Source organism: Porites lutea, chromosome 14, assembly GCF_958299795.1.
Source record: "Porites lutea chromosome 14, jaPorLute2.1, whole genome shotgun sequence".
In the NCBI taxonomy this organism is placed as follows: Eukaryota; Metazoa; Cnidaria; class Anthozoa; order Scleractinia; family Poritidae; genus Porites; species Porites lutea.
The window spans coordinates 8,087,093-8,231,271 of record NC_133214.1 but is presented as its reverse complement, the minus strand read 5'-3'; the positions used below and the strand labels follow the sequence as shown (position 1 = coordinate 8,231,271).

General features: G+C 39.3%; 9 protein-coding genes and 1 pseudogene across 10 annotated transcripts in view; 2 read left to right on the top strand and 8 right to left on the bottom strand.

Annotated features, from left to right (window-relative positions):
* LOC140924236 (transmembrane protein 163a-like) overlaps positions 1-9,012 on the bottom strand; it is a 9,739-nt gene extending 727 nt beyond the window's left edge. Inside the window, exons 1-8 of the mRNA XM_073374266.1 lie at positions 8,790-9,012; positions 5,817-5,939; positions 5,464-5,507; positions 4,555-4,649; positions 2,761-2,857; positions 1,930-2,041; positions 659-800; positions 1-555 (exon numbers count right to left, since the gene is read on the bottom strand). The exon at positions 1-555 is cut by the window's left edge and continues 727 nt beyond it. Coding sequence (XP_073230367.1) covers positions 492-555; positions 659-800; positions 1,930-2,041; positions 2,761-2,857; positions 4,555-4,649; positions 5,464-5,507; positions 5,817-5,939; positions 8,790-8,904 — 792 coding nt within the window. The 5' untranslated portion in view covers positions 8,905-9,012 and the 3' untranslated portion in view covers positions 1-491. The remainder of the gene's footprint in view (positions 556-658; positions 801-1,929; positions 2,042-2,760; positions 2,858-4,554; positions 4,650-5,463; positions 5,508-5,816; positions 5,940-8,789) is intronic.
* Positions 9,013-9,328: 316 nt separating this feature from the next.
* On the top strand, positions 9,329-21,045 carry LOC140924193 (glycerol-3-phosphate dehydrogenase, mitochondrial-like). Its single transcript, XM_073374230.1, has 13 exons — positions 9,329-9,718; positions 10,561-10,738; positions 11,712-11,836; positions 11,990-12,087; positions 12,622-12,785; positions 13,517-13,624; positions 14,502-14,703; positions 15,577-15,647; positions 16,021-16,143; positions 16,288-16,601; positions 17,389-17,679; positions 18,170-18,454; positions 19,504-21,045. Exons 1-13 carry the CDS (start codon positions 9,632-9,634, stop codon positions 19,621-19,623), a joined length of 2,166 nt encoding a protein of 721 aa, XP_073230331.1. The 5' UTR covers positions 9,329-9,631; the 3' UTR covers positions 19,624-21,045.
* A 1,395-nt stretch (positions 21,046-22,440) lies between these two features.
* On the top strand, positions 22,441-31,635 carry LOC140925077 (transmembrane protein 163a-like). Its single transcript, XM_073375030.1, has 8 exons — positions 22,441-22,653; positions 23,353-23,445; positions 23,538-23,581; positions 26,397-26,506; positions 27,688-27,784; positions 29,185-29,296; positions 30,896-31,037; positions 31,536-31,635. Exons 1-8 carry the CDS (start codon positions 22,545-22,547, stop codon positions 31,588-31,590), a joined length of 762 nt encoding a protein of 253 aa, XP_073231131.1. The 5' UTR covers positions 22,441-22,544; the 3' UTR covers positions 31,591-31,635.
* A 2,058-nt stretch (positions 31,636-33,693) lies between these two features.
* Positions 33,694-49,862, bottom strand: LOC140925226 (uncharacterized). Of its 2 annotated transcripts, XM_073375211.1 has the most exons (14): positions 47,571-49,855; positions 46,603-46,723; positions 45,674-45,778; positions 44,756-44,861; positions 44,034-44,123; positions 42,800-43,002; positions 42,235-42,298; positions 41,460-41,796; positions 40,409-40,578; positions 39,462-39,905; positions 38,994-39,180; positions 38,185-38,282; positions 37,176-37,283; positions 33,694-36,820 (listed from the first exon to the last, which is right to left on the bottom strand). In XM_073375211.1, the coding sequence occupies exons 1-14, from the start codon at positions 49,321-49,323 to the stop codon at positions 36,641-36,643; spliced, it is 3,966 nt and encodes a 1,321-aa protein (XP_073231312.1). In that variant the 5' UTR covers positions 49,324-49,855; the 3' UTR covers positions 33,694-36,640. The 2 variants fall into 2 exon arrangements, with proteins under 2 accessions (XP_073231312.1, XP_073231313.1); XM_073375212.1 differs by lacking the exon at positions 37,176-37,283 and having other exon boundaries at positions 47,571-49,862.
* Positions 49,863-56,486: 6,624 nt separating this feature from the next.
* On the bottom strand, positions 56,487-57,517 carry LOC140924792 (cysteine/serine-rich nuclear protein 3-like). The gene has a single exon (XM_073374785.1). The coding sequence runs from the start codon at positions 57,412-57,414 to the stop codon at positions 56,812-56,814; it is 603 nt and encodes a 200-aa protein (XP_073230886.1). The 5' UTR covers positions 57,415-57,517; the 3' UTR covers positions 56,487-56,811.
* A 5,353-nt stretch (positions 57,518-62,870) lies between these two features.
* Positions 62,871-66,604, bottom strand: LOC140925076 (E3 ubiquitin-protein ligase DZIP3-like; annotated as a pseudogene).
* Positions 66,605-75,845: 9,241 nt separating this feature from the next.
* On the bottom strand, positions 75,846-110,081 carry LOC140925075 (uncharacterized). The gene is made up of 5 exons (XM_073375028.1): positions 109,008-110,081; positions 96,190-96,747; positions 84,083-84,349; positions 82,478-82,858; positions 75,846-77,705 (listed from the first exon to the last, which is right to left on the bottom strand). The coding sequence occupies exons 1-5, from the start codon at positions 109,969-109,971 to the stop codon at positions 77,086-77,088; spliced, it is 2,790 nt and encodes a 929-aa protein (XP_073231129.1). The 5' UTR covers positions 109,972-110,081; the 3' UTR covers positions 75,846-77,085.
* Positions 93,164-94,976, bottom strand: LOC140924264 (uncharacterized). The gene is made up of 2 exons (XM_073374299.1): positions 94,733-94,976; positions 93,164-93,906 (listed from the first exon to the last, which is right to left on the bottom strand). The coding sequence occupies exons 1-2, from the start codon at positions 94,801-94,803 to the stop codon at positions 93,225-93,227; spliced, it is 753 nt and encodes a 250-aa protein (XP_073230400.1). The 5' UTR covers positions 94,804-94,976; the 3' UTR covers positions 93,164-93,224.
* Positions 110,082-137,499: 27,418 nt separating the features above from the next.
* On the bottom strand, positions 137,500-138,056 carry LOC140925074 (polyubiquitin-like). Its single transcript, XM_073375027.1, has one exon. It carries the CDS (start codon positions 138,010-138,012, stop codon positions 137,500-137,502), a length of 513 nt encoding a protein of 170 aa, XP_073231128.1. The 5' UTR covers positions 138,013-138,056.
* Positions 138,057-141,257: 3,201 nt separating this feature from the next.
* LOC140925072 (uncharacterized) overlaps positions 141,258-144,179 on the bottom strand; it is a 4,316-nt gene continuing 1,394 nt past the window's right edge. The window contains exons 2-4 of the mRNA XM_073375026.1: positions 143,923-144,094; positions 141,928-142,449; positions 141,258-141,286 (exon numbers count right to left, since the gene is read on the bottom strand). Coding sequence (XP_073231127.1) covers positions 141,258-141,286; positions 141,928-142,449; positions 143,923-144,094 — 723 coding nt within the window. The remainder of the gene's footprint in view (positions 141,287-141,927; positions 142,450-143,922; positions 144,095-144,179) is intronic.

The following is a 144,179-nucleotide window of genomic DNA, read 5'->3' as shown; positions in this document are numbered from 1 at the left end:
TTCTGGGAATTGTGAGACAATGGAGTCGAGAATAATTAGCAATTTTGACCCTAAAGCCTCGGAGTCATGTTAGGATTTTAATATAACGAACTTGGGCTATTCGAGAAAGGACTATTGTACTATGGAGCTGTTTTAGGGTGAAGAATTTTGACCAAGTTTCATATGCAACTTCATAATCTTTATTTCGCCACTTAAGAAAAGATATGGGGACTGGTGCCGAAATGTGTCCCGCAATGATTTCTGGGATCGTTACTGGGAACGCGCCACCTTTTAAAGCCACCTTTCCCTAGTGACAGTCCCAGAAGTCCTTGCGAAAGTTAACTCGGTCCAGTTTTCCTCTCGTTTCCAAAGTAGCGAATGAAAGAAGCAATTACATCCTTAAAACAGTGCCATAGTGCCATTCGACAGGACACTGACCCAGTCCCATGCACAGCTACAAAATGGCCGATACAATCCTCCACGGTTGATTTTTAAAAAAATATAGACAATATCTAATCAAATGCTTCACCGGGTGGAGGGAATTTTCCCTTTGCAGGTAAAAGATTCCCCAGAAGCCTGTTGAAAAAAAAAAAAGATAAAATGAGACAAGTTATCTTGACTCAACATTTCGATATTTCAGCTTTTTGAAAAAAAGGCTCCTAAATACGAAAACACTCACCTAATTCCGTACCCAAACAATCCGACTGCTATACAAAGAGCAACGGAGGCATCGAGATACCAAATATTTCTGTTATATTGATACAGCATTGTACTTAAAACCATTCCCAAAGCCATAGCGGCACCGGCTGTTGAGTTAAAAGCTAAAAGAAAGCAACAACAACAACAACAACAGTTTGCAAGAGGCCTTAGTGCAGAAATAAAGAAAACCTCTTGTTTTGCAAGTGGCAAGTCTTTACGTCAGTGTTATAAAATTGGCTATTTCAGAGGTTCAGAATAAAAAATGGTGATGCGACGCGATGAAAACAACGCAGAGGAAAAAACGGGGAGGAGTCGTTGGAGCGAAAAATTGACCAATCCTTAAGCTAATATAAACGCCTTTTACTGGGTTTGAATCTTATTTTCATTTGCATCTTCTGTAGCCTTTTTTTGCAAGCCATGACTGTTCTACTCCATATCAAAATCGATGAACTGCTACAGATCGCTTTTTGAACAAAATGTCACTCAAAATCAAAACCCGGTGAAAATTTGGAAATAACTTCTTTCGAAATTCCATTGACTTTGTCAAGGACTAAGATGTTTTCTGACCATCAACAAATCTTCCCTCGAATAAAAAAGTTTGCCCCAGCTATTTCCCTGTTTGTGGAATGCTCCTAATACAATATTATTATATGAAGGAGAGTGTTTTACTGGGAACTAAACCACTCGTAGATTCCATACGCCACTTCATCCGGGACCCGGGTGGCGTATTTTCCGTATGTCACCTTTGTGAGTGTCGTATCGTTCAATGACGTCACGATTCCCGCCTTTTGCTTTTGTTGAATTGGTTTCTCCACATAATAAAAAGAACATTACACGTTGGCTCGAAGATATGAATTTTATGTTCTCGTGGCAAGAACAATATCTCACTCGTTCGCTTTGCTCACTCGTGAGATATTGTTCTTGCCACTCGAACATAAAATTCATATCTCCTCGCCACCGTGTAATATCCTCTATATATTACGACACAGTCTCTCTCCTTTGCAAAACTCCTACTTTGCCAATTAAATCGCGGCTTTTTGTCAAACTCTTTCCTAATACTGTAAAAAAACACCTCGTGAGACTGACCTGCCACGATTAGCTTAGCTACCTGCAGCTCAGTACATTATTATAAATATATTGTTATAATTATACAAACAATAAGCTTCAAACTTAATATGTACTCAGTATAGTGGCTACAACTAATCGACTAGAAGTTCAACTCGTCAAAAATCATCATGCCGACTTACGTACCATCAGTGCGGAGAGATGCACTGCTCAGTTTATCAGCGATTGCAAACTTCATCCAAGCTAATGAACTAAAAGCCACCACACTCACACCAGAAATTGCTTCAATGCCGGTGAACTGAAAGAAGGATAATGATTCCTTTGAATAATAAACTTCGCTTGTACAGAACCGCTCAAAAGTATTTTTAACAGTCTCGTCTCGTCTCGTCTCGTCTCGTACATTAGGGACCTTAAGACCCGACGTAGGTAACGGCAACAAAAACGTCAAAGCAATAAGAACACAACGTTTGCACGCGCAACACACTGTTTGGCTCATTTCTGGGCCGTCACTAGCACTGCTCGACTACGTCGTGCCTAATTTCTCGATTTATGGAGGACGTAAACAAGCAACGACGAAATTTTCTTCTGAACTTGGATAAAACTGGTAGGGGGTCCAGGAGAGGTCGCATACATATACATTTGAAAAAGTAATTGAGTTGGAGTAATCGCTATGAAGGTTGAAATAGCGCGAATTTAAGCAACGTTTTTGCTGCCGTCGCCGCCTACGCATTTTAAGGTCCCTATTACACGTTTTTCGTTTTTTATCGACAATTTAGTGTGCGCGCAAACGAAACGAGCGCACGACAGAGAGCGCGCAGCGCGCAGTTTTTATTTTCATACGCACGCTCGATGCCCTGCTTAAGAGAAAACAGAGCCCGGCCTGTGAACAGGCCAACCAGGTGTATAATTGTTTACTGGACATACTGCAGGAAATGAGCCTGTGATGGACAGGCATCCCATCCAGGGAAAATTTTGGGGTAAAAGGGTAAAAGGGTAAAACAAACATGGCAAACTTACTTTGAGGGGATGCTTCTCCACAATTAGTGCCCTGACTGCTCTGATAAATATACCAGTTCCAGACACGACAAACAGGAAAGCAATCACTATACAGGCTCTGCAACAGAGAGAACATTGATCAGTGTCAACCCTGATAGCTAGGGACAGCTTCTTCGATCTTTTTCTGAATTATAGTGGAACCAGCCCTAAGGACACTCGCTTATTATGGACACAGGTTAATATGGACAAGGGACACCCTTCTGTGTCCCGATTGAGTCACAAACTTTTATATAAATGGTCAATCCTGCTTTAAAGACACTTTTTTTCTGCTCACGGTCTATAACTGAATATCTTACCAATGAAAACCTAAAAGAAATGGTAAGTGACCTTTCAAAAGTTCTGACTAATATTCAGTCCACCTGGCTGAGTCGCAAACTAAAAGTGTCAGACGTACAAAGTAAAGTAATCTGAAGTCATGGATTCTATTTTCGTGTTTCAAGAATAATACTTAACAGGTAATTTTAGTCTAAGACTAATTTGGCATATGCATGACAGTGAGATTTCTCTAGGACAAACTTGTTGCAGTTATAATTAAAAAATTAAACAATTCTTTAATACTCGTTCAAATGTCTGCTTTGGTCTTTATATTGAAAAAACATGTGTCTGTGATGTTCTTTCAGAGACACCCTGAGAATATGGACACTATGCGAGCATGTCCCCTTGGTGTTAGTCTGCACAGAATGGTGGTTTGGGTTGGGGGTGCAAGGTAATAAAGGCCACAAGGACAGAGAAACCGCAAGCACAAAACCATCATGCTACACAGGCTACCTTGGTGTCTGTAATAGCAGGGTTCCACCATGGTTGTCACTAAGATTTCAAGTTGCTGGGTAAATACAAAAAGTAGCCGGGGAATCAAACAACTAGGAGTTTCTTTTTTGGTTCTATTTTTCTTATATTTTCTTTGAAAGTAGCTGGGGGCAACATTCATAGTAGCTGGGGAAAATTCCAGGCCCAAACCTCTTAATGACAGCCCTGGTTCCACACAGGGTACAGAGGAGTCATTTGTGATGGCAAGCGAAGCGAAATTTTACAGCTGATCACACAAGTCACCTATGTTTACTGTAGAATCGACTAAGAACTTCATGTATCAAACCATCATGCGATCGTGTTACAAACCTGGTAAAATATTTCCTGATACTCCGTGGAAAGCGAAGCTTTCCTTTTTATTCTTCCGCAGTCATTACCTTCCGCAGTTTTCTGCAGCATTGGATAATATATTACAAGGCCCCAGTCATTCAAAAGGGGATAGTGCTATCCGCTGGATAAATCGCTATCCAGTTTATAACTTAATTAGTTTATGTAATACTTATCCGTTGGATAGCCATTTATCCGGTGGATAGCGCTATCCAACTTTTGAACAACCAGGCCCCAGTTGTTCAAAAGGTGGATAGCGCTATTCACCGGATAAATCACTATCCAGCGGATAGCGTAATTGATTTCCGTAATACTTATCCGCTGGATAGTGATTTATCCGGTGGATAGCGCTATCCAACGTTTGAACAACCGGGGCCAGGGCAATAAGTTGATCAAATGTTGGTTTGCTTGATTTTACAGTATAAAAACAAAGGTGATGCATGGTATCAACTGTAAAATTTAACTACAATCAACAGTCAAGGTCACAAACAACTCCTCTGTGCCCTGTGGTTCCACTGTGTTTTCATTAGTTCTAAGGTCTAACAATTAGCCATACACTGGTTGGGGTCGGCTTTTTTTCTAGAACAGAATCATGTACTATTAATATTATTTGGACAGTACCTTCTTTCTCTTTCCCACGAATATTGTTTTCCGGCTAACCCACAAAATCTCCAAATAACAACCAGTGATGAACACACATCTAATAAAGAATCAAACTGAGAAAAAAATATCCATGTCAGATTTTCAGGAGTCAGGAATCTACTGAATGAAAAGTTGGCATTATTTATCAAACGTTAATTAGACTTTTGAAAAAGTTCTTTATCATGTGAGATACGTGGACCCCAGGCGACTTTGATGCTGGCTGGGCTGCGATAAAAAGCTTGCCCTTCTTGCTCTCTGCTATGAAACTGAAACTCGAGAGGTCAACTTATAGCAAGTCTAATTGAACTTTACCATTTTTACAGGGTAAAAAATGAAGTACAAATGAGGTTTTCTTTCTTCTTTTTTTATTCGGAGGATCATTAATTCTCTGATTATATAAAAAATTAAATCTTCAAGAAATTTAGAATCAGAATTTCCAAACCTTCATTCTTTTTTTTTTCTATCAGTACAGTCAAATGGATTGTATGAAGTTATTCATGCCTATACATGCTTTACATGTAGGTGTTGGAAAGTGTGTAGTACGGATATCTCTTAATTCTTAAATAGGTCTGTAAGAAGATGCAGAAATGCTCCACCATTACCCTGCAGTGAATTCTTTTTTCCAGACTATCAATGAATTATTGTGAAACTTTAGTGTAGAAGTTCACGTGAAGAGCCATTTAGTGGATACCCTGAACAAAGTCATTATTATTATTATTATTATTATTAATTATTATTATTATTAATTATTATTATTATTATTATTACCATTATTATTATTATCATCATCATCATCATTAGGTGAGCATTATCATCATCATTATCATCATCATTATTATTGATATAATTATTAATCATTATTGTTGAATAAATAGCATGTGGACTTACTGCAAAGCCAAATGCTGCAGAGCTTTTGGCCAAACTGGAAATGACTATAGAAAGAAAAACAATATTATGTTAACATTTTTTTATAAATTATCATAATATTTAAATATGATTGTAACTTCCCAGTTGTTCCTAAGTGCTACTCATCATTGGAAATGCTTTAACATTCATAGTGAGTCCCAGCCACCTAGACTTTGCAGAAATCTGTTAGCGAACAATTATTACAGAATAAAATATTAAAAATTCCAATTATGACTCTGTTACTAGTAATATTAGCCTTTTGTTTTTTCAGGAAACTCCTCAGCCCTAACCCCTGAACCATATAATAACAACAGTTTTTGCATCAGTCTGCTTACCAAATGCACTCACACCTATAACAAAAGTAGTAAAAACGGAAGCATAAGAAACAGCTAGAGCTGCTTTCCGCCATCTGTCCAACAATTGAGCAGGAATCTGTTTTTCTTTATGGAGGAGATAATCTGAGAAATATGAAGTAAAAATTTACACAGTGAATATTAAACAACACAATACCAACAGAAAAATTGCCCATTCCATACTGGTAACTTTGTTTCTTTATAACCTGAAAAACTACTTTGTACATGTATGTCTAGTCAGTAGAAAATTTTACCAAATCTGATATTTTGCATTGTACGTTTTGCTGTACATCTTGCAGTTAATTGCTGGCAACAAATAGTACCATTCAAATCAACTTTAAAAGTTCCTAGTCTGTCATGAGTCTTTAATTCTCATCTAAATTCTCAAATCCTGAAAGAATTGAGTATCACAATTTATCAATAAGTCATCAAGAATCAATGCTGAAAAGCAAGACTTGTGAGGCAGAAACTAATGCACACATCGATTTCTCAATAATTTTAAAGATATTATATTATTAAAATTTAGTAAAAACAGATCACAAATACATAGCTGTTGTGGCTACTGCGTTGTGACCAAAGGCCTCCACAAGTTATAATACTAAAACGCACCGTGGAAGACTGAAGCCAAACAGTAAATTAAAGGGTTGGTACATTCACTTTGGAACCAGCTAATTTAAACTACATCCATTCTGCTTGATAGCAAAAATAGCAGCAATAGTTGCTGACCATTAAAAGAACTCTAACTTGGACATGATATTGTCTGCCTTACATTGTGACTACTCAAATCAGTGCACTTGGAAGATTATTCAGTCACAACGCGTTTTGAAATCAAGTTTTTTGCAAATGGACCAATAAAATTCAAGGTTCAACTTATGCAACCTTTAAAAACTTTACAATGGTGCAAACTTACCTGATCTCTCAAGGAACAACCCTCAAATTTATGAATGTTATAAGTCTGTTTGCACAAAACTTGGGAATCTTTTGTTTTCAAAAAAATGTTGTGATCAGATAATCTTCCTTCAAGTGCCCTGGTTTGCGTAGGACTTCACACTATCTAAGAAAGTCAGTTTTACAGATTGGCAATTAAAAGAACAGAAATCACTAGCCCAACTGCAAAATCTGCCATCCACGGACTAACAGACACAACCTTTTATTTCATGCTGCTAAGATTGTAATTATCTCCCTGATTGTCAAGGAAATTTCCCAAGCTTTCAAAACAAATTTGAATACAAAGGGTATAAGGTTAGTCTTGACTTCTGAGTCAGAGCAAATTTTCCATGTAACACTTAGGTATTTTCTACATATTGTAGTACATAGAATAATTATTATTTTTCAAGGTGAAAAGATGCACAAATGTACACAACTAAACTTTGTAAGTTCATGGTTGGCACTTTGCTCTTCTTGAGTAATCCATTTTCTGTGATAGTCATAAAATAATGTCTTACAGTTTTCAACTAACAATTTGCAAGTGGCAGTTACAGACAATGTTATTTTTCTCATTCTGTTTCTTGATCTGATCATACAATAATTATCGCAAAGGGAATCAAGTAAATAAAATAAACTCAAATTTGCCATGATTTCTCATAATTTATTTACTTGTGTAACACATGTTGTTCTAAAGCACAACCAATCTTCAATGAGAAGTCTGCAATCAGGTAGATATAAGGAAAATCAGTTCATAATAAATTCAGGAAATCTCTGTGAGAAGTTGAACATTTGCAAAACACATGTTTTCAGCTTACATGTAAATGACAGCTGAAGTTTAACCCACAATCAGCTGTTATATGCATTTTAGTACAAAAACATGAACCACATGCAAGTAAATTTTCTTTACATGAAAATGTTGTGAGAAAAAATATATCAGTTGAATAAATGAAATGTCCTTGGTACATGAAGTGGATTTCAGACTAAAGCCATTGAAAATCTTTTAATTTTTTTTTCCATAATTTATAAAGCGATAGCACTGACAACCGTACCCCTGAATCTTTTTTTTTCAATAATGTTAAATATGTTTTGAGCTACAAAAATACAACTTTTTTTGTAGACTGACAAATTTAAAAAAATTACTTCAAACCAGAAGATAATACTTTTAACCAGCCAATAATCATGTAAACAAAAATTACATTGTAATTGTCAAAAAATTGACCTTACACTTAAAATTAAACTTTAAAAAGGCGAAAATAAAATATAAATTAACTGCTGGTTTTTAGATGAGAGAGACTTTTAAAGAAAGTAGATGAATGTTGATAAATTACATTCCTAAAATTTTCAAGGACTGTTTTTACAGGGAAAAAAAAAACTTTTCAAGAGCACTTGCTTGAGGATATAAGCTCCTATCAGGGGCTACATAATTTTACACATTACAAATTCGCTATTAAAAAAAGTTTTACTGTTACGACTTCAAAATAAACTGTGTTTAACAGTAAATCGTGAGTTCGAAATTTTAACTCAAATAGAAAGTGAGCATAAACAATGAAAGTTAAAAAAAAAAACATGTTTGTTTAACAAGAAATTACCAGTGATCTATGGCGGGCAAAAGAAGATCAAAAATAATGCTGAAAATGGAAGAGTGCGAATCAGAAGAAATAATAACAACCATCTTATCTATGTTTTTATTGCGCCGAAGGTAATTTTTTCAGTGCAGCCATTCTCTTACAAACATAAGGGTTCAGTTTTATACAAAGTTTTCCTTTCAGGTACTGTGAATCGACATGAATAATATGCCAAAGATCTGATATGTGGAGACTGATCGCGATGTGATCGAACTCAAGATTTTTACCCCCTCCGTTCGCTCGTAGTGTAGCCTGTACACTGCGATGACTATTCTTAGACGAAAACTATCTCCAAGTTTTAATTGAAAGGCAAAATTAGCTCTTTAGAGACAAGCGTTCAATCATAATAAACCGATCGATCGACTACTGCGATAATATGAGCAAAAGAGATCTTAGGACCTACCATCGTCCAGAGGTGATACACAAGGAAATCCCTCAATCTCTTTCCCTTTTTCTTCTCCTGTAGAGACGCTAGTTAAAAGAACTGGAGAGGAACCATATTTTGTCCTCCCTTCCATGATAATTCACGGCATTAACCATGCCGAAAATGAGACAATAAGGCCATCGATCTTCCTAATCTACTCAGACGGTTGGAGATGTATGATTCCAAAATGAGCAGCAAAATGCTGATCATATTTTTAACAGAGAAGGGCATGGGGTAGAGCAAAAATGTAAAAACTACTAGGGAGCTGTGAGGAACATTGGGAACTTGTGACGGGAGCTGTGAGTTTAAATACTTCCGAAAGATAACAATTTTTTTAGTGTTCTCTGACTTACCCTTTACACATGAAATTCTATCAAAAGCCTTAAATATAGGGCTCTTTTAGAGATCACGTCCGGAATCTTATTTTAGCTTGAAATCTTCCTTCCCTTGGGGTGAGGGTAGCGGCACTTTCCCTCTTGGCCGTGACAGGTACAGAGGGATCTGGAAACAACATGACGATCAGGAGACATACACATCTCATATAGATGGAAGAGGAGAAAAATATTTGATCAATTTGCTGTACTTTTATTTGCTTCTTGATTGCTGTCATTTTCTCCTTGAAAGAAACCGTTTGGCTAACACGCGGATATAGGAATACTTGTCCTGCATTTTTGTGAGCTTGTAAAATATTCTCAGTGCAAGTGCACGCACACTAAACACAAAGGTCAATTTACGTAATACCCTTCTTTAGAAAATTGGGAGCGTGTTTGGGAATTCTCTTCGTTTGAGCTCATCGAAGGATTTTCAAGTGGTTCCTTGTGATGTCTTACATTCGCATTTTGGGAGGTACTGCAGCCGTGAGCGGTGGACTTTATGCATTTTATAGATTTCGTGACAAGAAACAACAGGTATGTAAAATGAGATAGTTTACAGTTCCCTAACCTCTTTTCGCTTCCATGCTTTTCAATGTTCGTTTGAAATGGGTTTGTTCACTAACCTGTTTAGTGCACGTGCATCGTGCAATTCAGATCTACTAGCTTCAAGCCTTGAATAGCCACATTCAATATGTCAGTATAGTGAGTGCCCCCCCTTCCCCCGACCTCATAAGCAGTCTTTGTGTGGTACATCGATGTGGAGTTTTGGGGCTTATTTTCCAGAGACTCATAGTGGTATCTATTGTTTCTAGCTGAAAGTTAAGATAAAGTTAGGCCATTGTTCTTTCATCATTTTTTTTTCTGTTTTCTGCATGTTTGTGTGTTGCAAAATTATGAGATGGATGGTCCCCTTAATAGTCTACACTTAAGCCATAACCTGCACCCACAATATTGTCTACAGTTCCCATTTTCCAGTAGCAGAGATGTCGTTAAGAGCCGGCTGCCAGCTAATTTCACCGGCTGAAAAAGAGCTTACCACCAGCTCAAATTGCAAACGAAACCAAAGTTTCAGTTGAGTAAAAAAGCCGGCTTGACTAATAAAAAAGCCTGCTTATCCTTTCCTTAGCTACATCCCTGCTGTAAGGCTGTAGAGATGAGTGGTTTAATTACTATGATAAGCAACTGTCTTTGTGTTAAATAATGTACAGAAGGGGCAAAATAGACCACACCACTAGGGTCTCTTTCCCTTACTCTTCTCAAACAACAGTGTGGGTTCCTAACCCTCCCGACCCCCTCCTTTCAACAAATTATTATCAAGTGCAAGTGCTGATGTGCACAAGAATATGTTAGTGACATCGCATTTTTTTTTGTTGCAGAACCCTTTATTATCCCCGGTTATTGCTGCAGAAAAGACAGTTGTAGGACAACCAAATAACCCTCTTCCTTCAAGATCTGTTCACATCAATGCTTTGAAGAACACACCTGAATTTGATGTTTTGGTGATCGGTGGTGGCGCTTCTGGTTGTGGAGTAGCTCTTGATGCTGTGACCAGGGGTAAACAAGAATTTATTTTAAAATATATAGTAAAAAATCCATTTGGCCAGGAGTCTGTTCAGTTACACAGGAAAAAATAACAAATTCCTAATTCTGGATATTTTAGGGTATTTAAAGAATACCCACAAAAATCCCAAATTTGAAAGAGTGAGACAAGTCCCAACCAGGGAACTTGGTTGGGAATTCCCTGGTTGGGACTTGTCTCTCTTTGCCAAATTTGGGATTTTTATGGGTATTCTTTAAATACCCTAAAATATCCAAGAATGGGAATCTGTTATTTTTTCCTGTGTTATAGATCACAGATGGGGTCACCCTGCAGAGCAATCTTTGTTGAGCATGCAAAGCATGTTGCTAGGACATAGATTCCAACTGAGGCCAAGGTGTACTTGCTACAGAGGGCTTGGTTATAATCATCCATTTATAAATAAATGGATGCTCATGCTATAAAAAGAAAACAGTTTGATGAGAGAGAATAAGATTGACTGGTCCAGAAGTTTTGATTGTGGCAACTTCCAAGGTTTGATGTGATTCAGGCAGAGCCTCGTTTTTTCTCCTCACTTAAGAAAGAGACGAAATTGGAGATGTGTGTGGCCAAGTGGTTAACATCTCGAACTCCGGATCTAGAGGTCTGGGTTTCAAGCCATTGTTTCCTTAAACAAGGAACTTTACTCCACTTTGTCTGTCTTCAAAAAAGTGGCCAATGTCAGCTCAGTCATCTTTCTTTGTAAATAGTGTAATTCTGGTTTTGTGCTTGTATGGCATCAGTGAAGGTAAAATAATTTTTAATTCTTTTTCTGTTCTTAATGCCTATTATTATTAACACTCCATTGTGGTTCCTTCCATGAATGTTACAATGCATGTACCTTATATTGCACTTTTGAATGATGATGATGATGATGTTGGTGGTGGTGGTGGTGGTGGTGGTGGTGGTGTTAAGAGATAATAATAAAGGGTGATTTTGATTGATTTATAGGCCTGAGCACAGCTTTGGTGGAAAGGGATGATTTTGCATCTGGGACTAGCAGTCGTAGTACCAAACTAATTCATGGAGGGGTGCGTTATCTACAGAAAGCCATTATGCAGTTGGATAGGGAACAGGTAATTTGCATGTTAAGTGCAAAAATATACTTCCATTGAATTATGCAAGAAGATAAATTGTCAACTTTTATTTTATTGGTGGCATTTTTTGCACCAGTTTTTAGATTATTGATATACCCAATGTAAGTTATTTCTTTTGTTTTGTGTTGACAGTATCGCCTTGTAAAGGAGGCACTGCATGAAAGAGCCAACTTGTTGGCTATTGCCCCACACTTATCAGCTCCTTTGCCAATCATGCTTCCCGTTTACAGGCAAGTGATGTTAACTGTTCATTGAAATTATTACATGTACAGTTAAACCCTGTTAATACAGACACTGAGGGGGCCATAAAAAATGTCCTTTTTTAACAGGGTGTCCATCTTTAGTGCATTGAATTTAGAGGAAATTTAGGGGCTTTCTAGCTGTCCCCAATGACAAATTAACTATCCAAAATAATGGACTGTCTACCTTAAGTAAATGTCCGTAAAGTGGGATTTCACTGTACCTGGTATCTTAAATATCGCTTGATTTTCAAATCATAATCAATTCCCATGAAGTTATTTTAATGACCAGAGTTAGCCAAAGGTTTGAGTTACTGAGAGTAAAATTACAGTGAATGTATGAAGGAAATCCAGGAGAAATCAACTTTGGTTTGAGTTAGCACGAGGTTCAATTTAGTGAGGGATTTAAGTTATCGGGAGTCACCTACATGTATTTCTCACAGCAACAGTAATATGATAGTCATATTAAAAATAATAACATTTTTATTTTCATTAAAAATTAACTAAATTTGTACTTTTTTTCAGATGGTGGCAACTCCCTTACTTTTGGGCTGGAATCAAAATGTATGACCTTGTGTCGGGTCGTCAACTTCTCAAGAGTAGCTATGTTGTTGGAAAAAAGAAGGCTTTGGAGCTCTTTCCAATGCTTAAAAAGGACAAATTGTGTGGAGCAATTATTTATTATGATGGTGAGTCATGGACCAAATTTGAAGATAGGGAGCTCTTTTATATATGGCCAGTTACAATTTGCCTCTGAGACCAGCTTTCATCATACACTAGCTTACAATGAAGATGACCTGATTAAAGTGTACTTGTAAATTAAGCATGAAGTGCTGCTGGATGACACTGTTCTATGTCCACTCCTTTTCTGGAGAGAGCACCAAATTTTTACGTTCTCATTTGATTGCGGTAAAGGTCTCACTAGCTATTTCAAGGGCAGCTGGCAGTATGCTCTTTGTCTTTCAGTTATTTTAAGATTAGTTCAAGTCCCATTGCAGATTGATGTATTAATAACTTAGCTATCCCTGGCATGATCAACAAGTTCACTTTTGAAGAGATTAGCCAAACCCTGAAGTTTGCATTAGGGAGGTGTACTTTGCTTCATGCCAAGTTTACTTGCAGAAAAACAAGTGATACCCAGATAATCATTGATATAGAGCCTTAGAGAGCTTTAGATACAGAGTTTTGCAGGCTACAAACAAACAGGTGTTTTCATCATCACCTCTTAACCTTTGCTGTCTGGTAACAATGATCTAAATTATTGTTGTGAACGGAGGGCCATTCAAGGCTACTACCATTTTGTATGCTGAAAAGACAGAAAGATCAGTACTTTTAATTCCAAAAGGATTTTTTTGAGAAACCTGAAAGTTGACTTATATTTTCCTTTTTAATGAAAGGTTTATTACATGTAATTTTTAAGGACAACATGATGATGCAAGAATGAACCTCGCTATCGCACTTACTGCTGTGAGGCATGGGGCATCTGTGGCCAATCACGTGGAAGTATTGTCTCTTCTTAAAAGAAAGGGTAGGAACCAATAGAGCATACTAAGCACTGACACCTCTGAAAACAGTTTATTTTGCTTTTTATGAGTCGCAATTTTTCCTGAGGGGAAGCCAAGAGAGACATAGAGTTTCTAGGGGAACAAAATTTATTTATCTCCCAAGGGACCAGGGTCATTAAGACCCCCTTCACTTATTTTTGAAAACGGAGATTTTTTCTCCATTTTAACCTAAACTTCCTTCTACGCGTAAACCGCAATTTCCGGCACCAAAAACTATGGTTTCCCAAAAAGGTCCTCAGAGTGGACCTTGTTGAAAACGCTGGCTTCTTGTTTACGTGTGAACGGACGGGTACATAGGTTTTGGAATACGATGATGTCATCATAAGGGACAGTTACTACATTTTAATATGGTCGCTGTGCGACTACCTCGTGTGAACGGACGGAACCGTAGGTTTTCGAATACGATGATGTCATCATAAGGAGCAGTTACTACATTTAAACAAGGTCGCCGTGCGACCACCTCGTGTGAACGGACGGAAACGTGGGTTTTCGAATACGATGATGTCATCATAAAGAGCAGTTACCACATTTAAATACCGTCGCTGTGCGACCACCTCCTACAAGGAAAGCTTTCGTAAACGACCACCTCCCGCAAGCGACTGCGGCGACCAGTATTCAATTTGGGCTGATGGTTTAATGATTTTCCATTGTTTTTAACCTCTTTTAAGCGACCACTAGACGAATTATCTGATCTCCATGTTCGCGCTGTGTGTACTTACAGGAGGTTTGACTCTACCCTATTTTCTGGGGCAGCAATTAATAATTATAGCATGTCTCCTTTCAATCGACTTAATCCAAGCAAAAAAAGCTATGCAACTTTCAATGAACGTTTTTCTACAGAAGAAGGCAAAGAGGATGAAGTAGTTTGTGGGGCTCACGTTCGTGACGTGATTACTGGCGAGGAATTTGATGTGCAAGCAAAGTGCGTCGTCAATGCCACAGGACCCTTTACTGACGCAATACGAAAGATGGACGATCCAACAGAGAAGAATATCTGCCAGCCAAGCTCCGGGGTGCACATCGTACTCCCAGAATACTACAGGTACTGTAGGCTGAGAAAACACACGACGCCAAGTGGTCTCCTCGCGAAACGAGTCCAGAAATTCCATACTGATGACGTGTCACTACCCAGATCAGGGTAGTGCTTTTGATTCGTTGATGCAAATTTCCTTCGTGGCACGACCAATCAGAAGCGCCACCCAGTTATGGGTACTGATACGTCATCAGTATGGAATTTCTGCACTCGTTTCTCAGACGTCATTTCGCGGAGAAACCATTGGTAACGTCTCGAAATGTCGGCTGTTTCCTTGGACTGCAGCCGCCAGTTGTTCAAAACGCGGATAGCGCTATTCTCCGGAGAAATCTCCATCCACTGGATAGCGTAATTGTTTTTCCTACTATTGTTCGTTCTTTAAGCCAAGTATATGTACGTGAAACTATTTACACCTCGACTGAATAAACTTGTATCTTAACGATTCTAATCGGAATGACTCTGGATCGAAACGACCGATAGGACCTCGCTCAAGCATTGGAATTATTACACAAAAACATTTCGATCACTTCAGTAGAATAAAGTCAACATGCACATCTTTGAAGGCTTCCGATCGTTTCGCTACAAAGTTTTTCGCCACATTTTACAGCATAATATTTCAGCTAATCGGGTTTCAGTTTGAAAGAGAGTGCTAGTTTCAACTTAGAACTTGACGCAAGTAACTCGGAAAAATAGCTAGCTTGACGGACTAGCTACCACGAGTGTCTTGTAGCTAAGTGTTAGAGCATTTGAACTGGCAACCAGAATGTCAACTCCAGTGGATAGATATCGATTTTGTTTTGTCTTTGTGCCCTGTGTCACTGACAAAAAACTAGTTCATTCTGTTTTGAAAGAAACTAATCATGCTTTTTACTTTCATTTTAGTCCAAAAGATATGGGTCTTCTGGATCCAGCGACGAGCGATGGACGAGTAATCTTCTTCCTTCCTTGGGAAGGTGAGATGTATAAGTCTTACTGAAAGTTAGAAGGCCTGACTACGAGTAGTCCCCCATTTTTCCTCAGGGATAGCAGAGCGAGCGAAAGGCGAGCGTGCGTGAAAATCACCCCACGCGAGAGAAAAGGCGACACGCGTTCCGCTCGCTCTACTATCCCGGAGGAAAAATGGGGGACTACTCGTAGTCTATAGAAGGCCTTACTATGGGTGCCTTTTGCTGTTGTTTTTGTATTGTTTTGTTTTATTTCCAAAAGGAAGTAGCAAGTTATGGAATCATCAGTGTACTATTGAGTTTTTCTGTTTAATGCGTCTCGGAAATACGATATTACAGCCAACCATTGATATTTTTAAAATCGTTTCCTTGTCATTTGTAGGAAAAACAATCGCTGGTACAACGGACTCCCCAACAGAACTGTCGCCCAACCCGGCCCCAAAAGAAGCCGAGATTCAGTTTATTCTTAGTGAAATCAAGCATTACCTTACTGAAGATTTAGAAGGTAAGAGTCCCAAACCAGTAAGCAGTTTCTCTAAGATATGCCTGACAGGATCCTTGCCTCCTGTGTAGACGCTTTTTAGAATTTGTCACGCATTATACCTTTTCAAGGTCATACGAAAATCGCTCTATCAATGCTTTGTTGCAGTTCGTCGTGGTGATGTACAAGCGGCGTGGAGTGGTATCCGACCTTTGGTCATAGACCCGAACTCTAAAAATACCGCTTCAATCGCCCGCAATCACCTGATTTTGGTCAGCAAAAGTGGACTAGTAACGATTGCTGGAGGCAAATGGACCACCTACCGCTCCATGGCAACAGATACCATGGAAGCCGCTATTAAAGCTCGCGGGCTCCAGCCTGCTAGGAATTGTCAGACCGACGGACTGTTCCTCGAGGGAGGAGAGGGTTATACGTCAAATTATTTCATCCGACTTGTACAGGATTATGGTCTTGATGTTGAGGTTCGTCTAATGGCTGATTTATATACCCCTCATTTGATACTTTGATGTATGATTAGATAAGTCCAGATATTTTGAGTTGTCACATCTTTTGCTTTAAAAATCATACAAGGGCTACAGAGCGCCCTCAGTCGCTCGAAAAATATGCCTACACGGAATGCTAATCCTGAGCGTGCGCACTGATGTTTTGATTTCCTACTCTATCTAACCAGTCGAACTGGAGTAGTCCATGTTGAAACTGGTTTGAATTCGAATACTGCATTGGACTCCTAGTAAAGTGCACTCTGTTTTAGTTAACAGACTTGAAACCATTGAAGAGTTTGATGGTGCAGAAGAGAGACGGCGTTTTGCCGCATGATGCCTCGCGCCTATACATCGTTTCGAATAAAAATGATTCATACAAAAAGGGGTCAACTGGGGGGGCAAAAGAGGTCAAACGAACTTTTAGTAGTCGCAAAACAAACAGTTACTACCCTGGGTAGCCGGTTATATATAGCGCGCGTAAGGTAACAAGATCGTGAGTGAGGAAACTATGAGGAGAATTTCAGTTTGTTTATTTAACAGTCGGCTGGTCAACTGGTTCAAAAAAAAAAATTGTAAAGTTTGCTTACCTGAGATCAGGCCCAACGTTATCAACTTGCGTTCGCCGAAAATTTACATGCCAAGCCAGACGAAAAAAAGAGATTGTCTCAGGTTTTGTTGTTCTTTTTTGTGGGCTAAACTGGTCAAGTCCTGGTTGCTTGTTGATGATAAACGCAAACTTAACATGAATTCCATTTCTGTTAAACAGGTTGCCAAGCATCTCGCTCATTCTTACGGAACCAAAGCACCGGAAGTCATTAAACTAGCCAAAGTAACCGGAAGTCGTTGGCCAGTCTTGGGAAAGCGTCTTGTAGATGAATTTCCATATATTGAAGCGGAAATTCGCTACGGTGTACAGGAGTACGCATGCACGATTGTAGACTTCCTTGCCAGGAGAACACGACTTGCGTTTTTGAATGCTCAAGCAGCTGCCGATGCCATTCCGAAGATTGCCGACATCATGGCGAAGGAACTGAACTGGTCCAAGGCCAAGAAAGAGGTAATGTTAATATATTTGTGCAAACCTGTTGAAGGGGGTGGGGCGGGAGAGGGGGGGGATGACTGAAGGCAAGGCAGGTGGACGTTAGGAGAAATTTATCCTCGATGACCTCCTTACATTGGGCTTCGTCTGTTCCACACGTGAAGTGGGTGGTTAAGATTTGTGTCTTCCATGCAAGTGAAACCTTTTATACCGTAATGGTCTCTATGTGGAAACTGCAATCGGCGACAAAATGAGTTTAGACGCCGCAAAAGGACCTTTCTGACGTGTTGCCGTCTTAAAAAGGCGAAAATCAAGCTTTCCCTCTCCCATCCCCTCCATACAATGTCGCGCTGCTGTTCGAGCTAGGAGACAACAAACATCCCAACTTTGAATGGAGGGGCTCGATTCCCAGCGGAGTTCAGATAAGATGTTCTCTGCCTCGCGTTCTTTTCTCTTGTATGATCCTCATGCATTGATCACCAAAGTTATAAGTCTTCTTTATTTTTAGGCCGAGATCAAAGAAGCCCGGACATTTCTCGATACTGGTATGGGATTGGACGTTCATGAACACGTACGGCGCGTGGAGGTGAATTTCAACGACGAGGAAGTCAAGCAATACGAGAAGATGTTTGAGAAAATTACCAAATCCAAGCGAGGATGTTTGAACTCGTTTGACTTGAGAAACATGTTGAAGGAGATGGGAGAGGAGGTATCTGACAAGCAACTTCATGAGCTTATAGCTGAAGTGGATATTAATAAGAATTCATGTGTGGACCTGGATGAGTTTCTACAGGTTAGTTACTGAAAATCCTAATATCAATATACAGATTCTCCAAACTGTTCCGCCCTGCTACATTTAATACTAATGTGGGGAACTTGCTTAACAATCGAGACCTTTTGTGCTCGCTGATCATTTCCTGGATTCTCATGAACTATACTTTTGTTTTAGTGGTGATACTGATGGGAGAAATTAGATTCTTGTCACTTTTCAGTGTTACAGGGAGACGTCGTGACCCTGTAACCCCCACAGAGATTAGTGCGACGTGGACTCACAATCTTGTAGCTGGTTGTTTTGTTGGAGAGAGCGTTGAAGCCGCGAGTAGAACGAGGCGGAATCAACGAGAACAACAATAACAATGGTTTTTCTTTTCTTGTGGCCTCGCCGCTTGAAGCCCGCGCGAACTTTCATAACTTCACCGCTCGTTTGCGCTCATTTGCGCGCTCGCCAGACAAAATCGCCAGCTACGCAGGCTAGCAATCCGGAGATCATAAGACCGAGTCTTGCTCTGACCATTCGCTGTGTTATTGGCGGTCTGCTTGTTAATACTGAACCAATTGTTTGCATCGTGCCGGGTGACGTTTTTACTCCTGTATTTGGGCAATAGGAGAGCATAAAAAGACCATTATCCTCTCTTGATTTGGGTTATTTGTTTCAACTTATCGAGGTTGCGTGCTCTGACGTTGCTTAATCCTGTAATATATAAGACCCACAAAATCCACGGTGGTATACTTCCTAGATTCAAAAGGCGTCATCTCTAGCCCGCTTAGCACGAGTCGGATTTTAGAGCGGACGAAGAAACTTCGAGGACGCGCGCACGCACGAAAGGAAAAAAGAAGGAGCGGCCTCCCCTCTCCTTTGCGTGTTCCCCTCGCGCGTCCTATAAAAACTAACCAAATAAACCGTCGCCTGTCACGCAGGCAACGTCGTCTCTGGTTGCAAGGGAAACTATAATTTTACTCTCTGAGTCCAGCGCGGGAGAGAAATTTGGGATGGACATTTCATTACATTTACTCAGATTTTGTCAAAATCAACATTTGGTGAATGCTTTTATTACTGTTTAGCTGATGAGCGCTCTAAAGACAGGAGCTGTAGCCAACAATCGTTTTGCGGTCATCATCGATCGACATCACAAACATTTAACAGAACAGATACCTGTGGACAGGAGCGGCGGTGGAGTATGACGTCATTAGGTCATGTGACTTGGCACTGGCTTCCTGATTGAGTAGATGGACAGTGAATGTATAACGCGACTACTAACGACATGTTTGAAACACCAAGCGTCCTAAAAACAAGGGCTTAATGTATTGTTTAATTGCACGGTGCTTTACAGGGTCATAAGTGGGTCCTGACCTCGCTCACAGGGGCGGTATGAATAAACTAGACTCCTTTGAAGTTTATTGATTTACTTTGCAAACTGGTGCTCCTTAATTGAAGAGGAATTGCTAAATTTACAAGACAATTCAACAGGATATAAAATCGTAAATTATTCGCCTTGTGCCAAACTCGAAAAAAATTCGCATCTGTCGTGACCTCAGTTTAATTAAACTGTTCACAGTCCCCTATTTTTCCGTAAGGTCGTTGAGATCGATCACCTTGCCCTACGGGTGGCCGATGGCGACCTTGGTTTCAGATGTTCCAAGAAGTTTTTAGCCCTGGGACAAGTGTCAAATCTACTTAGGAGGCGGAGGACGGTTTGCGAGGAGAAGAGAGAAATTCTCGCCTCCACCCCTTCCCCCCTCGGTACATATGCAACCAAGATGGTCGCCGGTACCGATAGGCGCTCCATACCGACGACGTTACGAAAAAATAGGGGACCGTGAACAGTCTATAGTTTAATTCGTTATTGTGTTATACCTTTAGAGATAATGCACTTCATAACAAATGCTTCCAAACGTCTTTGTTAAAGCTGACAGGGTTAAAATAAGTTTTAAAGATTTCGAATGAGGACATTTTCAAAGTGGGACCTTTCAGAATTTTCATACAGAACCCCCAGGGACGCAAAAAGATGAATTTGCCACCGCCGTAGCAAATTAAATACAATGAATTTATTTACAAGAATCCTTTATTCCAAATACTATATAAATAGCAATCATACAAATAGTAACAAAATATTATAACAACACTGAGACAGGGAGAAATCACTGTAACCCTGGCCTTCCCTTTGCCCTAATTGTTAAGAAGTTTTGGGGAAGAGGTTGCTGAAATCTTTTGAGCTCTGATGGTGATTTCTTCTGGTGAATGCTCGGGAATTTACATCGAAACAATGGCATGGCAACCACAACGACAGGTTAAAAAAAGAATTTGTTTTATAAAACTTAATTCAAAATTAGGTGCTAGTTTGGCCGAGGTTCATCTCGACCCAGATCACCACCCACAGACAGAGTCCAAGGCAATCTGGGTACAGGATTGTAATGTTTTTCGAAGGATTGAGAGTTGATCTGAATTTTCCTTCTCCACAGTTTGTGTTTATTACTAAGATAGTACTTTAAGCGCGTTTTCTTTCTATTTAATTCTATTTTTCATAGCAGGGTAGTGTAAAGAAAAGTATTTATTTCTGTTTGCCTTTGTGGTAGTAACAATAAACGTTGTCTTGGTGTTTGCAACTCGTTGTATGAATTGTCGGTAAGCAATGTAGTTCAGTCGATTCATGAATGTTTGCAGCCATTCTTCGGGTCTTTATTGTATTTTTTAAACCACATATCCTGAGAAAACAGCCGACATTTGGCGACACCACCACTGGTTTCTTCGCGAAATGACGTCTTCTCCTCACCAGATCCTCCTGGAGGCCTGAGCAAGAGCACCAGGAGGCTCTGGGGACACAGGATTTGAAGTCCTAGATTTTAGGACTTCCGGTCATTTCCGACTCAAAAGTAAGTTGGAGGATTCTCTTTTAAAAGCTTTGAATCACCTAAATTTACAGTCATTGACACTTCTGCAAGAGCAAGTGAAAGCTATTTTAAAAGTGTTGTAGAAAATCAGAAATGACCGGAAGTGCTAAAATCTACGACTTCAAATCCTGTGTCCCTAGAGCCTCCTGGTCTGTCCTGGTCCTCCTACTCAGGCCCCTAGGAGGCTCTGGGAACGAGAATGGAAATGACGAGATGTTCGTAGTGGCGGGAACAAGTTATCAAATGAAAGAAGTTTATCATTTTGCTATCGGGAGAGGGCTTAACCGCTGTTGTTTCTATTCCAAGACTGTAAGCTCTTAACAAAACAAAACAAAACAAAACAAAACTATCTCGACAAATCTCGACAAGTCTCGAGTCAAGTTCCATCCAAGAGTCCGAGTTCAACAACAACATCACATGACATAAACACGTGATAATTGTCACGACGTACATAATGTAACGCAACTCGAAATGTCACTAACAACCGCCTTCAGTTTAAATCATCGTGCTAACTTTTTTGGTGGAAAAAAGTAAAATGAAGCTTTCCGGGGTGTTTTTTATTTTTGTAAAACACGCGCAAAAACTTTAAGTTAAATCTCCTACTGGTACTAGTACTCGTCCTCAAATCTAAGGCTCTCTAATCTCTCATCCAGGAGTCGCTCAAGAACTCGATCTGTCTTTACTTTTTGGCCATGAAACTGAAATTTCTAACCTGTTAAACTCTCAGTAAACTGAATCAATTTCCGTTACGGTAAAAATGGGTATAAAACGCCGACCTCTTTTTTTCGTTTACAACCTCGATCCTAATGCCATGGGTGTTGAAAAAACAAAGTTGCGTTTATTTAACTCGATGTTTTAAAACTTAAGTTTTATGCCATGTGATATTTAAGTATCGTATGGAATGAACTGCTTTCAAAACATTGCCTGCTAACTTCCGACTGGCCCTATTTAATGTTGTCTCTCGCTTCTCTGCGTCCATGGCAACGGATCAGTATATCGAACGAAGGATTGCCCAAAGGCACATATCAATATCAAATTCGAGGATTTCAATTAAACATGTTTGTCATTAAAGACTATTTATCATAATATTTAACTAGGAGGTATTTCTATTTACGGCATTCATTATTTTCATGCATGTGTCATAAGCACGCCGACCATGGCGAAAACCTTGAAATTTTCACTTGAAATGAGGAGAATGATTTAATAGGGCTAACATGAGTGGCAAGGAAGGGGACACCATGGAGTTACAAACGTTGTTGAGCTCAAGACAAGAAGAAAAGGAAAGCGTTGAAAGTAAAAAAGAGGATATAAACCCAAGTGAAGGTAGCTGGTGTTTATACTGTTATTATTACAAACTAGTAAGAAACTCTCTGGAGCTTAAATCAAAATTTACTATTCATATTGAAAAGCGTCAGCTGGATGATTTCCGTTATAAATATAATCACTCTGAATTGTACGATCATTTAATTTCAACCGGATGTCGCCTTGCTGATGTATTCTGATTCTAAAAACTTTTCGTCATCGCTGTTTCAATTTCTTAGAGTGAAACTAACTTAACTAGTCCCCCTACCAAGGCAAAACAAAGCAACGCAAAATCATTACTCATTTGAGATGGCAGATCGCCCTCAAAGGGAAGTCCTCCAGCTGGGTAAACGCTTTGCTACCCGGTGGATGAATAGCTGAATGTCCTTTGTATCACACTGTACAGACGTGTACAGTTAAAACCCGAGCAACTACCTTTAGAGAGATATTTTCGTTTTTATTGCATTTACGTTCGTGACATGAAATTTAAGTACACGCTTGTTAAGCGCTACTTCTTAGTAGTTTTGACTACGTAAAAATTCAATTTGAACAACACTTGCCTGAGGTAATAATATATAGTTCTTTTTAATTAGGTTCGCATGAATGAAATGAAAGTTAAACTGAACAGTATTGGCTGACTGTATCTTTTATAAGGCTATATATTCTTTCAGATTTTTAAATAAAAAAATTAGTAAATTAACGGTGCATTTTTTTTTTCAGAAATAAAAAATTACACGCTTTGGAAAAACGCAGCTATTTGTATTTCTTGTGCTTCCATTATTTTTACCACTGCGTTTGGTTTAACTTTCTTCGGTAAGTAAACACGCAGTTTTGTTTCAGCCTCTTGTGGTTTATATAGATGCTCGATTTTTTAATATTGTTACTGTTTTTTTTTTTTCGAATAGTGACTTCTCAAATTGCTAAAAGTCCAGCAGCCTTTGGATTTGCCGTAAGTCACATTTTCATTCGTTTTAGTCTAATACGAAATTAATGTAAACACGGTAAACGAAATGTACACTTAAATTAGTAGAATAATTTCCATTTAGTGCTTTGATCTCTAATAGCTATTTGGAAAGTAGTGATTTTCAGCTATAGAAATGTTAAACGTGAACAATGGTGACAATTGACGCAGTATCCTTAAAAAAGTAGCCCTTTTAGTGTTTATAAGAAAAAAAGTCAAACCAACGAAGACAGGGTTGCTACAGCTGTAACATTTAAAATAAACATAAACGTTACCATTATAGTCGGCTTCATATGACCAAGTCCTATTATGGCTCTTGATATGACACATTTACATACGGAAACTCCAATGAATATTGTACTTGAATTTTGATTGGGAAACTTTGGCTGTTATAAACTAACTTAACTACACTTTTTACTACCTTGCTTTTCTAGGAATACATTTTTTTTTCTTTAATTTTTATTCTTCCACAGATGTGTGAAAAACAAATTTTAAAATATTCTTTGTAAACTACTAAAAAACATTTTATTTGAAAAGGCTGAATTAAAACATGATATACTGTAGGAACAAAATACTTTAAAATATATTCTTTTAGACAAAGACTAGATGAACTTTTCGAACCTTTATCAACGGCGTCTTCTCCACAATAGCAGCTTTCGTTTATTTCATTACGCTATTTTTTTTCTTTTATTTAATATATATCAGTATTTTTTATTCCGATGAAAAGTCGATAAATCCGATTTCCCCTTTTTTCATTCCATGACATGTTTCATGAGAATTTCAACGCGAAGAGGGAAAGGGAGGCGTCCATTCCCGACCCTCTGGTTCTTCGCCTGCGCGCAATCTGACGCCCTTCCTTCTAGTTTTACGATGCTGAATAACGTACTGACTTTGAAAAATCTAATTCCAGTTTTACGTGCTTTAAAGCACTACAACCGCTCCACAGCTCCATTGACAGTTTCCCTTATGATAAACCAAAAAAGCACAATATTCTGTTTCAATACCAGTTTGCGGATTTGGCAAAGGTAACTCAACATCTCAGGTCATAACCGCGGAACTCACTGACACTCTAAGGAATTGCGAAGGCTATTGATAGCAACCTATACACCTCTGATGTTTTCCTGGATTTCTCGAAAGTATTCGATACTGAAAATCACGAAATGTTTCTCCAAAAGGTAGAAGCATAGGGTGTTAGAGGTTTGAAATGGTTCAGTAGCTACTTAAGACTTTCAAAAAAGTCCTTCGTCTGATTTAATATGGCGCGGGGACTCGCGACTTCGTAGCTCGCTTGGCCGCTTCAGGGCCTGAATAGCTCGCTCCGCTCTGCTAAAAAACTCGTGGGGTCGACTTGTAGCTAGTCCAAGTAGCTACCTAACAAACAGGCAACAGCGACACTGCAATACGAAATGCAGGCCCCCACCACACGTATCCGATGAATCCGGCATACGAATCCGCAACTTTTTTAATCCGATCTTCAGAGTGGAAATTTTTGAATACGCTACGAATCCGGAATCGTGTGGACCCTTAATCCGGATATCTTTTTTATTCGGTGACGTAACAAGATCGAGCCCAGTTCTTTACCGTGAATACTGTATTCAAGATGGTAACCTTAACGCATGTTTTGTTGCTAATATTCCCAGAGGTGTCCTGGATACCAGGATGAATCCGGATACGTGTCAGTTACGTGTGGACGGACAAATTCGATTTGAATACGGACACGTGTGGACGTGGAAATTTTTGAATCCCGACAGAAACAGTTACGAATTCAAAAGTATCCGGATACGAGTGGACGGGGCCACAGAATCGCCTATGCAAACGATGAGCTGTGGAATTCCCAAGGGTAACACATTAGGACCATTACTTTTTATTATTTATATAAACGACTTACCCAACTGCTCTGTTGATGATACCAACGTATTCGACTCGGCGAACGGCCTCTTGTGAACTGCGAACTTAATTTGAAAAGGTGAAAGAATAGAGTGATGTAAATAAATTGTCAATAAGTACGGTAAAACTAAATTTATGATAAATGAGTCTACTGAAAAAAGGATAGGACAGTTAAATATTCAGATAAGAAGCCAGGATGGAACGTGCTACTCTATGGTCCGCAAGGGCCATATTAAATATTAAGGGTAATGATCAATGATTATGCCTCTCTTGGGAATATCATATCTCATATATATTTGCACACGAAGTTTCCATCAATGGTACGCTTTTTAAAAAAAAAATCAAACGTTATATATTGTCCGAGCAATACTTGCCGAAACCTAACATTGCCTAATTCTGCCTAACCTCACTTTTGTTTAAAACTTGTCCTTATTACTTTTGCAAAAAAAACTGTAATTTGTTCTTTTCTGTTTTATGATTTATTTGTTTATTTCAATTCAGTATTTATTTTGATCCTTCTGGTTCCTCGCCTGTACTATATTTTAAACGAAACGTAATTAGCATTATGGTGACCAACTTAGCCATCCTACTTGAGCTTGAATATAAATAGAAACGTTTGTAAATGTAATTGTAAACAACTAGCTAAAAAGGCTGTAACTTAGCACTATGTAAAATATTGAAAGAAAATAAACTGAATCGAATTAAAACCCATGCGTGTAAGTCAAAAGCTTTATTAAGCCCATCGAAATCTAATCAGGAATCAGAAATCATTAATCAGACGGCCCCTTTGCGCGTGCGTAAAAGAAGGGTGGGGTTTTAAGTCCAAGTATCACAATCTATGAATCAGCACAGAGTTTTATTATGAGTACTAGCATGATTATTTACCGCTTTAGTTTGAGCCCTATTTGATTTGCAGTTTGCGGCTGTGTTGGACTCGTTCACTTCAGCAATTGTTTTGTGGAGATTTGCCGGAATAGAAAGCAATGACTCCGATTTCTCCGAACGCGAACAAGAAAAAGAAAGAAGGTATGTCAATAAATTGTTTGTTCGAATTACCCTACAGTAGCGGTCATTTGATAGCCTGAGTAAACAGCCGACATTTAGCGAATCTACCACGGGTTCCCCGCCAAATGACGTCTGAGAAACGAGCGCAGAAATTCCATACTGATGACGCGTCACTACCCAGATCTAGGTAGTGCTTCTGATTGGTTGAATCAAATTTCCCACGCGGCACTACCAATCAGAAGCACGACCCAGATCTTGGAAGTGACGCGTCATCAGTATGGAATTTCTGTGCTCGTTTCTCAGACGTCATTTGGCGGGGACTACCAGTGGTAAGCGTCGCAAAATGTCGGCTGTTTTCTCAGGCTAGTCATTTGACAATGAGGTGAGCATACAGTAGACTAAAGTAACCGCCCCATAAAGGAATCTAATATTGTCTTGGAATATGGATTCCATGCCATAGATTCCGGATTCCAGGTACTGAATTTCAGGATTCTTTGTCAGTGGAACTTGGATACCAGATTGCAATCAATAATGGGATTCCGGATTCCTTGAGCTATATTCCGGATTGCAAAGCCCAGAATTCCGGATTTCACAACCAAAAATCTTCCGGATTCCGGAATCCCTTACATGGGTTGGATCCTCGGAAGTACAAACAGTCCAGTCCAGTTTCAAGTTCGAAATGACTGCAGAATGAAAGCACTAAGATGCGTCTATTTGAAGTAATATACCAGTCACAAATTACAGTGAAAGAAAGCCTGTTAATAGGTCTGTTTATTATCGTTTATTTTCAAATTTCGGGCGCCTTTCTCCTACCCTAAGTGCCAGAGACTTTTCATGGACAGTTTCCGGTTTCGGTTAAGTCTAATAGTGTCTTTATCACGAAAAAGGTAGCCACACGTGGCTTAAAAAGGCCAAAGACGTATGGGCCTACGGCCGACCAAGGGATCTCCGCCGCACTCAATCACCGCACCCGAGAAAAACCTCTGGTACCGAGGATACCTTTCTCCCGGTAATTGTGAATATTCTACGTGGGGTCGGTTGAGGCAAACTTTCTATGGATGTGTCATTGGTGTTTGTATTCAAGGGTAATTTTTGATACGAGAAGGGACTATTCATATCATAGCCCCAGTTGGATTCTCAAAATATGATTGCTTTATATTTTACACCGGTATGTTTCATTTTGCTTGTTTTCTTTACCGCAGGGCTTGTATAACAATTTCTATCTGTTTTATCCTCTCCTCATTTGCCATAGCCAGCAAGGCTGTGTATACGTTAGCAGTAAACGGAACTCCTCGCAAGGTATTTCAATACACTAAGGGTTGATTTCCACCGTCGCGTAAATTTTACGTGCGTACGTGTGTAAAATTTACCTTCGCAAATAAAATAGAGGCCGCACGTGAGCGTAAAAGAAGAGCCTCACTCAACTTCACGTTTAATCTCAACACTTGCCTCTATTTTATTAACGTGATTAAAATTTACGTGCGTTAACGTGCGTAGCCAAAAACGCGTCAGTGGAAATCAACTTTAAGTCATTCAAAATCTTACTCAGAGTCCACAGGCGTACCGGCCGGCGGAAACACGCCAGGACTGACTTATGGGTAGGTACTTCCTACAATAATCATATATGAAGTACCTTCCGATTTATGGCGATCATCCGCTGACCAAAGAGCTTGAGAACTCCGGGTATAAGATCAGGTCAACTATTCTTTTTCTTTTCCATCCCGAGAAGCTGACAAGCAATAGGGATGTGATACCAACAGATAAAAAATATCCGCTCTTATCCCTACAGCTGCCAAGAACTAGCACTGTTTAAAGAAATAAATTCTACGTAGAGACAAAGAGAGGAAAATACAAAACCATACACATGCTTTCAGTTGGCACAGCGCCGGAAACCTACAGTATTTTGGCCCTTCTTTACTTTTATTTTTAATTTAGGAACCAGGGGTATCTTGCAGAACGCAGAACGCTGAATGCAGAATGCAGAACGCCAGATGACTCTGAAGTTTAGTGATCAGGGTTAGGAAACTGAGTGAATTAGGTTCCATTTAGAGTCATTACACCGGGAAAATTGACGTGAAACTTGATTCACTCAGTTTTCTAACCCTAATCACTAAACTTCAGAGTCATTTGGCGTTCTACATTCTGCATTCAGCGTTCTGCGTTCTGCAAAATACTCGTGCCTTACTTGCAAAGCTAAAATACATACTTTAAATTTACAGTGCAACGTAGGTGAAATTGAAGTGAGACGCTAAACCGCAAAGCCTTCTTAAAAATCATGACCGAGCGCGTAGCCCTAGGTTATTATTTTGTGCGTTATCCGATTCAACGCACCTTTGCATTGTTTTAGAACCACTGAAGTGGAGCAGTGGGATATTTTTCGTAATAATGATGATCTCCTGTTCCATCTCAGTGAACTCCTCTTCCATTTATTGAAAATGATAACCTGTTCAAAACAAATGGAAAGGAGCTAAAGTTTGAATTCACTATTTTCACATAGACCATAATGCACCTTGTTTACCTCCCAAAATTTTGCATAACCATTGTCTTTGATTTCTCTTCGGATGACTGTAATACCCAGGAGAAATCGGAAACAATGGCTATGCAAAATTTGGGGCGGGGGGGGTAAGCAAGCTGCTTTATGGTCTATGTGAAAATGGTGAATAACAAATTTATCAGTAAGATGTTTCCTAATGTTTCAGCAATATTTGATGGAAATGCTCTCGATTGCAAGTCTTCTGTTTCTCCTTATCCTGGTTGGTGTCAAGTACTTGATAGCCCACAAAGTCCACAGTAGAGCTATGAGAACTGATGGTAATAATAAATACTTTGCTAATTTAAAATATACTAAGGCCTGGTTAGTTTAAAAAGCTGTGGAAGCGTATTTTCTTGTTTACATACGTTTGATTACGTTAGACGTATGTTGTGTAGTTCCTTTAAGGCTTTTCCCCAAACCCTCGGCTTTTCCCCGAAACGGATTGATCGTGGCAAAATTTAGTAGCTTTAAGTGACGAGTGAAAACAGGTCATCTTTATAAGGGTGTTCCCCACCAGAGGAGCTCCACTGTTAAGATAACTGACTGGATTTTGCCTCTCTCTTAACAATGATTCACCTAGACTTATATCTTCAGTTCCAACTTAAGTTAGAAGAACATTGCGGGGCGTAAACAAACGATTATAACTAAAATTTTGTAGACGATTCAAGTGGTACAAATGTCATTCTGGTTTCTCAAACAACTTGCAGGGGCACCCAATGGATCTGTTCTTGAAAATATCTTTTCCTTAGGCAAATTTTTGCTGGCTGAGAGATTTGGAAAAAACACCGTAAAATTCCGAAAATAAGCCCCGAGGCTTATATTTTTCAAAGGCCCTTTTTGAGGGGCTTATATTCGGAGGGGCTTATCTATGGAAGGAAATTTGCGTTTCAAAATCGATTGAGCTAGCCTTATAGTTAGAAGGAATTTTATCGTTTTTGCTTTGTTTACTTTGTATTTGAGGGCAATTTCCAAGTGCAAGCCCCTGGGGGGCTTATATATTTGGAGGGGCTTATGCATGGAGGGGCTTATTTTCGGAATTTTACGGTATGTCGTTGGAAGAAAAGTGATGCTGGGAAATAGAAATTTGATGTCTAGAATAGCTGCTGTGTGTCCTTTGTGAGAAACCTCTTTGCCCAAAACCCACCCCCCCTCCCAATGAAGGGCTGAATTTTGCCCTATGACCACACCCAAACTGGCAAGTAATCACTGGACATACGTCTGCTGAGAAACTTCACACTAAGTTGAGTTGCAGGTTGTAGGTGCACCTTGCCGGCTGGGAACTCTTCCATCAGTCTTGCTGGGAGTGAGGAACAGATGAATTTTTCCCAGCAATCTCCCAAGATGCTTGAAATGACTTCAGAAAGCTTTATTCATGCTTTGGTCTTTTTCTCAAAATTTCCCGTTGGGTGCCCCTGAACTTGTATAGTGGCGTATCTTAAAATAGTTTTGCAAAAGATAAAATTATTGGTAAGTCCAACCAATACCCGAAAACTGGATCGAAACGCCACACAAAAACAAAACAAGTGTTAAAAGATGATCTAGAGAGGTGCATTGTTTACCAATTGAACAACATACTGTTAAAGATACTTAAGATTTTTAATGGTAAAACCCACAACTGATCGATCACAAGAAAAAGGCTAACACCACAAAATGCCCCTTTCCTCTAAACTTCGAGCTGGCCATCAAGTTGGGGTTTCGCGCTCGATTCGTTTAGTTTCACTTGCGCATGATGTCACTTGCAACCCGGCGCGTTTGCGCATCGCTGCTCGCGTCTAATCTCGCTCGCTCGCTAAGAGAGCCTGCTAGCAGGTTACCAGTCTACACTTTATCCCCCTAAAACCATTAATCGTCTCTCCTTTTTTTTTTGTCTCTTACAGCGGTTAACTCCCTTGCCGGAGCAGCAATGACCCTTGGCATGATTGCAAGCGACGTTGTTTGTGAAAAGAACCATAAAATCTGCTACTTGGATTCGGCCACAGCAATTCTCATAGCCATTGCTCTTTTCTCTTATGGCGTCTTGTAAGTTGTAGACCGAAAACCATTTAACAGCTAGTTCTACCAGAATTTCCTTTGTCTGCAACATTATAAATCACAAGAATGACTCCATAAAATGTCCGAGTTTCATTGCTAAAGACTTCATTTCTGTGATTCACAAGACGGTAGACAGTAGATTTTGTTTTAATTGATTCGTTCTCCACTATATATATATATCAGTAAAAGTTATCAAGAGCCATTAATTATTTATTAAAATATCCCACATGAAACAGAAGAAAGATTGCGCCATTTCTCTTTCTTGTAATAGGCTATGTTAGTTTCTCGCTAGTCTTTTTCGAACAGGCTGCATATACCGGAGTGATTTTCATTCACGATGATTCGTCCCGTCTGAAGACTATATATGCAATGCATATCGTGTATTCTAGAACAAGAGGTGTTTTAGGGCTGCTCTTATTTGAAGCTGGGCGCTAATCGAAAATTTAAGTTATTTCATTTTGACTAAGTACGCTTTTTTTTATATAGGACTATTGCAGAGCTGACACAGAGTACTACAGGAAAGGGAAAAAATGAGGAGTAAATTTACTGTGGAAAGTACTGAACGCGTTTAATTTTCGTCTCCGAGCATGATTTTCGTGCGTTTTTGCAAAAGTTTCTTATAGCACAATTTTAATGGAATTGTATATAAAAGAAAGTTGAAATAAAGTACACTATTTTTAAAACAAATATCTTGTAATCGATGTGCCATGAGATTCTGTTCAAACTTTCAAGAGCCCACGCAATCGCAAACCATTACGTGCGGGGAGGGCACTTGAAAAGGGGTGGTAAAGGAAAGGGGGAGGAGTGGGTACTATACTCAAGAATGCTCCGAACAACAGTTTTCCTTTAGCGAAGAATGAAATTAAATCCAAGTCGAAAAAATGAATGCGTTGTGGTCTCCGCCTGTCGAGGTAGTGGTGAAACGATGAATCGAATTCTCGATTAATCGCGATTATTACCGTACGGTTCGATTCACGATTCTTTGCTTCCACGTTTCGATTTTGGTTCGGTTTTTGCACACCTTTTCCAGGGCCGGCCAAATCGCAATCGAATCGCAAGGAATATGAATCGTAACACCCCAAGCAGTCTGAAATTCTCATTGTTGTTCTCTGCGAATAGCCTGACTCATTTTGTTGAGTTTTGCAATTGCAAAACTTAACAAAATTCCACTTTAACCGGCCAGGAAAGACAAGGATACATTCAGTTAAAGGTGTCTTAGCTTTGTTTTGTTATATTTTGACTTTTGGACTATTTTAGTTCATGGGAGTTTCGACGACTCATCCTATTTTGTCCATGTGAATATTAATATATTCATTTGACACATACTACGCCTGGGCCGCCTGTGTCCACACCGACCACGTGTTTAATTTCGCGTAGACGTTTGTATTGGCAAGCAATTTATATAAGCATGCTTATAACATTGAAAATGAAAATTAAACCATTTTATCTGGCGTTGAAAAGAAATTAACTGAAGAGAAATGAAACAAATTTGACAGCGACTTCTACCTACCTTCTGGTTGGTTACAGTATATGTCGTATAGTAGACTCTTTTCCTTTCACACTTTGAATAATGCTTATCAGACAACTTGTTCGTGGAAGACTCGAGAGCAGCATTCTTCGTGAGACGAAAAATTATTCGCAGCGTAGTATACTTTCGCGTCTTCTTTCGCAAACTCAATAATTGAGCATAAATGCCGGTCAGGTCTAATTTAAATTTGAATTTTACGGCCGACCGAATGCATCCTCGAGATTATTTCCTGTTTCTTGATTGGCTGTTTTGATGCACGGGCTAAAGAAGCGAAAAAACGTGATGGAATGATTTGCAATTCAAAACAATTTACCACTTTCACATCGACCGTATAACACCTCCCCCCACCCCCTCCTCCTCCCCCATAGTGCAATTTCTCTTGGGTATAACAGTCGTCCAAAGAGAAATCGAAGACAATGGTTATGACAAAGTGAATCATGGTCTTTGTGAAAATGGTGAAGAAAATTTTGTCATTTTAACATCCCAACCGCAGAAAAAGCAAGCAAACACAACTGATTCTTAATTTTTGTTTGAATAGCCGGTGTCTTCCTTATTAGCCATATATATCGTCAGATATCGGATAATTGGGGAATTACAGGTCTTGTTTCGGTTTTAGTGTATCGCTTTTAATGTGGCATGTACCCCAAATTTTCCATAGGCTTTCTGTGGGACTTTCCAACAAATTCCTTAAGACTGAATGCCACCATTATACCAAGCTGATTAAAAATATGAACTCAATTATTAGATGAGGATGAGTGTGATATGAAGAATTATGTAGAACCGATCGTTTGGTTCTTTTTGTCTCAGATTCATCCCTGAGGTAGTAGTTTTTGATTGCGTGGTGGGAATAAAGTTTGTGAAATATTGCGAATTGTTCCCCTACCGTCAGTTGAGTGCAAGCTCTCCTTTTCGAGAGCTCACGCGCGACTTCTCCGGCCAAAAGTTGACAGAATCGAGTCAGAATCGTTGTTTTTTTTTATGGAAAAGCACTTCTCGCCTTAGATTACTTATCCTTTGCAATGCATCAAGAAGTGAAGGGACGAGTTTGTGAGTAAATGTATGAACGAATGAATAAATAAACAGTAATAAAATGAGTAAAAGTAAAAACGATGACCCTTTGCTGAAATTTTCCTTTATTTATCAAATAAATTTCATTTTATAGCTATTGCACTTTAAATTTGGTACATTTATACTATAGGTTACAAAATTTCATTAATTAACTTAATTAAACATAATACAATTGATCCATGTCAACACTAACTCGTATTCTTTACAGAATTAATTGTGTTCCTTGTTGATTTTACTGCCTGATAACAAATACCTAGCGTTAGGCATATTTTTCAAAATGTCTCTAAAAAAGAATTTACCACAAATAATTCAAAAACCAGAGATAAAGATGCGGAAAAACTATGGTTCAGGGAACAAAGAACAACGTACAAAAATCTGGGATATGATGATCCCACGCTTTGGAGTAAATTTCGTTAAATTATTAAAGACGCATTTGATGATCGTTGTGATGGCCTAGTTGTATACAGTGCACTCTGTTTAAAGGTGATTGCATAAAGTTCATCGAATTACGAAGTCACACAATTCACTTTTGAAGAGCAGAGCATACGAGTCACGCCACCTACAAGTCAAACTATGCTGTCTCCAAAGAAGTAATGGAAAAGTCATACAAGCTACCTTTCAAATAACTGCACCAGTTGTCAGTCACGATCCCAGTTGTTAAGGGAGCTGTGTCACGAAATTCAGCCAAATTAGGAAATTACAAAATGCCCGTTAAATTAAGAGAAACATAGAAATAACCGCTTAAAACTCTACAGGAAGGTTAAAATAACATAACAGAAACAACAGGTGCCACGGATGGGCAAAACTGAAGAAGATTGAAACGGATTGAAATTAGGATTTTTGAAAACTGTTCAGCCAAACAGTTTTTCAAAGTTGATCCCTGCTGCTTGCAACTTCAAAAATAATGCTCAGGAGACATATTTGTTTGTCTTGGATCTCTTATTTTGTCATTTACATGTAATTTCTTTGCTTACTTGAAGTTCCATAGCGATTGAGGGCGAGCCCCTTTAAGGTAATAAATGTAATGATTGGCGCCAAATGGTGTCTAATGTAATAAGGATTTGGTGCCAAATCTAATAAGGATACCAAATGTTATCAGAAATAGGTGGCAAATGTAATAAAAGATCACAAATGTAATAAGGAGTAACCTGCGAACGCAGGTGGGGAAAGGATACGACTAAAAATACGCTTGTGTTCGCAGGCTTTCACAAATGCACGAAACAATGTCACCATATGTAAGAAGGGAGAGACGCAATTGTTATTAATTTTGCAATCGCAACAAGGATCAGTTTCATCGAAAATTGATGACATGTATAAAAGATAGAAAGTACGCTATTGCTTAAACAAATAAACCTTCGCTTGAGGACGAGCTAATACCGGTTACGTACCACGCGTCCTTGCGCTAATTAGAAAAGTTACGGATTGTTAAGTTGTTTAATTACCATTTCATGCAAAATTCCGGAACATTGAATTATGTTAGGTCAAAAGAATACTTTTTTGTTAGCCCAAAGCGGACAATTTCCATACTACACCATGCAACAAACAAAGTGAACGTCCATATTACAAGTGGTTTGGTTTTACAAATATAATACTAGTAATAACCAAAGGTTACAGAGTGCGGGCGACAACGATCAAAGTCAAAACGCTTCTGCTCCATTGCTGTGCTCTTCGTAAGTTTCACGTGACAGATAGTCAAAACACGCGTGATCACATTACAAGTGAGAGGAGGTCCAAATGTGATCAAATTGTGTTCTTTGCATTCCATTCATTCTTAATGGAAGTCCAAACGAATGCTGGCTACATACATGCGACGCATGCGTAATAACAACCTGGGTTTTGGATTGCGGGCACCCCTTTGTCGCCCGCAATTAGATAATGTGATGACTATTAAAAAAACCTATCATAGCACCAATCCTACATCTCAAGAACTCGGTTCTTCCTACAAATGACCCACCTCACCCCTGATACATTTCTATGTAACCATTGTGACCCATTCCTTATCCCAGAGTTGTGATCCTTGTGATTACACTTGGCACCAATTCCGCATTACATTTGGTACCCTTTTTTACATTTTGTACCAGTTAATACATGTGACGAACCTAATCCTAATGGGCTAAATCTATTTTTCTGGTCCATTAGCACTGGGCTCGTCCTATATGAGGTTTTCTGAGAAACAACCCACCTACCCCTCCCCTAAGCCAACATTAAAACTTACTTCTCACTTAGGGCAAAATGATGGCTTCAGGAAGGGGTAGGTGGGCGGTTTCCCAGTGGCTGAAACAATGAGTGGGTAAGATGAAGCGAATCCAGTGCGTTCTGATTGGCCACCCGGGCGGATAACGTGGGCCCGCTCGGGATTTCCCGCGTTCGTTCCGCTGGAAAAAATTCTGTCTATAGCCATAACAAAAATAAATTCTTCATTGACCAAGCTTGTTCGGTCAAGATGGCTGTACGTTGGCCAAGTCCCTTTTTGCGCATTTATTGACCACGACTTCGTCTCGCTCCTCGGCCAATCTTCAGCCATATCGACTTCACGCTTGGTCAATAACGCATATATAATACAACAGTCCTACGCCGATAGCCGAGTAACTAGTAACTATTCAATAGTGCGAGTCTTATTTTTTATGATACCCTAATGATATTTTACAACTTTTTTTGTTAACTAATACTTCATATATCAACCTCTCCAGACTGCAGACACTGTAATTCTGCGAGTCTTTTCACGTGGTGATGACAAGGAAGTTAGACATCGAAGATACCGTGTAATCATGCCGAGCTTTAACTAAAACATAAAAATAATGATCCGACAGTTTGCATGCTCACAGTTGGCAATCAAATCGACAAACAACTGTGTTTTCAAATATAAACTTTCACAATAAAGACAAAAATGAACGATTTTTTCAAAAAACTATACTGCTACCTTAATCGCCTTAAAGCTATAACGAGTTGTAGTAAGAGTCTCTTATAATTCAATAAAACTTGCCAGCACCAATGGCTAGTTAATGTTGTAGACTCCCTTCTTTTTCATAAATCCCATTTTCTCAAGCTTTCCTTTATTTCCCTTTTGTTCTTTTTCGCGTTGCTTTCTGGCCTTGAGTTCCCGCTCCGTTTCCGCTTTCATTTCTTTGATCTTTTTCTTTATTACAGCTCGGTGGTTTTGGCTCACACCCATGGCCTGAAAAGTTTAAAAAAATGAAAACGATGATCAACATTTACCCCCTATTTTTGCCTCTTAAATGATCAAATCGTGCAACACAGGTTTCTGAGTCAGGGGCGACACTGGTACTTTTCCAGAGTAACGCACAGTCTTCCAAATCAACCTACCCTGGTTGCCAGAGACTTGACGTGCGCGGTTTCCGTTTTCGGCCAAGTCTTTATAGTGACCCGCGCAAAAGTTTTTTTCCCGCGGGTTCGCCGCTAGTCGCTTCGGCTTTGAGGCCGAAGCATGTCGGCCTGGGGTTAAGTAAGAGAAAAAGCTCTCCTTTGAATATTTCCCCAAACATTAAAGACGGGTAAACACCAAGTCGTACCTTGAGCTTGGAGCCATCTAAATTTAATAACTGCTTGCCGTCGATATTTTTGTTGCTGAACTCTTCCCCGTACACTTCAAGGTCATTTGCCACCAGCCACATGTACACCTACAAGTTCACAGCAGCACTGATTTAAAACAAAGTAGCCTTATGCCCAACTGAACTCACACCAAAGCTTAGACATGTTTAAAAACTGTTTAATTAAACACGGTGTACATTTGTCTCCTTCATAAAAGCGACCAAAAGATTGGCAGTAACGAAAGCATAAGTCAACGATATTTTTCTCAAAGTGTTTGTAAAAGCTAGTCCTTTAGTTTTCTTTCGCTGATTATCTTTTCTTTAACGTGGTTTAAAAAAAAAACTTTAAAAAACTGATTTTGTTGGTGTGAAGAGGGCTTTATTCACACTTAAAATGCGTTAAGCCGTCTCCTGTACCCACGATTATTATTTTAAGAGGAGCACTGAAGGATGGCGTAGTGGTGAGAGTACTCGCCTCCCACCAATGTGGCCCAGGTTCGAATCCTGGAGTCGACGTCATTATGTGGTTTGAGTTTGTTGTTGGTTCTCTCCCTTGCTCCGAGAGGTTTTTCTCTGGGCACTCCGGTTTTCCCTTCCCCTAAAAAAAACAACACCTCCAAATCCCAATTCGATCTTCAACGCACGGACTCGTTTCAACGAGTTGTTATGAGCTCCTAAATGCTCCGTGGGTATGCAAATTACAATAACGATACAAGACAGTGCTTGCACATTAATAGTACCCCTTTAAACCCCAATTTCTACATACAAGTTAGTGTATAAAACCACATACAATTTCTGCAGAGTAGACTTATGTTCATACCTTTAGTTGAATATTACGTTGAGAAAATTTGATGAAAAATTAGAAGTATTTCCCATTTGATGACCATTTTAACAATTCTCACACCCTTTTCTGTTGATTATGTATTATTTACTGATGTTGACAGCTCAAGGGAGTTGAAGGTAAACAAAATCTTTTGTTTGACTGACCCACCTGATCTGTGTCCCAGTCGGACACAAGTTGTGACACTTCAACTGACTGCCCATCAGGACTACTCATTGATGACTGTCCATCTGTATTCGACGCAACACCTAGCGAGAGAGGAACAAGCAAATAACAATTTTTAAACGCTTTACCTCAAGAATCTAAATTTAATGTTCTGCCAGTGTTTGTGCTGGTTTTTGGTTGTAACATTTAAGGAATGTTCAAGGAGTACTAAAGCACTAACAACTTAGTTTTTAGGGAGTGTTCATCGAAGACAAGTTTTGCCGAATTTTTTTCCCAAAATCCCTCCTCCATATTCCAAAACATTTGCGCTCAATCTTCAACATACTTTGATGAAATACTTATTATTATTTCGCATCCAAGCCAAATTACAAAGATTCTCAAACTGCAGCTTATAAATTCCCTTACTTATAAGCCCCCCACTCAGTTATACGCTCATATAGTTATAAGACCCCCCTCCCCACCCCCTGGACACAAGCACCTCTCCAGCTTGTATTAAAAATAATTCAATTTATCTTGATGATGTATCATGACATCATGAAGCTTAATTTTAAAACCAGTAAAATTAATGTAAAAAGCAATCTGATCAGCACTGCTTTACAGTGTACCTTGTTTTGACATACTTTTAATTACTACGGTTATAAGCTCCCCCCGGATATAAGCCCTTCCAGTTAAGTTCTAAGACCCCTATTTACAAAGATGTATAAGCCCAGTTCTTATAAATGGCTGTCTACAGTATGTAACTAACAAATCAAACAAGAAGAATAAAATCAAATACCAGCATGCTTGGCACTTACTTGGTGAGGCCCGCCCAGAGCCAGGTTGGCTGCTGGCAGCAAGAAGCTCAGGTGGACAATCAATAGCTGCTTCATTGTAAGGCTCTAAAACAGGAACACTCTTCACTTGTAACAAAGGCATAGCAGGAGGGAGGAATGGGGAAGAACCACGTGATGAACCATGTGATGAGGCTAGGTCTGAGTCAATCTGAGGATTGAGAGTAATGTCAAAATGAATGTAGCCCAAGCACCAGGCGTTTATGGGAGTGGGGAAAGATTAATTTAGGTTTCTGGAAAACTGCCCACCTACCCCTCCCCTAAGTCAACAGTTTGCCCTACAATGTGAGAAGTGTTAATGTTGGCTCAGGGGAAGGGTAGGTGGGCAATTTCCAAGAAACCTACATGTAAATTAATCCAAAATCTACTCTCCCCTAACCCCTAAGGAAGGCCTGATGCTGCTCAATACAATGACAATAATGGCTTTCTTACCCTCCTAGCAGCCTCTTCAATTTCATCCAAGGAGTTTGCAGACCCTGAAAAACATTCCTCATCTTCAACAGGTTTCTGCTCTACTCTGTCCACCCTGTCCACCCTGTCAAGTGCAGTAGTTGGCAGAGATGACACCTGGATATCTGCCTTGGAAAGCTGCTTCTCCAAAAGGTTCTCAACTACAATATTACGTGTCTCCTCCTTGTGAGAAAGAGGAAAGCTCGCTCGAGTTTCCTGCGGAGACGTGTCCCCACTCTTTGCAGGTGATTCATCATAGAGATTTTTGCCTGTGGACCGAAGTTTGAAGCCTCCAGCTGGGAAGGAAGGAAGATGAAGCCCTGGTCCTGTTGGAGGGCTTCTATGGTTGTGTTCACTTTCTGCTAAACTTGTCTTTGAGGGGCTGTCTTCTTCATCATTATCTGAAGTCTCCTGAGCCGCAAATATCTAAATTCATGGTTAATAAGAATTCAATGTCTTGTTAATTTTAAGCATTCATGGCTAAATAAATACTTCATCACCGAACAAGTAAACTCCATTACTCATTTCTTTCTAAAGCTATAAAGACACTTTACAATAGCTAGTATGGCTACTTTTCTGGTACACTGAACAGGCCCCGGTTGTTAATTGCTATCAATTGGATTATTACATGTATTAGGGAAATCAATAATTGGTTTCCCTAATAATGCTTGCTCAAAAGTTAAAAACATGGCACGAAAACAATTAAACTACAGTGAAACCCTGCCTTACCGCCACCTCAAGTAATATGGTCACCTCGTTGTTACAGCCACGTTTTTTGGCTGCCTGGCAAAACGGCCATACATTTTCATGTAAAAAAACCCCTCATTAACAAGGTCACCAAGTAATATGGCCATAGTTTTTTTGGCCCATTGGTGACTGTATTAACGGGGTTCCACTGGATAAATCATCATATAGCATGACTGACATACATCATCATCATCATCAAGTGATTTAGCCCAGCTGGCTCGGGTTGGCTTATGTTTTTTCCCCTGTGCCTCTGCAAGTCTCTTCTTCTCCATCGGATATTCATTGCCGAGTGTTTCTGTGGCTGGTATAATGTTTAGGTCTAATCCTTCATTTTTGTTGTCTTCTGTGGTTTCTGAAGTAAAGAAAAGAGAAGAAGAGACGTTAAAAAAACTGATATGATGACATGCAATGACTAGATCCAATTCAATGAAATTTGCAATTCTGAAGGCCAAATGAAAAATGCTGAATATCATATTCTTTCTTATAAAATCATGGAAAATGTTTTTTTAGTTTAGTAGCAACAAAAAATTACTGGTGATATTTTTCCTTTCACAGTGTTATTTTGTGCCATGATGACTGCAAATGGCCCATTAACGTACATGAAGTTTTCTTGGCCACTTAGACTCACTTAATAAACAACTTTATTATTGGATGAGGGTTTCGTAATAGCCAGAATAATGATCGTTGAGGTAACTTAATGTATAAGTTTACAGTGGAGTCTCTATTTACTAGTAATACTGATACATGTAATGGTCAACAATTCCTGGCAACTACATGTACATAAATCTAAAACTCTAGAGTCATGATTACATGTAGATACATCAACATAATAACGATACAGATGATATCTCTACTTGGCTGAAGCATTCATGGGTGTTCCCAGTGGTGCCAACAACTGACCTCCATGTGCTTCCAAGCTTTGCGGTCATGTGCCAAAGAATTTCAAGAGGAACAGAGGTGGGGGGGGGATGGGGGATTTTCGGGATTGATTAGTTTTGTAGCATATTTGTGGAATACAATTTTACATCCACCAGGTCTTGGTTTACCATGTTTCAGGTGGTACAGAGCATATTAGGAAATATGGTCCTCCTGGGGGTGCTAAAGACAATGGCCCAGGAATCTGATCTGTCGGGCTTTAACTGATTGGGAGAGGGGGACTCTTCCCATTCTATCACAGAATCCCTCATTGCTAAAATGATCAGATGACAGAATAATGTCAATGATACACTGTACCTGTTTTAACTTTATCTGCCTCTGTGTCCCAGCTCAATTGGAAATTTGCAAGTGCTTGTTGTACTTCAGCTGCTAAACCATTCTCCACAACTTCCTCATTCACTTGAGATTTCTTCTCAGCAGTGGGCGGTACATTCTGTTCTTCATTTTTCTTTATTTTTTTATCCTTGCTTGAAATTAATTGCACATTCCCTGAAGGAACATCCTTTCCCAAATATTTAGAGCTAGATAATGACAACTCTGCCTGTTCTTGTTTGAATAATTTTGAGGTGGGTTTTGTTTCCTTCCCTGGTGTTGGTTGCTGTAGAATGTGAAGTTGACTTTCAAGTTCTTTGACCTTAAAATAATAACAAATCATGGTCCAAGTTAGTTAAGTCACAAAAGCTTCTCAAACTCAAAGAAAAGAAGGTGCAGATTAAAGTCTTTGTATTGACAGCAAATCTGCATCCAGTAAGCCAAAAAAACAACAAAGGAAACTGCAAATGGTTTTTCAAGCTATGCACTGCAATGACAATGGAAAACTGTTGGGTGGATAATTCTCTTAAGGTTTTTATAAACCATCACCTTTTTCTTATTTTTATAAATAAATTATTGATAATGACATTTTTAGTTTTTTTCCTCAAATAATTCAAAATGCCCCAAGAGACTAATGACAAATATCCAGATTCTCTAAATACATGTATTTATTGAATTACTTTGTGTATACATGAAAATTTACCATGATATAAAATTTTGTTTTAAAGTCACCAAAAACGAAAACATGGTATCTACCAACCCTATCTTGAAGCAGTTTAATTTCCACTGCAGATCTCTCAGCAGCTGCAGCATTTGCTTGATCCCTTGAAAAACAAAATAGGGCCCGATTATAATAATTATGGAGAAAAAACCTACTGCTCCTGAGTGTGCAAATATTCATGAACAAGATACATGCTCTGGAGGTGTTTTTTTTAATAATCAACAAGTTAGTTATGAAAAGATAAATACAGGAATTCAAAAATTAATATTGACACTGATGAATTAAAAAATAAGGGGCAAATAAGATCGTCTGCATACAGTGTAAGTTGCATCATTAACTGTGATGACCTTCTTTGCATTGATTTATTTAAGTTGCTAATGATCCATCCAAGAACCATTTAATTTCCCTCCATAAAGAGATTCAAGATCTGATGTTTAAAGTGCTTCCTTTTTTGTGCATTGTCCGACTGAGTCATTGATTATTACTGCTTACAGGCCTAATTAGCCATTACAAAGTTTTAGAATTACAAATACACGGTCTGTAAGTATGGTAGTTAATTAGTATTGTTTGTTGTTAGACAACAAACCTTTTGCTCTAAACTCACCTTTCCTCAAATTCCTTGACTTTTCCCTTGGCAATCTGGTATTTTTTCTCCAGGATCAGGTATAATCCCTTACTTTCCTCCAACTGCCGCACCATGTCGTCATTCTCTGCCTCGGAGACTGCAAGGTCTGATTCTAATGAGCTCATCTTTTCCTTCATTTCAGCTAATGCTTTCTTTGTCTGTTCATCATCACTACCAGATTTCTACAGTGAAGATGAAAATTTTTTCATTTTAAATTTTAATAGATTATTATAATGGCTACAATAGTTCACACGCTCTGATTCACTGCTAAGCAGGCAAGATTTTCTTGCAATGACCAGGCATTACTATCTAAGTGTGAAAATACTTAAATAAGAATGACGCAGACCAGGTTTTAGGAGCCCGCGAGACTGAGCACCCTACCCGAATAAACCTAAATGTTTTCACCAATAGCGCTGGAGGCCACAACCTGGTTGAGGTCATTGTTGTCTAAGGTCTTCCGCTAAGGGTCCAGGGCATATACATTCTGTGTTAAACTTGATAATGGACATCCATGTTATGGTCAATTGACAGCTGTCAACTAAGGGTATCTGCTGACCAGTGTCAGAAGACTGTATTGTAGGTTCAACTGTACAACTCATTGGGGTGATGTGTCTTTTTAAAAGTTATCCGTGATTAGTTGGTGTTTTAGAGCGGTTTTCACTTGACTGTCAAAAGTAATTGGTTTTGGTTTTGGTTTTGGTTTTACTACGCCCTTTGGTTGGCTAGTGTATTTACTTTGGTTTTGGTTTTACAACAGTCAAGTGAAAAGCGCTCTAAATTGATCGGGGGCTTGGGTCCAAAATTTCTCATTGTCAAATAAACTGTGTCCTGTGGTTTTGATCACATCACCAGGTTTGTTTTGGTGAACACAACCTTGAATGATCCCTTGTGAGCCGATGTTGAAACTAATAATTACTTCCAATGTTTATTATTGTATTCAGTATAATAATAGTGTCAAAAAGGCCAGATAATAAACTTGTTAACCTTGTCCGTGGCTAATAAGTGGTATTTCACTACCTTTCGATTAAGCGATTAAGAAAGCTACATGTAGATAACCCACTTAGCAATTATCACAGTTCCCTGATGCACTGGTGTATATGTTGTAGTTCATTTTGCACTTTGGTACAATTTGTGTTTGTGAAAGAAAGGACGCGAAAAATCACAAACCTACAGTAAACTAAATTGCCGAGACAAAACCTATAAAACCACTCACATGTTTTGCCATAACATCATTTGACTGAGCTGAAAACATTTTTTCTGCCACTGCAAGTCTTTTCTCTGCTTCTTCTGCTTTGGCTTCAGCCTGTAATACACATCAATAGTACATAAAATATTGAGTGCAAGCCAGTGGATTTCAAACCACACATTTTTTCCCTGAACAACTGCAGAGGTGCTGTAGATTGCTGCAAAATTAGGGACTGGTCATTAATTGCCTGTGAGGGAGGGCCGTCAATTTTGAGAAAGTTTAGAAGAATTTCAAACTGACCACCACTTCATCCTAGCTTTTTAAAAATGGCCCCACATAAATTTTACACATTGTGAAAGTGACCACACCCCCACCCAACTCAACTGCTGTGGAAACTAATGTATGACTATTCTAGCTACAAATCGTGTCGAAGATTACCACATACTTTATCTACAGTTGTGTTTATGAGTCTGTTGACTTTTCAAAGCTGTTACATTCAATTTGAATTCACATTTGTTTAACTGCTTTGTACTACTTTCATGAAATTAATTAAAGTGACCTCCCAGGTAACACTCCCTTATCTGAAAATGACCCCCCCCCTCCTGCAAAAGTGCTGCCCTCCCGCCCTCCAAACACACACATAGGTAATAAACACCCAGCTCCTTAAAAGATGATCATTATTACAAACATGGCCAACTATTGGCAAGGTAAATTCTCATGGCATTTGTGCATTTGTTCTCTGTACCAACCTGAGCTAGTTTTTGCCGAAGTACTTCAAGTTGCTGTTCATTGTTAGAGTCAATTCTGTGCAAATTGTGTAGGTGAGCTCTACTCTTGTCTCTTCCCATAAGAAATCTGAGGATTAACACGTTATATTCAAAAATGATTACAAGACAAGTGTACATGTTACAATGTACATGTACAGTAAATAGTGTGAAAATAATTTGGTTTCTTTGGGCCCAAGTGGTATGACTGAAAAACAGAAGTACAGTATCTGTACTGCATACATGTAGGTGCATGAAACGCCCGGTTTCACTAGTGTACAGTTGCACCTCCATAATATTATCCAGACCTTAGTCCCAGATTTTTTCACAAGCCTTGATCTAAAATTTATTTATAATCATGTCCACAACTCTTGGATGCAGATTCAATGTAAATAGCCTTTTTCTTAACTTTAAAACATGCTTTAAAACAGTTTTAGCAGAAATTGCATGCACTTTATTGACAAAGTTGAATTAGCTGAAAACAGACTTATTGACTACACTGTATGCTGTGCTTCTGAGCAGATTTCTAAATAATTAAAAAAATTATTGTAATGATACAAATGCCAAATGATTTATAGACTTTATTCTGTTTATTCTCACACAGAATATTTACATCAGCTCCTTCGTTTCCAAGAGAGACTAAGATGAATGGAGTACCAAATATGGCAGCAAATTTGAACATTTCAAAAAATTTTAAAAGAGATCAATTGTGATCAAATTGCAATTTTTTCAGAGATTCTCTTACTGATAGTAAATAATTTATTTGTATTTTAATTTACGAAAAAAATTTTAAGACAAAAGGCAATTACATTTACATTATGTGTAATATTAATCATCATTTAAATGACTATGTAACACTAATCAGAAGAAAGAAAAAAACTATTTTTTGCTTTTTTTGTTTACCTCACCACCCCGCTGGTGTTCTTTAGTGTCTGTGCAGCAAATATCTGTGTTACTCCGACAAGAGAAATTCCGTCAACCTCAATTATTTGATCATTCACTTGTATTCTAAAAGGAAAGAATTTGAAGACTGCACATAACATACATTGCATAAAAAAGTATTGTGTACAGAGTGTCTGGGATAACAATGTTAAGGACGATAACAATGATAACAGTGTTGTGTGGCAAAATAAATAAATATTGTACTCTTAAGGAACCTACATACTTATTGTTATCTAATATTTCATGTAATATCTACCTACATGTACACTTGCCCTTTTTTCACCAAAACTGGTTTCAAAATTCAATTAATGTGCATACCGTAAACTTCCGCTTGTGAATGGCAGGGGGAGGAGGTGCTGATCAAAATACCTTTTGAATTTATTCCCTTTTTAAGCTTCCAAGATTCAACATAAAAAATCAAATTTATCTGTGTTTTTGGTTACATGTACCGCTAGATGGGCCTATAACTTGGGGGCTTATTAGTGGGGGGGGGAGGGGAGGGGGCATAAAAGTGGATATTTACGGCATTATATACATTGTTTCTTGATATTCATATGCCATACTGTGTACAGTGCTGTTATCTGACTATAAACCATGAACCTTTACATCAAGAGTTGTCTAAACTTGAACACGACTTTCAGCTGTCAGCCAATTCTAAGTTAAAAAATTCTTTGGTTCCAGACTTACATGACAGGAAAAGATTATCAAGATTATGGCGAAAAATTTACTGATCACAGAACATGCTACCATTTTTATTGTTCCAAAATGCAGTAAAACTTTCAGGTGTGCAGGTGATTTAATCATGTTACATGAATTAAAGCATGTACATGTAACAACTCTGAGTAAAGTGCAAATGATTTATTTTTTAAATAACAATTGAGAGTCATTACCTTCCATCAGCAGCAGCAGCTCCACCCTCCGTCAGTGACTTGACGAATATGCCCAGTTTTTCCACCCCTGTATCAGTGCCAACACCAAGACCTATAATGCTTAAACCTAGCCCTCTCTCACCTGCAAATACAACAGACATGCTTACATTTTTTTTTACGGTCCTTGCAAGAATGGACGTCAAAATTGTCTTTAAACACACTGCTCAATTCAGCACAATCATTTTGAGGAAATATGAAAGTACATGTAACCCAGAAATTTTATTTTACTCAGAGTAAAACAGTCATACACAGAGAAACCAACCTCTGGACATCTAACATTTAGAGAATGCCTTTTTTGCATTCAATACCAATCATCCAGCCCCTACATTATGGTCGAGTGGCTAAGGCCATTGTCGAGTGGCTAAGGACAATGTTGAGAGGCTAAGGACATTATACAAAGTCTTACATGAAGTAATGATAATCAAACTTGCTTTTACCCACAACTTTCACAGTGCCCATAATGCATGTACACCTTTCTTACCTCCGAAAATTGTTTTCAATTTCTTCTGGGTAGTAAAATGCTTCAAGAGAAATTGAAAATAATGCTAATGCAAAATTTTGGGGAGTAAACAAGCTGTATTATGCAATGCTGTGATCGAAAACAATTGAAGGAAGCCCGGTGCTCTGAACCTGTGAAATCTAGGGTGGCCAGCATATGAAAAAAAAAACTAAGATTTTTTAGTTGCCCAAGAGCAAAAGGTAGACACCAGGGGCCACTGGGCACTTTAAGAGCACAGCCTTCTTATGGGGTGATGTGAAACTGAAAAAGAAATGACTGTAATGACAAAAAAATCTTTGTAAGTGATGGAATGCATGCAAAACCCTAGACATTTATGTACATGTATTAGGGGTAAAATGGGCTACATTCCAAACTAGAATGTGGAAAAGCTCAAAATTCATGTGATATGTACATTTGTACATTACCTTACCTTTTTCCAAGTCGACAGAAAAAACATCCATCTTTTCTACTCGTTTTTCGAGTTCCCATTCAGCTGACGCTGTTACAGGATCAATGTCATCATTACCTCTTTCATATTCCTCTGCACTGTATGTTGGAAATGCTTTAGGCAGTTCAACTGCAAATCCAACACTTCTCTTTTGTGTTTTAATGTCTTTGTCTTTGCCCTTAGCCAATGCAGATGACAGTGGCTTTGCTGAAAATAAAAGTGACACTGGAGATTCGTTCTGATCATCCTCCACATCACTATGCTCAACAACACTACCAGCACTTTCATCCCCAGAGCTTTCACTTTCTTCTTTGTGTGACGTCACATCTTCAGTTTTAGACTTGAGGTGCTTACTTTCCTCAGACAAACGAGACCCTTTGTTTTCACTTTCCAGTGCAATTGAGTCCCGAACTTTTGGAAAACTGAAGCTGGATGATGAGTCCATCTGTGCCAGCTCCTCTGGTGGAATTTCTTCATCCTTCCAGGTGGCTTCTCGCACCCTCCCAGGAGTCTCATCAAAGAAGTCATCTTTTGGAACTTCTTTTCGACGAAATCTCTGGCCAACCTGCCCATGATCCTGTGAAGTTGGAGCACTTACATCTTTAACATCGGACTTGTCTTCCTGCTCAGTCTTTTCAGCCTTAGAAGACACCAGCTTTTCCTCTTGTTCTTTCTTTAGCGATGTAATAGAGACATCAGTCTTAGCAGTTTCTTTGTCCTTCTCATTAACACTACCAGGTATCACAATTGAGTCAGGCAAGATACGATCCACACTATGAGATTTATAGAGATACTTACTACCATGCGCTCCTGGTCTCCTTAAAACAGAGTCATCATGGGATTGTTTTCGATAATCTCCATTGACAGCTTTAGAATCAGATGAAAAGCGACCACGGCTGCGTATAATGTACATAGGTCGCTTAGTTCCTGGGTCAGATCTTGTGCGAGATCTTGGCGAGGGTGATGGGTCACTTTTTCGCAGGGAGCTGAGGTCCAGCTCCTTTAAATCTGGGACTAAATCTATCAGGCTTGGGGATCGTTTTTCCATGGGCTGGACATCTTCATTCGATCCACCACTTTCAAAAACCGCCCTTCTCGCGGCAATACCCTGAGATACATGAGGTTTGTGTGATGGATCAGAAGGTGTAGTGGGCAACGTCTTCTTGTAGTAACTAGGCAACGACCATCTTCCTGGAACAGCTGACTGAGCAATTTCTGAAGAACCACTTTCTGCTTTCACCCTGTCAAATGCCTCTGAAACAGGCCTTGGTTTCTTGTAGTTCTGGCGTGCTTTAAGTGTCTCGTTCGCAATTGTCTCATCAAAAATATGTTTCAACTTGCTCACATTGGGCTTCCCTTCATCTTCAACTCCGTTCTTGTTTTTATCTCCCACGGCAGGCCGTCCTTCACTACTGGGTTTTCGCGGCACGCGGGGTTTCTCATCTCGCGTTTTACGAGCAACATTCTCGTTTTTTAGAGGTGCAATGAAAGCTTTATCGGACGATATAATTTTCTTTGGAGGAGCACCGAACTTGTTGTACGCTCGGTGTTTCTGCTCATTCTCTGGACTGGCTGCATTACGCTTTGTTTTTGTGTCAATAATGTTCTTGTTGCGAGTCACCCCGGATGAGCTTTGACTCTTCACGGTATCATTGTTCTCACCTTTTGAGGCATTGGCCAAATCTCTGCGAGCTCGGTATCTGTTCTCCTTGCCGTGTTCAGTCCTTGTTGCCATCTACTAAGACGTTTCCGGAATTTTTCTTCCCGTATTTACCAGAAACCCTTGGATTTGTGTCGCCTGCTAATTCTTTAGCCAAGCACGTCGCAGCATGTTCACAGAATGTTCACTTCAAATGGCGATTAAACAATGGTTTAAACAAGACCTGTGTGTAAGGCCCTGTTTCTCCTAAAATCTTCGGAATTTCAAAGGAAACTTGAAGCAATATTCGTCCTTTTGGATTTCACGCCATTACAAAGTCCCATACCACAGAAATGGCCGCCATATTAGCTCCCGACAACTTTAGAGTAATCTGTACTTTTAGCTCTGACAGGCGATGAAAATACCATTTAAAACGCACGACTGCAGTTCCGAAATGAGCAAACTTGGGCTAAAACAGCATCGAAATGCCGCGACTGAAAAATCACAGCCTCTTACAGGAAGCGAATTGCTCCTCGTAAACGATAGAAGTATTCGTCTGTGACAAGTAGATCACGTGACAAAGATAAATATAGTGCGGAGTTTCCGATCAGGTTCAAGGATACAGGAGGGTTTGGGTTCGTAAACTGCATTTTGATTGTATAAAATTCGCAGGAGAAAATATTTGCGCCAACCTTGGTTACTAGTCAGGAACAATTGAGAATAAATAAACAAACTAGACATATTTATGAAGAGCTATTTGCGGAAACGTGGAATAATTTCAATCAAATTAGCATATGAACCGTGTGAGCACCAAATCACTTTGTCCTGAAAAATTCAACAACAAATGCTAATTAACCGAAACAAAGTGAGTCCAAAGCACCAAGAACAATGCATTATAAACTTCCTCGTTGCATTTTTCTTTTAAAATTCTTCAAAGGATCCGGTTAGGGAATTTATGGGAACAAGCAAAAACAAAGGTTAAGAAAGAGTTTGGGATATTGTTTGCAAACATGTCGAAGCGATTAAAGGATTAGCCGCAGCGATTTGCATAAGTGATCTTCGCTCTGGAAGTTTCACTGAAATCAAAACAGGTGCCGAGAGATAATATACGAGGAAATAAAACAATTTTTTCATTAATTAATATTTAATGTTTGTCGACATAGTTTTATCTTCTCGCCATACAAATGTAAGAACTTTAAAATGATTCAATGTGATCTGGTCTAATACCAGAGAAAAACAACTTTTACAGCTTTAATTTCTTATTACAATTCATTCTTCTTAAGAGTTTACACAAGAGTGCAAAGTGCGCATAAACTAGCACAAAAATTTGAAAATGCAGTCACACATCACATCTCCTAGCTACGGAAGGGGAGGTGACGCAAAGCAAAGAAATAGAAAAGACGAAAAAAAATCACCTTTTTGCTAAAGCTCCTTATGTACTAATATCCCAGATTGTACGGTACCCCTCATTAATAAAAACAAAATTTTCCAGTCCGGTCTTTTTTCAGTATTAACAACTATTGAACTTTTGTTACCCGGTGACCCCCCCCCCCCCCCCGCGCCCCCGCGGGTGGGGCCAAACCGCCCCTATAGTTTATTATCTATTTATTTATTTATCGAATAGGTCTGTTGCTCAATACTGAGCATTTTAGACTTCTCTAAAAGATGACAACAATATAGCAAAAACGATAGCAACAACAATAACAATAAACACCGAATAATTGAAAATGCCAATGGATCTTGTAGTATGTGTTATGATGTAACTACTGCTATTTGTAGTAACTTGTTATGTATACTGTAATGAATAGCTTAACACAGAACATTGTAATTTTAAATTATTTGGAAACAGTCACGGTACCAGCTGGTATAAGACACCAAATAAAATGTTGTCTTGTCTTATCTTATCTGGTATTCACGGTGTTAAAAATTGAGTTTTCAACTGCAGCTAGTGAACTGGACAATTAGTGCAATTTCTCTTAGGAGTTCATTCCATTCTGAAATTGTCCTTGGAAAGAAAATAATGATCCCTTATGGCTATCGGCTGCTTGTAAGCATACTTACAATTGACATGCTGGTTTGGAGTTAATATCTTCGTAGACGACAAGCCTATTTTTCGCTTTTTATACAGCATTGATAAACGTGCAATGGTTGGCCTACTTTCAAGTGGCTTCTATTTCAGGGCTAAAATCATTGCAATGACACTATCCCTCCGCTCGAAGCGATTTAAGAACAGTATATGGATCCCATACGGTCTAAACGTGCTGTGACATGAGACAATTCGCAACGACAATCTTTAGTGAAACACAGCTTTGCAACATTGTTGAGACATTGTTTCGAATAGTTACAACATTGTTCCAACATTGTAACGCTTTACAAGAGTTGGGCGTACCAAGGCCAGTTTATGCCGTTTCATTGGTCCCTAGTTGACAACGTGTTAAGTTCGGTTTGAGAAAGGCTGAAGTGTTGTTAGTTTTATTCTGATTACTGACATGTTCATTCTAGTGAAGTTCGTCGGACAAGGTAGAGCCGGCCAAGGTATCTGACAGAGTGCAGAGACTCTAGGTTGTATCCCTGATTAAGCTTGTAGTCGTAGACATTATATTTTTCAGCATCAGACTTCATTTTTCAATCTGATTCTCATTTTTCCAGGCTGAGCAGATCTTGCTAATAATTGAATGCAATCAACAGTGGACTTCATGGCCGAATAAATAACAATGGCATCTGCGGATAGAAAGGCTTAATTTTCCACATGCCAGAGGAGGTTATTTGTAAAGGCTATGAATAAAATAGCCGCCCTACAACGGAATCCTGTGGGAATCCTGATGACCCTGGAATGTCAAATTATGACGTCACTTTTGCTGACGTAAATTTTAAACCTTTGAATCTCCCATTTTAATACCCGTTTTAAAAGAATTTTTTAAAGGAGGATAAAAAAAATTAGAGCAAATTTTGAGATATGGCGTTTTTGAAATTGGACTTAAACGGGATACCCCCTTGTAAAATAAATCTTGATTGAAGTGTTTTGTTGTCGCAAAGCCATTGCTATATATTTAAATTACACATAACACATCCTGACTACTGTCGAAATCAAGAAGAAAAACCGGAGAAATTTAAAAAAAAAATCCTAACTGCGCAAAAACCAGAGCAACAGTTTTCTGATGTCATAAACTGTCATTTCATCATTTTTTGTTTTGCTGAAATTAGCGTTTTTAAGCAAAAAAATTTATGCAAAAATGGTGTGTGTTACTGAAAAATCATCTTATTTTGCAAAAAAATAAAATGAAATAATAATAAAAATTGTTTTTTTTTAAGGAAAAGTATGGCTATGGGGTCGCATGAGAATTTCTTTGAGGTCCCGTAACTCTAGTTTAACGTGTCCGATCAATTTGGGTTTGTGGGAATATGCCCACCTACCCCTTCCCTAAGCCATCATTTTTCCCTAAGTGAGAAGTAAATATTAATGTTAGCTTAGGGGAGGGGTAGGTGGGCAGTTTCCCAGAAACCTAAATCTAACGTGCATGTCTTAGTGAGAAAAGGTTTTTTCAAGTGCTCTTTCGGATAATACACATTGTTGTCCCCGCTCCCCAGAGCCCACCGTTTCTTTTGGTCAAGTCCGTTACAAATTAAGCTTTGGGGGTGAGAATCGATAAAAATGACTTTGAAATTAAAAAATAATATATATTAACCCTCTTTGGTGACTTCCGTCCTTGCTCAGGGACTTGCTACAAGTCGACTTCTCCAGCTGCTTCTCATAAATTCTTAAAAGTTCTTCAAAGCATGAGGTCAAGCAGCGACCGATCGCGAGAGTCGACTAGTTTCGCCTGAACGGATTTTGTCGTCATTTAATTAAGTGCAGGGAACGGTTATGAAACCCGTTAGACCTCTTTTGTTATATGTTTTTATTAGCTTTTTTGTACCTGACCGTGCACAACGTTCAATAGCATTCCTATCATTTTGAACTTACAGACCAACAGAAACATTGCATAAATATCTTCAGTTTCGAATTGTGAACAAAAAACAAAGGATTGTGCACGGTTAGGGAGCTTCCAGCATTAACTACCGCACCATTGTTTTCAACTTTGTTGTTTGCCGGTTTTCCCAACAAGTCCCCTCTACTAACTACGATGAATTTGAATCATATTATAAATTCACTCGGGAAAAATTGATTAACATATGCTGTGTCGGGAGCGGCGTGAAATATCACTCACTGTCCTATTGGTCAATTGTCATGACGTCACCGATAGAATTTTCGACCAATGAACTTCGCGCCAAACAGGTATGAAAAGTCTTTAAAATGGTATAACCAACCAGTAAAAAATAATAATAAAGGACTTTTAGAAAGTCTACGTCCTAGCCTGCGTCACAGACGTAATTTAACCTTGGTTAGGAACCGGTCATTATTTATCGCCTGGAGGTGGGGGGCGGGGGCGGAGGATTTTAGGGGGGATCACATGCTTTTTGGGGAAAAAAAAGGGGGGAATCGCTGAAAACTTTGGAAGGATTCAGAGGGGGGACCACTCAAATTTGCTTGGAAAATGAAGACATGGGGGGGGGGGGGGGGATCCCGGAAGTCATCAAAATAACATTCAAAGGAGGGATCGGTTAAATTTCACCTTGTTTAGCCCCAAATCCTCCACCCTTCCGTTCCCCCATCCCCTCAGGTGATAAATAATGGACGGTCCCTTAGAAACGGCTTCGAAGCAGCGCCTATAACCTTGTTGTGGGCCCCCAACGGACTCAACGAATTACCGGAAGGGTATTTTGACCTGATTGGCAAATCGACAATGCCTATTTTAACAGGCCAATCATGGTGCGTACTCAAATCCTGGCACACAGTTGGGGGCCCAGAACATGGATGTCGGCGCTGTTTCGCAGAGGGACTTAACCAGCTTTAGTTTCGTCTTAGGCGCAGGCTACGTCCGTCCTTATGACGCTATAATTTGACATTTTAATCACCCATACCCTTAGACTAGAAATCCTATTTTACATCATAGCTGTTCATGCGAACAATAAAATCGAATATATAATTTGTGTAAATTTTGCATGAAGTAGTTACACCAAGTCTCATCACTGGAAGTGTTAGGAAGGTTTTTTTTCACCTCTTTTTTTTTCCTTCCTACACCCGGTCCATGGCCCAATGTTGAGCAAAACGTTTATGTTTGTGCGCGTAATTGTTCTGTCATATCCCAACATTAAATAGCGGGGGACGGGGATGTTTAGCAAAAGAGAAAACTTTCTTTTTTGAGGATTAAAAGGGACTACTGTTAAGTTGTACAACCTTCCCGACTACTTTTGTCTGGGATTGTAGCTTGGAATCAGGCTCCTTGATAGATCGGCTGGGGAAAAGGAAAAATTGGCAAGAAAAGGGAGTCGAGTATGTGAGGACTAGAGCAGAAGGAAAAGGCCGCGGAGAGTTTACTCGCCTCTCCACTATTCTATTTTTTCCCTCACCATCTCCTCGCAATTTTTAGGCCCTTTTCTCCAAAAAGAAAGCCTTCCACAGGCTACGCTATTTAACAAGAGTGATCGCAGGATCATGGCTGAATATACGCAATATCAGAGGGACGGTAGTGATCCAGCCTAAGATTTATAGTTATAGGGTCGCGAGTTCTTCTCAAACCTGGAGTTCGAAATTTTTTCTGAGCATTCTGTTGTTAGTTTTGTCCTTCTTCTTCCAACATAACAGTGTACTTTTCGAACTTTTCATTATCTTACCTACGCATGGGCCGAAAGAAAGGCAGTCAAATAATAAACTGAATAGGGGGATCACTTTTTTTCTTATAATAAATAGCACGATGAAGTTGCTCTTTCCGAGATCGCTGATGTCTGTTTGGCTGTTCCTGGTAACTGCTCGCTTTGTGCGCGCACGCGCGCTTTATTGATCGACAAAAAAACACCGGAGGAAGGGGACCACGCATGTGAAAAATGACCGTGTCCTCGGCGTTCACAGCCCTCGACACAGCAAGACAGAATAATGGAACAGAGTGGAATCTTGGGCGTTGGCTGGGATATGTATGTATGTGTAGTTGAAAAACACGCGAACTCTGAAGTTCAAACGCCGCCCTAACAAATGCGTTTTTCACCGTCATCAATTATCATTACGATCATGTACTGAGCAACGAACCTTGAAACAGAGAAACGCACAAAACGGATCGAAATCCGCCAATCACAAATCACAAACCATAACCTTTTTAAAAACCCGTTGAATTAAACTTCTGTTTCCTAAGAGGTCCGCTAAGATGATTGACGACAGCGAAAAACGGAAACGTCAGTCGGCTTTTGAACTTCAGAATTTGCGTGTTTTTGAAAAGCGCAGTAACGGAAGTCTGATTCCTGGGACGCCACATCACAGCAAACTTTAATTCCAGACACGACTTACTCAATAAAAAAAAAATGAAGAATAGTGTAATGGCGACTGTTGAACTCTCTCTCTTAACAACGCTGAATAGAAGATTGCGGACCTTTCCGGAAACCAACTTTCGATTTGAATTTATAAGAGAATGTATGAAAATAAACAAAATACGTCCTAAATTCCGTTTTTTCGACAAAAATAGAAAAAAAAAGAATAATCCTGCGGTTTTGTTTTGTTTTTTACTGTCTCTTCGCCTCTAGAGCCATTTGGACTGTCGTTTTATCGATGCTTAAGATTTTGAGTTGTACTAACAATAAGAAATAAGAGAAGGCTGGCGAGTCTGAAGGCCACTAGCCTGTGTGGCAGTCGTTAAAAGGAAAAGGATTTGGGCGCGAGAGAGGGCGAGGGAGAAAGGAGTTCCCCTCCTCTCTCCTCCCTCGCGCGCGGTCTCGCTCCCTCAACACGCTCTAACGCCTGCCACGCAAGGCTAGAAGGCGACCGTCCCAGTTCGTCCCAGCTTAGGGCTCGCTCGGGCGTTCTCTCTTAGCCTGCGAGCAAGCTCTCCTATTTGGGCAAGCGAAGCGAGCCTCGCGAGAACGCGCGAGCGAGGGGCCGAGGAAAGCGCGTTCTCGCGAGACTCGTTTAAAAATAGGAGAGCTTGCTCGCAGGCTAGTTCTCTATTAATTTCGTGTACCTTTCTTTAAAACGTTCTAGACGTAAGTCTCTAGATCCGTTTAAGAAAGAAAAGGATAAAAACAATGAAACTTTAACGGAACGGAAAGGCTTCTCTTACGTATACTCTCAAGCATTTCATCACCGTAGTAAAAATATCGCTCACGTTCACACGATTTTTTTCAGCGAAGAACTATTGGATAATTGGGGGAGGGGGGTGAATCTGAGCGAATCGACATTTTCTGACCTCCGACAAATTTTTATTTGGGTAATGTTTAAAACCGTATTATTACAATCTTTTCGCGATTATTTACACAAAATAAATTTCATTTACATCACTTTATACAATTTTTTTGTAAATTTTGAAATAAATACGTATCTTGCTCGATATATGATGCGGTCAAAATCATAGTGCCTGCCCAAACATAATCGGATGCGGTTATCATAAGAGTACTTAAAATGCCCATACGTGCTTAAAATAGCATTATAATTGTTCGCCGAACAATGGGTCATTTAGTCATTTAAACGCGTGACGAAAATATGGAAATAATTCAAATTTTCTACATGACACCCACGTATTTCACGATTGTTGTCGCTCCGTTCTGTCCACCTATTTTAGCAAATGTCTCAAAATAGTGTTTTTCCACAACACTAGGATTGTATTGCTTTCTTCCATTGTCGTTTTGGCAGCCGTTTGGTAGACACGAACAAGGAAACCGGCCATAATCGACTTGACAGGCGATTCCACTTAAAATGCATTCGCATGTTTGTGGGTAGCAAATATCACCGCAGCTACAACCACAAATGACGCGACTAAGTCTGAGCTGTGCGCAATCTTGTTCTTCTTTCTTTAGAATTCGCCGCACCCCTGACGTCTTCAGAATATTTTTTCTTGCTTTTTGGGAAACCGGTGACAAAGGCTTTTTGTCATTTTTATTCGCCTCCAGACCCAAATCCACTCGTAAAATCTCGATGGAAATGTGTTTTCTTGCCATTCCAAGCGTCGATCCTCCGGTCGAAGGCACGGAAACAAAGCCCTGCTTTCTTGGGAAATAATACACTGTTACATCGCCAAATCGCACCATTTTGTTTTTAACTCGCTTACAATCATCGTCACTTTCGTCTCCGCTAGAACTACCAGTACTGTGCTTTCTCTTTCCCATGGTATAATAGGCAAAAATACACAACAGAGTTACACGATGTACGACTGATCGAGTTTCGCACTCCCGTGTATTTATACTCTTTGGACTCTATTTTCACGATACACGTACAACACGCACGTCTTCCGGTGACGTCACAAACTCGCAAAAAATGACGCTTTAACTGCGAGAAGCAATTTCATTGGTTGGTCTTGAACGGGCATCGCTTTGTCTGAAATCATAGACGAAATATGCTGTCTTCTTCTTCATGCAAGTTTTAAGAGAGCGCTGCGTGACCGGATTCAATGAGCAACTGTGTGGGAGACTACAGGCCATAAACGGTCACAAATGTAAAAGAAAAAACGTAAATTGACGATGGACTTTTGTTGTGCCTAGTTATCACTTAGAAACAATTTCCTCGTTGTAATACGTTCAGCTCGGCTAAATAGTAAAATTTGGCTACTGACTCATCGTATTAAACGTTTCCGATGCGGCGTTTGTTCGAGGGTGGCTTTTTCAAAAAATCACATTTTTTGAATCACTAACGACTAATAATTTTGCTTCCAAATGCGTCGTTTAATCATTAAATACAGTATTCGCTCGTAAACTTAAACTAGCTGAGAAATAATTCCAAGATAATTTAATGATAGTTGTCCTATAAACTCATACTCCTCACTAAATCTAGAAAGAGATTTCTCTACTCAGGAAAAGAGAATCAATGCTGCACTATACAGTGACTGTACTTTCAGTTTGTCTATTTCCATTTAAATATTGCACTCCGCGCGAAAAAAAAAAAAAACACACCTTCCTCAATGATCTTCCTGGACAAAGTAGACCGGAGGACTCCTCCCAATTGAAAAAGACGGTAATGTTTGTCCGAAAATTAAATTGTCCTTAGCCTGCAGAAAAGACGCCATTTTTACGCGTTTTTCGAGCTACTAAAGCGCGAAGCGGGCGTGGAGGGCGAACACGCGCGACGGGGAAGAGTCCTTGCTTGCTTCACGCTTGGATTCGCTCGCCTGAAAAAAAATGGGAAAAAAAGATAACGACTTTTTTGCAGGCTGAATATCTCAGATCAACCTGCGTGGCAGGTGCCGATAGGGGAGGGGAAAGGCGAGGAGAGGGAGCTCGTGTGAATTCCTTTCAACTTGTTTTTTCCCTCGTTTGCAGGCTAAATAACACAGAATTTGATTCGTCTATTCAGATGGCCATTTTACGCACAACTCTAAGTGATATACGTACGTCGCAAAAAAATTGCTTTTCCGTCTAGGACACCCTCGATGAGATCAAAATCTGCAATTTCAATCCCTTATAAGAGTAATCGGCGTCTGCTCCGAGATCAGACGAGACGACAAACAGTCATGTCAATCCCCAGGTCATGGGGCGAGCGGCGAAGCCGCGAGGAACGAGGTCTTCAAGGAAGCTCATAAACGGCTTACCTACAATCGGGAATTTCCGTTTCACTGAAACAGAAATTCAAAACAATAAGACCTCCGCGGGCGTCCTTTTTCCTCTCTCCGCCCCTTTTTTTGCCATTAATTTGCATAACTTTACTCAGTTTTCGCTCGCCGCGCGTGGCTCTGAGGAAAGAAGGACGACTGCTCGCGTTTTAAACAATCTGCGGCATGTGACGCACGTGACTTGGTGTTGCGGAACCATCGTCGATTTAGTTTGTGTCATTTTGGTGATCGCACTGTCCGTAAGACGCCTAGAATAGAAATGAATGGTGATCGAGAAAAGGTGTTTTCCTCGACAGGCTTTGCAAATCAAAGAGCTTATGTTAGTGATCAATCGTACTTGAGATACCAAAATTATATTTGTCACAACCGCCTTTTTTTCTTTTGTTCATACTTAAACTGATGCTGGAGGTTCGTGATTCATTTGAAACAAGAGCCATTATGGCTCTTGGTTGAAAACATAGTAAATTAAATGAAGCGCAGTGATTTGGGAAAATACAGGATCAGCTGCTGTTAAATTCATATGTATTCAATCTATTCTAAGAAGGTTACTATCATAGGAGGAGGCGATGACATCACGCGCCAATAATATCTATTTTAAAAAATTGATCGACGGTTAACTAAGTGGTTCTTTTTATTACTTTGTGTAGGAGTGTGCTCAATCTTATAATTACCCCTTTTCATTTCAATAAAAATGTGATATCACTATATCACAATGTCATCGTGCTTGTGGTTTCATAATTTTGATCACACCGATAAGTTCAAATCCATGCTAAGTATTATTAAAAAGTTGTTAAAAAGTATACTATCTATCACTAATCATCTCATGATTTTGTGTTTGTTTCTTTCAAACGTGTTCTTTTTTGTTTTCGAAATAAAGGAAGTTAGCCAAAAGAGTCCCGGCGAGTTAAAGAGTGAGGAATGCGCCCGAACCAAGAAATTCCATTTTCCTTTTAGAAAAACCTTTTTTTGAAAATGTTTCCTTTTTTTTGCGGTACCCAACATGGCCACCTTGACGTCATCTGGTGACACGTCGGAAATAATCCTGAAATATTTTTTTAAATACCTACTTTCACGAGCAGACGTCGGCCTAAGTTAAAAGTTCTTTGAAAAAATTACAACCTAGGAAGGCCAAGCCACTCCATCTTCCATTACTACTGTATCCCCTATTTTTTTCGTAAGATCGTAGAGATCAAGCGCTTTGCGTTACTGGCGGCCATCTTGCATGCGATGAGTGTCAAATCTGCTTAGAAGAAAGTAAGAGTGCCATCCGTACCGGTAATCATGGGGACTGTGAACAGTCTAATAATAATAATAATAATAATAATAATAATAATAATAATAATAATAATAATAATAATAATAATAATAATACAACGCAGCCGTTAACCATAAAATCATAAAACCCTGTTCTTTGAGATGCTGAAGGACCTGGAACTTATTTCGGAAGTGCCTCCACGGTATTCAAAGACCCAACCCAAACTGTCGTATGAGAATGGGAGTGCGCAAGCATTATGAGATGTACCAATTTATGCAGACAGCATTGAGGTGAGGGCCAACATAATCGACGCCAGAATAGTCGACAAAGAGCAGAAACGAGTGTTAGCCATTGAAATGAGCTGTCCTTGGGTGGATAACCACGAAGTAAAAGAGATGGAAAAGACACAGAAATATGCCCACTAATGTGGGAATGGAGAGAGAAATCCTGGCTACCAAGTGAAACATTATAACATCATTATATTATTGATGTTCTGGGAGGATATTCAGCTGATGTGAGTCATGCAGGAAAGGAACTTGTTGGAGAGAAGAGTGCCACCATCTTACAAAGAATGCAGAGATCTGTCATATCGAATACTCCGACTAAACATGGCGCGCAGTTTGAAAATTCTTGCTTAAAATTAAAAAGAGGATTGTTGCGAACGGTTCTTTTTTTAGAAAAAAATTTAACTATTGTACATTGAAATTTTTATTGAAAATTTAAGTATGATTTTGCCGTAGATCGCAAGCTAAGTAGAATGGTGGACAAAATCTTAGGACAAACGGAAACATTTTTATTTATTTTAACATTTTAATATTTTACAAGAGCGAGCTATGACTAGGATATTTTCAATATTTAAATATTTTTAACATAAGAAAGACTTCACGGAGCGGGGGTTGGTTACGGTCAGACGCCCAACGTCTGTGTTTTTTACTAACACTGGGTATGACATCCACTCAGGTAAATTAAGGCATGGGCCTCAATTTGCCTTAATTTGCTCTCTTCAAAAGTGAAGGGGTGGTCTATATCGAAGAGCTTTAGATGAAGAGACATAAAACTTTGCCAGCTACCCACATTTTTAGTTTGTGTCAATTTCGTGCTTTAAAATTATGCAAATTAGGTCACGTGACCTCCGCCGGCTAAAAAAGCTTGTTCTTGAAACGGCAACACTTTTTCGTGTGTTTTCAATTATTTTACCGGTTGCATAATCTTAGGGCCGTTTAATATATCACTTCTGTGCTTGGCCTTTTTTAGATATTTAAAATCGAAGGCGTTAAGATAGGATACAAATGCCTTGGGGGACTGGGTCTAGTTGAAAAAACCGTATATTTTCTAAAAACGTAAAAAATTCAAAAAAGGCCAAGTACAGTTTTGTAGATGCTTCCATTACACATTGTCCTAAACCAATCCGGTTTAATAACTCACAACAAAAAGTGTTGCCATTTTCGTTTAAAGACTTTTTATTGTTTTCTGGCCGTGTGGAGTCACGTGACAACATTTGCATAATTGAAAATCACCTAATTGACAGAAACCACACATGTATGTATCTGGCAAAGTCTCATCTTTCTAATGCTTAAGTGCTCAGAGATAGACCACCCCCCATCACTTTTTGACTGAATCATTGGGGACCCATGCCTTAATTTACCTGAGCAGACGTGTAAAACTGCCAAATAATAACTAGGTATACCTATCGATAGAGTGCCAACGAGCAAATCATGCTTATTTTGCTTAGGAATAACATTCCTTTTTTTCCCATTAATTTGACCGTTTCTTGGTCCCTTCCTGTTGCAAGGATTATTTTCTTGAAAAGTTCTCAGATTCAGTATGGTGGCTTTACAAACCTGCTATGTAAAAGTGTGAAGTGCCTTGAAAGAATAAAGTCAGCTTTGCAGAGGAAGCGATCGGGAATATTATTAAGTCAAGCTACAAATCTACTGTCGGTTCGGTTTCACATTGTTGATAAATATTTGCACAGTTTAATCACAGTTACACCTCCTTTCAAATTTCCCGAGTCTTTATCGGATTGAAACTTAAAATGATTCGCTGGGCCATCTGAAATGTTTCCAAGGACAAGCGATGTACGGCACGTCGGTATTTAATTTTAGTTCATTATTTTTATACTGAACTCGGCCACGTTTCGAAAAAAATGGCGTTGTTTTCTTTTCCTTTGTCGTTTGCTTTAGGCTTGTAATTCGTTTTTGTTCTCATTGTTTTTGTTTGCTTGTTAGATTTTTTCCCCAACACCAGATTTTCCAACAGAAGCGACTGCATTCTTCGTGTCAAGCTTTCCTTACTCCTCGTGTAATCTGATCCTTTTTAGTGGTGAGAATATTGCTTGCTGCACATAGAACTCTTTTGCTGTTTTACAAACTTCTCTTCGTTAAAATTTAACATTATGGCCCCTAAAATCAATAGAATGTATCAAGTGCTCATGTCTCTTGACTGCGGTAGCCGGGTTTAACGAAAAAATTTAGGTAAAGAAACACAGGAAGTCGCGACGGCGGGAAGTGTGTGAAATTTTATTTGTTATTCAACTTGAGCCTGTGCGCCAGGTACTGCCTTTTGATTGGTTCACAACTGACCACTTGGTCTCAGGGGAATCTACATTACATTGGGTTACACTTTTTTCAGCTCGATCGAGAATTTTTCTGCCTATTGCCCAGTCTTGCGCGGCTCTATTCTGCTGCCGCCTCGCCATCCGAGCGTCTTCGCTCGGATGGCTCGTTGGCAATAAAATTCCGCTATTTACGTACCATCCGCAGCATTTATAGCAATGATGCTAGTGGAGGCCGAGCAAATACCTGAAACAAATGATATAAATCAAAGATAATAGGCTTAAGAATCCCAACTGGCCGCCGGCAAACCAGCTGGCTATTTACAGGCGTGGCCGAGGATTTGAACTCGGGACTACTGTGAACAAATCCAGCTAGCGGTCAGAGCCGGACTTGAACTCGGGGCCTCCGAATTAAAAGTCTAGCGCTCTAACCGCTCGGCCATGCTGCCTCCTGTACAAATAGCCTGTGAACAGGCTCTCTGTTTGAGGAAAAAATAGCAAGGAAAGAGAAGAGAAAGGCCTGTTCACAGGCTACTGTCTAAAGCGTTGTGTAAGTACAGCGTACATTGCAAGTTAAAAAAGCCAATTTTCCGCTAATTGGTATTTTACGTCAGGTCAAAATAATGTAACGCTGTTCTATTATGCACTTGACATAGCCTGTTCCAGGCTCTCAGATAGTGGGGAAGACGCGAAAGTAAAAGGCACGCGAAAAGTTCTCTCCCCAGTTTCCTCCCGTTTTACTTTCGTCTTCGCGCTTTCTCAATTCAGCGGGCCCAACTATCTCGAACCCTGGAAAAGGTTACACTTGACAGTACAAACTGGTTCCGTTCGTTCACTTTGAAAATGAATCCGGACATGTGTTACCTTAGTGAAAGCTACCAAAGCCACGATCTATCAAGTAAGACCTTACAACAATCTCCTGGAATTTTTTTTCAGCGAAGTCCAGGGAGAATTAACATTCACTTGTCTGGCTCATGTCTGCGGGCAAAGTAAAATTCTGACCCTGATAATAGCACAGTGAAAAAAATCTTCCAAAATGCTTGCCCTCTTCCACCAATCGAATACTTCTCAGTAAACTTGTTCCAAATTTTTTAGCTCTTGCTCATCCTGTTTCAAATTTCAGCATATTTTACATCAGTCGATCAAACTCTCCGGCACATATGCAAACGCTGAATTTCAGCTTCATTTGGGCACAATCTGCGCGAAATGGCAATTGAAATGATTTGCTATGTCTTCTGCATTATTTAGTAGGTTGATATTGGTCGGTGTTAAAATTTCATTAATTTCAATAACACCTGGATTTTTTTCCACTAAGTCATTCAGTACTAAGTCATTCAACTGTGCGCATGTGTGCGTATGGTACGGACGTGGTTTTCCGAGCTCCTGAATATCTTGACCGAATTTTATTACTAAAGACTAGGAATAAGCAAGTAAAATGTCCATGATTGTAAACTTAATTAAATTGAATTTATTTTTATTTACTTGTTTATTTATTTAACTACTCTTTTTCTCTAGTCTTTCTTGTGATCTATCTGTATATATATTACATACGGTGTAACCACTGCTCGCCTCGACTAGCTAACCTGCTAACTGCGGGCAGTGGATATTGCTTTCTGTAATATTTGTGATAATTAATAAACAGTTGAAACAACAGTTGAAACAGTACTTCCTCACTTCGATTTAGCGCACCTAATAGAATAATTCCCTCCGTTCCTCGCTTTCATGTAAGCGAGCCAATCATTTTGTGAACAGATTTTACGGCTTTTCTTTTCAAGGAGACCCTCGTTAACATATATTTCTTAATTTCCGGGGCTGGCTTATTTCGTACTTTAACAATTCTCTTAGGAGCGTGTAAATTGAGGAATATCGAGGAAACTACATTTCCAGTTGTGGAAAGCCTAAACGTAGGAATTAACGTTATAAGAGTGTTCAAGTAGCAGTGAAAAACTAAACTTCGAAAGAGAGGTTTATATTACTTGAGTTAAAATCAGTTTGCTGCACCATTGACAATTCCTTAGGTCCGTTACTGAAATGCATTGACATCAAATTTCTTAAAATTCCTAGTCTCAACAAAACCTTGCCTAGGAACACCAATTTTTCGGACCGCAAAAATGAGATTGTGATCACATGGTGAGAGAATACACACCAGAATACACAAAACTCTCCTTATTATTGGTAGTGAAAAGGTCAACCAGAGTAGAAGTCTTACTATTAAACAGGAATGTCAAAAAAAATTAAAGTAAAGGACGAAAGTAGACGGTACTGAGGGCCACTAAGGCTCGAGCGGGGGTACAGGGGCAGACTAGAGCACCGTTTCTTAGAAGCGATTTAGATAGGATTTTACTGACATCGAGGAATAATGGAAGCTTATAGGAGGATTGCTTTTTTGCTTTGAAAATCGCGCTTCACGTTAATGCTGACAGGCATTGAATTTAACAAAGTTGCCAAATGTGGTGGAGTGTTCAACTAACCCAGCCCTGACCGACATGCTAGATTGTTTAAGGTGAAAAGAATTTAAAGTTTTATCTTTATTTAAAGTTTTACCTGATTCAACAATTTATACAGCAAATCCAACACAACTCAAACCGTTTTTCAAAGGGATCTAATAAGTTGTATCAAACAATTCGGAGCAGCAGGGCTTAGACGTTTTTCAGGTACACCGTCCAAAACGAGGAGCCACAATTCTATGACAGTCACACAATGTGCGGCACTTTTCGATATAATATAGAGGGATATAAAATATGGTTCCTTTTTGACTAAATGCGTCAACTCATAGGCCGGGAATAATGATCTTCAGACTCAAATATAAACAAGCGAATATCTCCTTCCATAAACGGGATGGCAAAACAACTACATCGCCATTGTAAAAGACTATTAAACGAGCCAATCAAATTGGTTTGCGTGTTTGAAAAAATATCAACCAATCAACGCTCGAGGGTCAGATCCTGACCCTGTCGTCTGCATGAAAGTGAGATTCGAGGCCAAGGTAACCAGAGGTTTTTCTCTCTCTCCTCGTCGCTTTTGCGACTCGTTGTCGCCGCTTCTTGGCTTGCTTTTGATCTCTTTCGCGAAGAAAAATCAAGAAAAACCTCTGGGACCAGGGTAGGCTCAGTAAAGGCAGTAGAATTTAACTATCTCCTGGATGTCAAAAAGTACAAATTTATTGAGTTGGAAATTAAAATGCTCTCTCTACAATGGAAATGACAAGTTTTGCTTTTTATTATTATTATTATTATTAATTGGTTTTGTTTTTCTGACTTTCAACCCTACCTCCAAACGATTCATCCGTTCCCCGATCGCTTTCTCTAGGAGTTCGTTGCACTCCGTATCACTTTTATACCACGCCTTAAGTTCTTGCACGTTTCGTTCATCTTCAGTTTTAAGAGGATCTGTTAAATATTTCACAATGGCTCCTTGCCTTGCAGTTTTACTTGTAGAACTGATCTGCCCAGCAATCCTCACAAGAGCTTCACTGATTTCCTGCCAAAGTGTTGAAAACTCATCATCTGTAATTGTCATGCCTTGGTTCACGTGACCATAGACTGAGTTTCGGTAATACTTTATTCTTGCTATATCAGCTGTTAAACTGTGATCTGCAGTAGCTGGTAGTGCATCCCATCCTGTGGTGGGAGGTGTGAGGTTGCATATTGACCTCAGCAAACGGAATAGCAGGGTGATGTCAAAATCTTCTGACTTGTCGTACACCCCTGGGGAGGGATTAAGACAGCGCCGCTGTGGTATGGAGAGGTATGTAGTTTTGAGCTTTCTCCTTGTTGCTGGAGTGCTAAGAATCGTAGGAAGATCTCTTGGAAGACATATAGAGTCGAAAATCTCCATCAGCAGGCTGGTCCCTCCACTTATTAAAAGTCGTGTAACGCGTTGGAAATTTTATTTTCCACTCAGGGTTGAACGAAGAATTTCATCGGGGTCTGGGGCGTCCGCCATTTTTTTATCTCAGACTTATGGATGACTAGGTATCACTAGGGAAACAGGATGCAAACATTACTGATCTTGCTGAAATAATTAGCTAGTTATTTTAACACTTAAAACATCAGTCAATCAAAATGGGCCTTAAACTCAACCTCACTCTAAAGTTTCGCTCTTCTCTACTGGTGAGGCGCAAATTATTTTTTTGTTTCAAACTTTGAGTAACAACTCCCAACAACATGCAACAGGGTGTGAAAATAGACGCAGCATGTCCATCCAAAAATTTGGGAGTTGTTAGCCGAAATTCGGCGCTTAAGCAACTGAACGGCGATGGCTACTAAAATCGATACTAAAACGTCAGTTGAAAAGTGTGTTCGCGCAGGTTTAAATTTCATCGCGTTTATTCCATCTCGTTCAATTCGTCAAACTTGACGAATTTGTCTGGAGTTGGATTCTAAAGGGCTGTATCAAAGTTCAGGAAAAGCAAAAGAGGGGTCGTTTTCTCGTTTTCACGTCTTGCACAAAACGTGAGATTATAATTTTAAAGCAGTTTCACGTCGTAGTCGTGAAACGACGGCAAGGGAATGTACAAAAAAAGCGTGATGCAAGTGCAAAGATGTTGTTTTCGTTATTAAACCTATTGTTTTTCAAGACGTTCTCGTTGCCGTCTAATTTTTGCGAATTTTGCGGTTTTTTCCAGCGATCCGCAAAAATAAGTTCCCGCAAATAAAAATTACGTATACCGCAGACATTTTTCCCGCAAAAATTTACTCCAGAGTAAATATTCTCTAATTTAAAAATACAGTACTACGAAATCGTGTCCGTTCAATCACAACTTGTCTCTTTCATTCAGAAACAACGAAATGCTGGTTCATTGTTTGAAAATATGTATTGCTATTGAACGTATACTCAAGAAAAACGAGAATATTATCAATGCTGGGTACTGGATACTTTCTGAAAATCGCAAAATTTAATTTCCAGAAAGAAAAACCAATCTGTCTTAATCGCAAAAATTAGTTCCCGCGTAACACAAAAAATCGCCAATCCGCAAAAATAAACTCCCGCAAAAATTTCGTGCCACACAGTAATCCTCTCCGTGTACTCGCTATTCCAACCGAGAAAAGATTTAAATCAAATGGCAAGCGATGCTAAGCTAGCGTGACGAGCCGATCTTTTTTTCACAGTTAAGCTTATTTTTTTATCCTGAAACTGAGAGAAAGTGTGCTCTAAAATTATGTAATATATCAAACATGAGACGCAGTGTTTCATCACCAGATGAAACACCGAGAAGAGAGTTGAAAATACGACGCGTAGCGGAGTATTTTTGACGAACTGCGAGGTGTTTCATCTGGTGATGAAACACTGTGTCGAATGTTTGATATTTCTTCTCAAACAAAATCATTTTTGAAGGAGAAATTAAGGATGCAAAAATGAGCCGTTTTTCATCCGATATCCAAACACTCATTAAACATTAATTTCCTTTGAATTTTCTTTATGAATTATTAATGAGTTTGAGAATGTAAAATCCATATTAAGGTGCCGGAAAACTATTAAGTCACCGAAAAATTGTTATCGAGAGAAAACAACTTTGCAGCCCACACAGCTCGCGGAGATGACAACAACAACAACAACAACACTCACCTCTTTTCCTTACTATCGGTTAACAAATTCAAACGTTTCCTCTTAAATTCCCTTATAAAACACATAGTAAACGCTTCATCGTGTACTGATGAGGTATGGATGCACTCAGGAGACTCAGGATTGCTAAGGTCACAACAACTCAAGGAAACAGGATTACGAATAGTTTATTGACGTAATCAGCGTGCTCAATAGGAACATGAAGCACGCTCGCGCTATTGAATTTGATAAGGCGAATTTTCTAGCTATGTAAAAATTCTTGTGTCCGTTTGCACGGGGCGTTAGAGGATTTCACGCGCGATGCGCGTGCAGAGCTGTTGTTTTTATTGCTCATAAATCCAGTTGTTATTGACGTTTACGTTTTCGTTGTTGTCGTCGTCATTGCTTAAAATTCAAATCATCATTCAATGGAATGAATGCAAATCTGATTGAATGTTTCACTCGTACGAAACAAGCAAAATATTCCTTCAAGACCCGTACTACTACCAGGCTACCTGATACGATTTGAATGAATATAAAAGAATGCAGTATCGCGAGTCGAGTTGGCCTATCTACCATGTGGCACGAAATTTTTGCGGGTTCTAATTTTTGCGGTTTTCCAGCGATCCGCAAAAATAAGTTCCCGTACATAAAAATTACCACAAACATTTTTCCCGCAAAAATTTACTCCAGAGTAAATATTCTCTAACTTAAATTCGCTACACAAAAATACAGCAGTACTACGAAATCGTGTCCGTTCAATCACAACTTGTCTCTTTCATTTGGAAACAACGAAATGCTGGTTCATTGTTTGAAAATGTGTATTTCTTTTGAACGTACTCAATAAAAACGAGAATTTTATCAATGCTGGGTACTGTATACTTTCTGAAAATCGCAAAAATTACTTCCCAGCAAGAAAGACCAATCTGTCCTAATCGCAAAAATTAGTTCCCGCGAAACACAAAAAATCGCCAATCCGCAAAAATTTCGTGCCACACGGTAATCCTCTCCATGTACTCACTATTCCAACCGAGAAAAGATTTAAATCAAATGCAAGCAATGCTAAGCTAGCGTGACGAGCCGATATTTCGCGTTCAAAAGATGAGCTTCATTAACGATTATCGAAGATTTTTAGTCGTCTGTAAAGCGTCTCTATTCATGATAATTTAATTTCAAGGACAAGTCGTTATTACGAGCAAGTTAATGTTGGTTGTGTCAGCTATCCTACTGAAATGGCAAAAGTGCTTTGTCACAGTTTTAGTGTAAGCTTTTTTAGGACATTATTCTGCAAGTCGAGAGAATAGCTACAATGATACAATCGCCAACTGGACATTCCAAATGGTTGTCGATTAGTCTAGAACGCGTAATTTGTTACTCCAACCATGAGGAGCTACTGTGATTTGTTAACAATTGAAATCAATTTGTGAAAGTACAGAAGGTTGTAGAATTGCAACCTAATCATGTGTGCCGATAATCAAATTTATTTGATTAAATTGCATTAGCAATTAATATCCGCCAAAAAAAAGAAACATTCAAATTACAACAGATTGAAACTTCTTACCGTCAGTATCACGCCTGCAACAAGTACTGAATAGAGACCGAAGGCGGAAGTGTGCGTGGGCGTGAAAATATATAGCCTGCGTGGCAGGTGCTTCAAAAAGTGGTGGACGCAAGAAAGAACGGGCGCGCGAGAGGGAGACACGCGAGGGGAGTGGGAGTCCCCCTCCCCTCGCGTGTCACCCTCTGGCGCGTCAGTTCTTTCTTTTGCCCACTACTTCCAAGCGCCTGCTACGCAAGCTAGCGACTTCGGTACCACATGCAAATCAAAGTATTCTATTCGCTCGTTGAGGCGTTAAATTTGATCGTTGTGCCAAAATCTGTGCCTGTCAAGGTAAGTAATTCAGTTGATAATTTGACCATAGAGTCACATTTGTCCGGGCAAAAGAAAAGCTTGGCATGGGACCATGGATTTTTATAATGTGTATCGCTCTTTATATATCTATATATATATAGCCACTTTATTACACGTATATATATATATATATATATATAAAACTCCCTGAGCACCACCACATGAAACTGTCGTTCGCCCATTGTCCTTGGATATTCCTGAAATCAATAAATGCGAATGATACCCGTTATCTATATGTCGATATCTTTGGACCTCCGTTCGCGAATCGGCAAAAATTGTTGAAAAAGAAAAACATCCAAACTGACAGAACTCTCTTTCTTTTCTTTCCCGGGATTCATCTTTAAATCGTTCCTGGCCTTGATGAATACTTCCTTATCTAAATCTAAAAATCTAAAAAATTGACGTTGGGTGCCCCTGCTTAAATCAATACCCTATTTCACACCTGCCTGATAATCAGTTCCCCAGGTCAGACCAATGTTAAAGGCCATGTTTATACGCTTTTATTAAGTAGGATACATACCTCTTATTAGCCGAGTTTTCGGTCCGTACTGTAAATTACGGACCGAGTTTTTTTGCATCGATTTATGGCCCAAGCGCGAAGCGCGCGGGCCATAAATCGATGCAAAAAAACGAGGGGGACCGGAAACAAGTGCAGGACGCACGATTTGACAGTCATTTGACAGGTGTCAAAAAAGAAAGCTTTTATTGGCGCACGAAAACAATAGCACATAACAAAGGCTTTCCGAGAAAGTAAAAACAAATTCGCCATGTTAAAAGGGTTTATTCGGTCAAAAACTAAGAGCAATGTACGTTTTAGCTCTTTAATGTAACGCTGGATTATTTTGGAAACCGGACACTGTGTCGGTCTAGAAGTCGTTTCCATCTTTCCTCCGTTTGTCCTTGTGAAACAACACTGCAAAACTGGGGCAAAGAAGCTTTTTAAGGTAAGTTTGTTGTCATTGCCGAAGGATTCGCTCGTTAATAGAGTACTAAAGTGTGACGTCATAAAAATGAAATTTCTGAAATTATGGGATTTGTCAGGATATTCTGAAAGAACATGTCCAAGAGGCCTACTTGCCAAAAATGAGCACTTGGGAGCAAATTGTCTCTGAGATCGTAGCCCAGTTATGCTTACAAAACTCCATACAAACCCTTCTAAATTTTTTTTGGGTCGACCCAAAAAAAAATTAGAAGGGTTTGTATGGAGTTTTCTGAGTATAACTGGGCTACGATCTCTGAGACAATTTGCCGCGAAATGCTCATTTTTGGCAAGTAGGCCTCTTGGACATTGTTCTTTCAGAATATCCTGACAAATCCCATAATTTCAGAAATTTCATTTTTATGACGTCATCACTTTAGTACTCTATTGTTTTTGGGAAAACCTCTCTTTCTGCCAGTTCATTCTCGTCCTCAATTGTGATCTGCGTTAAAATTTTCAAACACTGACTAGAAATCTCTTCCTCGGTAAGGTTACGATTCAGTCTCTACAACAGCTTCGTTCTCATTAAAACAAAGCTACGTTAAAATTTGGAAAGGCAAAGTCAACATCCCAGTCCTCAGAGTTTATATACATATTTCAAAGTTCATTCGCTGGAAACTAAGAGAACTTTAAGTATTCACTCGTTAATGTTACGCTGGAGTCTTTTGAAAACTGGACATTATTGTGTCTGGCTCGAACTCGCTTCCATCTTTCTTTCGTTGGTCTTTGAAAAAACACTGCAAATGGCAAAGAAGCTTGTCAAGATGATCGGGTGCAGGTATGTTTGTTATGATAGTTGTTGAAGGAATTACTCATTTTCTCTTAGGCAAAACATCTCGAATCTCTGCCAGTCGATTTTCGTCTTCTTAACTGTGTACTACGATTAAATTTTCAAACACTGGCTAGAATCCTCTTCGATACGGTTACGAGTTTATAGTTTATTCTTCATCGCCTTCGTTCACACATAAACAGAGTTTAAAATGTTGAAGGCCAAAGTCAACATCCAAGTCCTCAAGGTTGACGGGCGTCTTATAACTTTCTTTAAACATTTTTTCCGAGGTAAAGAGATTTAGACCTCCGAAATGAGCATTTTCTTTAAAAATTTTGGACCGTATATAGAGAATACTTCATGGAAAGTGCTGGCGTACGGTATTTACGAACGAGTTGTTGACGTATCAGAAATCGAACGAGTGAGCGCAGCGAACGAGTAAGATTTCTGATACAAAAACAACGAGTGCGTAAATACCGTACGAAGCACTTTCCACGTGGTATTGTGTTTATTATATACATACTGACACATTCATCATTTTGGCGGTCTTTTTATTTTAAATCTTTCAAAAATGCTAAAATTTACCGCTACACACTTACGGCAAAATGACAGCGAAAACGAAGTATCAGCTTTTTAGTAAAAACGTTTGTTAAAAACATAAAGGACGGTAAGGATATGAGATAATCCAAGAACTATAAGTAATCTTAACTGTTTGTTCTCAATGCAAAATTGAAAATGAGTGAATTTTAGGAAAATGGCCGGTTTCAATATCATAAGCTTAAGCCTAAATGAAAGGCAAAGTAACTCCGACAAAAAGCACAACAGAAGCTTACGTCTCGTTCTGTTTTTCCCTTTCCGTTGTTGTTTCGCCGGCTCTCTACCGTTTTTTTCATCGACAGTGAAACAAACGAAACTATTCCACTCCATTTCCGAAATGTTTTTCACTTTTTTAGCGAGGAAAACTCTTTGAGTAAAACTTTTCTCGTTGAATGTGTGCGAAGCGGCGCTGCAAGCTGCAATAAAAGGCGGGAATTTTGGCGCGAAACTCACACACCTCTGTGGTTTCTGATTGGACGTATCATTTTTCTCACACGCGAAAAAACATCGTTCGTGATTCTGATTGGACGTATCATTTTTTTCACGTGTGAAAACCATCGTTCGCTCCTCTGATTGGCTAGAACTAATTTGCGTACGAAAATTTACGACATAGCTTTTTGGTGAGTATTTCTCAGTATGTATATAATAAAACAAGTTACGGACCGCAAATTGACCAATCGCATGACGAAAACAGACTCTGCCATATAATAAAAAACTGTACAAAGTTTCGAGCTTAAAGGGATATGATCTTATCGCCTAATGATGAAGAAGTAGCTTCTTCTTAAAAAAAATACCCAATTCAAAATTAGAGTGCACAAACCATACCCTATTTCACACCAAAAAATTATAAAGCTAAAAAGCCATACCCTTTGGCGCAGCACATACCTATATAGCCTGTATAAGGGAGTAACCCCCCGTTCGGACATCTGCCCGCATCTAGAATTTTACCCGAAGGGCTTTTTCTTTTTATACATCACAAATAAACAAATGAAAATTACAAATTTTTCTTCTAAAAAGGCTTACCCAACCTTATTCTCAAGCTTTCTCAGGTGTCAGTTTCATTTTCTTTACTTTATCTTTTTGAGAGAATCCAAAAACGGATTTGTGATCTTTGATCATATATGGATTCTTCACTACCGAAAAAACGGAAGGTCCGAAAAAGGATCACTTACCACGACAACGGCATGTCCTCGTGATCTGAAAAATAGCAGAAAAAAAAAACAACAAACTGATCCCCACGGCGAAGACAAGAGGGAAAAGCAACAAAAACTACTTATGAATATACGAAATCTATATATTTCGGTTTGAAACACGAACGTTTCTCGAATAGAATACACCTTAGGATAGTAAAATTATAAGAATTTAAAACTAACGGCGATGAATTGTATATTTTTTTCAATTACTTTAATTATTTTAAAAAACCGGCGTAAGCCGACACTACATACGTACTACAAACATGTCAAGTAAGGGTTTAAAAACAGTCTACGATTGTAAATAGATGACAAACAGGGAATGATATGTAACTAATAGCTCAGAGTTAAGACGCCACCAACATAGGTACAGTTCAGTCTGGGTACAGTAAGGCCCGGTTCAGACGCAGCCCACTCATGTGCCGAACCTAACTGATGAATTAAGTACGGCAAAAGAGCGGCGTCTGAATCAATTTGGCACGGCAGTTTTAGTTTGGTGCGGCAAAAGCGTTAAGTTCGACAGAGTCTGTCGAACTTTTGTCGAACTTAACTTAGGTTCGACACACGGTACGCCGTCCGAATCAGATGTCGCGCCAGTGTCGCTCCAAAGTCGAACTTATTCAGTTAGGTTCGGCACATGAAAAGTACGACGTCTGAACCAGGCCTAGAATGTCATACATGTACGGCATCTGTGGTGTATCATATTTTTGTGGGAAAACCGCTTGTCAAAATTACTTTTTTCAAATCGTTTCCAAAAAAAAACACGCTTAGGTTGTGACTCTCAAAAATCCAGATTTGGATTTGATCCGAAGAATCCACCCAGAGAGTGGATTTTATGGATTCACGATCCGTTTTTGGATTTGCCCAAAAAAAGAAAAATCCAGTTTTGGACTTGGAAATCCGGATTTCGATTTTCCCCCTAAAACGCACCCACAAACTCCATATTTTCTTCCAGCTCTGACGCCAGCACTTACTTTCAAATTTAAACTCCTAGCTTTACATAAAAGGGGTAAGTACAAGCGCCAGCATATTCTTGGACTAAAGATCTACCAAACTGACGATTAGTTTAAAACAGACATGACTGGCGTTTCACGTCATCTCGTCGTCCCTTGGTAATAAACTTACAAGAACAAATACAGAGTGTAAATGAATTTTACAGCAACCGTTTATGTATTTCCCCAAAACACTATTACTTTATTTAGTTAACTATCTATAAATAATTATCTCATGCTTTGTTTGTTTCTGTTTTGTTTCTATTTTCTTTTCTTTCTTTTTTTTTTTCGAAGTAAACTAAGGAAGTGAGCTAATAAAGTCCCGGCAGTTATGAGGAATGCAGCCGACTATAGAAATTCCATATTTTTAGAAAACAAAACTCTGTTTTCATGAAAACTTCCCCTTTTGTTTGGGTACCCACCATGGCCGCCGTGACTTCATCTATTAATTATTTATTTACCAGCTTTTCTGGACACAGGCCTGCCCAGAGGGAATGTGCACGAACGGGACTCAGGTCCCATCCGAGGTGCCATCCCTACCCAATCCCACAACCCGTAAAGGTTGACCACATCACCGGGGTCTACGTCCCCTACACTTTTCGAATAGCGATGTGGGTTCTTTTACGTCCCACAAGAACAAATCAGTGAAAGTGCTGTGAGACGGGACCTACGGTTTTTCGTCCTTATCCGAGAAGACTAGAAAGTCTAACCATTTGCAGATGTCATTACAAAGGCAACACTTTCTTCTCAGTTATTTAAAGACCCTGAGTGTTGGTCCGGCCGGGGTTTGAACCCACCACCTCCCGCTCGGCAGACCGGCGCTCTCCCAACTGAGCTAACGAGGCTCTGATGTACCGTTGAAATAATCGCACAGGGGCGTAGCTAGGAGGGGGTCCTGGGGTGCCCGTGACCCCCCTTGGTAGGCCTTCTTTTGAGATAACAACCTACAATATTCAGGTGGCGAAAACGCCATGACAATATCTTACCCGTAAAAGCCAATGTTGAAAAGCCCACTTTTTTAAAATTTGTTTTTTTGTAAAGTATTTTCGTCAACGGCTCTTGTCTTTAGTTAATATGGGCCTTCATGCTCCGATTATACGTGGTATAATACGTGGAGGTCGACATGACAATCTGGTGAGTAGCCTCTGTGACCCCCCCCCCCCCCCCCCCCTATGAAAAATCCTGGCTACGCCCCTGATCACAGGAAAAAAAAAGGCTGAAATATTTTTTAAACAACTATACATACGAGGACGTCGGCCGCAACGCATTCCCTAAAAAATTATAACCTAGTACAAGCCACTCCATCTTCCATAATTGTCATGGATGTGGTAGTATTAGGCTCGATTACCAACCGCTGCTCGGGAAATGAGCACAAGCTCCTTTGGGAAGACCAAGAGAGCGGCGGAAATCGAGCCCATGGTAGTATATGTGTTTTGTTTAAGTACATTAAAAATTTAACAAAGCCAATCCTCTTATTGGTATTTGTTTTCAGGTTAACACAAAGTAACGCTGTCTTTGTCTTTCCTCAAAAGCCCTCCCCCAAAAATCTTCCATGATCATGAACTTGTCAGTACACAATGGTTGCGTTCGTTTACTTTGAAAATGAATCCATCTGTTAACTTTGTAAAAGCTACCTAAGCCACGACAGGAGCCCATTTAAAACGTTAGACCTCACAACAATCTCCTGGAATATTTATCAGCGAAGTCCTGAGAGAATTGATGTTCAGTTGGTTGGCTCATGTGAAACATGTTCGACGCTTTTGCTGTTGGTTTGAGTGGTAAGAAGCTCAATTCCGAAAATGCTAGAAAGTTTTTCATCATTGTCTTCGATTATTGGAAACTTGGCTGAGAAAAAGAGACTAAATCGCGAATTCCATAGACACAACTGAACACGTCATCTTATTTACGCACGGACGTGCGTAAATAAAGAGTTTTTCATAGCGACTCAATAGGACTAAAAAAGGGTAAGCACGCGCGCTAAGTTATAAAGTCTAATTTACTCTAACACATTCTATTTCGGCGTTGTTGAAAAAATCTTTCAAAACGCGCGCCGTCGTCCACCAATCAAGTATTTGGCAGTAAAATTAATCAGAGGATATCACATGGCTGAGCGGAGATACGAAATTTCTCTTCGCGTGTTGAAAAATATTTCACGAGTGAGCGCGCACTCGAAGAGAAAGATCACATCTCCGTGCGGCCACCAAATGTTCTATTTATTACATAAACACCGATGAAATACCAAAAAGTTTTTTTGGCTGTGAAAGGCGCGATTAATAATGTTGCCATAGCAATGGTGATCTTCTCACATGTGGAGATATCATGTTTTCTCGCAAAAGCTCACCTGGTATTTCATTGGTGTTTACATAACAGGCCGATAAGTCAATGATATTCCTTAACTCTTGTTCGTCCTATTTCACACTTCAGCATATTTTGCATCAGTCGATCAAACTCTCCTAACCAAACGTTGAATTTCAGTTTCATCTGGACATTTCAGGTTGTTTAGAATACTCCTGATTTCCTCGGCATTGGGGGATGACTTCACAAGTTGGGTGATATCCCTTGGCAAAACGGAAGAGTCAGCAAAACGCGATGCACGCGTGAAGGCATCAGCCACGTTTCTGACCAAGGCGCCTGTGGTGGCGCCTGCTGAAGTAGTGAAAGTGAAAGTTCTCTTTAAGGAATCCAACTGTTTTCGAAGCTCTTCACAAGCACTGCGATCACTGTTAATGGTTCCCTGCACCTCTGCGAGCCTAAATCTTCGCTCTTCCTCAGCGCTAAGATTCGAATTACCCGCTCCAATCACGGCACTAAGTCCGCCCCCTGCAGCACCAAGTCCGACCCCTGCAGCAGTTATCCCTAAACTGGTCCCAAAGGTAAAGGGTGCGGCCAAAATCCCGCCCACAACAGCCCCGACCGCAGCCTTGGTCACCATGCCACCCGTTGTTCTTAACATAAGGTTTCTTGCCAAATGTTCTAATACTTCTTTAGTATGTCTTCTAATCGGTATCCAGCGACGGAAAGCCTGATGTAAGTCTTTGCGAAGTCTATCTAACGTTTGGTTAGCTGTTGTGAAAGGAAGGAAAAGTAAATACGTAAATACAGCGAGTAAACTTGCAGTCACTCATATGGTGGGAATCAAAATGCAAGAGAGTTCATGTAAGAAGTCTTGATTCGTGACAACCCTTTCGTAAGTCAAGCCTTTTCCCAGATATAAGTTTTGTACCATCAGAAACAGTAAAAACCCACGAGTAAGACTGATCATGACTACCTGGTTTTTAGGAACCTGATAGGCTGAATTCAAATGAAGATATGATAGTCGCAGTTGTAATTGCAATTTAAGCAATTTCAAATTAACCCGAAAAAAAAAAAAATCGGGACTTCAAAGGGATTCAAACCCAAGGCCTCTGCGTTAGCGTGCAGTGGTCTACTAATTTTTTGGGGTTAATTTGCAATTGCTTTAATTGCAATTACCACTGCGACGATCATATCTTCATTTCAATTTGCTTTTCCGCAATTCACATCATCTTCACTGTTGGATTAAAATTGGCCAGTCTGGCCCCCTCGAAACAGGAACCTGTTCAGCGTAAAATTTGATACAGGTTCTTATTTTCTAAAACCTATAAAAAATTCTATACATTTGGGTAAATAAGATAAGTCATCATTTACTCAGGTTCCTCTTTCGAGACATCGACTCCGAGGTGCCTTATCGCTCCAACTGCACTGTACTGGTTTGCAGATTCTTTATGAGGAATAAGCTGAATGCTACAAAATACTCTTAGTTACCATGATATGTATTCTTTCCGTCAGCCCAAAAAAATATTTTTTTCAAGAACCTAAATAGCCTAAATTTGTGTTAACTACCATTATGTAAGAACCTATTAAGGCTAACTTCGGAAGACGCACGTTTCTTACTCGCGGGTTTTTACTGTATCGGATATCAAATCTTGCCACTTAACAAAAAAAAACCACTTTATTAATAAAGAAATAACGCAATGGCAGTTCCTTGAAGTGAGGGACCACTAGACCCCTTAAAAAAGAAGAAAAACTAAAGTACGTTCACGTTAAAATATTGAGACTTTTCACGCATCACGAATAATTCCTTCAATTTCTTCACGTTCACGTACTATTAAGTAATTCACGTTTCACGGATGGGTGAACATCTAATTCGTGACAGCCCTTCAATAATTATGTCGATCCTTGTCTTTTGAATTTCCTTTTTGAATTCGAATTAGCGGGGGTTCGAGTTATCGTGATCGATGGAATGTCAAATTTTCCATCTTAGTAAGTAATAGCATGTAATAGTTACTGATTTTTTGGCACTTCGGTGTATAGTACAATGCAAATTTAACTTATTTCATCAGAAACGGTAACGTGATTATGCTTCTGGTGATAAAACTTGATCTGTTCGTTACACCAATCAAAATCAAATTGCTGTAGTGTTAGTTTTAGTGGTTTTACCGATTATACAACAAGAAGAGCTATTAAATGAAATGGCATCTGAGTGGTGTCACAAGAACGAGTTATCAGGGTGAAATTCAGTGGAAGTTTGATCAAGGGAAAGGAAATTTAGTTCGAGTTAGCGGGGAGTTTGAGTTATCTAAGCTCGAGTAAACCGAGTATAAAAGACTGCAAAGTGGGATGAAATCAAAGGGAAATTACATTACGCGCTTATAGGGTTTCTAAGCTGCTTTATTTTCAAGGATTTTTCAGGCGAAAAAAATAGAGTACAAAGAGTTTTGGTATTAAATTTGGCTGAAATTTCTAAATCGTTCCTTATTTTTATCGATTTAAAAATCACTGAAACAAAGTTTACTACCATTCAGAGCCCGTTTGTTACTTTTGAACAAACACTTTGTTCGCAGTCTCCATGCCACATGTGCACGTGAACACTTTAAATTTGCGCTCATCTTTAATCTTTAAGTAATGATCCGGGTAAGGTGGATAGCACTTTCTTTTGTTATGCGGCAACGGTGCTTTCCCCGCATAGGAATGTTCTCGTTTTTACACAGGGAATGCATAAACCTACATGAAGGCCGTTTACCCAATAAAATGCATTTACACTCCAATTTGAAAGAGTGTTTTTTTGTGTTAAAAGATTCTGACCAATCACAAGAGTTGAAAACAATAGCCAAGAAAAGTTTACAATTTTATATGTTCCCCACATAGGATTTCTTTGTTATTCAAACTGAGACCAGATTTTGTTATACGGAAGATGGCTGGAAAGTAAGGATGAATATATGTACTGCTTTATGAAGTTTTGTTAACTTTTGCTGTTTAAGCCAATCAGAACTTAGCAAAGACAATAGAAAAGTTAGCACCTTTTTTGCATTCCAACATGTTCGTTGCCGTTGTTGCTATCGTTCTTATCTGGACCGTTTCTTAAACCTGTCGATTGTCGATATCAGTCTCTGTTCTTCGTGCATTGAAATGCATAACGATGACAAGTCTCCCACGCAGGAGTTTTTAGGGGAGCTCGTATTTCGTCCCTCCTGGGGATGGGGGAGGGACGAAATACGAGCTCCCCTAACAATGCTTGCGTGGGAGGCTACACAAGGACAATGGTAAGCTCAAGGTGTCCCCGAGACATTAAAAGTAGCCTGTTCCAAGCGTTCAGATAGTGGAGAGCGGTGCAGAGTAAAGAAAGCGACGAAAAGTAGAGGGGGACTGGGGAGAGAGGTGCGGGAACGCTTGTAAGAATTTTTAACAAAAGTGCGTTCCGGTATACCAGATCCTGGTATACCCTCTGATTGGTTGATTTTGACAGTTTTTGTCAACAGTGGAGCGTCTTCGATCAATGCGAGAAATGCGATATGGCCGTTATGACAGACTCTACGTGCCGTCACGCAGAATTCAAACTCGCAACAAACACAGCGCTGAGTGACTTTCCAAACGCGGAGGCTTAAAGCGAAGAGCAAAGGAACTGTTTAAAACACGTAGTCGGTAGGATAGATGTCTTAGCAATTTCTCACCGACTGGCTTTGGAAAAATTCTTATTTTCCGGCTTTTTCCTCGAATAAAGCGTGCGTTGGAATGAAGGCAGGATAGAATGCCATTTACGATTGTTGTGGTAACTCTGTTGATTACCATCATCGAAGACCAAGTGGAATATTTGAACAAAATCGGAGTAGCGGCGGCAATGATGGGAGAAGATGTGGATCAAGCCGTTAAACGTGGAAGCTGTGAAATTGTTTACTGAAGTGCCAAATCGTGGTTGTCTAATGAATGGACAAAAGGACTTCAAAAGGAAAGCTTGGAAAGCAAGTTGCAGCTATCGCTATTGACGAGGTCCACTCAATCACCGAATAGTAAATTTTCCCTTCAATTGTTGTGCATTTTCATCGCTTGAGTTAACGATCTGTATTGAAACGGCTTTCTATCGAAATGAGCGATATTTGTTTGTCACTTGATTCATAATTTTTTGTCACGTACACGCTGAAATCATGTTTTAAAGCCGTAAATAAATTCATTATACATGAATACTTCTCCCACCTTCTATTGTCTGAAAGTCTTACATTGGGTTTTTAGTAAGATTATTTATACATAATATTAATTTTTGATCTGGCAAACTTCGATTTATTCGCAAGAAAATAATAAATGCATCGGGCTGTAACACCAGTCTTGATTGACAAGTGAAGACCACCTGCAGCTGATGCGAGATGCGGTCTGACTGGGCGGAAGAGTCTATTTAAAACAAATCTAACAGGCGTTTCCTCTCTCACCTCTCCTCCTCTCTCGCTTTTATTTTTTCGCGCTCGTTTTTACTTCGCACCGCTCCCCACTATCTGAACGCCTGGAACAGGCTACATTAAAAGTTACCCTGTGCTGTACCCGGGGAATTTTGGTGAAAAGAACACGTACTTTTTAAAGGGAATCTTTGGAGAACAAATAACAAAGGTGAGACTACACAAACAAAATACTACGTTGAGCAACTGAACAAGCCTGTTTGAACGCAACACTTTTCGTGCGGCATTAACTCAGTAACAGCTTGCATAAAAAAAAAAATTGCTAATTCACCACACGACAACAATCAATGAAAATCAATCATGGATTTCAATCAATATATAAATCAACAAAAATCAATCAAAATCTATTAATATTGATTGGCTGAGCCAATCAATAAAAATCGATAATCAATCACCAATGCATCTAAACGTTATTGATTTTCATTGATTGCTTTTGATAATCAATAGTTGATTGTGCAACAGTAAAAAACCGGGTAGGCATTTGCTTAAACGCTGGTTAAACGGGATCGCAAACACAACAACGTTGCTATGTCTGTGGAAATTTCTATTTCCTGTGTAGTCAAGGGGTATCACCACTGTCCTTTTAAAGAAAAGAAGGAGAAGTGTCTTACGGTTCCAAGAAGAGGGGAGAACACGGTAACGCATTCAAAGTTTGAAGCGAAAGAGGACAGTCTGGCTATCTCCAAGTGGATCTTGTCAGCCCACTTTGGCCACATCAAGTAGTTTTCAATAAAAATTAATAATATCAATGTAAATCAATGAAAATCAATGAAAATCGAAAGTCACTCAAGATTGCGCCTTTAATCTTTATTGATTTTCAATGTCAATCAATTAACTGCTATTGATTTTTATTGACTATTATTGATGTTATTGATTATTGATTTTGATTGAATGGTATCATCTAGTAATTCAGAATAGCTAGAACTTTTCAGGGACTCTCCAGGCCTTGTCGTGAAGACAGAAAGCCTGGTAACGGACGGTCACGTAGGATCCAAAATCTTATGAATCCAGAGACGACTTCATTAGTTCTAGGGATTTTCCTAACCAGTAGTCTGAATTACTGGGGCTAACCTACATTTTTCCCATACTAACCTAAACGCTGTTGACAATCCCTGTAGTCCTCTTCTTTGATATTCGACGTGAGTTTCAATGAAGTAAGATCAAACTGTTTCAGTATGTCCTTTGTCACAAGGTCCATCTGGGCTACTTTACTTAGATGGCCTGTACAATAGTCTTCCCAAAGTTCATCAAGAATTTGCTGCGATCTACACTCCAAAGTGAATATTATGCTCCCCTCTTTGATATCAACAACGGTGACTTTGCGCTCCTTTTTCAAATATTGAAGGAAACCAGTCAACTTGTCCGGGTTTGATGCATTTTGCTGAAAGCACGTACGTGCAATATATTTCGAAACCTCTCGTGACAAAGAAGGGCTTTGAGTCTCACAATCAATTCGGAGATCAATATTAACAGCTATAAAAAAGAATAAAAAATACAAGCTTAATAAATGCATTTACTCCTGGGGGGTACTCCTGGAAATTCTTGGTGGTGGTGTGCCGCCCGGTTCTCCAAATTCTGGCCCTATTTCAGACGAAAAAATGTCATTTTCGTCACCCGTTTTCAGACCTGGAAGTGGTCACAAAACGCAGCATTAATTACATTGATTACATAAAACAGAAATTATGTCATCACTGCTGAGATTAAAACCGCAACAAAAATATCTCTTAAAATCCATTTCGCATATTGCATTTTCTTATTCATATGGAACTGAAACGACGCACATTGATAAACAACCGTAGTTCCTTCGTAAACCATACCCGATTCCAGGCTCTCAGATAGTTGGGAAGACGCAAAAGTAAAAGGCACCCGACTATCTCGGAGCCTAGAATAGGCTAATTCCAGACCAAACTGGGCAAATTAAATTGTGGCTGGCGACGAACCAAACACACAAACGAGGAACGAAACTTCGAGGGGTGTGTCGCAGGGGGTAAGGTTAGGGACTATTTTACGGGTCGTAAACAAGAAAAACACGGAAAACTAAAGGTGACGGTTAAGGGTATGGCGTACGATCCCCGCCAAAATTCGCGGTTAGAATTTTAAATTGCTGATTTACATTTTCAACTGCAACACTTAAATTTTACAGTTCACGTCAAAATTTTACACTCTTCCTTTAGCATTCACATCATCGGAAAACGTTTTTGCACTTATCTTTTAGCTTTTGAACTCAACTTTTTTATTTGACCTTGCTCGCAGTACGTTTTCAACTCGCTTAGTCATATTACACAGTCACACCTTAAAATTTTCAACTCGACGAAAAAACTTTTATACACTGCTACTTTTTATTAGTTTTGATGCTTGAGCCAGTACTCTACCTTTGACCGAGATAAAAACTTTGCATTCGATACTCACTCGGTGCATTTCGCAAGTCACCGCGTCATATTTCAAACTCAACCTCGTATATTTTGAAGTCAACTTTTGAATTTTTGTTTACGCTTCAGTCATCATTGGTCGAGACAAAAAAAGCCTTTGTGGGGATGGGAGGTGGCGACCGTTCGACCTCCGTCATCTCCGTCCCCGGTCCTTTCGTCCATCAACAGAGGTACTGTTGATCAAGCGGAATACTTTCTTTGTCCTGAATTAGCGATTTTAAGGCTTTGATAGAATGATTTGATTCAACGTTTAAAGTGATCGTCTTACCAGGCGACTCAGTGTCAACCCAAGGTCCTTTACATGCATATAAAAACAAAGTGGATTCCTTCTGGATGTTGTAGTCACTCAAAGTGTGGCCATCTTTCAATTGCTTGCCGACAAACCAGAGACGTTGTTGGTCTGGAAGAATTTTCCCTTTGTCCTGGAGTTTAGCCTTCACATTTTCAATAGTATCACTTGGTTCAGTTTCTAAAGTAACCGTTTTTTCAGTCGGTGTTTTCACAAAGATTTGCCAGCGCCCCCTTGAAAGCGGACCTGGAAAAAATCAAATCAAAGTTTGCTTCTGAGTACTTTCACCAATTTAGAAAGAGACTGAGTTCATGACCAGTAGCAAAGATGACGTATTATTGCAAAAGGTTTGAACCCGGAAGTCATTTCATAAGTAGGGTGAGTATGATCCTCAGAGCCATAGCTAGCGGGGGGCAGCCCCCCCGGACCTGTTGAGTCAGACAGATCAAGTCTGTTGATGGATTTGTTTTCATTAGACTCAGTTATTTTGATTGTAGTGACTTGCAATTGTTTGTACTACATGCCAACGCCAAAGGATATTTATGAACGAAAATCAAACTAGAGACATCTTTTATAGGTTAGTTAACCAAACAATGCAGTATTGTGAAATGCATAGTGTGCTAGTGCTTGGATATACGGTGTGTTTCAAATTAACAGGACCTCATAATAAGCACTTGTAAGCACTGACAACACCTGCCTTATCACACTCACTACACACTTATTAGAGGTCGATTTTTTGGAGACATCTCACGACAAGTGCTAAAAATAGCGTTTCGGAGCCTGCAATTTTAAAAATTTTCTGGGGGACGATACCCCCAGTCCCCCAACTCGCAATCATGCCCCCCCACCCTCCCCGCCCCGTTACAAAAAACCTAGTTACGGCCCTGATCGTTGTGGTTGACAGTGAATGGCGTTTCGACAACCTCTGCGGTAGTCATCTTCAAAGTGAGTTGTATCACGTCAGTTGATGATATTAACCCTCGGACGTACAAGGGGGTAGGGGTGGATGCCCCCCCCCCAAGGTATTTCTGAGTTTTCTCCTAGACAATAAAACATCAGCACCTGATGTTTTCAGTAGCTGTTCGTTCATCCCTCGCTCGCATTTTGAGTCAAGTCCAGTGATGGTCAGTTTCTACGGTTACGAGATATGACGTCATAAGTAAGAGGTGGCCAAGCCATTTTTGAGTTAAGTACATGTTTTTTCAACTTTTTTCAACAATAAAAGTAAATCTTGGGGCTAAAATCATGCATAGTGCTTATTTATGTGTTATTTTTCATGTCAAGCACCAAAAAATTACCATTTCTCGTGGTCTTAACCTGCTTTCTAATGTCCTTGGTCGTCTCTCAGTTTAGCCGTGATGTTATTGGCTATGAAGACTCGTAACCGCATTGGTGCGTTTCGATCCTTCTAAGTTCAAGTTCATTTATTCACACTAATTCAATTACAATACAACAACAATAAGAAAAAAAAAATAGAAGTAAAAAGAGAGTTAACTATACATTGAATTAAAGGGAAAAAAGTGCGTAGCAAAGGAAAAAAGTGCGTAGCAGCCAAAGGAGCCAAGATTTCGAGTTGGCTACTACCACAGAGCGGTTACAAGTGGGTGGAGGTTATACAGCACTTATACAAAACTAGTTATGGAGTTCTGGCTAAATTAATCATATTGAAAAGGGAGGGTATGTATGAGTAATAATAATTATTTAAATTAAATAATTAAATAAATAGAACTAAATAACAGGTTAGAGTTGTTCAAGATGCCTGACTGTCAGGTAGGAAGGGTTAATATTCTTTTTTAAAACTGTTTAAGAGGAGACACTAAATTTTCATAGGTGTTGCTTCCCAGGTCTGTGATGCCACTACACTAAACCTTTCTTGGCCATAATTAGTTCTGGAAATGGTCTGCACAGGTTTTGATTAGTGGCATACCTAGTATTATAATTATGGACAGCTTTTATTGTCACAGTTAAACAGTCGTTTATTGCATGTCAAATTGTAGGTTGTCCAGTCATTATCCCGTAGTTAGTTTTGTTTGAGTCCGTTTTGTACGGTGCCGGTAACTGTTGACTACGACTTCAGTGGCGTTTATTTTAACTTAGTAACTAGATTTCTAAAGTGAGTCGTTGGAAATTGTCTGTTGACTTCTTTCCCTCTGCAAAATAACGTCTAAGAATATGTGCGACAAAACGATTTCCGTGACGTAAAACCGTTTGTTTTGATGTTCGCCAATCAGATTAAAGGATAGAATGCAGCTCGAGTGACTCATCGCGACCTCGCGCGCTGGCGTGTCTTGGATTTTGGCGAAAGTTACCAAATACGATTTGGAACGTGAATTTCACAACTATAACGAGGTTTCCTGCGACGTTGAATGCTGCAACCGCGCATTGGAAGTAAATTACCACAAGTCCTAGCTTTCAAAGATAAAGGATACTAAAAAACAGGGGCACCAAACGTCAATTTTCGGAAAATATCTGTTCGGAAGACGATTTGAAATCTAGAATTTTCGGAACATTTGTAGGAAAATTTCTTGCTTGCTTGCCTCTCCTAGGATTTACGAACATCTAAAAAATGGCATAATTGCCCGCTTTTAACGGATTTTTACCCTAATTAGTCTCGCTTGCTTTAGAAAAGCGAGACTCTTAAAATGCACTCGTTTTTTTTTTTTTTGTCGGACCTAGTTTGTAGGCCCCGCGTTCCTAGCGAAGACCGTGGAAACTGGGGATAAGAATCGTGACGACTTTCATTGTATGGAAATGAGTCTCGTGATGAGAATGCAGTTTATTTCGGCAATGACTGAAATGACGCATGTAAGTTTGGCAATGACGTAATTTTCCTCGAATGGAGGCCCTTGATTTTCGTGTAATTATGCACGACATGCAGGCACATCCCCAAGCAGGATGAGAAAATATTATAGCGGGGAAATCCTCAGGATTTTGTGGCTTTTTAAGGCGTTACGTTTCTCAGAATATTGTCGCAATTACAGGAAATGTACGGTTAAATAGATTCACTTTGTTTTATGTATTTAATTGATAGATTTTCGCAGTTGTTACGATGTGAAGTCGTGTTGCTCTTCAAAAATACTTGAGATATGAAGTATCCACTGTTACGTAATTTTTACGTGCGCACGTGCGTAAAATTTGCGTTCGCAAATAAAATAAAGGCAATGTATGAAAGGCTGCACGTACAATTATGTAAGCGTAAAAGTAGAAACTCGCTTAATTTGACGTTTAATCTCAATACTTTATGTCTTACCTCTATTTGATTTACGTGATTAAAATTTACGTGCGTTAACGTGCGGAGCCAAAAACGCATCAGTGGAAATCCACCCTAACGTGTCACGGGTAGCTTTTGAACTTGACTAACCGCACAGTCTACTTGCAGCACTTCATGTCCATGGTTAATAGAAATCCCATATCGAGCTTTTCCGGAACGGGTTGGTCCAAGAATTCTATGGCTTGAAAGCGTTGATTATTTTGGAACAACTGATCACTTCAGTGGTCGAAAAAAAAAAGAATAATCTTAATGAGCAAAACTTCAAGGGTTACTGGAAAATCAGGATCGAGGATCGAGGATCGAGAAATCAGGGATCAAGGATCGGTTAAAAAGAACTCAAAAGTAAAATAAATAAACAAATCGTGGATTAGTGGTGATGTGGGACGCAGTTGATAAATTTCAGAGAACATAACCCCGTTCGCTGTACTGAACGCTAAATTCAAGTAAACTAATCCGAGTCTGTCTAAGTCAGTGACTGTTTTGACGCGAAAATGAAATTTTCCGGGAAAATGAAACACTTTATCCTGGTGATACTGTAATACAAGAAAAAATTTTAACAGTTTTTAATTTTTAACTCGTGGGGACGCGCGAGCGTACCACGAGTTATTGAAGGGAAAGAGATATGCAAATGAGTCACTCGCTCACTCGTAGTACACGGACTTCGTAATTAATCGGGTCCGAACTCGAGAGTGCGAAGATCTATCGCTTCCGAAGAAGCACGCGCTCTTGAAGTTCGGTGGGATCAAATTCTTCGCTGAGCGCGTGCATCGTTCGGCGTTCGCTGCTCAGACTCAGAGTTTTCTTTATGGCAAATTTTCTACAGCACGGTTAGAGGTCTTACCAAATTTAAGATACGTAGGAGTCTTTCAAATGAGTACGATGGTTAACTTGGGGATTGGATTTCAAGAGCCTTTGACTCGTCCATGCGTTAAACTTGACGAGAAATGAGCAATTACTCTTCTGACTCTGAAAGATCACGGGGGATATACAAATTCCAGCTTGCTGGAAAGTGATCTGAAAGTAAGAAAATGTCATGCCATGCTATTCTTAAGAACCTGCATGGGCCGAAAATGGATGTGATTTTGACCATTAGTTTCCAAATAACAGCAGAAATCGAGATAAGAAAACATATGTTTTGTCTCCTACTTCGTTGACGAGGTGTATCGGCTTTGTAAAGCACAAGTTATTTTGTTCATTCGTTGCCATGAAATGCGTTGACATTATTTTTTTCATTGTCAATAGCTCGGTTAATGCGGCTCGATCATACTGAACGAATTTGCTAGCGGAAGTTCCATAGATAACGCATTAACTTAAAGAGTTTTCGCCAGAGTGATGTAATCAGCCTTCGTGGTGTAGTGGTAAAGTAAAGTCGCATACAGCCGAAGGTTCCGGGGTTCAAGTCCTGCTTTGTACCGTTCTTTTTTAATCTTCTTTCTTTCTTTTTTTCCCATTTTTGGCTTGTTTTGTTTGCTTATTTGTTTTTTTGCTTTTCTATAAATATGTACCTAAATAACCGTTATTTAATAAATGCAATAAACAAAAAGAAAAGTATTGTGTTTGCAGAGCAAAGATAGTATATTAAATATATTGTACATGGATAAACAATCTGAATTTCTATCATTTCCTACAATTTACTGTGGGAAAACCAGAGTTGATAACCATTTGATCATTTTCTAAACAATGTTCCCACGAGTTGACGATAGGCTTTCTTTGATAAAGTGTACGTTTGCTTTCAGTACTCCTTAGTTTTCTTGTAATTGTTGTATGCACGACCCCACCAGCAATGCTGATCTTTTTATCGTGCCATAAACTAAGGTTCTTACCAACCCACCTACCTACCTACCTACCTACCTACCTACCTACCTGTCTGTCTGTCTGTCTGTCTGTCTGTCTGTCTGTCTGTCTGTCTGTCTGTCTGTCTGCCTGCCTGCCTATCTATCTATCTATCTATCTATCTATCTATCTATCTATCTATCTATCTATCTATCTAAAATGCATGCTGTGTACAACTCTAAACATTGTACTCTGAGACTGTACGGAGATATTAAAAGTAGATACTAGGCAGCTATGGAAAATGTCATTACTTTCATGCGATATTGATATCTTATAAAACAGACAACAAATTCAGCAGGAATGCGCGCGAACTGTATTTACTGTGTGTTGTATAGGGTTCTGTTCAACTTACACTTTTTCCTGTGCTGAACATATACTGTACCGAGCCGTATCTTGGTCCGGTACAAAGAAGCTATGTATATTTATACTGACATTGTCATGGGCCCCTGATACCGATAAAAATCATCGTTCAATTTTTCGAGTGTAGAATCCCTGAAAGAGTACTCCCCAATGGAGCAATATCAATATGTAGAAGGTTTTCATAGGTTTCACACCGGTTTGAGGCTAAGATGTGCAGTCTGTCTCTCCTTGCAATTTTTACTTTTTGAGTATATACATTATGACATACAACACTCGTTTTGTATTTCAAACGAAAAAGTAGTATAACGGCACCGGGGCCTTTGACATTAATACTCGTCTCCAAGCAAGCGAGACTCAACGCTACTAAGAGCGTTCTTGTTTTCTAAACAATGTTCTCACGAGTTGACGATAGGCTTTCTTTGATTAAGTGTACATTTGCTTTCAATACTCCTTATTTTACTTGTAATTGTTGTATGCACGACCCCACCAGCAATGCTGATCTTTTTATCGTACCATAAACTAAGGTTCATTTCAATCACCGCCGAAAATAAACCGCATTCGCATCACAAGACCCACTTGCATACACCGAATGCAAATATGGCGGACCTCTCGGCCGGCCCGGGTCTAGTTGCGCGAAAGCGAGGCTAGTGAGGCCTCAAGAGATTTGTTTTGACTGCGCGTCTTAGCGATTGATTCGATCGATATGGTTTGCTTCGAGTTGTTGCGTGCCTGAGCACCACCTAGCCTGTTAACAGGCTCTCTGTTTGTCTGTTTGGGAAAAAAAATAGCGAGGAAAGGGAAGGGAAAGGGGGGGAGGGCCCCTGATACCGATAAAAATCATCGTTCAATTTTTCGAGTGTAGAATCCCTGAAAGAGTACTCCCCAATGGAGCAATATCAATATGTAGAAGGTTTTCATAGGTTTCACACCGGTTTGAGGCTAAGATGTGCAGTCTGTCTCTCCTTGCAATTTTTACTTTTTGAGTATATACATTATGACATACAACACTCGTTTTGTATTTCAAACGAAAAAGTAGTATAACGGCACCGGGGCCTTTGACATTAGGGACCTTAAGATCCAGGACGGGAGAGAGGACGACGGCGCGCCAAAGGACGGTAAGGACTGGGACTAGGTCCCCGTCTCACGCGATGGATAAATAGCTTAAGATTGTTGCCGACGGGGACGCCATTTTGCTTCCAGAATATTTTGGCCATTTTGGTTTATTCTACAGCATGTTAAACATTTCATATCGTGGATTAGGAAGCGTTTTTTTCTTACATCTTGGGTATTGGCTTCAAAACATGACGTAAGTTTTAAGCTTATATGGCAACTTAATTCGTCATGTAGCTGATGTCGTAGTAAAAGATTTTTCTTTTCCTCTAACTCTGTTGCTTGATTTGTTCAGCTTGTTATCTTATGTTTTGTGTGTAAAAATACGCGTTAAAATGAGTTTTAAGCATGCAAGAGATGCCTTGGTTCTATGTCATGACAACGGAGTGATAGGCGACGAGGAATTTTGCTTGCTATACGATGCAAATCGATCGAAAAATCCCGAATTTCCGTACGAAGAATATGGAAAATTTGATCTTGAAGATATGGAGGACGATGAATGTAAAGCGGAATTTCGCTTCCATAAAGAAGACATCCCGGTGCTGGCAGAAGTCCTTGGTTTACCCGAAACTTTCACCTGCAGCCAGGGATCCGTGACTAATGGCATTGAAGGGCTATGCATTATGCTGAAAAGATTTAGCTACCCCTGCAGGTACTCAGATTTAATTCCCCGTTTTGGTCACGCTGTTCCTGTGATGAGCATGATCTGTAACACAGTAGTTGACTTCGTTTACAACCTCCATGGCCATAGAATAACCGAGTACAATCACAACCTTCTTGATTCGGCTAGCCTTCAAGTCTATGCAGATGCAGTTTTTGCAAAAGGTGCCGCCCTGGATAATTGTTTTGGTTTTGTGGATGGCGCGGTCAGGCCCATTTGTCGCCCTGGGGAAATGCAAAGAGCTGTATACAATGGACACAAACGTGTACATGGACTAAAATTTCAGTCAGTTGCTCTACCAAATGGACTCATCGCAAATCTCTTTGGACCTGTAGGTTAGTGCATTATTCATTTCGGCTAATACCAAGGCAATGGGAAGGTATAAACATGAGGCATATGATTTCTTTAAATCCCTTGGCCACTTGTAGTGTTGGCTTTTTTCTTCAGACTGAACTCAAATGATTCAATTCATGTGACCTCTGTCACGAATTGTCAGAGTTCACATGCATTGCAGTACGTTATGACATAGACACATTTGTTTTGTAACTTACCGTACCTGTGAACAGATGTGTATAGGGAGACAACATAAAACTTATATGTTAATTTATTAGTAGGTATTTCTACATAAATGAGTTGAGCCTCAAATAAGTACACATATCTATCAAGGTCACAAGGGTTTTGGCTTTACATAGTATTACTGTAACTGGTTTGAAGGAAGTATTAAATTTCAAGATTGTAAGCTCAACATCAACAATATTTCAAAACTCCACTATATCTCTTTTACAGAAGGGAGAAAACATGATGCATCAATGCTGGATGAGTCTGGTCTGTTGAATGAGCTCGAGAGGCATGCATTTTCACCAACTGGCCAGGCAATGTGTATTTATGGTGATCCAGCATATCCCCACCGTATTCATCTGCAAAGACCATTTCAGTATGGAGTACTGACACATCAGATGCAAAGTTTCAATGAGTCCATGAGTAAAGTTCGTTCCTCAGTCGAGTGGATTTTTGGGGACATCATTAACTATTTTAAATTTTTAGATTTTAAGAAAGACTTGAAGCTGGATTTAAGCCCCATTGGGAAAATGTACATTGTCTGTACCTTACTTAGGAATGCACTTACTTGTCTTTATGGTAACACAACCTCTGAGTTTTTCCAGTTAGACCCTCCATCTCTGGAAGATTACTTTGCTCAAGTGTCATTCAGACTTGAGGGCATAGCTGAATGTTTTTGGTTTGTAGGCTTGTTTTAACAGAAAATCTCCACAAGGAATTATACACATAAGAAATATTACAGGAAACCAAGGGTTCTTGACAAAACTTTTAATGGCAGCTGTCACCCAGATACTGTTAAGTCTGCATCAATTTCTTTCTTAGTATGATGAGCAGTGCTTCACAGATTTCCAAAATGCCTTTTGTGTCTAGGATTTTGACACCAAAAAAATAATATCCATACTCTGTCCATGGAAGGGGGTGCAATGTCACCCCCACCCCTCTGGAATTTCCAAATGTAAGCAGTGATTCGTATGGAAAACAAGGTCTTTTTCCCCCACCCCCAATATTATGCTATATGCTAAAACTGAAGAACAAACCTATGAAAATGAAGTAATCATTTATTTACTACAATCCAAGATAAAAAAGTATATACAGTGTAATATGCTATGCTGTTGTTTTTCTTAGAACAAGTGTAACACTTTTTTCAACATGTTTTCAAGTATAGCAATTCTAAATGCTCTTTTTGAAATACAATATTTGAGAAAATGGTTGACACTCAAAACATTTAAAATACACTGTAAGTATCAACAGAACAACAAGAAGGCAAGGTTCAATATCATTATCATGCACTTGCACACTCATATGAAATCTGCTCAAGCAGTTCTTGTTCACTTCTCCAAAAATTTAGAAAACATGGTTATCATCATGGTCTGGAATCCATCAATTTGCTTCTGTTGCTGTGCCAGCTGCTGGCTCATCAACTTCATCATAGCTTCATTCTTCTTGGCTTCTTGCTGCAACTCCTGCTTTTTCAGCTCCAGCTCCTCTTTTTTAAATTCATCCAACATTTCATTCCTCTCCTTTAGATACTCCAGGGTGTTGTTTCCACTTGATCTTCTTTTCTTCCCCTTTCCTTCAATCTCACTTCTTTTCATTCTGTCTCCCAGCCTCTCCATTGCCCTCTTTCTCACTTCCTCAGCATCTTTCTTATCTTCCTTTACCTTCCTCTTTTGTGCTGCTGTCTCCTGTTGGTCTCGATCAGCCTCATCTTCTCTCACAATGAGGTCTTCCAGGGCTTGCTCTACCTCTGTCAATTCTGGGGTGCTAATCCCACTTGCTCTTTCCGCCTCTCTAATTTTCCTCCTGTATGCTTTGGCAAGTAGACCATACCTTTCTCTAACACCTCTCTGGTCAACCTTAAATTTGGGGGCTTCTACTTGCAAAAGACGCTCAGAGATTTCGTTCCACTTCCGACCTCTTTGAACTGTCCCACGTTTCGTGCCAGCAAAGTGGCTGTTCGCTAGCATTTCTCTGACTAAAATGACATCATGTTCCTCTGTCCAGAACATCCTGTCATACGAAATGTGGCATAGTAAATAAACTATCAATGACAGTAGTGAAAGAAACAACACACAATCTACAAAAACTCTATCATATTAATAGAGGAAAACAAAGAAACGCCTTACGATGAAAGGTAAACCCCACTGGTAGTAAGAAACAAATATAATGCTAAGAAATAAATATAATGTGTGAACTGTGTAGGAAGTTAAAAAACACATGCATGATGTGTAATTTTAGCATATTCAAGTGTGAGGAACAGTGAGACCTATTTTAAAACTTTGTTGTGAAAAGGGAAGAGACAAAGAGCTATCGAGCTACGAAAAAATGCCGAAGAGGTTGGTTGTATACAAGAAAATATTTAATACAAAAATATTGGCACTAGTAAGTGCAGTTGTTCAATAGAAAACCGACAAGAAAAATTTCGGTCCCGAAATGTTTTCCGGAGTTTTGATAAACGCACGCAACTGGAGAGGAAAACGAAAGGTTTGACAAATGCCGGGTTGAGACAGCTATTCAGCAATTCAAGTCAAAACTCCACAGAAACACAACAGAAGTAGTCTTATTTCTATAAATGGAGGAAAAACTCTCTTGGGAAGTTTGTCGCTTGGAGTTGTTTTTCTCTTTCACGCGGAATACACGAAAAATATAAACTCCGTACGACAGTCGCAAGTAGAAACTCAATAAAAAAGAATGACTCTGAAAGTGGTATTTATATAAGCATTAAACAATGATTGAAAGCAGAAAAATGACAGGAAAAGACAAATCACACCTGCAACATCTGCACGACAGAAGCCAACAACAAACATAAAACGAGCCAACAAAAATATTTACTTACGCTGGCTTTTTGTTGCTTGTTTCCTTTGAACATGACGGGGAGGGGGTCGAGACAAACTGAGCAGAGCTCATTACGAGTTTACAGGACTAAATCTCTGAGGAAACCGAAGAAAATCAAGTACACAGAGGGCACAACGTCAAACTGGTGTTTTTGCCGTCCTCGACGGAGTCACGACGGGGTCACGCAACCATGAAAACAAACCAGATCTCTAATGCGCATGCTTCTTATGGGAAAACAACTTCCGGTCGGCCGTCGTCCTCGCTCCCGTCCTGGATCTTAAGGTCCCTATTAATACTCGTCTCCAAGCAAGCGAGACTTAACGCTACTAAGAGCGTTCTTGTTTTCTAAACAATGTTCTCACGAGTTGACGATAGGCTTTCTTTGATTAAGTGTACATTTGCTTTCAATACTCCTTATTTTACTTGTAATTGTTGTATGCACAACCCCACCAGCAATGCTGATCTTTTTATCGTACCATAAACTAAGGTTCTTACCTACCTACCTACCTACCTACCCTACCTACCTACCTACCTACCTACCTACCTACCTACCTACCTACCTACCTATCTATCTATCTATCTATCTATCTATCTATCTATCTATCTATCTATCTATCTATCTATCTATCTATCTATCTATCTATCTATCTATCTATCTATCTATCTGTCTGTCTGTCTGTCTGTCTGTCTGTCTATCTGCCTATCTATCTATCTATCTATCTATCTATCTATCTATCTATCTATCTATCTATCTATCGAAAGAAATAGAATAAATAATGAGATTAAAATGGCAAAAGCGAATTATTATAAATCAGAAGTGGAACAAAATGTGGGTAACCCGAAGGAAATATGGAGGACAATCAATGAATTAACATATCGTAAGTGCACTAGTAACTCTTCAATAAGTGAACTAAAAAGTGGTGATAATTCCTTCACAAAACCCGCAGAAATGTGTGAGATTTTAAATGACCATTTTACATCTGTCGGTCCAAACCTAGCCTCCACACTGCCTAGTGGAAATACTTAGTAGTCGTGGTAAAGTGGTTATCGGTTTGTGTGCAACACGTATATTTTAAGGTTGTAGTATACGTATGATAGTTTTAGAGAGCTTCAGAGGTGCCTCATGTGCGGTAAAGTCGCTGTCGTAACCGGGCCATAGTAGACGCTGGTTTCAGGGTTGGAATCAGCGTTACTGAGAACTAACAGAAACGGTGGTTCCACGAAACGTCAGTCATTGTCAACAACAACAGTCCTATTCAGGACTACGTTCACCCAGACGATCATACTCAGCCTAATTACGAAATGAATTACTATTATTACATTTTTGATCACGACTAGAGCCTCGCATTTTTCACCTTGTTGAACTATTTGGATGAGATTATTGGTCCACTTATTGAGGTGTTTTAAAACTGGATTACATGCAACCTATTACTGGTGTACCATGAAAATCATACCTACCTTGTGTAAGGTACTTTTGACAATCAATGTAGTCACTTCCGTTAATGGTCGTTTTCAGTTTCACCTCAGTCAGGCCAAGATTTTTTAGAATATCCTTCGTCACTAGGTATTCCTGCACCGCTCGATCAAGATCACCTGTACAATAGTCTTGCCAAAGTTCATTAAGGATCTTCAATGAACCGCATTCTACTGTGATTATCAAGCTTCCTGGCATATCATCATGATCACCTGGAAGTACAATCGTTTCGCGTATCTCTTTCATATACCGTGCAAAACCATTAAAATCTTCCATTGTTGATGGGTTTAAGTTGTTCAAGTACATTGATGCAATTAAACTCAGAATTTGTTGAGGGGAAGGAATGGCCCCATTTCCGACATTTCCGCTTGGAAAGGCAGTTGTATCTGACGTTTGAGGCTGACTTGGGCCGACTGGTGCAACTGTTCTTTCCTTGATCATCATTCCTTTGGATTCCTGTGGCTGCCCTAACATCACCGTAGCTCCTTCTTGTAGACCAGGTACCGAAATGGCTTCGCAGTCAATCTTTAATCTAAGAGAAGCTAATGAGAAAAAATCTAGCCTGTTAAATAGGATGTGGACATTCAAAATATGATTAATTGTAACATATCCCTATAGATGTATGTCCTTTCACATTTAGGGCTTGTGCAAATTAAACTATTGATTACATTTATCATCCAACATTCAACACAGGCTGTTAAACAGGGTTGTCAAAAAGAATTGAAGTAAAAGGAGAAATTAAGTGGTAAAGTGGACGGCACTGAGGGCCGCCGAGGCTTCCCCAGCGGCGGAACAGGGACAGACTAGAGCACCGCTTTTTGGAGGCGATTTAGATAAGATTTCACAGAGACATTGAGGAATGATAAAAGCTTAGGAGAATTGATTTTATTTTGAAAATCGCTTTACGTTAATGCTGTAGCCTTTAATTCAACAAAGTTGTCAGATGGGCAGTGTAAGATGGAGTGTTCAAATTACCCAGCACTGACCAACATGCTGCATTGTTTAAAGGGGCTATGTCACCCCTGACGCATGCGCGAGCTGATGAAAACAAACTTGAAAACGTTAACCCGATTTTTTCAAGTTCTGTCGGAGATTTTGGGAGGCTGATTTTATCTGTTTAAATCTCAGCCATCATTTGTTAGTTAGCGAAATTTTGTATTAAGAATCTTTCTTAATGGTGATTACAGAACTCCACAACTCCACAACTCCACTGCTGGCTCTTGGATATCTTTTTGGTGCTCAAAGTATGTGGACATATAATGAAGCGGTTACCGAGTTGGTAGCCTGTACTTGACTGTATACAGACGTTAATCCCCGCGGATTTGTTTCATATCACGCGCGCTCGAGGACTTTGAAGAAAAAAAAAGAACGTTCTTACAGCGGTATTCAGTCTCGTTTGCTTTGATATTAGATCGAGAAATGAGGAGGCGATTAATTCTACACGAAACAGGATTTGCTCGCTGAAGGTTTTTTACTTCCTATTTTATTGACGTCGATACTTGTATCTGAATTGATTTAGTACGCGTGTTAGCGACGACCGGAAATACGTCTGCGGTCGCAGGCAATACGCTTGTATCCCGGAGAAATTACATCATTGCCAGGGATCAAAAAAGTGATTTACATGGCACGTCATTTCAATCACCGCCGAAAATAAACCGCATTCGCATCACAAGACCCACTTGCATACACCGAATGCAAATATGGCGGACCTCTCGGCCGGCCCGGGTCTAGTTGCGCGAAAGCGAGGCTAGTGAGGCCTCAAGAGATTTGTTTTGACTGCGCGTCTTAGCGATTGATTCGATCGATATGGTTTGCTTCGAGTTGTTGCGTGCCTGAGCACCACCTAGCCTGTTAACAGGCTCTCTGTTTGTCTGTTTGGGAAAAAAAATAGCGAGGAAAGGGAAGGGAAAGGGGGGGAGGGAGCCTGTAGACAAACATTTGAGGCCGCTATTCCGCCCTCTTGTAATTATTCTACCGATAATCCGTCAGTAAAATCGTTATTTGAAAACAGAGTGAAATGGAGCGCGAGCCTCATTGTCGATTTTGCAAAAAGTCGTTGATCTCCGGTAAAAGAATTAATACGGTGCCGGTCTTTGGCGTTTCAAGAAATAAGACCTTGCTGGTTGACAGTGGTCAAGATAGCGTTGTACTAGCGCAAGCATTTGAATTCTTAAGATTTCCTCTTGAGCAAGGAGAAAACTTTTCCGATTTAAGCTGCTTAACTTGTGCGCGACAAGCCGTTCGTGTTGCTACAGTAGTTCAGTTTCTAATTTAACAAGCCCCTGCAATGAGCGAACTTGGAAGACGAAAGTTACAGATACTATCTTGACTTCTCCAGAACGTGAAGCTCCGAAGACAAGTACAAAGAGATCAGCAGCGCTTCGATCGCCGACAGGAATTACACCTATCTTCGGGTATTTATAGCAATAAAAGGGGGCGGTAGGCCTACACGACTTTTACCTCATGCCAAAATGCTGCTTGTTCCCATAAGTTTTTTCCTCTGTTGGGTCGATTATGCTCTGGAAGGTTATACATTTTCACTAAGCAAACGTGATTTTAGCCCCTTGTTTCCACTGAGAGGTCATGGCTCACATAAGAAAATTTGCTGAACGGAAGTCGGCTTTACCACAAAACAAGAAAGTGTGACAAAAATTCTGCCTTTTGTTCAGTTACAAAGTAAACCCGCCGTCACATCACTACGAGAACAACTTTATGAGCATATGACATCTAATTTAGCCTTCACAGAGAAAAATATACAAAAAGACAACGCTTTTCTCCTAGATTCTCGTCCGGAGCAAAAATCTTTGGTCACGTATCAAACTATACCGAGCTTGTAGGTATGTGTTTGGCTTATCAACACTTTGACTTCAACAGCGCCGATTGGATCTCCGATAATCTGCATGTGATCTCCAGCTGATATTTGCGAACAATGCGAAAGGAATTTATCTTTCGGTTCAGCAGACGTTCGTGGGGCAGGAACGCGTGACGACCCCTAAGAACGTCTGCGTGGGAGGCTACTAACGCGTTGCAGATCATGAGTCTCACTGCTTACGCAAGCGAGACTAAAGAGGGTCTATGAACAGGCTATCGAGTTGGCGGCAGCTGTTTTTATTAACGATTACAACAGTATGGCCATGAGTTTCGTGACCAAACTAAACGACTGGTTGAGCAGGGGTTATAGATAATTTCGGCTAGATTCCTTCTTGTATTTATCTTGATTCACGGCAACGATAAACACGACCGTTTGCTCGCCCAGCTTGTTCTCAACGGACTAAGAGAGGCAACCAGTCAGCTGACCAGTACGGGTTTGATCCTGTGAATGCAATGTTTTTTAACTCTTTGTGTTTGAGCATATTTTTGGAAAATAGAAGAGTTTACTTTCCCTTTTTATTCGCGGACTGCTTACAATGGAGTAGTGTGCCAATGATACTTGGTTCTGTTTTTCTCGAAGTCGCAGTGATTCGGCATGATCGAACAATTTTGCGCGATCAATGTGTGTTCCCTAAGATCAAAACAAAGACATAAAAAAACAGCGACTCTTCTGTTCTGTCAGCATCTACAGTTAGAATGATTTTTATGAGAAAACAACTCTTGCCACCCAGTCACGCTTGAGTGGTTTTCCACACAAATCCTTGCAAATTCTGAAATTTCTAAACTGTCGTGTAATCTTTCCCTTACGCATTTAAGGGCTGAAATTGAGTGTTATGAATTAAAAGGAGATTTGAGCCCCGGAATGTTTAAGGAAATATTTCACAACAGTTTAAAAATTCGAAATTTACAAGGATTTATTTGGAAAACCATTCAAGTGTGACTGGGTAGCAAAAAATGTTTTTCTCATACAAATCCTTCTACTTTTCGGTAGTCTGTTACATAGCCGTTTTTAGTGTCGTCACGCAACGCTCCTCCCCACAAACGGCTGCTGCGAATCAAACCACATTCCTTTCCCACGGTTAGCCAATTAGAATTCAGCTCCCATTAAGGTGTTCGCGCGACGTTTGCGATACGGTGACTCCTCCAATCCCAGCTTTGCTTTTATCGGTGCCCCATGCGTGAATGACAGAACAATCAAAATCGTCGCGTGAAAACAAGCAATCAACTGAAGTAGTGTTGTCGTAGTCAAGACCTATTCAAAATTTATGAGATAAGCAGCAGCAGCAAGCAAGTCGAACAAATGTGATGCACTACATGGATGTGCTTATAAAGTTGCCGGGTATAGTTTCAGGAAATCGCTCTTGGATAATTTATAGCGGGGGTCCCTCGCGCGCGAAGCGCGCGTGCGACAGAGCCCCATACTCATAGAATATGGTCAACCTCTTTTCTTTTGGTTGTCACGTTACTGACCGAGCGTACATACGTGCGCGTCTACAGATTGTACGGGTAGGGTAGGGGAAACTATCAAAAGGAAGGGAGGGGTGTCTCAGGCGTGTCTTGGCAAATCCACATCTTTTACATTGGCCATTCACAATATGGTCAATTGACAGCTGTCAAAACAGGATAGCCACTGACCAGTATCACATTGCCATATCGAGGGCTCATGTGTCAACTCATCAAGGTGACGTGATTTATTTGGAACCTGTCCCGCTGACCAGTTGTTTTACTAGATCGCGATCAATGTTCAATCTCATACTTTCTAGCTTATTTGAGAGCACAGAAAAACTGATAATGCACACATCCATTGGACATCAATGTTGTGATCAATTAACAGCTGTCAAAACAGGGTATTCGCTGACCAGTATCACTTGACCTTATCGCGGGCTCAGGTGTTGACCCATCGAGGTCAAGTATTTTTTGAAGTTATCCGCTGACAAGTTACTAGTTCTCAAATGATCGCAGGCTCAAGTCTGATTTTTTTTTTCATTCATATGAAATATGATTTGTTTTTGGGCTGCGCAATTAAAATTTTGATTTAAAACTGACCTCGGACCCGAAAATTCAAACAGCTATTACAGGCAGGGAAGACAATTGCTTTTGACTTTGCTCACCATGGTCACGCGTTGGTCACGCTCTACGTCCAATTTTTATGCTCTGATTGGTCAAAATTTGACAGGTGAGTTCATGCGGAAAATTTATGCAGCACCTTGAATCTTGTTTACCTGGACAGCTGAACCTGACAAAGTTTTGTGTCAACTTGTGATGTTTTTAACTGTCTTTTTCCACTGGATGCACAAAATGAAATTCGGCTGCTATCAGGAGTCTTCTGTTATTCATGGCTAGTTGGTTTTTGGTTGAGAAATTAATACATCACTTGTCATAGTCGGGAATCCGATTTCGGATGGCATCGTTTTCGTTTTTCACCTTGCTTGATGCCTAAAGGTCTGAAGCGATACTGGCCTTACTTGATACCTTTCAGGAGCTGCATCTCGAATGGTAAGCCTCAGTAATTATTGTGTTTGATGTTTGTTTTTTATATCTAATTTAATGAAGTCGGCTATGTAGTTTATGCACGTTTGTAGGATTTGAGACAATTTGATCTGACCAAGAATCAGGTTTGATATAAGCTTTTACAACTTTAAAAAGTTTTTAGACATTTTCTCACCGCAAATAGGAAGAAAACGTTCCAAAGAACATTTAGTTATAATTCTGGCTGTAAAAGAATGCTTTGAGCGATTTTCTTGCCTCGAGTTGATCTTTGCCTCAAAATGCCGCGCGTATAGGCCATTTGCACTAAGAGGTCATGTGACATCTTTTTGTGAAAATGAAAGTTACATGATTTTTTCTTCAAAAAACGATTAGTGGGTCCTATTTTTAGCAAAATAATAGTGATTTGGTTTTTCAAACCTGTACCATTTTCTTCAAATGAGTGAGTTCGTAGCTGGTCACGTGACCAAACTGTGATTTTTAAAATTATGAATTACCTCTTTCTGAACACAAATTTTGCGCTTAAACTTCAAGGAAAGTGTTGAAAAGTTGATGTAAGAATGTTTACAGCACATCTGAGCGTAACTATCAAACGTTAACAGGATCTAAGCAAAAAGTAGTTTTAGCCGCCATGTTGGAGGGCAAGAATATGCCCTCCAACATGGCGGCCAATACAAATGATACTACTTTGTTGAAAAATCAAAGTGCCATAAAATATCTCCTTTAAATGCGTTTCCTCTCAAATTTCGGGTGTAAGATAATTTTTATGTGCTCTGTCAATTTTTGGCATCAGCAAGATTCCAACTCATTGTTTAAAGGAAGCATTGGTCACGTGACCTCTTAGTGCAAGTGGCCTATTAAACGCTTTTAAAGATTACACATCGATAAAACCATTAAATAAAAAATAAACATAATAATTTCTTTATTATGTTGGAGCTTAACGCTAGTATGTTCGTTCAAACATTCGCTACAACTCGCACTGCAAAAGTGAGAACCGGCTGGCCGTATATGTGATTTTGGAAATTTTTTTAACGGTTTAGCTAAAAGCCTACGCGTGGTTCGATCGTCCTGAATATTGAATGAGTGCAATTTGTGTTGCAAAATTGTGAAATACTGCAATCTGCCCGATGTCTGTATGATAAAAACAGTACCTCATAGTACCAGATTTGTTGGCAAGATTTTGTAAAGTAAACTTGTCGAACGCAAAAAAATTCGACCTGATTTTTTTTCTTACGGTGATCAAGAGCCATTGTGGCTCTTAAATGTGATCGAAGATGATTGCTATTTTTTGGTTGTACATATGAGGTTATGAACTTGATGTAAGATTTTGTTGAATCTTGGGCTGTTTGCAAATTATTTTTCTTTAAAATCACTTAGCCTTTCCCTCAAAAGTCACATGAATGTGCTATGTGCTCTAAAGTTAACTGAATTGTGGAATACAAGTTCATTGTTTGATTTAAATTATAAATATTCTAATGGGAGCCTCGCTTTTAACCCTGGCTAAATCTATATATTAAGATTGCTTTTTTTTGATTCAGTACCCTTGAAAGTTTAATCTTGACTGTCTTCACATGTACAGCAACACAATGGCACATCCGGCAAATGAAATTCATCATACATATGCACGTTACAAAGAACCAACCGATCCTGGTAAAAATGTTGTAGGCCTATCAAACCGTTTTTTTTTTAACTTGAAACATTGTTAACCGCTTAAAACAAACTTTTCTGCAAATTAACCCTTTCGTCGCTTGCAGACACATTCAGCGACGATTGATTGATTTGTCGAATATTGAGAGGCGGGTTCGCTTCCTAGTGCCCTGCTGCTCACGTATTGTCAAGTTTCTTATACATGATTGGTTTCCTAGTTAGACCACAAAAGCAAAGGGAAAGGAATGTGGTTTGATTCTCAGCAGCTGTTTGTGGGGATGAGCGTTGCGCGACGACTCTAAAAACGGCTGTATAGCAGACTAAGTTTTCGGCGGCCGTTGCAATCGCTACTTTTGAGATATACGGCTTAAAATTGCAGGTTACCTAATTTTAATATGCTGTTTCAGCTTGTGCCAACAAAATTTTTCAAAAGCGAACTGTTTTCGTGTTTACCGAAAGTTGATCACGTGATCAGCTAATGCAAAATGCCTATTAAGTAAAGGTTCACGCAAGAAGGAAAGGGGCTTAACGCAAGGCTTGCGCAGTTACGAATCGTCTTAATTAGATTTTTTAATTAATTTCCAGTGCTCTGATTGGTGGAAAACCTTATTTTTCCGATTTTTCTACGAGAAAACTCGATTTTTGCCGAAATCCATACTTTTTACGGTAAAGTACCTATTGTTCTACCTATCGGCAAAGGGGCAAATTCGTATGTGCGGAAGTCGGTTTCCGATTCTTTTACAACTTGGCCGCCATCTTTGATCAACGTTTGCTGTGGTTGTCAACGCTAAAATTCTCTTTTTTCTACGTTCCTCAGATACAGTATGTTGCCCAGTATACGGCCACTTAAAACAAAAACTCAATTTCTGAGGCGCCCTTTTCAGTTCTCGGTAAACGAAGTATTTCGAATGAAAACTGAACATTTCAGCTTTAAGATGAAAGCTTTGGCGAGTTTACAGCTTGCGAAACAGTTGCAGAGGGCGCCGTTCCATTCAGGTGAGTAAACTTTTCATGTCTAATATTTACGCTGTTTAGGGAACGTTCCTTTTTTTATTGGGGGGGGGTGGGCCGGGGTATTTTAGAATTTTTTGGCGAAAAAAGTCGTGGCCCTCCCATTTCCTGGAATGGATTAATGCATGACCCTTCAGAAATACCCAAACAAAAACATCTGACCCTCCCCCCTACCTATCCATTCATCTGCGCACAAAGTAGTTAATTGTGTGGCGTGTGATTGTACGGTGAAAACTTGAAAATGGGCAAGGATGTACGAGGAATAGAAAGAGGGAAATGTGCTTGTGGTGAATGCGAGGATTTCATGAGGTCAGATGGAACAACTTGTGGTTACTGTGGCTGTTTGCCGACTCGCCATTCTAAAAAGGATGCCCACTACTCCTCTCACTCTGTTGGTGGCACATCGGCTGCGGGAACAAGTGAAAGCGAGAAGTGGAAAGATGAAGGTTCCCGAACCCAAAGGGCGAATATACTAAATTCTCAAATAGTACTTTGCCAAAATTCTACCTGTCCTTTTGGACCACTTGTCCCTACAAGGAACGCTTTCGCCACACTTGGGTATTTTTCCAAGCTAGAACAATTTGAGAGCCTTCATTGTGAGAAAGGAGAGCTTTATATGGAGTATAGGCAAATGTTGTGTCAAGAGCGAAATGGCCAACTATGTGAATTTTGCGAGAAGGATGAGACTACCAGCGCTCCACTTCCAACTTGACGACCATATCCCGACTATGGCAAGCTGCCAACCTTCCATTATCTCTCTTGGAGTGCAACCCCCACCAATGGCCGTGAGCCGGACGACTTCCAGCCTCGAGCTCAGATTAAGAGATTGTTTGAGGAAAGTGAACTAGTCAGTGGGGACAGTGAGGCTATTAGAAAGTTTTCAGATAAATACATTGTCCCCGAAAAACTTGTGGCAGAGTATGTTGAACACCTTGCCCAGATAAAAATGCGCAAGGAGAAGAAGAAAGAGGAGACTGAAAGAGAGCGAATGGAACGGCTGAACCGGCAGTACAATGGCATTGACTAAGAAGGACTGTACAACTCCGATACGCTGTCGTCCTTGAGAGTGGACGAGCTATCCTTGTACTTTTCCCATCACAAGATCACCTTCAAAGGGAAGAAAGCTGCAAAGGTCGCAATGATCAAAGCGCACATTGGCAGCTTGCTGTACAATTCAATGGAGCGTCAACAACCTCGGCAGCCCCCGCTTAGAAATGTGAGGCAACAGGTGACCTCATCACTTTCCGAGGTCAAAACTGACTCGCAAAGTGATGTAGTAGATCGAGTTGTTGGTTCAAGCTTAAGTGAAGAATCCTCACCGGAGACTGATTTTACACCAGAACCCCGCGCAGAAACATCAAAATATGGGCGAAAGCGGAAACGGGTCGAGAGAGACAATTATGTTAGTTGGGAAAAGATAGTTTTTTGATATATAAATTTTTCGATAACTGCAAATAATTTAGATTAATCTTGACTGGTAGCTTTGCTTGTATATACAAAATAGAAGCGACATGGAGTATTTTTTTCCTTGCCAAAAAAACTGTGACCCTCCCCCGGTTGAGAATAAAACAGGTTTGACCCTCCCCAATGTGTAAAAAATTTACTGATGACCCTCCCCTCCGAAGCCCCGGCCCACCCCCCCCCCCCCCCCAATAATAAACGTACCTTCCCTTACTGCGCAGTAAAACTAGTGCTGTTAATAAAAAGGTTGGTAATACGTGATATTTTCAAAGAAACTGTTTTATATTTAAAGTGAAGATACTTAAAGAAGTCAGGTTCGCACAAAATTTATGAATTCTTCGCGAAATTCAATTTGTTCGGAATAACGGAAGCCAGAAACATTCACTAAGTATCGATGTCAGGTGCTCAGTATCCGGACAGTGTTGTTTTGCTGTACAGAATCGTTGATTTAGTTGCGTGTAATCGTAAAATGCAATTCTACTCAACTCCTTATGGTAATTTTCTTACCTCATTCAGAGGCGACTTGATTTCGTGTACACGACTTGTTTCGCGTGACTGCATTTTCTATATACATGTATAACCGGAAGTGTCGGAGTTGAACCAGGAATTCACATACTTTCCCCAGTTGTGACTGCTAGAATGGGGTTGCAACGGTCTGAAAAATGTCTCAAAGGGGTTGAGAGATGTCAAAAGGTCACCTAGAATTTTCGGGAGCCTTTTAAGTTTTGATCCCTATAATTTTCGGATCACTAGACTTTCAGCTAGGAAATCCGAACATATGAAAAATTTTAGGGGATGAAAATACGCCTATATCTACCGTTTAAATACTAAACACGTTTAACAATGCTATGTTTAAGTGGTTTGAACTATATTCTCGTTGGGTGCCCCTGAAGAGTATTCAAGTGCCTGAACTTCTGCTTTCAGACCTTACAAAGAATGCGAACTGAGGACTCAGCAAATACTAATGAGGGCTAAGGCCATTGACAGTCTTGGAGCTCTGGCAAATAAATTTGTCCACTTCAATGGCAACGATATTCTGTTATTCATAAAAGACCTGGTGAACTCTGGAAAGTGGCAACTTACTTTTGGCAATGAAAGAAACCTCCTGTTTCAAGCGATGAACACTCGCAGCAGAGTACAACAGTTGTAAGGACAAGGACATAAACAAAGAAATCAGGAAAAATGCTGCTAAACAAAGTCAAAAAAAAGAAAGAGAAATATGCGAATTCAAGGTGGATTTTAAGAAATCTTTTTCTTGGCGTTCTAATCTAAGTAATGGTGACACAATTTCTGCCTACAAAAGGTCTGAAAGCGGGTATGGATTTTAGAGGCCAGGTCTGAAAACGTACCAGTGTGGAAAATGTCAATTTTTGGGTCTGAAGTAGGGTCAGGATTTGGAGAACCAGGCGGAACACCTCCACCACGAATTCCCAGGAATACCTCCCGGCCCCCCGGGGGCGATTTGATATTACTGTATCGTTCTGAGTTTTTAGGCGGTCCTCTCTCATCAGCTCTAGCTCCAGCTCCGGCTTAATTTCCCAGACTAAGCGAGTTGTAAAAAATCACGATTCGAAACGTTTGAAAGGAGGCGAAGTTAGGTTTTCATTGACGTTTTTCACTACCGTTGCCGATGTCCAATCGGCAGATCCCTCATAAGAACCAAAACCAATGAGGAAGAGGGAGGACCCTCGAAACGTCTGGATTTTGGTACCTTTTCAACACACATTTTGATAAACTTTGTAAAAATAAATAGATCCCTAATTTTTGATTCGACTGCTTCGCTCTGTGATTTTGGAATCAGGGATGTCAGCAACAATCAGTCGTTTTTGCAAAGACTGCGCTAGTCTCCTTCCAAAGCTTGCCTTCAGCAGCTATTTTATTAGTTTCTGATTTCCCGGTAACTTTGCTGGAGGTAAAGACCTCCCGTAAAGTACGGGGCAAGTTACTACCACTTTCAAAAAAGGGGCCCAGGGCCCAGTAACTATTCGGGCCCGTGAGCGAACTTTAAATTTAAAACCCACTGAATAGTAGCAAATTTTCTTGCTCATAACCAGTCAATTTTGCTTCGTTAACTAATAGTTTGACTTCTTTGTATTATTTTCAATTATTGAAACTTTGATTGTGAATCCCAACACGGTAAATGCATAAAGCCATTTTTCGGGCCCGAAAAGATACCGGGACTTTCGAGAAACAGGCCCCAGGCCCGTAACGTTGGGAAAAGAACCTCTAGGAAATATAAGGTAACTGTGTTCTCCTCTCCCCTTCGAGTGTTCCCCTCGGGCAGCCTGTAAAAAAAACATCAACGGGACCTGCTACGCATGTACTTAATTGAAAGGATAAGGTTCGGTCAAATGAAAAGTTCGACGTTTCAACTGGGACTTACGAGAAGTGGTCGTTTACGAGAGGTTCTAACTACATGTATGAGGCTTTGACTTGGAAAATTTGGTGTCTTGGATAAGTGGTTGCTTATGGAAGGTGGGCGCTTACGAGAGCCGGTCGCACACGGAGATTCAACTGTACAGTGTACACTGTACATGTACTTAAGACAAATAGCCCTACGAATAACGGTGCGCTTTTTTGGAAAAAAGTCTCAGGTTGAGATTTTAAAGTAATTAAGACGGAATCCATTAGGAAATTGAGTAATTTTGTTTTGAGTGGACAGAAACCTTGTACCAGAATAATTTAAAGCATATTGTGTTCTTTTATACGGGGCTAAAGATGTAATTAGTTATCTGTAATAACACCAAAGAAAATTTCTCATTGGAGCCCAAGAAAACGAATGACAAATTTCACAAAAATTTGGCATTTATTTTCTCGCGCCCCTATGAGAAATAGTCTTTGGTGTTATTACAGATAATAAATTAAAATTATCTGTAGCCCTTGAAAAAAGTAAAAAAGAATACAGTATTGTTTAAATTATTCTGGTACAAGGTTATTGTTCACTGAAAGTTGAAATTACTCAATTTCCTGATGGATTCCGTCTTAAAATGTCACAAGAATTAAAACTTTTATTTCTTTGTTTTGTTTGTTAGTTTGACTGTTTGGTTTTTTGCATATCCTTCTCGTACCAAGGGCGGATCTAGAGGGAAGTTGCAGGGGGCAAGCAACCCCCGCCCCCCCCCCCTCCCCCACCCCACCCGCTAGATGAACTGCGGCTTTCTAATACAACTGGTCTTCTGTATTAAAATTTGCTTAGGTCACCAGTCAGTTACGCCATTCCTAAGAAAAATCCTGGATCCGCCCCTGTGTATGGAATTTCGACTCCACCATTAACAGGGTTTACACTGTATAGACACCACATGATTGTATGAAACTTTACACTTACATCCTGAGGTGATATTTGACATCCTTTCTACAAGTTTGTCACACTGTTCCTCCCAGCTGTACTCTCCCGCATAAGCTTCACGTGTTTTTTCAATCTCTTTAAGACGCATCTTCCTGTCTTTGTGACGGACAGCTTTGATTGCCCGGGCCCAATCTCTAGGATCTTCTGACTCCACAACAAAGCTTAAACCATAAGGAACTTTCTTCAAAGCCTCGCCAAGACCAGAGTTCCCACTGACCAGCACAGGCAGACCAGCAGATAAAGCCTCAAGGGTAGCTAGACCAAAGCCCTCAGTTCGCGAAGGCATTATAGCAAGATCTACTTCACAAAACAACCGAGCAAGTTTCTCCCTGCTTTCACAAAAGCAACGTACAGTTAGTTGACGTCGATCAATGCCTTGCTGGAGTAACAAATATCTTACTTTCTCCTCTTCTCCACGTGGTGCACCAACAAAAAAGAGTTTGTAGGGTTGTGGCTCGTCTTTCAACTCAGCAATAGCGCGAGCAGCGATGTCATATCCATTTAGTTTAAAATCTCCATTGTCATCAGGTCCAAACATCAAAACACTAAACGTTTTTCTTTCTTCAGTGGCTTGCATCACATCAGAAAATTCAGAGAAGATGCCTGTGGTAAGCTCGAGAACATCTTGATCCTTTCCACAAGAACGGAGATCATGTCTGAAAACATCAGCCAACTTGGGTCCAACTGCTACAACTTGATCAGCTTTTTCACAGAGTTTCACCTCATCCTGGTGCAATTTCTCAGCTCTTAAAATAGCATGGGACCTGTACATATCCAGCTCCTCAGGAGCTGTGTGAACAATCTGTATCCACTTGCACTTATGATAACGTTTGATAAACTGTACTTGCCGACCAAGAACAGCCCCATATCCTACCACACAGTCCACAGCATGGCCTTCAGGTAGATAAGACAACCAGTCAATTGGGTTTTCATAACATGGCATTGCTTCTGCTTTAATAAGAAGGGCATTGTAACTTGCGGCATCTTGTTTATCCTCTTCACTGCACTGAGGAAGATAAACACTGACCTCCACGCTGGGGTGTTTCGCCAACTGAATGGCAAGCTCTCGGTTGATGGTTGACACGTCTCCTTTTGTTGATCTCCATTCACTGCTTAACAGAGTAACTTTTAATTTCCTGTAGGAAGTGGATCCTGAATTGTTTTCATGGTCTTCCAGTGATGAAGAGGCTGTGCTAGGAAAGGATGACAAATCCTAAAAGAAGAGTAGCATGAAATTTACTAACAAACTTTGTACAAACTGTAATAATTATTATTACAACTAGTGTATAAACTAATGAAAGTAATAAGTAATGAAACTCAAGTATCATCCTTCACTTCTATTCTGTTCTCCTGTTTATAAGGTTTGGACTAAAATTACAAGAGGAGGAGGTAAGGAAACATCAGTCTATTAGTATTGCTAACACGAGGTAAGCTGTTTTGTTCACCCATCAATTTTTCCCATACAATTCAAATCGTTATTGTTTTGACTGCTGTACAACTGTGACAAATGGTACACTTCGTTTTATTCAAAGGTTGACAACCTGTGGTATTACATGTACATGTACATACATATCTCCAAAACAAAAGGGAAAAAGGTTCAGCCAACATGCATTATAATCTAACCAAAAATAGCATTTTATGTATTACAGTTGCACATCTCAAAAAATTAGTATACTTACAACACTTACAAACTTTACTTGCTTTTAATATAATTTATGTCACTGGAATGTCACATCTTTGATTAGGGGTAGGGGAGGACAAAAACAACTTGCATTAACAAATTGTAGCCAATTCTGTCCTCATAGTGATGATAAAATTACATGTACGTCATTTGGATCAGGGATCCACAGCACTTGGAGATAGTTTCAAAAAAGCAACAGTTACAAAAGCTTGTTAAAGTCAAAATACGAGTAAAAAAAACAACAGAAACACAGGGCAAAAAAGTAGAACAATGTTATTGACAATAACTTTTCCTGCTTTGTCATTGGCTACTAAACAAAAGGTAAAATGTAAGGTGTCTCATTGGCTAAACATTTGACAGGTTGAGTCATGCCACTGCCTTGGATAAATTACGAATTAACTTGTTTTCCAACTTCAGAAAAGAATGAGATCAATCATGTTTATTGTCTTGAAAGACGGGGGCATTTTAGGGTAGCATGTAGTAGTACACATGTACATTTGTAAACCAGCCCAAGGTTAAAAATTATTCCAAGGAAAGATAACTTGGCACTGTGGTTGAATGTGGTACAGTAGTCCACAACTGCAATTCGCCCAGCAGTATGTGGCCAGTAAATAAGCCTGCATACATGTAGCTGGCCGTTTAATTGGCAAGCAAGCGTACTTATACATGTAGTGATGAAGGGACTAGGTGTTTCTGACCCGTTCTCCCCATGGCTTCATCACTCGTTTGCACCCCCCTTTATTCTACTGCCTCTCACCGCCAGATACGCAGGCTACCACTAAACATTACGGTGTACGTCACTGCAGACCAGTAAGAGAGATAAAGTGAGAAACAATTTCCTGTCCAAAAAGAGGAAGTGACAGGTCTTAGAAGGCTCAAATCAGACCTTCTAGGATCTTAAGACTGAAATGACCCCCCACCCCCACTCACCAACATTCAGACAGTGGGAAAAATGAAAACATGGAAGTGTAAAGAAACCTTGTCAATCAACCTTTATTTGACCAGCACCGAAGTTTATATGAATAATAGTTATTTGTACCTCCATCTGCAGCCTGGAGATCACAGGAATCCTAAAAATTGTTCACCACTAATGCTGCAACAAGAACAGAAGAAGAGAGTAACATGTAGTAAATAGTCCTGTGCACAATGTTATCTAGTAAGGTTCAAGATGGATGAAACGTTTGGACTGCCAGCCATAGAGTACTTTTAAAATAAGTACTCTATTCTCTTATCACTTACCAGCAATTCTAGACAAAGTTAGAACACTATCAGGACGATTCACGTAAATTTTTTCAAAATTAGAGGGAAATTGGTAATTTCATACATTGTACCATGCCCAAGGCCACTCTAGTTGTGAAATTACGTTTCAAAACTAAAGCAGTATATTTTTGTTATTATCAGGGAATCTCTCCGAGGTGATTAAACAAATTTCTGGAGTGTAAGAGAAGTCTTTCGAATTTCCAGACGACAAGGTATTATTTAAGCTTAGTCTCCAGCCATGGGTGTCTCAATGCACCCACAGTACTCCCCACCCAACCGCTGGGTGCCCAGGCTAAGTTTCTTGTACATGATGTCATGATGTGACGATTTTTTCTCATGAATGCGAACCATCTCCCATAGAGAGTTTTTTTTTTTTTTTTTGCGTAGCAAGATTAAAAGTGTACTGTTTAACAGTAATAGAAGACACAGATAGAAAGGGAGAGTTCAAAAGAATATTCAGTTTCCTTTTTGTAGGAAAAGAAAAGCTTCAATGACTTCAACCAAGTTTTCTTCACGACAGAGCATTTGTCCTGTTTTGAAACACAACCAAACTCAGCAAAGTTTGTAAAGAAATTTCAGGTTCACTTTTCACATAATGGCCAAGGACATTATTACACTTTCAAAAGGGAATTTGTGTATGACTATTTATAAATGTTTGATAGACGGTTTATTCATTTTGACTTTGGCTTTAAAGAAAAATTAGAAATTGAGCCCTGATTTTGACATTGATTTTATAAGTGTTAAATTTTGCCATGTGCTCTTTTATAAATTTGCTTGATCCCATCCACACGATCAAATAAGTGTTCTGCCAATTGGCATGTTTTAAAGAAATTTACCAACCCCTCAATCCAGTTTTTCTCATAGAGCAGTATAGGAGCTATATATAAGCAAACTGTGCAAAAGAAAAATAACCCTACATACTTCATAACAACATGGAGATAGAAGAAGCTTGGGAAAGATTCATCGTAAATTCATTGTCAATGGGGAATAAGTACACAAAATTAAAAATTAATACTAGAAATACGTGTATCGCAGAACCTCGCAAAGCTCGGGCGGGGAGAGAACAAGGCCCATAAAATGTCAGAGATGGAAGGGTGAGAGAATTGGAGTAAAATAATCATGTAGCTTGGGAAGGCGAGTTTCAACACTGGCTCTAATATTGGAGGGTGAGATTTAGTTAATCTCCTTTTGGTTGGAGTAAATTGCAACCCAGTGCTCTCTCATTAAAAAGGATTTTCTGGGATTTAAACAGGGATGGAGTTGTTATCGAAGGGTAGCCAATGTTTAATAGGTCCCGTGTTCACCCCATTTGACTCTCCTACATGTGTAATTTACAGTAAAAAAAATGAGTGTGATAGTGAATAACTGCAGGCAAATATGCAGCTAAAACCCATGCTATATTTAATGTGTAAGAATAATGTATTACTTGTGAAGTGTGTCATTAGTAGTGAGTGGATGAAATGGTAGGAGATAATACTGCAGTGAAAATAACAAGTAAATTCTGGTAATTGGAGAAAAAAATATTTATTGTTAAGTAAACTGCAGCAAGAGAGTGTTTGTACTTGTTGTAGTACATATTCACACTTGACAACTAATATTGTTTGTAACAGTAAGGTGCAAACAACTATTCACTTACATGTACACTAAACTAGAAACATGTAGTGAGATATTTATCCCACTTGACCTCGTTTTTTGCCTTTAATTTTTCCCCCACTGCAGAGCCTGCTCCCAGGCTACATGTATGTCATTAAGGATGCAGTTGAGGAGAATTATGAAAGTGATAATGACTCATGATTATTGAGTATGCAGTACCCTCATTAGCACTGAATTATTCCTGTAAAAAGTACCAAATCATATTTGTGTAGATGCATGAGAAACAAATAATCATGCAAGAGTGAATTTGTATGAAAATCAGGTCCACATACAAGTAATGTTGAAGGTGATCACTTTTTCAATTCTTAACATGCATGAGTTTGTTGAGACGTGAAAAGAATTAATTTTCCTGGCATGATAACACATGTCACACACTAATATTGTGTGTTGCCTATTCCTGCATCAAAAAAGATAATATTGACTGTAAACTTCAAGCATTGCCTGATCTTCTCGACACTTTTTGAAGCGTTGGCAATCGGTGTTCCCTCTCTTCAATAGTTTTGGTTGCAGTGTAATTGTAGTATTTTGCCTCTGTACATGTACATCTTTAAGGTTGCTGTGCTAAGCAACGTTCTCTCTGCTTAGCGGATGTGTCCTTCGATCCTCTCACCGATGAATTTTAATGGGCGTTCTCCAGAGGAGTTTCGGTGGAAAATCTTCCTAGGCGAGGATTTCCAGCCACTTGCTGTGAATGTCATTCTGTGTCATTTGCATGGGAAGTTGCTCATGAATCACCGATCGTAAACATTGTTTCACAGACAATGAATAAACACATCAGCCTTTCATGAATAAAGCATGAAAATGCGCCCTGGTCATCAGTGGCAAAGTCTATGTTGCCTGGAAATGCAAAATGCTACATGACATCATTGGCAGATACCAGGCATACAAATTATTCACAGAAAGGTAAATGTAGAAAGATGGGGCATCTGAATTTGCATCTGGCTAAGACCAAGCATGCGTGACAAGATTATAATCTCACTTCGTGAGGAAAAATATGTCCTCCAGGGAAAAAGAAAGTTTGAAAGCTGAAAGAGCCAAGGCTTAACCTTGTTTACAAGCAAAAATCTGCAGGCTGTCACTTCATTTAATTTTGTGAAGAACGAGTTGTAAGCTTACATGTACATGTTGTTGGATTCGCTGATTCATAAGGCATATGGCTTTTTAAATAAAGTTTTGCAGGAAATAATCTCTCTGTCTGTTATTTTACAAGTGTTTGTTCATTCATAATATTACTTGAAAACACAATTGTGAGACAACAGAATATAAGCTGAATTTAAACTTATGTTCCGCACATTAACGCACATCAAATCTTAAAATTTTTACACTTAAACAATTTTTACTTTCTGGCTTGTCTGCCCTCAAACTCAAGTAAGTTTACCACCCAAATGGTAGTACGGTAGTACTGAGAAGTACCATTTTATGAAGTGACTCCAACTTCACAACGAAGCACGATTTGAGATGAATGAAACTATTTCTAAATGTCATTTACATAATATTATTGTCTTTCACCAAGGTTAGCTGCCTTTATACTTTTACTGTTTAGATAATTTACTTGGCCTTTCTTTAGGAAAAGAGCTGGAAAGACTACCATGATAATAGGCTCTGCAGTTTGGTTGCCTTCCATTATATACAGTAAAATCTCTTTAACACAGACACCAAAGGGACCGAACCAAGTCTCCGCCTTACAGAGGTGTCCGTATTATAGAGGTGGGAAATGTATGATTTTTGGCATTTCTGGGACCAAACGAACTGTCTGTAATAGAGAACTGTCCATAAGGCGAGATTAGACTAGCTGTAATCCATTACCAAGCAAAAAGATTGAAAACTTAAAGATGTTCATGAACTCGATGACAGAATAAGAAATTCACCTCAAACCAGAATAGGTTGCTTAAAATCCAGACTCTTTTTTCCTTGAAATTATCCAGAACAAACTACTCATGGCCGAACAAGCAACTATTTTCAATACTGCATTGTCTGCAACCTTTGTTTACTAAAATAGCTTCTCACCTTCATGCTAATAAATTTAAGCAATTGTTAAAATTGACCAGTCAGAAGCCAGCCTGCAAAATTCTACAGGCTGGCTTCTGATTGGTCAATTTTAACAAAAGTTAAGCCCATGCACCCGGCTATCAGGTGGGGAGTACTGCGGGCGCATCGAGACACCCAAGGCTGGAGACTGAGCCTAGGGATTATTTTACCCTGTGTGAAAATGTGTCATAGATCACAGGCTACTCGCGGAAATTTTCAGTGTCATAATGGTGTTGGCTTATCACTCTATGCTCAAGAAACCACAACAGCTCAGCTGCAAAGCTGAAGATTGATACTTTCAAGAGGTTAGGGAAAGGGGTTTTGTGGGAAATTGCTTTGTACACACAAATTGTTTGTAAGTCAGTCGCAGTAAAGTTTTACAACAGACTCTAAAATTGTGCAAGATTCTTAGCCATAATACTTACAGTTTTGAGGGCATCTTGCACTTCAGGAATCACGCAGCATGCAACCAGAATGGCATAATGTGCAACTCAATTCCCATCTTACAAGAGGGTGGTAACTGAAAGTATTACTTTTGAGAGGTTCATGTACTGTGCATGATCTCCTGTCTTTGCCAAAGCTTTTGAACCAGCTTCAGGAATTGAAGACCCTGGAAAAGAAAGATGTTGTCAAATACCTTTGTGCTCTGCAGGTTGACTATGAGCTCAGACTCCTGGAAAAACCATGTTATTGATCTTGTTTTAAGATTAATAGAACCATTATAGGAATTCTAAAAAAGCAACAGACTATTCCACTAGACTCCCTCTTAAAATAATATCTACATTATTATATTGTACATGTGTCAAGCCCTCAATAACCCCTATCATATTTACATGTATGGCATCTGTGCTTTGGGCTCTGAGCATTTATAAATGATAAAACTTTATTTAAAAATAGGATAATTTGATTGCTTCAAACATGATCTCTTTAATGCCTGATTTACTTTACAGTTACAAGTATGGATTTAAGGAACACTTGCTGTACCACTTTTCATAAACTTGAAAGTCTATTTTTCCCGTAGTTTCTTTTCTTTAAATTATTTATTAAAGAGACAATTATTGTCTTTGTAATAAAAAAATATGGTGGGCGGATGTTGCTAGTAATTCTGCACCTGCTGAAAATATCAAACACACATTTTACTCAGATTTCTGATGTGCACTCAAACTTCCTACCCTATCTTCTCTCAATGATGCAGATTACTTGTTTGTTTGTTTGTTTATTTTTACAAAATGGCTATCAGAAGACAACTGCTAGGGTAGTGCCACTATGTACTTAACCGGGCAGGTAGCATTGTACCCCCCTCCCCCTGGACCTGGCTGCAGAAACAACAACATGAGATGGCAATCGATAAAATCAATTGCTAATTGACTGATTAAAATGAACATCAAGAAAAATTGGTAGAGGCAAAAGTTGCGACCAATCAACAAAAGAGATTTTTTAATTATCTTCATTGATTTTTGTCACAGCCATCTATTTTATCAGCACTGAAACTTTAAGGGAAACGTTAGAAAACGACAGCTTCACTAAAAAATTTATTGTTATTCAAGTAGTGAGGATAGTCCCCTACCAGTACTTAACATAATTTATATGTGGTTTCCGGAGTACACTTTGTCAGCAGAATCCCTGCTGCTTCAAATTATTGCCAGCAGCAAGCAGAACAAGTCTTTTTCAAACGCAAACACGCCCAGTTTTCAATGTAAACAAAAATACATAACTTTTACTGAGGGTTGCTAGTTTTTGGGGTTACAGTGTGACTAATGTACCCGGGGCCACCTACATGTATAACAACAACAGTGAACTTACACAACAAGAAGGAAGTGGAAAGAAAAGAGCAAACCTTGTGTGACAAGCATGACAATTATTTTGTTTGAAAAAACTTTCAGCTAAACTAAACAGTGTTCTCTTTATCAGGCGGTAACCGGGAAAATTTTCTGCCTGAAGAAACACTTTTCACCGCCTGCACCGGCCTAAAGGTTATTTACTAAAATTAACGCAGTACTTTTAAAAAATACACAAGTTGTGATGAGATCCAATTCTCACATGCCACAAGGAAATGAATGAATATATGGAAAAGTACTAAAGTATAGACAGTTTTTCTTTTTATGGGCCATGCAATTTGGGAAGACAACATTGAAGACAAAAAAAAAAATATTGGAATCGGTCGTTTTAAATTGTTGTGTAAAGGTAAAAATGTCCGATTTGCATAAAGTAGGTCTTAAAATAAGGGAATAATGTTTCAGAGAACTTGGCTCCTAAATTTGCCAGCAAGGGCGGGCCATGTCCTGCACTCCACTACCCCTCTTCCCCCAGGAAAGTGCACCGCTGGGGCATATTTTTTGCCTTACCGACTATGAATAGTCCCTTACCTGCTGAGCTAAAATTTAGGGAGAACACTGTTTAAGAGCTGTTGTCTGTAAATAATGAGAATCCGGCGCCAGATAAAAAAATTCGTATTTTTTTTATTCCACTGAAAGAAACTCTTTTGGTAAACTATCCTCAAAAACAAGATTCATTCAAAAGTTCCAGCAAAGTTCTTTTTTTGTGAAAAATAGGACAGTTTAAAATCAGCCTCAACCTGGTGGAAGGTCTGATGGAAATTATGCAAATTAGGGCATTTTCAAAAATTTAATGCTCATACGAAAAAGCGAAAGCTAATCTACATGTATAGTTCACCTTTACAGAGTTTGTTGCATATTTCTCAAAGTTTCTTTCACGCTATATTTTATCTTGATTTAGGCTTTCTATTTCTTACAATTCTTTCTGTTTGTTGTACTAAAAGCTTTTTTTGGCCCGCCAAAAGCGAGCACGTTAGACAAAAATGTGTACGTGTGATTTGACGGGTTTCTCCATTTTACCTACCTTTGCTCGCTGTTTCCTACTGGTTGATTCACAATTTTTCACTCAGAAATTGCAACACTTCATTCGAATTTGGACTGTAGCAGCCCTCAACAAGATAATAAGTTTGAATACACTTACTCAGTGTTCTCCTTATCAGGCGGTAACTGGTAAAATTTGCCACCTGAAGCAACACTTCTTACCGCCTGCAACCGCTTCAAAGTTTAATAAAATTAAATGAGTAGTTTTAAAAAATATGCAAGTTGTGATCTGATCTGATGAAGGAAATGAATGAAAAAAAGTACTAAAGTATACACAGCTTTTCTTAATTTTACGGGCCACACATTTTCGAAAGAAAACATTGAAGACAGAGTAAAAACGTTTTAAATTGTTATCTACAGATAACAATGGCCAATTTGCGTAAAATAGGTCTTAAAATGAATCAAGTTTCAAAGACCTTAGCTCCTCCTAGGGCGGGGCCATGTCCCTCACTCCACTTCCCCCCCTCCCTCCATCAGGAAAGTGCACCTCTGGGGCATAGTTTTACCTTGCCAGCCATGAATGGTCCCTTACATGCTGAGCTAAAATTTAGGGAGAACACTGCTTACTGAGACAAACATTAGAAAGTTAATTTACTCGTAATCTCTCGTAACCAATAATTATAGTAAACAAAGACTGCCACTGGCAGTACGAAACTGTCAGATCCAAATATGCTGTGGTGGCCTGAGACACTAGAGAATCCCATAGCTCAAAGTCCTCTAATTTTCAGTAAAGACCACTTACAGTACCTGTAATACCACTACAGTACCAGCATAAGTAACAACATTCCTTATGCAAAGAACATGCATCTGACCTGAAATATTATAATTACGAATGACTGGAACACAAAGCACATGTTGCGTGACAAAGGAAATACATGTATGAGACGTGGGAAATTCCACGATTTGTTGGGCAGACCATTTCTGAGGCAGCCGAAGTGGTGGGATGAGGGGTTGATTGATTTTGAAAAAAATGTATACTTTGTATATCCTGGAAATGCATATAGGTAAGAAAAGAATTCTGCATATTTAGTCCACTGTCCAAAAAAATTCACACATGTTCAGTGGACTAAAAAACAAGGTAAAATGTGATCCATTCCTTATTTCTTCCATTTGGAATCATTTATTTATAATATTTTTACATTTTAAATTTCTTTCATATCACTACTTCAACAGTTTTTGTTTTCATATACTTTCAATGTTCACTTTTTTCTTAATTATTTAAATTTCCACATGTTATTATAGTATCATATAAGACATTATTCTTTATTTCAAATTGTAACATCTTAGCTTGACCTTATCATTGTATGTAAGACCCTGATTGTGAAGATGGAAAGACATGCCTTCCGAAATATTAATTGGTAAAAGAAGTATATTCCCAACTGTAAAATCAGCCTTGCTTCTTTTGTTTAAATTTGAGAAAAGATGAAACTGAACCCAGACGAGTGCACATAATCTTTACCTGCTATTCTTACTGAGAGGAGTAACTGCTTTATTACAAAGAAAATTGTCATAAACACAACTTTATTTCATACCCAGAATGTTAGAAATTACATTTCTGAAATCTATATGTTGCAAATTATCTGGGATGCATGCCCCAGACTGCTCGATTGAAAGGGAACTTGCGAACCCCCCTTTGACCACCCCCTATGTAACAAAAACTGAACTGTAGTAAGCCATTGTTCCCTGGAAAAATTAACGCACTCTTGAGCTCTTTGTCTTATCATCTTAAATAATTAATTTCGCATGTTTCAAAAAATCTTTGATACACCCATGGAAAGCTTTTTTTGATGCTGTGGACGCCGAGTGGTCATGATTATGAGGCCAGGAAAAGCCCTCTGTTTCTGTTCATTGTTTCAGTTATAGGACTCAAACACAAAAGATGGGTAAAATCCTAACCATAATGTAAAAAGCACAGCTTGTATTTGGCCGTCTCTTTTAGGATCTTTAGGAGTTATTCATCCAAACAAGTGTATCGCATTTCAATCCGTGATAATTGTCACGCAGCATTATGTCGCTGGTTGCACACCAAAGTTTTTTTTATAACTAATCGTATGAATGTGTTGTGGTTACAATGATATTGACAATCCCTTTACATTTTTGGTTTGCAAACAAGTAAGCACTTCTCTCTTGAATTTAGTGAAGACGTGATTAGATCATAAATCAGAGCTTATCTGCTTAGGGTAACTGCCCACTGGTGTGAATATCATTATTTTTTGTCCAGTTTCAGTGACTACTAAAATTTTTCCAAAAGTAATCTGCAAACGTTTGGTGACAAGCTGAAAGAAAAAGTAAGGTAATTTTAATTCAATGATTGCTTGCAAGAAAAGCAAAAACATCGAGCACTCATAACTATAGTACCGGTAATGGCCGTTTGAAGTTTCTTTTTCGTGAATTACCCTGTATTGGAACTTTTTGCTGGCTTACTAGATATTTTTACGTTAAAGAACAATACTTGTTTCTCAGATAGTTATTACTACTACACTATCTGATTTTTTGGATGGTTTGGAAGCAGAAAAGCAGAATGTGGGAATCAACAGGACTGACCGTCAGCAGCACAGGAGCCGAAAATTTTCAACACCAGTTTGTTTACATAAGTTTGTCACGCATTATCTAGAATTTATCAGAATACTTCACCAGGACACCAAAACTGCATGTATTAAAGATGGACTGCTTTGTAAAATGTTCGTTAGGTGAAATCTATCAATTTTAATGAGCAAAAAGTGGTTGTACTAACAAGAGCAAGGTTCTTTAAGGGGAAAAAGTGTTACTATCGATGTCAGCTGAATGAATTAAGAATGGAAAAATCGTAAAAGTGTGCTTGATACATTTTCGTCTAGTGCGCTTGCTTTTGGCGGGCCAAAAAAAAGCTTTTAGTATGACAAACAGAAAGAATTGTTCTTTCAAAAGAACCCTTTCAAGCCATTAACTATATATACCCTTGAGCTATAACCTTCTGAAATATGGTAAAATTCATGGTGTCATCAAAGTATGAAACATCACTTTCTTTGCATGGGTGTAAGAAATAGAAAGAAAGCCTAAATCAAGATAAAATATCTATAGCTTGAAAGTAACGTTGAGAAATGTGCAACAAACCATTGTAAAGGTGAACTAGAGATTAGCTTTCGTTTTTTTGTACTGGTGTACGAGCATTTTGAAAATGCCCTACACGTAATTTGCACAATTTCCATCGGGCCTTCGACCAGGTTGAGGCCAATTTCAAACTTTCCTATTTTTTGCAAAAAGGAGCTTCGCTGGAACTTTTGAATATTGTTTTTGAAAATAGTTTACCAAAAGGGTTTTTTTAGTGGAATAAAAAAATTTTAAATTTTTCAATCTGGCACCAGACTCTCGATAATTACAGCCAACGGCTCTTAAACACAGCTTTTAGTGAAAGACCAGAAAAAACTATGTTAAGTGAGGATCATGACAAAACACACAAGTAATAGCCCTGTATTGTTTTGCACACACAAGTGTTTAGTCATCCTCTTATTTCTGCAGTCCTCCTGTTGTGTAAACTCACTAATGTACATGTTGACCAGTTGGATAACACGAAAATATCAATACTTCTAAGATTGTACCACGTGTAAGGTCAAATTATGGCAAACACACATTTTAAGTTTGCCATAACCAAAATTTGGGAAGAGATTCCTACTAAGATAAAAACACTTAAATGCACAGTAGCTACTGTAAGTTCAAAAATGAATACAAGCAAATACTAGTTAATTCTCAAAGGTAACAAGGTTATATGACTGTTTCACATACAGTGTAAAATAACTACTGACATAATCATCCATAGTTGCCATGGCACCAATGTTTCTGTTTTTTTTTTTCAATTAGCTTGCGCTACAATCTCCAGAAAACGATGTGTCTTTGGAACGAGGTCGAAAGGATTTAAAGTGGTGGACATAACTGGAGTCTTGTCTTCGTCTCATTTAGGTCTGGCCAACATTTAAGTGCTTTCATGCACTTCTCTTCACTGAGTATCCCTTTTCACTACCTCCAAATGCAGGAAACACATTTTTGATAGGTTTCATGTTTTATCAGTGTTTATTGGGGGTAGTAAAAAATGCGATGAGACAAGAGTACTTTCATTCCCATTTCTTACTTGACCTTCACAAGGCCCGGCTACCTGGCTAGTAAAATTACTTCTGCACACAAAACCTAGCGCGTTGGCATGTGTTTATGTGAAGTTTTCGACCCTTAAAAAAGAATCAACCTGAAGAAACTGACAAAATGTGTAGAAAAAGGAACCTTGTAAGTTTCTTCTTCTTTTTGCTATCGTTTACGAAGTTGTTTGAGCAGATGAAACTTAAGTTGTCTTCATAGCGTTTGTGTCAGAGTAAGCACAAAAATGTAGAACAATCGACGTTTAAACTTTGCAACCCAAATGTTTAAGCTTATAAGCTCACATAAAAACAACACAGACATAACTTGCAAGGAGGTGTCTTGATACCCGGCAGCCAGGCACTGTTTTCAAAAAACTACATACCCGGAAGTCAGAAATTTTGACCAATTTTCTCGGAATAGCTTGTTTAATTCCTTTAAGAACATAATATATTTGTTTAGGAATCTCAAGCGATTGTAAATATTGCCTTGAATTAAAAGTAAAAGCGACTGTCGAGCTTGGGCATAGAGATAAATCTCAATGTTTTCGACAGTCGCTACTTTTAACCCAAGGCAATATTTACAATCGCTTGAGATTTCTAAACAAATATCTTGTGTTCTAAGAGGAATTAAATGAGCTATTTCGAGAAAATTGGTAAAAATTTCTTTGTGCCGGGTATCTAGATTTTTGAAAACAGTTCCCGGCTGACGGGTATCTAGACACGATGAATCTAAACGTGCTGGCGAAGAAGCTAAAAGTTTGGCTGAATAATAAGCTACACAAAAGTTTACACTGCACTATTGTTATAAAATTCTACCGTATTTTCCTAACTGAGTCAGTATTAACTTTCTTTGTTTTTAAGTACCAAAACCAGTTTGAATTTCCAAAGGGTTGTTAAGCGAAGTCCCCGTTTAAAATTCCGGAAATTGTCTCTGCGAACTCGAACGCAAACAAACAAACGCTTATCTTTCATTTCATAAACTCTCGAAGAGGACGTCCTTCTTCTCAAGCAAGAATTTCTTCTAGGCTTTTTGCACGTGAGAAGTTCAGACTATATTCGATGTGATCACGGAACGAAGTGACCGAATCCCGCAAACCTAAACTGCTTACTAAGCAAAATAATTAACTTGCTAGGAATTCTCTATAAACGAAATGCATTACAGCCATATTCACTATGATTTCGTCTTACCTACATAATAGAACGCTTGGTGCGAAGATTGAATTAGCCCATGCGGATCGCCAGAGTAATAAAACAGCCAGAAGTTTCCAAAATTACGTACCAACGAAGGGCCTTAATGCAGCCACGGCGGCCATTTTCTCCCGATGCCTGCCTAGCCTCGCTCCCAAGTTTTTCACAGGGGACTCCACACGGGGGTGAATGCGGTAGGTAGTTCATGTATGGGGACATATATTGTACCGACGTTACCTACTTATGATTACCACAGTGTTCTTTTGACGAGTAATGTGTTTCTCTGATCCATTTTTGCGAAAACAAAAGAAACCTTTTTGTACAAATTACATGGCCTTTTGCCGTCACCTAATCTTAGTACTGTAGCCTTAAGGAGAAAGCGCGCTTTTAACGTGCCTCTTTGTAGAACAAATCGACTAATGAATAGTTTTATCATGCATAACGCGGCTATTTTCTAATGGTTTTATTGTAAATTCGCGGCTATTTTCTTAAATTTCATGACGTAGTATTTTGTTCCTTTGTTTTATTTATTTACTGTTATTTATTTATAATAGTTAGTCTTAGTATTCAATGTATTGTACAGTCCGTAATCCAGCCCTTGGGCTGCAATGGATTTTTAATAAAGCTATCTATCTATCTCTACTTTAAAGTAGCCGGTAAGTTGAATTGAAAACTACTTGCAAATAAAACCAACCTTCGGTTTGACCGTACACAGCTCATATAGCTGAATGGCGTTCACGACGACAAAGACCTGATGAAGTAAAAAACAGACACACGATTTCTCCTCAGATCACTGTTCCGTTAACAACCAAACACTCTTGCCTGACTAGCCCGCGCTTACTGACAGCTCAACCGTACATTACTTCGACTTGCTCATTTCCTTTAATGGCTAAATTTTTCCTTGAGAGCATTTTTTATCGTGGGTTCGTGCATCCACAAAAAAATGAGGAGGAGGAGCAGCAGCAGCAGCAGCAGCTGTAGCAGCAGGAAGGATGGGCAAGTAAAACATTGTCTTCCGTTCTAAAAAGAGCTAGTTTGCCTTCGCCTTCAAGAGATGTGTACGATTTACGCGCCAAGAATCATTGAACCGGGACTAGGAAGGGAACTAGGACAATCACAGCGGCAGTAAGTAGAACTAGCATAATTACGTTACGGCTCAGTGATTGTAAGTCAGACAGGCGAGTTTGACTTTATTCATTAGACACCATGAATTAACCAATGAGAACGTTTCTTATTCTCTAATTAACCAATCGTAAACGAAGACGTTATATTTATCGACCTTAAAGCAACTAGAAAACCTAACCAACTAAAAATAGCACATGACCTTATCTTAATGAGATTCCTGCGCATTTCATTCATGAGATAAAGCCAAAAGTTATGATGTCATCGGCGTTAATTTATGACACTCAAAAAGTTGATTAAATCCACAAAAAGGCCTAAAACATCTCTCTTATACTGCTATTGTTTTTGTCCAAACCCTCGCTGTTTTTTGCTGCTGTTCTGGCCACACTCCAGTTCTTGCAGCCTGCGTTGTCCCGTTTTTTTTTTGTTTTTTTTTGACAGTGCTCCTTTAAGTTTAATCTTCGGCCCTCCGTTTGCTCGCGCATCCTTAAACTTAGTGATGTGCGGTCATTTTTTAACGCTGGAATTAATAAGCACATCTTTTATCTTTGCAAATTTACGCGGGCGCGTGAGAAAGCTCTGCAAGGCGGAGTGAATATATCAATGAAACGGCACACCCTAATTCTCGGCATTCGCTAATACGTTAAGGGCGATGCATATTACGAGAAGTGGTCGTTATGAAAGAGTTGACTTTATAAACTTTTTTTTATCAAATTCATTTAAACTTGCGTAAATTGTTTAAAACTTTACTAATAAATATGAAAACATTTCTTGAATCTGATTGGCTGAGAGCAATGCAGTTTTAGTGCAAAAAACAGAGAAACGTAATGCAAAAAGAAGGAGAAAAATGCAAAGATCTTATTAGAGTAGACTAGACTTTTCTAGTTCAATTTGGAATTTATTTGCTCGACTGTTATTTGCAAAAAGCTCAAATTGCATTCGCCATACGGGCTCAAGCAGTTTTGATACTTTTGAAAAACACGCCCGCGCAAATAAGGCTGCACTCATTATGTATACTACAGTGGGGGGCAGGGAATTTTTTTGGGGGGGTCTTAAAATCTTTTTGCGAAAAGTGGGGGATGGTAAAAATTTATGAAGGCAGGAAGAGGGGATGCCAATTTTTTCAGATGCCACTGAAATTAAAGATTAATAAGTCCCTTTTTTTCTAGTTCAATAAAGGATGCTTTTATTATAAATGCACTTAACTGCAATGTCCTTTACTTTGTTCAGTAACCAGCTCTATCTACATTGCCATAACCACATTTACTTTTATCCTGCTTTTATTAATAACGTCACGGATTGTTTTCATTCTCATTCTCATCATCATCATCATCATTGTCATCATTATGATTATCATCATCACCATCATTATCATGTAAATGATCAGCAATATTTTGGTTTGTTGGCTCTGTAGTTACGCTGCAATCAGAATGATAGATACACCTGACTACTGGTCGAGCATGGTTCTGGTTCTATCATTCAAATAATAACAATTGCTAGTCTTGAATCTAGCTGCCCCGTGGCCCCGCGCCGGTATGCAATTTCCCAGTGATGCACAGCTAGCTTTAATCTCTTACAACTTTCTTTAATTCACTGTTTTTTTTTAAATATGCTTTATTAACCACATAAATTACAAAAAATACAGGGGAGAAAGCAAATAATAATAATAATAAAATAAAATAACTAACTTACGACTCAACTAACTAACAAAACAAATTGTGACAATGACTGATATCTAATGGGTAAAAAAAATATGAGTTGTAACAACAGTTTCTCCAAATCACCAAGTTAACAATAACAATATATCACATCTAAGTCTCACTTAAACCAAGCAATTATGACAAATAGGAATTACAATTAAGCATGCAAATGTACACTTTACACCAGGAAATAATAAAATCTTTGAACCTTTGATTACCTTTTGTTTTGTTTTTAGTTTTCTATTTGATAAAAACAATAAATCTCTGCACCATTTCATCATCTTTCCCATAACGTACTTTCCTCATCAAGACTGGTTGGTGGGGGCATGGGTGGGGGGTGACATTTTTTTTTTTGGTCAAGACAGATGTGGGGATGAGGGATGTCAAAAACGTATGTATGATGTGGGGGTTATGAAAAAAATTGGCCCCTTTAAAAATTATCCTCTGCGCTCCCCGCCCCCCCCCCCCCCACCCCCCTGCAGTATGAATGCAGCCTAAATTCGTAACTGAACTCGAAGTTGTAGGATTACATGTAGCTAAATGTTAAATTCATTTAAACTTTTTGTAATTTCACTTGAGCTCTCCTGGGGCGAGCACAGCCAAATCCCTGGTTTACGTGTCACATCAATGGGGGCCATTTTGTTTCAGGCCGAAGCATCCAAGCTGCCTTCCACAAGATTTAACACGGGCGTAAAGCGAGATCCCGTGGTTCCCGAAACGAACTTGAGTACAGATACTCACAGTAAACTCTATTAAAGTCTTAACAAATTCAAAGAATTAGCTTTTATAGATAGCCTTTATTTTTAAAACTATAACGGGTTTTTAAAGCTACATGAACTTGTGAGTCGTTCGAATTTAGCTAACTAATGTAAATAGGAGTTTTAAAATTTACAAACAACAAGTAAGACCAAGAAAGGATAAAGGGGACAGAGAAGGCATCCCCCATACACACCCGATTCCATAGGTAATTCGTCTCGAGTTATTTTTAGAATCGGGATAAAGTTACCTCGCGCGCTGCGTGGATGTTTCGTGTAGGTTTCGCATGACTAAACGCCGTGCAAAACATGTGGGGCGAAAGGGCAATGAAAGCGTAAAGAAATCGAGAGCATTCCTGAATATTGAAGCGAAATGAGTCGGCGCTCACCTAGGAAAAGGGAATCGCTGGACTCTTTGACAACCCGTGAAATCAGTTTAACTCGAAGTTGTCGTAACCTCAGTTCTTTAATAAAATGAGAAATTTCGCTGGTCTATTGAAACCGGTCGTTTGTATAATAAAGCAAGTAGGACGCCAAGTGTTATTTTTGTTGAATAATAAAAGACTAATAAAAGAATAAATATCAACCAGAAATTGCTCTCTTCAAACTGTAAATTATAAATGATCCTGAGAGAATATTCAGTGTGTTAAGGATTTCCCTGCCGGTACTGTTAGCTCTATACAAGAGAAGAATGGCGATTCTTTTTTAATTTCCGTTTCGCTGATACAGCTTTAGCAGAAATCTCTCTGCAGACTTTTTCGTCGACAAAACGAAAATCAATATCGCTCTCCGCGTCTTCCCCCATTTTGTTCTGCGTCAATTCGTGAAGGACGCGTGACTCTGAGCGTGGGTCATCCACGCGGAACACATTCGCGCTATGTGATTGGCTGTTGTCTAATCCCCCTTGGGATCTGTGGTCTTAAAAATAACTCAAGACGAATTACCTATGGAATAGGGTGTGTATGGGGGATGCCTCCTCTGTTTTCTGGATTCTGACAAATAACTAATAGCGGCTACCCTAGACGTCAAATCCCCTCACCCATTGTCATTGTCCATTACCCAGCAACAATGGTTCAAAGCCAAGAGTCCGCTGAAACTAGACCTAGATCCAATTTTCCTGAGTCAAGAATTGGTTTTTCTAGGCAAAATCAGCTAAGCTAAACACCGACGAACCGTTTTTACTGCTAGCACAGAATATTTTGGTGCCACAACTCAACCACTCGACCACATACCTGACGAGTTCTGCCTGTCAAATGTCAACACCATGAAATCACCCCATCACACACTTTTGCGGAACTGATACGACTATCCACAACCACGGATAATCTTCGCACGTTTAACACAAGAGAAATATCATCAAACAACTCGGTAAAACTCAGCCTATTGGCAGATAAACAGGATAAACACCGCTTGACTTTTCTCTTACACTCTTCCCTGATGTACGGTCACACGGTCGGCAGACCAGCTTAGACCCTGTTTTCACACCAGAAAAAAAACGACATAAATCTTGGTCCGGGTCAAAGTTCGTCTGCAATTTTGCTATCACCTAATTCATTCGACTCCTAAAAGCCTGTTCCCGAGGCCAAAGACTTAGTGGTCACCTTAGAAAAGCGAACAATATCGTACGTATTTATCAGCCTGGATCAGGGTGATTGATTCGTTTATGAAACGAGATTACGATACGATATTGGACGATCCAGACTCTGCGAATCGTGTTAGCCTTGTCCCCAGTCTCAGAGCTTTACATGATGCTCTCCGGGAAACTTTAATTTTCCCATGGTGACCAATGACGAAGTGTAAACTGCTAAACGACACCGAAACCAGCTTTACGCGCGCACTGATTACAAATAACTGTCACTTCAGTGTTAGACAGGGACGAAAAAAAAAAAAGAGGAAGGAAGGAGGGAGAAAGAAATGCGGGAAATTCTGTCTATTCAGCCACTTTTACACAAATCCCTAACCACAAAACAAGCAAAAAAATGACGAAGGCAAACAGTAATGTAAACAAGCTAAGACAGGGGAAGTTGAGAGAAATTACAAAATGTTTGCTAACCCGGTTTTCACAAATCCAAGTAGATACCTAGTTCATTCAACTGAAATGTATGCACACAGTAATTTTCAAGGAGTTATAATAACTCCTGTAGTGGGGCTAATAGGCCATTTGCACTAAGAGGTCATGTGACATCATTTTTATGAAAATGAAAGTTATATGATTTTACCTTCAAAAAACGATTAGTGGGTCATACCTTAAACAAAATAATAGTGATTTAGTTTTTCAAACCCGCACCATTTTATTAAAATGAGTCAGTTCATAGCTGGTCACGTGACCAAAATGTGATTTTTAAAACTATGAATTACCTCTTCATGAACAGAAATTTTGCACTTAAACTTCAAGGAAATTGTTGAAAAGATGCTGTGGTAACGTTTTCAGCCCATCTGAACGTAACTATCTAACGTTTAACAAGATACAAGCAAAATGTAGTTTTGGTCGCCATGTTGGAGGGCAAGAGTATGCCCTCCAACATGGCGGCTAATACAAATTATACTACTTTGTTGAAACATCAAAGTGCCATAAAATATCTCCCTTAAATGCGTTTCCTCTCAAATTTCGGGTGGAAGATAATTTTCATGCGCTCCGTCAATTTTTGGCATCAGAAAGATTCCAACTCATTGTTTAAAGGAAGCACGGATCACGTGACCTCTTAGTGCAAGTGGCCTATTTAACTCCTTACAGTGGAGTTATTTTTTGGGGAGTTATTTTAACTCCAAAAAGGAGTTTAAAGATCTCTTTTTCAGGAGTAAAAGTGACCCCAGATATTGAGGAGTTAAAATAACCCCCATAAAGGAGTTATCCTGTACCTAACATTTTTACTCCACTTTCGGAGTTAAATTAACTCCAAAAAGAGTAAAAACGACCCATGTAAGGAGTAAAAATAACCCCATTTCGGAGTTATTTTAACTCCAGACTGGTAGTAAAAAGAACTCTTTTTCAGGAGTAAAAATGACCCCAAATTCGGAGTTAAATTAGGAGTTAAAGTAACCCCCAAAAAGGGGTTATCCTGTACCTTAAATTTTTACTCCATTTTTGGAGTTATAATAACTCCCTAAAACTTACGGTGCACCGCTTTCTATCCCTGTGCGTTGCTTACATCTGATTAAGGTGGCCCGAACCTATTTATATGCGCGTTGGTTATATTTTTGAATCGCGTTTCCGGCAGGAAAGATTTAACCGATTTCTATGATTTTTGGCACTTTTACAAAAGAATGGTCGAACTTTGAGAAAATGTTCATTATTTATCTTCTTGTGGGTATAAAAAGGTTTGAGATATCGGTATATGTTTAAAACCGCATTTTTACAAGAAAATGTCAATAATTTAGAAACCCTAGTAGGTTTTTCTCTAACTTCTTCAGCAAATAAGCCTCAGAGCTCTATAGTTTTATATCTGCAAGTTTGACGTCAATCGTGACCGTAGAACTCGCTGCACAAAAAACTGGTCAAATTTAACGTTAAAATGCAACGCTAACACCACATTATATTTGTGAAAGTTGACACACAAATAGAGGAAAACTACTGAAGGACTATCTCCTAAGTGAAAGGGTATTCTTGCCGAAAGCTTCAGAAACCTACGGCAAAGAACAATTTTATGCTGAATGCGGGGCAAGATTAAAGAACATCTATTTATCAAAGTTACTGTGTATTTGCCCTTCTCTTTTCTAAAAAGTCTTAATAAAGCAAGATGTAGCATCTACGGAAATCTCCTACCAGTTTTTAGCACCGAAGGTGCCCGAAAGAGAGGAGAAATAAAGCCACCAACTACAGTACTTCAACCGATCCATTTTCAGCTACAACGAAAACCCTTGTATTTAGGTAATTTATTCAAGCTTGTTTGATTTGCCATCTCATTCGCACGGGCGAGTTTGCCATTGGGAATATTATTTTCTTCATCTTTATCCTCAAGAGGCGAAGCGAACTTCCCGTGCGAATGTGATCTCAAGTCTAAAAAGCTTGAATAAATTACCAAGTACAAGGGCTTTCGGGGCAGCTGAAAATGGACGGTTAGAAGTACAGGAGTTGGTAGCTATATTTCTCCTCAAAACGGAAACCTGCGACGCTAAAAACGCTTGAGAGTTTTTCTTGTATGCTATATTTTGCCTTGTTAAGATAGGTTAAGTTCAAATTGCTGTATTTTCGAAATGAAACATGCTTCGAGGCCGAAACTTGTACAAAGATTTATTTTCTATTTATCTTAGTGTAAATACGAATTCCTAAAACCTCGCTTTTTTGACTTTGCAATCTGATGATGTCACTGTGAAAACTATATCAATTTCCAAAATTGCCACTGGATTTGGTACCCTCTGTAAAGGATATTTGTGTAAAAATGTTGTTGTACTATATTATTATGCGAAAGATATTTTTTTTGCGATGAATGAGAAAAAAATCTTTTCATTCATCTCAATACGGTGTCTAATAATCTCAAGGTAGAACTCGTACTCGTTGTCGATGCTAACATCCTCTATTAACAATAGAGGCGACACCTTACACTATTGACTACACGAATATTGTCACCTGAAAAAGAACCAGTTACACTCAAATTAAACACCACACTTTCATTACTGCATTTCAGTTAGCACATGTTCTGTTGATACTAGCGAGGCAAAAACGATGGCGACGGCTACAAAAACGTCACTTAAAATGAATTCGCGCTGTCTCAAACTTTTTATCGCTCTTATTCCATCTCGTTTACTTCGTCAAATGTTGGCAAATGTTTTTGGAGTTGAATTCTAAAGGACTGTATCAAAGTTCAGGAAAAAAAAAAGTTGTTGTCTTTGTGTTCCCGTCCTCGACAAAACGTGAATTTAGGCACTTTCGCGTTGTAGTCGTTCAACGACGGCAAAGAAATGTACAGAAAAGCATGATGCACGTGCAAAGTTGTTGTTTTGCTAATCTAAACCTATTGATTTTTTGCCGTTCTTGTTGCCATCGCCGTCGTAGTTGCTTATTAAGCTCCCTACTGACATTTGGTCGGCAGTTAGACTCAAAAGAATCGAAAATGATATTGAATGTTCTACTTACATGTTGGAAAGTAATAAATCAGGGGCACCCATCGAGAATATGGTTCAAAACCACCTAAACATAGCATTGTTGAACGTATTTTAGTCTTTAAACGGTAGATATAGGCATATTTTTATCCCCTAAAAATTTTTCATGTGTTCGGATTTCCCAGCTGAAAGTCTAGTGATACTAAAATTATAGGGATCAAAACTTAGGTCAACTTACCTTTTCGAAAATTTCAGCCGCAAAAAGGCTTCCGAAAATTCTAGGTGGCCTTTTTAGGGTAAAAATCCGTTAAAAATGGGCAATTATACCATTTTTTAGATGTTCGAAAATCCTAGGGGAGGCAGGCAAGCAAGAAATTTTACAACAGATGTTCCGAAAATTCTAGATCTCAAATCTCAAATCGTCTTCCGAAAAGATATTTTCCGAAAATTGACGTTGGGTGCCCCTGATAAATACTATCAGTCTATAGAGAGAACTAGTGGGAACGTTGTTTAGAAAATGATCAAATGGTTATCAACTCTGGTTTTCCTACAGTAAATTGAAGGAAATGATAGAAATTCAGATTGTTTATCCATATATTCAATACTACGGCGGTGTACTATCTTTCCACCGGAGGAAACACGATACTTTTCTTGCTGTTTATTGCAGTTAAATAACAGTTATTTGGGTAACTATATATTTATAGAAAACAACAACACAAAAAACGGAAAAAAAAGGTACTGAGTAGGACTCGAACCCGGCACCTTCGGGTCGACACCTCTCTCCTCTGCAGAGTCTCCCGCTGGGTTTCCAAACAGAAAGTAGCAAAAATCGAAAAATAGAAAGCGCGCGAGAAACGATTGGAAGAGGGAAAAGGCGGGAGCCTCTCTTCTCTGTTTTCCCTTCCCATCGTGCCCCGCGCGCTCCCTTTTTCTTTCTCCCCAGCCTCTCTACAACACAAAAAGTCCTATGTAGAGGAGAGAGCCTCCACACCACAGAGGCTGATTACGTAACCTTGGGGAAAAGACTTTAGTTTAATGCCTTTTCCATGAAACTTCTGCTGGCAAACGCCGTTTAAAAACGATCGAGCCGCATTTACCGAGCTATTAACAGTAAAAAAAAAAGAACAATGTAAACTCATATTCCATGGCAATGAATGAATGAAAGAACATAATTATGCTTTACAAAACGCCGATTTATACAAGTCCTCGTCTGCAAAGTAGGACGCAAAACATATTTAACAATTAATGAATGAGGCTGAGTATCTTATGAAGAATTATGGAGGTCGAGGAGGGTGTTAGTCGTCGCCGGGCTGTAGGCCGAGGCAGATAACACCCTCCGAGATCTCCATACATGATACGAAAGCCGAATTCAATAACTGTTTTATTATTCATTCAAAATAGTTCCTAGTTTAAGAACATAGCTAAAACATGCTTACGTGCATCGATGTTACGTTCATCTTCGATAGTGTACGTTTAGGTTTGTCCAGCTCCGCAAATATTCTCCAAATAGGAGATGTCGCCCTCCGAGTTGTCTTCTTGCTGTTTTTGTTAGCTATTATTTCGCCTAGTTCCAGCTGTAGTTCTTACTCTTGAAACGAGTGAAGTGTCCGCCATTTTTGCTTTCAAAACCAAAATACCTCAACCTCGTCCCCAGGTCTTCTCGGTTAACGGTGCATTAACCTGTAGCGGGCTGCATTTTTGACGTCATTTCCTCGTCAAACACAAAATTCTTCCAAATTTGGTCATCAGTAACTGGTTATGGTAAATTATGCGTGTGCTTTTAGCCAATCAGAATTGGGAAAATATTTTGAATGAATAATAAGTTTTGTTATCTCGATTTCCGCTTAGTGTTATTTTGAGGCTAATGGTCAAAATCACATCCATTGTCGGCTCATATAGGTGCTTAAGAGTAGCAAGCTGGAAGGCTCCGTGTTGCGGAGTCGAAGAGCAAATGCTCATCTGATCTCATCTTCTCGTCAAGTTTAACGCATGGACGAGTCAAAGGCTCTTGAATTGAAATCCAATCCCCAAGTTAACCATCGTACTCATCTGAAAGACTCCTTGGGCGCTTTCCATTTACGAAAAAAACCCGGAAATTTTGGTGGGAGCAAAAGTGGAATTTCCGATTGGTAAAAAGTTGTTCCATTTGGTCTTAAACCCCGGTAAGTCGCGGTGTGCCCGACCGTGGACCTGGAACTGGTACAAACTACGAGAAACGTAAATGGAACACGACATTCCGTTCGGAAATTCCTACCGGGAAAACGGGCCCACCTTTTTAGATTTTCCACTTTTTCTGGGAATTTTCCAGTGGGACGAGCCGACGAAACGTGTTCCATTTACCGCCGAACCAGAAATTCCGGAATTTTTGACTAAATGGAAAGCGCCCCTTGTGTCTTAAACCTGGTAAGACCTCTAACCGTGCTGTTGAAAATTTGCCACAAAGAAAACTCTGAGTCTGAGCAGCGAACGATGCACGCTCTCACCCACAGATCTTCCTCTTGTTTTTATTTGAGTTGTTCGGTGCGCAATGCATTCTAGTAAAATGTGGCGCAGTGCACTGTGGTTAAATGCAATGCATTCTGGCAAAAAGTGATGAATTCGGGAATTCGTCCCACCTTATATATTTCTCTTAAATCCTGATTATGTTGCTGCTCGCTCGCTTCGCTCACTCCACAGCAATAACTACGGGGAAGCCTGTATTTATTTTAAAAAACTCACAAATCTTGGATTTTGCCTCCTTTTGGACCCCCCTCCCCTCGGAATTCTCTTGCCCTCCGTGGCGGGAGAGGGAGGGGGGGGGGGGTTGGAGGGGTTCAACTGTGAACATTCAGCCGTCAGCCGTCAGAGTCGGGATCCCTCATTAGCCTGCGAATACAGCCGTTTCTCCTTATTCCTCACCGCTAGGGTCGTTACGCCAGGAGGAACGTCTGCGACTCAGGGACGGAAATTCCATACTGATGACGTAAAATCTGTCCGGAATCCGGTCAGGGGCTCTGATTTGTCGACGGAGTAGTTACATTGTTTTACCTATTGTTTACGAAAGGAAGACAAAAGACAAAAGGCCAAAAAGGTCGAATGTAAACGGGGTCGTAAACGTGATGAATCTACTACAAAATTTTCCGGGAATATATTCTTCTTTAAAAAAAGCATCTGAGTTTTGATGAAGCTCGTTCGCAGTAGAACACAAAACTTTACCATAATCGACCATAAAACCAAACAAATTTACATTTGGAACCACATGAATACCGGATTTGTTACGTAAACGTTGATTTACGTCATCAGTATGGAATTTCTGTCGCTGAGGCGCAGACGTTCCTCCCGGGGAAACGTCCCTAGCAGCGAGGAGCAAGGACAAACGGCTGTATTCGCAGGCTAGATCCCTCATATGACTCGGCTCTACTTTTTAGCCATCCACAATCATCACCGCAAATACATTTTCTAAAACTGTTTCTCAGAATGTTAACCGGACTTGACACGTCTTAATTTTTCGTGCCGATGATCGAATCCGTGTATATGTATATATATCTAGCCGGATTTATAAAAAACCCCACCAGCGGGCTTCTAAAGGCCACACACTTTAAACTGACTCAACTAAAGTAAATATTGCCAAGAAACTCAGCTCTTACCCATGGTTCTCTTAAGATGACTCTCTTCTTGGTTCCTGATTAGCAAAAGAAACATTCAAGTCCATCAAAAAGACACTCTGGAGTTGGCCATACACTCTAGCTGCTTGAAGGCTCTGGATGACAGAGGGTGCTTGAGACTTAACCAAGTTCTAAGCAAAGAATTCAAGGTTAATTTAACTCCCTGACTTCCCCCCCCCCCCAGCCTAGCACGTGCTTGAGGGGTATGCTTTCATTGGCCAATGGGCCTCACACATTAAAAGAATTTGACATGACAAACTAGAGGCAGACATGACCAGTCCAATGACCCTCCCAGAGCAAGACTAAGGACAGTACCACGCTTTTGCAGCACCCTCCCCCCCCAGGGATTGACATGGAGGCCCCTTCCCAACCCATGGCGAGTTAGCTCAGGGACTGAGCTTGACAATGAGACCAACCAGGACAGCAAGGCCCCTATGTTTTTCCTCACCACAGTGACCAGAAACCCGGCTATCGCCAGGTTCCTGTGCGAATATTCTGGTCCGTTTTGAGGTATGTTTTCAAAAATTCGCCTAGATGTATATATATATATAAAAAGATTTGGCCATCCACATTAGCGATTGAAGGGAAGTGTATGTAGAACAAAGGTCGAGACAACGTGCGTAAAACAAACTGGCATGAACAAACTTGATAAATTCAATTAACATTATTACAACAGTTTATTTTTGTTTTTCTTTCGCGTCCCATTATTTTCCCGTATTTCTAGTTATGACTTTATGTATTCTAGAAAAATAAAACTCCTACTATATAGTTCCATCCTCCCTCAAGGTCACTTGCAGAATAGAATGAAAAGAAAAAAAGGAGAATGGAGAAGCTATCTTTGAGTCATTTGCCGTCAGATATGAACCCAGGCATTGCCGGTTTGTCGCCTTCTTTGATTTTGTGGGGTCTTAGCTTTCGTAACAAAGAAAAATAAGCAGGGTCTCTGTTTTCGAAACTACGAAAACTAAGACCCCTAAATTTTCCGCAGAATTTGACATAAACCTCCTTGGAAAGGATCACACAGAAGATAAATTGACAGATTAGACCTACTTCGGTTTTAATTTGACTTCATACTTCGAAGAATTTGATTTTAGGAGTCTTTCGTAATCTCGAAAACTAAGACAGGTCTTAGGTCTTAGTTTTCGAGGCTCTTAGCTTTCGTAACATACGTTTCCCATCTTGTTATATAATCAAGCAAGCGTCGCCTCTTATAGTTAAGTTAACGGTGAAGTTGATTCTTTGGGAAGTCGTAAACACGGCATATATATCTTTAAGCCAGTTCTATGTGGGTAAGACAAGCAGCACTGTTAATCAGGCTAAATTCTTCATTTGCTTTTATTCCCAACCACGATTTCCGCAGGTTCGCTGTCTTATGTTATCACCTAGTTCCTTTCAGGTGGTTCTGTCACTTGGCATAATTACTTCTTTTCCATGCCTTCCTGATGTTTTAGAACTAGCTGCAAAGTTGACAAATGTACGATGTTGTAGGAGCTCAAGGTGCGGCCATCTTCCAACTGCATGCCGGCAAAAAGGACATGTTGTTGGTCAGGAGGAATTCCCTCTTCATCTTGGATTTTAGTCTTTACATATTCAATAGTACGTACATGTTCATTGTCAATAGGTATATTAAGTGTTTTTCCAGTTGGAGTCTTGACAAAAATGCGCATGAGACCACCACGAAGTCTCTTAATCATGTGCAGTGTTGATTCTCCCTGTATGTTGTAGTCGCTCAAAGTCCGTCCATCGTCCAATTGCTTTCCAGCAAAAATAAGACGTTGATCCTCTGGCGGAATTTGACACATGTTGTGAATTTTTCTCTTTAAAATCTCAATAGTGTCATTTGGTTTGACTTCTAAAGTAAATGTTCGTCCAGTAAGCATCTTTACAAAGATTTGCATACCACCATATAGACGGACGTGTCGGCGGTGCATTGACCTTGCTTGGAAATCCCCGTCCTTCCCGGTTCCCCTACTGTCCCCGGAGTACCCTTGATGTCCTTCCGTTAGTGCTGGTGTTTTTGCCTTGGGTCCTTCTGAAAGCGTTGGAAGGAAAAAAATTAACTTCACTTGTAAGTGTTTCCACCAACTAGGGAGAGTTCCGAAACTAGAACTCCCACGTTACAGCTGATTTTAGAAACTAGCATATGTGATATAAAACATTCATTCTCTCTTGACGGGGCTTTTGTAAAAGGTAATCGTTACCCTTTTCAGACAGATTCACGAACGAAATAAATCGGGAATTATGAGTATGACACAGTGTTATTTTTTTAAGAAGAGGCTATTAATGTGCTGGTAAACCTGTTTATTTTTCGTCGAGAAAAAGTACCCGACACTTAAATAACGTTAAATTATTATTACTGTTATCATTATTATTATTATTACTTTCGTGCGTTATCTTTCTGAGAATAATAACGAATTTGGGATCTCCACCGACGAAAAAAGAGAAGATACGCAAAAGGATCGTTTACCATGGCAACGTCACGTCTTAGATTTCCTCGAGATAAAAAGAAATGAAAAAAAAAAACAACAAAAACAACAACAACGGAAAACTGACTCTCGTTGCCAAAAGTAGAAGAAAAAAAACAGTATGTAATATATACGGGTACAGTATGTGGTTCTTGGTCCGCGACTTTTCGGAAAATGATAAAATATTTTGTCGAGAAAAAAAAATACGTTGAATAATGAAAGATATCGTGATTTACTGATTAGCATTCTTTCATATGACGACGTTTCGGCTTTCTTGCTGTGGGTGAAGACGCGAAATTAAAGTTTTTTGACAGGTAGGTTAATTTGTCTTTCTTGAAGTTTGGACTTTTGCGGCACTGTAAATTGCATGGTCATGTTTACTTAGCCTGCGAATAAATAAAACGCAACGGGAAGAAGTGCCTTTTTGCAGAACAGGTTTTCAGATCAACCTATTTCTGCTGTTGGAAGCATATTGCAGCAGACTTTGAGTTTTTGTTTTATCGACTCTTGATAAATATCACCAAATTTCGCTTATGGTCCTTGGTCCGCGACCTATGACCTTGGTTGAAAAAAACTTCCCAAAATAAAAAGCGACGGCCTTTGTTTTCAAAGAATGTTTTGAAAATCGTCCCTACTGATACATGTCTACGAGTTCTCTTTTTTTAATACCTCGAATACATACAGAGTTTTTAGTAATTATTTTCGACCGCGCTGAAAACCGCTCGTCGACGCTCGTGTGGGAGACTCGGGGAGACTGTTGTCTGAAGCTTTGAAAGAAAAGCAGATTATTTTATACTCACAACATCTTCCGTAAAAAACTTAATAGCATCAAGAATAGAAAAAAATACATGAAATATTGTGAAAATCACGTTTTCGTGTGGAAACTATAACATTTTTACGTTTTTTTTCGTGCTGCTTACCTGAGTCGCGGAAGAAGGACCACACTCGCGGACCAAGGACCATCGGAGTCGGTCGGCTTTTTTTTAAATTCCAAGCAGAATATTTATGTCTGGAACTTGAAACTTCAGGATTATCGACAGGAACATAAAAGCTATCTTCAGGGAGTATTTCAGCTCGTTAGGGCTAAGATATTCATGTTAATAATTTTTAGTCGCGGACCAAAGACTACATACTGTACTAAGACAAAATAAAGTACATCTCTTAGGATAGCACTATATTCCCCAAGATTCTATTGATGAATTGATTATTTGAAAACTAAACCCGTTAATCGTTCCCGTAACTAGTGTCAAATTCAAATCGGCATTCCTGCATGCGTAATGAGCAGTGATTATACGAGTACTTCTTCCCAAAATTCACCAGTTACACGTAGACCATAATGCACCTTGTTTTCCTACCAAAATTTTACATAACCATTGTTTCCAATTTATCCTGGGTATTTCAGTCGTCCCAAGAGAAATCCAAAACAATGGCTTTGCAAATTTTTTTAGAGGAGATGGAGGGGATGGAGGTGGGGGGAGGAGGGCGTGTCTGTACACAAGGAGCATTATGGTCTATGAGAAAATGGTGTATATGGTCAGATTGAAAATCTTTGAATGAATAAAATTTCTTCAAAGACTTTTACATATGCAAATTCATGGAAACTGAGCTGGTAGAAATTTAATGACTCGCGTGAGAATTCACGGAATTACGCATGCAAGAGTGCAGAAATGAATCAGAAATCTACAGCTAGCAACGGATTCAACTTTCGAATAATAAATTCATTTACGGAATCTTGTGGGGTAAGCTTCACGTGGCTTGACTGTAAGAAGCTGATAAATGTGGTTGATAGTTAAGTTGACAACAAGCTTTTAAGTAGAAGCTACTAACACAAATCAGGGTGTAAAAAAACAGTCTACGAATATAAAGAGCAAAAAAAACATGGAAATTATAAGTAACCTACTGCAAATGTCGCCACCAGCATTGATTAATTAAGAAAGTTATTCATGAACCTTTTTGTACGGAATACCGCTTATTAAAGAGGCTTTTTTAAAACTTTACCACTCTAAATCACAAATGGTTAAAAATACCTCGATCGGATGGGTTGTCATTGCAACGATAAAAAGCTGATATCACGTGGTTGATACAGGACCATACAACATAGGTTGCATTCCTTTTAGCCAAACTTTTTTCGGATTGTTTGTTTGGACTCTCGTGCTAGCCGGAACAAAAATCTGAAATAAGATTGATCCATTCAGTAGCTGCCTGCCGCTCCGATCTTTTTGTCAATTTCAACGCATCGTTTTTTACTTCTTTCTGCTAAATTAAGCGTTTTCTCGTGGAGAAACGGAAAGAAAATTAGGGTTCTTTAACTAGTGGTGGTTCAGACTGGGACTTGTCAACTTAAGTTGTCTGGAATTTGATTCAAGAAAATTCAGATCGAAGACAATTACGAATTCTCAAGCGCTGAGGAGCGCGCTCTAAACAATTACAGACATTGGACAATATAGTGTTACGGTGAGAAAATCTAAGCGTTTTCGCTTCCTAACGGATTTAGAGTGACAGTGGAACTTGAGTTTAATATACTACAATCCTTTAGCGGCTTAGAGCAACGAAGGAGTAAAAAATAACTGTTGCCTGAACAAATCTTGACCTGCTGTGTTTATTAATGAACGAACACGTTCTTGGATCGAAAAGCAGTTTGCTAATGGAACAAAGATCTGAAAGCAGATTGAGATACCAATCAGAACGATCCAAGTGCGGAGGTGGATCGTTCAGATTGCAATCTTAGATTGCTTTAGTCCTTAATGAAACAAAAAAACAAATTTCTGATCGCAAAATCCGGATTTACATTTTCGAAATCCGGATTTCCTACTTTGCAATCAAACGAAACTGGCCGAAAACGGATTTCAACTCCGAGAAACCCGTCCTTAGAGTGGATTTCAATTAAGAAATCCAAATCAGGATTTCCTCCTCACCGTTTGATTGGGAAATCCGAAAATGGATTTGAAAAACTATTCTCGTGAACAGTGGTCTTCTCTTTGTTAATTACGCGTGCGCGTGCAAGGCCGCTATTCTTAAGGACAGTTTTTTAAATCCTTTTACGGGTTTCCCAATCGAACGGTAAAAGGAAATACAAAAACAGATATCTCAGCGTTGAAATCCGTTTTCGGATTTTGCGTTTAATTGCAAATCCGAAATCCGGATTTTCAGTAGTATAAAAATCTAAAATTTATCCAGCTTTCCCAATCGAAAGCACCCATAGTCGAGCCATGGAAGAAAAACTGTTTAGGAAGCTGGCGTTGTCCAGTTTTTTTTTTTTTTTTGCAAAATGTAGCCAATGTGAATGTGTGCTATATTGACTTACTTCAATTGCTTGCTTCTCTTTAACCTTGATGAATTAACTGGATCCGAACTAGTTTAGTTGAAGACTTTTATACTTACCTCGTTTAAAATGCTTTAGACAAGCTCTGTAGTCCTCTTCGTCGATGGTCGTAGTCAGTTTTACCTCCGTTAGTCCAAGTTCTTTTAGAATATCCTCGGTCACTAGGTATTGCTGCACCACTCGACTTAGATTGCGTGTACAATAGTCTTGCCAAAGTTCTTCAAGGATCTTCAAAGACCCACATTCCACAGTGATTATCAAGCTTCCTGGCTTACAATCCACTAAAATCACCTCGCGTACCTCTTTCATATACCGTACAAAACCATTAAAATCTTCCGGTGTTGATGGGTTCAAATTATTTAAGTACTTTGAGGCAATTAAATTCAAAATGTCTTGTGAGGAAGGAATAGTTTGAGAAGCAGTTACGTTCGAGGTTTGTGACGGACTTAGGGTGGCTGGTACAACTGCTCTCTCTTCGATCTTTCCTTGGTCTTCCAGTGGTGCCTCTACCATCACTGTAGCTTCTCGTTGTGGACCAGTTCCAGAAAAGGCCTCACAGTCAATCTTCAATGGAAGAAGAGCTAATACATAATGACAAAATAATCCGTTAAATTTGGATCTGGATTCCCAAATCGCGATTGAACATAACTTTTTATAATTATTCCTCTGACTATGTTCCCTCTCCCCTAAAACGTTACAACTACCATGGACTAGAAATTAAAACCTTTATTTTACAATCTAAAACGTCACTGAAATATAATTATTTAAGCTTGTTATCAAACTAAGGGCCCGTTCAAACAAAGTATGTTGATCAATCATCCAACATTTAACAATGTTAAATTCAACAAAGTTGATGAATACAGGCCATCGTTTGTATGTTAACTAACGAAACCAGTACCGACCAACCCCGAGGTGAGGAGGACTCCCTTATTTATTAGCCGCTGGACAGGGTAAGGCTTTCGGGGTTTTGAGTCTACAACTATTTCACTATTTAGCATCTGAACATGATGTATTTTAGGAAAAGAAACCTTTAAAAGACTTGTGAGTGCCGAGTACCAACAACATAATTCAGAAAAATCTATCACTTACTTTTGTTTAAGAAATTACTTAATCCTGAATAAGAAGCGAAATGAGGGTTGAAGGCCTCCGCAGCACATCTCTGAAGTTCCAAGAATTTCCCCCGGGCAACCACAATGTTGCAAGACAAGTTCAGGTGAAAAAAAATACTTAAAGTGTTTCTCATTCAAGGTGATCTAGCAAATTCATTTAACACATCCAGCGTAGCCCAACAAGGTGTTCAAATAGATCCAACAAATCGTTTCCCATTTTTGTTTAACAAAGTCATCAACTTGAGCTTTCATTGGATATACAAGTATTGCAGTGATTCAGTTAGTAGGAAACTGCCACCCTAGATTCATTGCGTGCGCTCGTAATTGAAGCTGATTGTGGAAAAAGTCAATGTGGCAGCGAGCAATTTTGGAAAATCAAAACTTAGATGACCAACGTGCCCCATTTACTTGAACAAACTATGGCACGAAACGGTATATCATCGTAATAGTTTTATATGCAGAGAAAGGTTCGAGTGTGAAGAAAAAACAACCATATTTTCATTTCGTTGTAACAATAAGGATGCGGCAAACTGAAAGGTTTGGCCCTTGTCCTGTTCTGCGATTTTGCATCTGGGCTACGGTAGGACAACCTCTTCGAACTGCTCTTCAGGGTCGCCGGGGGGGGGGGGGGGGGTAGTGGTATACCAGTATACCCGAAAAAAACTCGCCAAAATACCCCAAAATACCCAAAAGTTATCCAAGTATACCCAGGTATATTTTCAGGTATACTTTATACCTGAAATTCAAAGAAAGTGATATACCGAATACCCGTATTTAAGCTGCAATATACCGAATACCCGATTTAAAAAGCCCCTGTATACCGTATACCCAAAATCCCTGGCCGACCCTGGCTCTTAACCTGCACATTTATTTAAAAAAAACGACGCGTTGTTTCATTCCATTTGGTCCCAGTGAAGGAGTATTTTTTTTTTTAAAAGAACTTACCCCTACTTGTCTGATCGGCAGAGCGTGAAGGGCTGTTTCTATTGAGCGACTGCCGATTCATCTCTATCAGTTGATCCTTAATTTCTTTTGCTTCCTGACGAACTGCTACTTTTATGAGATCTGTTCGTTCATGTAATGCTGTAATGCTTTTAGATTCCTCTTGAACTGCTGTCTAAGAGTGACATTTTTCAGTGTCAACAATGATTTTCCAAGAATAACCACAGTAAGCAGTTACTAAACAGACCTGATAACAACAA

Bases quoted from the DNA above. Each gene is read 5' to 3' on its own strand.
- LOC140924264 (XM_073374299.1), bottom strand. From the start codon at position 94,803: ATGAGCTCTGCTCAGTTTGTCTCGACCCCCTCCCCGTCATGTTCAAAG. The intron at 93,907-94,732 runs GTAAGTAAATAT...TTCGTATGACAG, and splicing joins ACAAGCAACAAAAAGCCAGC to GATGTTCTGGACAGAGGAAC.
- LOC140924193 (XM_073374230.1), top strand. From the start codon at position 9,632: ATGTCTTACATTCGCATTTTGGGAGGTACTGCAGCCGTGAGCGGTGGA. The intron at 10,739-11,711 runs GTAAACAAGAAT...ATTGATTTATAG, and splicing joins TCTTGATGCTGTGACCAGGG to GCCTGAGCACAGCTTTGGTG. The intron at 12,088-12,621 runs GCAAGTGATGTT...ACTTTTTTTCAG, and splicing joins ATCATGCTTCCCGTTTACAG to ATGGTGGCAACTCCCTTACT.
- LOC140925077 (XM_073375030.1), top strand. From the start codon at position 22,545: ATGAGTGGCAAGGAAGGGGACACCATGGAGTTACAAACGTTGTTGAGC. The intron at 22,654-23,352 runs GTAGCTGGTGTT...TTTTTTTTTCAG, and splicing joins GGATATAAACCCAAGTGAAG to AAATAAAAAATTACACGCTT. The intron at 23,582-26,396 runs GTAAGTCACATT...TTTGATTTGCAG, and splicing joins CAGCAGCCTTTGGATTTGCC to TTTGCGGCTGTGTTGGACTC.
- LOC140925074 (XM_073375027.1), bottom strand. From the start codon at position 138,012: ATGCACCGCCGACACGTCCGTCTATATGGTGGTATGCAAATCTTTGTA.
- LOC140925226 (XM_073375211.1), bottom strand. From the start codon at position 49,323: ATGGCAACAAGGACTGAACACGGCAAGGAGAACAGATACCGAGCTCGC. The intron at 46,724-47,570 runs GTAAGGTAATGT...TTGTATTTGCAG, and splicing joins TTCTGTCGACTTGGAAAAAG to GTGAGAGAGGGCTAGGTTTA. The intron at 40,579-41,459 runs GTACAGTGTATC...TCTTTACTTCAG, and splicing joins GGCAGATAAAGTTAAAACAG to AAACCACAGAAGACAACAAA.
- LOC140925075 (XM_073375028.1), bottom strand. From the start codon at position 109,971: ATGCCATGTTATGAAAACCCAATTGACTGGTTGTCTTATCTACCTGAA. The intron at 84,350-96,189 runs GTAGGTATGATT...GATTTTTTCCAG, and splicing joins TCAAAAGTACCTTACACAAG to GTCCGCTTTCAAGGGGGCGC. The intron at 82,859-84,082 runs GTAAGACGATCA...TCTTTTTTATAG, and splicing joins GGTTGACACTGAGTCGCCTG to CTGTTAATATTGATCTCCGA.
- LOC140924792 (XM_073374785.1), bottom strand. From the start codon at position 57,414: ATGGGAAAGAGAAAGCACAGTACTGGTAGTTCTAGCGGAGACGAAAGT.